Raw genomic sequence first — 144,179 nt, forward strand, 5'->3', positions numbered from 1 at the left:
ATTTCAACAACCCTATGGGAATGAGAGACGAAGCCTTGGTGTAATAAGAAGAGAGAGAATTGGCCCAGGATTGCCCCATGGAGGCTGATCTAGTTAACTTTGGCTCTGAGCGCGAAATTGAAAAACAAAAACAAAAACCAAAATCCTCCCTTAATAACTCGTAACGATAGGGCTACCCTCTGTCAGTTTGGAGTTTGAATTAAGAATGTGCTGTCTGAGAATCCCTGGACGAACATTAACCTGAAAAACAACAACAAAAACGGTGGTCCCAAGCAGCTTTGCCCCCCGCCCCCCACGCCAAGACTGGCAGAAGCAAATCCAGAACCAGACCTTTTGCCCAACAGGCGGGATCAGACCAGCCGGCTGGCTCGGAACCCAGGGGCTTGGGAGCGCATGCGTTCCAGGGTCAGTTGCTGCGCTGGGGGCAGCCGGGCAGCTGCCGCCACCACTGCTTCCTCGGAGGCTCCCCAACACTCGGTCCCTGCGTTGGCAGCTCCGTCTGACGGTGGGGCTTTCCCACTATTCAGGGGAGCCTTAGCGCTCTGTGACCATGCTGCGCCGAATATCGGGCTTCCTGTTGCCCACGGTGGCTGGCCAGGGAGAGGAATCCGACCGCCTTTTTGAAGAGCTCTTCCAGAAGCTGGACCACCATGGGAATGGCATGGTGGACATCACAGAACTGCAGAAAGAACTGGAAGCTATGGGTATCCCCATGGGCCAGGACGAGGAGGTGGGCCGCGGTGCGTTCAGGCCGCACAGAATATGGGAGGTTGCAGGACCACGGAACCATTAGGAGGTGGGGGTGGGGCTGGGACTGGGGTGGGGACCGAGAAGACCCCCTCAGCCCTTCCTAACCTCCTCTCCAGGCTTGGAAATTCTTTCCCTGTGAGCTGCTTCACTTAAAACTGCCCCGCTGTTGGAACACTTCTCGTAAGTTTCTGTCCTAATAGTGACCTGCCACAGAAAACGTGTTGAAGACTTTACCATCTTGCCTAAGTGGGGTCAAAGCCATTGAAACTCTTAAAAGGCCTGCTTGCACCATCGCAACGTTAACCATACGTCCCCAGTGAGCTAAATGCCTATGGCCTGTGTTCAAATTCTGTTAGCTTTTGGGAACTCCAAGGGTCTGCCTTGATGGCCTGGGATGGCTCATTCTGCAAGGGCATCCCATAGCTTGGGCAATGCAGCCTGCACAGCCGTTTGCTCCAGAATGCTCCTGCCTCAGGGCTGCATCATGCCCTTTGGGGACACTCCTGTGTGTGCACTGGAGATGTTCTGATCCTAACACGTTAATTACAACCACGTATTTTCAGCTTAACCTAACACTATTGAAGTATTTATACTATACTGCAACAATATGCCATTTACTATAGCATAGAATTATCATTTAGCTTAATACTGACTGCTGTGTTCTCAGAGAAGCCCCACTTCCACAGTACATTTAACCAGCTGACCACCTAGAGTAAAAAAAAAAAAGTGTTTTAATTTAAGCTTCTCTAAGAGACTCTGAGGCCCAGCAGCAGCATGGGAGTGTTTGAAAAGGGGAAGGGGTCACCAGGTTTTCTGGAAATCTTTTTCTTAATGAGGTGACTTAATTAAATTCAGTAAAAGAAAATAACAATATTTAATAAGTTTCCATCTGGCAGGCTTGACTTAAATAATGGATGTGAGGTCATACAACATGGAGTCCAGACAATCAGGACAGTAGCATTTACTGTTAAGTCCATAATTCTTGGGATTTATAAAATGCATGGCAGAGAAATGGGGAGATAACTACATATCCTGGATAATGCTGTGTCACATATTGTTATAGAAATTGATGATTTGTTCCCTGAGGCCTACCCAACCACAGATGCCAGTCTTAATCATATACACTGTATATTGATTTCACTGGATTCTTTGTGTCCAAGGCTTTCTGCTGAGTTCACTTTGCATTATACAGAAAACAAACTGATGACTTTATGCCTTCCTTCTGAATATAGCCCCATAATCTTAATATTCCATTTCCCTCTAATAAAGATCTACGTCTTCTGTTTCATCAGACTGTCCAGAGGCCACTCTTTCTTCATTCCATTTATCCCAGTGGTTCTCAACTAGGAGTGATTGTGCCCCTCAGGGACATTTGGCATTTTTGACATTTTAGATGGCCATGACAGCTGGGGATGTGTGTGTGTGTGTGTGTGTGTGTGTGTGTGTGTGATACTAGCATCTAGTGAATGAAGGCCAGGGATGTTGCTACGGTGTACAGGAAACAAAAGATGATCTGGTCCTAAATATCAATAGCGTCGGGGCTGAGAAACTCTGACTTATCCCAGCCACAACCCCTCCCATTCCTTGCTCCTCTTCCAGGAGCTGCATGTGCCCCTTACTTCAGTGAGTGAGTACAGGTGAACTGCACTGAATTCCTTCACATTTCTGGCCCTCTTGTAAAATCTCCTCAGCTGTAAATTGGGACAATAATAGTGCCTAGCTCATAGGGTTGTTATGATGATTAATGAGCAAATAAATGAAAAATGCCTAAAATTGTTAACTGAACTTAAAGCTGTTAGTAAGCCTCAATAAATTTGATACAGAGACTATAATCTTACCTTTATTTACATCTATGCTCAGTTTCTTTCCACTCGTCTCAAGGAATGAGGTGTTTCTTCTTTTCAAAGTTGGTTCTTCCAGTTACATTGTCAACTTCGTGTCTTCTCCATCTCCTTTAAAACAGGAAAAGTACAACTTCTGTTATTCCCTTTCTTCCTCCTGTGTGTTCAAGCTCTTCCCCTCTAATAACAATGATCTTCCCATGGCCCTGGCTCCCCACCTAGCAATTGTCTTATCATTTTCCTCTGTATGTAGTCTGGTCTTTGACAAAGCTATGTCTTCGCTCCCTGCCTTCTATTCTCTGTGGTGAGGTTTCGGTCACCATTCTTTCCCTCTGTGAAAGGTCACTGAGGACTTCTGCATTGTGCACTTTGGCTCTTGGGCTCTTTCTGCGGCATGGAACACTGATGATGGCTCTTGTATCTTCTCTTTTGGCACTCTGTCTCAGGTCTCAGGCTGTTGCTTTTCAGATCCCTTTATGGACTCTCTTTTGGCTCACCCCTCGAACGCAGGTGTGCTTCAAGATTACTTTTCAAGCTTCCAACTCTCATCCTAGTGTGGGTGACTCACAAATGGATAGCTAGCCCCAGCTTCTGAGTCTCTGTACTTTCCCCTCTGATCATAGTCTTAGCTAAGTGTTCCACCACCAAGTCATTCTATATTCCTCCTTTTCCTTTACCCCAAAAAACATGCAGCTCATCACACGGTCCTATGTAATTCCTCAGTATATCTCATAACCAGTTCCCTTCCTCTCCATACCTATTGCTCCTGCTAAGCCCAGGCCCCCACCATCTCTCACCTAAGTCACTGTAATCAGTCTTATAACCAGTCTTCTTGCCTTTCCTCTTACCATTTTTTCCCTCAACATTGCCAACAGATGACCCTTCTAAAAGATACATCTGATTGTATCATGACCCTGCTTAAAATTCTTCAGGGGCTCGACAATGTCAGTGGGAAAATCCAAGCCTCTTAGCATGGTATATAAGATGATTTCTTGGTAGGTGTTAAGGCTGGTGGTGCAGTTCTCCACCTTACAGTTACTCAAAGATCTGGATTCTTTCCTTCTTACTGCTCTACCATCCTAAAGGGTCTCTCATCGTTACCTGCATTCAGCTAGTGAAAGTGGAATGAGCATGTAGGATTTTTTTAGCTAGGCCTAGAAGCGGTACACATTACTTTCCCTCTTACTTCATTGGTGAGACCTTGCTCACATGACCATATTTAACGGCAAGGGAGACTGAGAAATGTAATCTAGTGGTGTGCCCAAAGAAGGCAAGAAGGAATTTTGGTGGACAGCCAGTGGTCTCTGCTACATCCCTCATACTCTTGTAACTTTGTTCACCTTTCGCTACTCATTTTTAAAATATTCAGATGGAGCCACTTCTGTGATGATTTCCCTCACATCTTTATTACCCACTGAACTTGAGTGTTTTTTTCCTTTAGATATATTTTAGTTTATGATGTAATTAGTATTTCTGTTCTTCAATAAAACATTTATTATTATAGGAATTTTACAAAATATGTAGACATATTTCCCAAGAGTTCTAGTTTTTTTTTTTTTAATGTACAGCATCGCATTAGTTTCAGGTGTACAATATAGTGCTTTGACAATGCTACACATTACTCAGTGCTCCTCAGGAAAACTGTACTTTGAATCCCCTTCACCTATTTTACTCATCCCCCACCCCACTTCCCCTCTGTTCTCTATACTTAAGAGTCTGTGTTTTTTTGTTTTGTTTTTTAAATTTGTTTCTTTTTTTGTTTGTTTGGTTGGTCTCTTAAAATCCACTGACCTATTTCTACTTAGCCTTCTACTCTCTGGATCCATCCATGTTGTTGCAAAGGGCAAGATTTCATTCTTTTTTATGGCTGAGTAACATGTATATGTCACTTCTTCTTCATCCATTCATCTATCAAAGGAAACTCGGGTTGCTTCCATAATTTGGCTATTGAACCTTGAATCTTTTCTATCATAGTGGCTTTGGTGTGTTCCCTGTTAGCCTGTAAACTTCTTGAAGGCAGAGGTTATATCTGATTCATTTCTTTTTCTTAAGCATTTACTGAGTGAATACATGCATGACTGTTGAGTAGAAGTGTAGACTAGTCAGTTGCTAAACTTTTTTAAAGTTCCAATACTCAAAGATTCTATGTTTTTAGTGTTAGAAATTTTACTCTAAAACTAAGGTACCAATAATCTATGGCAGAATATCTAATTTATATAAATGTACACATGTTTAAACACTGTAATTTGTAATCTACCTTGTCTGAATCTCATCTCTCTAATACTCTTTCTTCTCTCTCATAGATATTATTAAAATCTGTTGATACTAACGCATGTAATCTATTGAAGCTTAGCACATTTATGCAGTACCTTAAAGATAATGAGAAGATAATGAGGTTGACTTTTAAGAGTTTGGACACAAATAATGATGGTATGTCATTATACGGTGAGCAATCATGTATAGCCAAGAATTAACCATATTTTAGTAAAGGTTTATTATTTGATATTTGGCTTCTGTGAAAAGTGATTAAAAATTCATTTATTTAATCCTGTCATTTGTTTGCCTGTTATTACTTCTAAGTAATATTTTTAAGTGATGTAATTTTTATTTGCATACTCTCTTTCAAAAACAACAACTGTCAACAGAAAAGCCTGTACCCTTTGGACAATATGCTTTTTCCCTTTGAATAATATAAATATCTAAGAGATATTTATAACATTTTGATAAGGTTTTTACATGAAGCTCCATGTGGCAATGGTGGGTAAGCCACATCTGGAAAGATGAGTGAAAGTTAGCTTAAGGAGGAGTGGGAAAGTGTTCCAGGCAGGGAAAATGGCTTGCTGGGAGACTGGTCACAGCAGGAGAGCAGGTCATGTCTGAGGAACTGGAGGAAGACCAGTGAGGCTGAGGCTGAGAGCAAGCGGAAGTTTCAGAGATGAGGCTAAGAAGCGGGCTTGGGCAGGATCATGGAGGTCCTTGCGGCCTGTGAAGGTTTCTGTACTTGATCCCTGGGGAAATAAGGTGGGAGCCACTGAAGACTTTTCAGTAGGAGGAGCAGCACCATCAAATTTGTGTGGAGCATGGATTGGTGTGTCTAAACTGAAATGGGATCAGTGGTGATGGGAATAAATAACTTGGGAGATGTTTACACATAGAACAGATCACATTTGGTGATTGAAATTGGTGAAGGAAAGGAGAGAGGCAAGAACAACTGGTTTGAGCAACATTGGAGGGTGGTAGTATTATTTATTGATACAGGAAATATCGTATGGGCTCTCCAGTCTCTTCTTTTTATCTTGGCAAGTAAAAGAGATAATTGGGATATTAATGTCTTACGAAATGCTGCAAAAATGCAGTGAATACTGCTTAACTCTTTGCCTCTGTATCTTTTCAAAACTTCCAGTTAATCTTTATTTTCTTTGTTCCTTTAAAGGAGTGATTGATACTTCAGAAATTATTGATGCTCTCGACTTAATAGGTATACAGATTTCTGAAAAAGAGGCAGTGAAGATTCTTGAAAGGTCAGCCCTTATATGTGTGTATACATTTAAAAATTTTTTTATTTACTTTAAGACCCTTTTCATTATAATAATGACAACACTGGAAACTTGAGGGAAGCATGAGTAATAGCTTATAATTATTGAGCATCTGTTTGGTAGCATTCTTCTGAGTACTTCATGTATATTATCTACTTTAATCCTTACAAGACTTTATAGTCAAAGTGTTACTTTCCTCATTTCACAGATTAGGAAATTTTTGAATAGTGAGGTTAAGTAATTTGCCCAATGTCAACATAATCTACCACCCAAATATTAACTCATTCCTGGGATAAGGCTACCTTGTTATGAACTGTATTTCATACAGGAAAATGTATAGAAAGATAAAGGTAAAAATTTAGCAACCATGGCTTCACTGGATTTATCATAGTTAACATTTTGCCATATTTGGCTCAAATTTTTTTGAATAAATAAAATATTACCCAGAGTTGACGTTTTCAATGTATTTCTAATACTCATTTTCATCCCTGCTGCCAGAAGTAACTACTATCCTGAATGTACTATTCATTCAGACTTTTATCTCTCTATTTGTAGGCATACGCTTAAAATATATGGTATTGTTTCTCATGTTTTAAGACCTTGAGTGGTGGCATACCACATATTTTTTAAAATTACTTTTTTTCTAAGCCTTCTATTTTTAAGATTTGTTGCTGCTGGTGTATGAAACTCTAGTTAATCATTTTAGCCACAGTAGGGGTCCTGTTTAATAAATATAATTCAATTCACTTATGAATTCTCCTGCTGATGGTCATTTAGGTTTAAATTTTGTTTTGTTTTGTTACTAATACAAAACAATGCTGCAGTGAATGTTCTTGTATACATCTCCTTGTATATTACTTACAGTAGAGTTGCTTGATTATAGGGTATGCTGACATTTAACTTTAATTACATATATCAAAGTGTCCTTCCAAGTGGTTGTACCAATTTAGCTTCCTACTAAAAATGTATTTCTTTTCAAATATTTGATACTGTAGGCTTCTAATATTTTAATATTTTTTCAAGCCAGTGAGTCAGAAATACTGTCCTATGGTTTTAATTTAATTTGATTCAATTTAACCATATTCCCCATTACTAGTGAGTCTGAGTATCTTTTCATATATTTGTTGGCCATCTGGATAATTCTCTTCTGTGAATTACCTAGTCATGTCTTTTGCCTATTTTTCAGCTAGATTGGTTGTCTTTTTCTTAATGGCTGGCAGGTGTTCTTTCTAAACCCTGGATATTAATCCTATGTTGATTATATGCATTGCAAATATCTTTTCCTAGCCTGTTGCTTACTTTTAAATTCATTTTTAGGTGTTTTTTTTTTTTGTCATTCAGCAGTTTAATATTTTAATGTAGTCTGATTTCTCCATTTTTTCCTTTATGGATATGCTTTTCACATCTTGAGAAATTCTTCCTTAGCCTGGGACATAAAGATATTAATCTCTATTTCTTTTTCTTACTTGAGAGAGAGAGAGTATGCACATTCCTGCGTGTGTGAGTGGGGGGGGGCAGAGGGAGAGAATCTTAAGTAGGCTCCCTACTGAGCACGGAGCCTGGGATATGGGGCTCTATCTAACCACCCATGAGATCATGACCTCAGCCGAAACCAAAAGTCATATGTTTCACCCACTGAGCCACCCAAACACCCCAAGATACTAAGCTATATTTCATTAAAAAAATGTGTCTTACATTTAGTTCTTTAACTCATCTGTAATTGATATTATGGTGTGAAATAAGGATCCATTTTCTTCTTTCTTTTCCTTCCTTCCTGCCTGCCTGCCTGCCTGCCTGCCTCCCCCTTCCTTTTCTTCGTTTCTCCCTTCCTTCCTTCCTTTTTCTTTTTCTTTCTTTCTTTCTTTCTTTCTTTCTTTCTTTCTTTCTTTCTTTCTTTCTTTCTTTCTTTTCTCATAGTTGGTTATTCTGTCATCTTTTATTAACTGGTCCCAGCCTCTTTCTTTCTTCTTTCTTTCTTTCTTTCTTTCTTTCTTTCTTTCTTTCTTTCTTTCTTTCTTTCTTTCTTTCTTTCTTTCTTTCTTTCTTTCTTTCCCATAGTTGGTTATTCTGTCATCTCTTATTAACTGGTCCCAGCCTTTTCCCACAGATTTTAAATGCTTACCTCTGTCATATTCAAATTTCCATCTGTGTATGGATGTGTTTCTGGTCTCTTTATTCTATTACATTGGTGTCTATTATACATCATTACCAAATGTCTTAATTACTATCACTTTATATATTTATTTTTCTGGTCAATGTGCGTTTTTGGGGGGGGGAGAGAGCGGGGCGGGTGGAGGGGCAGGGGGAGAGGGACAGAGAATTTTAAGCTGGTTCCACACTTAGCATGGAGCCCAATGTGGGGCTCAAACTCAAGACCCTGAGATTATGACCTGAGCTGAAATCAAGAGTTGGACGCTTAACCAACTGAGCCACCCAGGTGCCCCTTACTATCACTTTAGAATCCATCTTGATGCCTTGACTTTCCTCATCTTCAACAGTATCTGTGCTCTTCTTGGCCCTTTGCTTTTCCGCATTAGTTTTAGAATTGACTTATTTAGTTACATACACATGTGTGCACACAGACACTCCTTTTGGAATGTTAATTGGAATTGCATTGAATTTATAAATTAATTAAGGAGAGAATTGATATGCTTATGATGTTAAATTTACTGTTCCATGAACATTATATATATCTTTATTTAAATCCTCTTTTATGTCTTTTAATGAAGTTTTATACATTCTCTAAAATGGTCTTGTATCTTTAGTTGGATTTATATCTAAGTATGGTTTTTGTAACTTTTATAAGTGTATGGCTGAATTTGAGTTGTTTTCACTTCATTAGACCATTTGTGTCCATATTAATAAGCGATGCTATACCAAGAGCTAAGATGGAACACAGAATCCTTTCTGTGATCTGGCCCCTGTCTGCTTCTCCAGCTGCATCATCTCTACAAATTTTCTTCTACTCTGTACTCTAGGCTGACTGAGCTTCTTTCAACTTTTGAAAAACCATGGTCTTTCTATCCTCCAGACCTTGTACAAACTGTTCTTTCTGCCTGGAAGACCCTTTCAAACTCCTTCAACTGAATATCTCCTACTTACTCCTTAGGTTTCAATTTAGATGTGACATTAACCTCTGAAACTTTATCTTCCTGGTGTTTGCTTTTACAGCAGGTTTACAGAAGCTTGTTTGCCATACTCCCTGTTACCAGTAGACTGAAAGCTTCGTGAAGCAGGAACCAGAGTATATTATCTATTATTCTGTAGTCAGTGCCTACCATAGTGTCTGGCACATACGAGTAGATCAATACATGTTTTCTGATTCATTTAATGGTATCACAAGAGCCAACAGTGGAGCATGTCATATTTAATAGAAAGAGCCAGCAACATAAATATTGAAAATCATCCATTGGATCTGAAATTTGGGAGATTTCTGGAGACCTCAGTGAATGCATTTTCAGTAGGGAGCTAAAGAGTTGAGTCAGATTGTTATTGAGTGAATGGAAGGTGAGGATGTGGGGACCGTGAATGTGGTTTACTGATTTGGGATATTTGGATAAGAAGGAGAAGACAGTCAGGCAAGTCTTTTTATTTTTATTATTATTTTTTTAAGGATAGGAGAGATTTGAGGAGAAATATTGTTGGATATGCTGTAGAGAGAGGAGATAAGTGATTGGGAAGGAATGGGACCAACGGCTTGAGAAAGAAAGAGAGAGCGATGGAGACAGAGACAGAGAGTCCTTCAGTAAAAGTCAACATTTCACCCTCTAGGTCTAGAGCACAGGAGGTAAGGATGAAAGTGGGTAGGGAGAAATTTATTCATTTACTCAACCAATATTTATTGAGTGCTTGACATTCATCTAGATGCTAAGGATGTAGTAGCGAAGGAAACGGGCAAAAATCCCTGCTCTTATGTAACTCAGAATAAACAAGAGAAGAAAACAGTAAACTAGATAAACAATCTATGTTAATGGCGATTAGCAATAATCACCAATAGAGCAGGTGAGGGAAACAGTCTGTGTGTGTGAGTGGCACAGGGGGCTGAGTTTTAGACATGGTGGGTAGGGCAGATCTTGAAGGTGACGTTTGAGTAGAGGTCTGAAGAAGGTGAGAGAAGGAGCCATGATAATCTTTTGGGGGAAAAGCCTTCCAGGTAAAGGAAACAGCAAGAGCAAAGGCCTAAGTTGAGCAGTGCATTTATACGGTTGAGGCACTGAGAGGGGGCTAGTGTGTTTAGAATAGAGTGAATGAGGAAGAGGGTGCTAGGAGATGTTAACAGGAATCAGAGCACATCAGATCTTGAGAGGGAAATTATAAGGACTTTGGCTTTTACTCTGTAAGTCATTGGATTGTTTTAAAACTACATATGCCATGATTTAACTTAGGTTTTGCAGTCTCATTCTGTCTCAAGTGTTGAAAATAGTTTGTAGGCAGCAAGAGAGAAAGCAGGTAGACCAATCAGGACAGTTTTGCAATAATACAGACAAAATTTGAGGGTGGCTTATACCAGGACAGAGGAGGATGGATTCTGGATATGTTTTGAAATGTTGATATGATTTACTTCTGGATCACATGTGGGGTAAAAAGGAAAGAAAATAGTCAAGGTTAATGCCAAGAGTTTTGACTTGAGCATCTAAATAATGGAGTGGCTATGCATTGAGACAGATAAGACTGAGAAAAGGAAGTTTGGGATGGGGTGGTTATCAGAGTCTAGGTTTGTTCTTGTTCTCTTTTAGATGCTGATCAGACATACAAGTAGCGATGCCACGTAGGCAGCTTGAAACAGGGGTCTAGAGTTCAGAGGAATACTCTGGCAGAGATTTAGGACTTGTGGGGTTATAGATGATATTTAAAGCCATGAGACTGGAAGAGATGACCAGGGGGAGAGTATATACTCTGTGTCCTGGTATTCTTTAAAGTTAAGAGGCAGGGGATTGAGGGGGAAACCAGTAAAGAAGAGTAAGAAGGAGCAGCTAGAGAAAAAGGACAAGAACCAGGAGAATACTCTGTTCTGGAAGCCAAACGGAGAAAATGTAAGGAGGAGGCAGCTGTCTTTTTCAAATACTGCTGATAAACTAAATAAGATGAGGACAGAGACCAGACCACTGATTTTACACTGTGGAGACCATTGGTGAAGTAATGGTGGTGAGAGCCTGATGAGAGCAGGTTCAAGAGAGAATGACGAGGAGAAACTGGAGGGAGAGAAGATAGACAACTCTTTAAGAAGTATTACTGCAATGTGATGAGCACTGGGTGTTATATGCGACTAATGAATCATTGAACAATACATTAAAAACTAATGATGTATTAATGTTGGCTAATTGAATTTAAATTTAAAAAGTGTTGCTGCAAAGGCAAAGAGAGATAAAAGTGATACTGGGGAGAGGAAGGTCAACAGATTTTTTTTTTAAATGAGAATGCTTGAACACTCACGTTTTGGGGAGAAACAGGGTGACAATGGCCTGAGATTTAATGTCTGGAGTTGATTTCGTGGCTTGAGGAGATATTTGAAGGTTAGCAACAGAGGAAGCTGAGAAAGGGAGCTGACTGAGACAAGAAGTTGAACTTTTGGGAAGTTCATACTCAGCAATATATTTCACTATCTTTCTTCAAATTCTTAATTTCCTTCAGGGATTTGAGAAATTCTCTAATGGGAATTCTTTAAAATTCTTAAAATTGGCTTAATTATATTATTCCATATTAATGGAAGTTATACTTCTATGGGTATTTGGGTTCTTATGATATTTTTATATCTGAATTTCATGTCCATAGAAAGTGGAAATTGTCTTTTAAGAGCTGAATTACCAAGAAGGTAATTTTCAGTCATCATTCTGTTGCTAGAGAAGTTACAAGATGAGGTTTATCAGATGGAAAGAAGGGAAAATGTTTAAGAAGAAATGGGAGAAGATTGGGATGCAGGAATACCTGCATATAGTTTTGTAGTTCTTTATATTTCACAAGGCCATCATATATATAATCCCATATAATACTTTAAGGGTGCCTAGCTGGCTCTTCTGGGGGAGTGTGCAACTCTTGATCTCAGGGTTGTGAGTTTGAGCCCCATGATGGGTATAGAGCTTACTTAAAAATAAAATCTTTAAAAAAGTACTCTAAAGCTCTATGTTGTAGAACTTACTCCCATAGAAACTGAAGTTTCGAGATGTAGGATGCATTCTACATCACAAAAGTAAAAATGGACAGAGCTCAACTATAACCCAGATATTCTTTTTTTTTTTTTTAAAGATTTTATTTATTTGACAGAGACAGAGACAGCCAGCGAGAGAGGGAACACAAGCAGGGGGAGTGGGAGAGGAAGAAGCAGGCTCCTAGCGGAGGAGCCTGATGTGGGGCTCGATCCCATAACGCCGGGATCACGCCCTGAGCCGAAGGCAGACGCTTAACCGCTGTGCCACCCAGGCGCCCCATAACCCAGATATTCTGACTTTAAGAATATAAGATATCATTTTGATAATGCTGTTTGAAGTTTATGAATCATAATTTATATTTGAGCATATTCCTTTAAAAATATACAGCATGGATACTGATGGGTCAATGACAGTGGACTGGGACGAATGGAGGAAGTATTTTTTATTTAAACCTGCAAGAGATGTTAAGGAAGTTGCCCGTCACTGGAACTATTTTACTGTAAGTGATCTCTTCTTTAATATTTGTATATTTTATACCATGAGTCATGGGCATAAAATGTAACATGTTATAAACTGTTTGAAAATTATGGGGCCAGAATATTAGCTAGTGAGGTTTTGTTGATTAAACAAGCGATGATATAGAATGTTATTTCCTTACAAATTTGTATAATGTGAAGTATCTGAAGTGACAAAGAATATTTACTTCAACCAAAGTTTCAACTTGCAAAAGGCACCCATTTGTTGGGAATAATTATGCACTTAACAGTTAATTACTCCTACGCAGCACCATTATTCTGTATTATAGTTGCTTATTTTCTTGTCTGAAAGTAGGGACTGTGAATTGCTGATTGCTGTCACACAGCACATTCCCAATAAATATTTGTTGGATAAATGAATAAACCATAACTGGAATTCCTTTGAAAGAGCACTAAGGTTCTAGTTTTTTCACATTCATAGGCCCTCAAAAAAAATCCTACTTATGATTCATGTACAGCAGAGCTTATTGTCTGCTCTGGGCACCACATGGGAAGGTCCAGGGTTTTTTGTTTTTTTGTGTGTTGGCGGGGGGAGAGTTGGCAATTCTACTGCAAGTAAAGATATAAAAGGAAACTGCTTCCAAATGTGTGCTTATATTTCATATTTGTTTTGTTAGAGGTAAAGAGTCTGACTGAACATAACATGGGGATCCACTAGGTCTTGAACACTGGAGACACTTTTACGTTATTGCCAATTAAATAGTTATTTCCCTAGTAGTTTATTAGCCTGTATCTCACCACAGCTACCAACATTTGGTAGAACCTGATGGGTTGTTCTTTTTTGTATTCAATCTTTGGCAAATAATTTTGAATTGAAAATCGTAATAGACTTAAAAATGGCAAATGTAAAGATTATTCTAAACATGATAAAAATATTATTAGTTTGTTTGTTTATTTATTTATTTATTTTGATGGGCAGCAAAGCAAGGTTTATTGAGTGATAGCAAAGTGATAGTACAAAGCTCTTAAGGAGGGAGGGGACCCAAAAGGGTTGCCCAAAATATTATTAGTTTATAACTGATAGTATTCCAAGCTAATTTATGAGTTACTTAAAATATATGGGTTGGTGAAGCACAAAATTCTAGGAAAGGCTGATATTAATTTACTGTGGAGCTGAGATGTATAAAACATTATTTAGATCTTATAAGGAGAGAATGTACTCATTTGAGATCTAATTATAATGTTATTTATTTATTTTGTTTTAATAGGGAATTGATATGGGAGAAAGATGGACTTTTCATGATTTAACTGATGAAGAGAGAAGCTCTGGCCTGTCATGGAAATATCTGTTGGCTGGAGGCATAGCTGGTACTTGTGCTCGAACATGCACAGCGCCATTAGAGCGTCTAAAAACCCTAATGCAGGTGTGTTACATAGTTCATGTGCATATTTCTGAGTAATGTGAATAATATTTGATGCTTTTCAAAAGAGGGGTTTCAGAGGTCTTAACCTGATTCCTTGATATTGTCATGTAGAAATTACTTCCTTGCCAGTAATCTCCTAGACTCGTTTATTCAGTAGGCTGCCAGGCACTCAACTCGAGGGTGCAAAAAACAAATAGTACACCCTTCTCATCCATATGCATTTTGGAGCTTAGTGATGGAGGCAGATATGTAAATGAATAACTAAATACAATTTAATAATCTAGCACTAGTATTCTAGGGAGGGCAAAAATTCGGAAAGTCTCCTTTTTCTGTGGAGTAGGGGAAGAGGATAGACAATACTCTGATTCTCTCCGTGGGTTAGAAGTTGTGACACCAAGAATCAGAGGCTGGTCAAAGAGTTGCTCTCCCCCTCTTTATTCCTTAGCAAATACAAGGCTCTATAGGTGGAATTCTTCAATTGTCTGAAAAGTTTGGGGTCCTAGAGCTGTTGTGGTCCCCTTGAAGATGGTGCAGGCCATGGAGGGATTGCCTGAGTGTGGTGGCCAAGTCTCTGTGGTTTTGGCCGCACAACTGAAACAGAGGAAAAGGGTTTCCATTCTTCCCATAGTTCTACTTAGGGCAGAAATTATGAGCATATGACAACATTCAGTCGCTCTCTCCTTTTACCTGTCTTGGGTCACCAAGTAAAAAATTTCTCCATAATTTTTATATAAAATATACAGAGCAAGGAGGCTTACCTGGCTGGCTGCTAGTGTTCTGTGTTTAAGGCAGGGGATAGAAGCATGACTAAAAGCTTAGAGAGAGAAAAAACATATCATCTACAAAAAAAATCAGAGTGGCATCGGATTACTCAAGTTACAATAGATGCTAGAAAATAATAGAGTAATGCCTTAAAAGTTCTGAGGGAAAGCATTTTTAGCCTTGGTGTCCATGCTCAGCCAAATTGTCAATAAGGGGAAAAAGAAAAACAAAATAATGTTTAAAGTAGGTTCTTTTATCATCCATTGTGTTTGACATTTGGTGGGCTCTTCCTAACTATAAACTTATGTTTTCCCTCAGCATTAGTATAATTTATGATTTCTTTCCTAATTTTCTTTCCTCCATTTTCTTTCTCTGGGATTCTTATTAGTTGGATGTTGTGCCTTCTGGATTGACCTGCTGTACATCTTTTCATAGATATATTCTATCATTATGTCATTTTACTCAACATTCCGGGAAATTTCTTCCATCTTATTTTCTAACCCTTCTGTTGAACTTCTTATTTTGGCAATCACATTTTAAATTGCCAAGAGCTCTTTTTATCCCTTCAATTGTTCCTTTTTCATAGTATATTTTTCTTGTTTTTTTTTTTTATTTTTATTGATTCAGTATCATCTTGATTCTTTCTGACATATTAGAGGGTCCTTTACGTTGTTTGTTTTAGTTAACTATGGCTTCCTGAATTGTCACTATTTTCTCTGGAATTAGTTTGATTAATGTTAGTTTTAGATTTTTATGCTGCCATTCCTTCCCCATATATATGGTGATCCTTTATTGTTCTTCCATATTCAAAATAAAGGACTGGATATTTTAGGTAGCTGTATAGATTTCTTCTGCAGTTGGTTGTGTTTTCTAGCTATGTTTCTCCCACAGAATTTTTAAAAAATTAGATATAATTGACAGATAACATATATATTAGTTTCAGGTATACAACATAATGATTCAGTATTTGTACAACTGAAACACAATCATCGTGGGAAGTCTAGAAAGTTGCAATTTTTTTTTTGTGATGAGAACATTTAAGATCTAGTCTAGTAGCAACTCAGGATTTTTGCTGTCAAAGGAGTTTACACATCCTGTTTATTTGCATTCTTTCCTTGTCACCAAGAGAAACAAGCAATGATCACAAGAAGTAAGTTCTCTGTAAATCAGTTTCTTGAAAACTCCACAACTATTTTTGTAGCCTTGTTGTTTGTTTTGCTAGCTGCTCTTTCCCTCTATGTGTGGCAGTCTCAAGCTTTTACACTGCACCATACTTCCTCAGACTTCTCTCATCAAGCTGGCGTACTAGGAGACCTCCCAGGCCTTGCCTTCTCCTTGAGGCCTATCAATTTTTCCTTTATATATCTTGAGGCCAAAAGTTTGTATACTCTTGGCAAATTGAATCTTTTAGCATTGTGAAGGACCCTCCAGATCTTTATAAATGCTTTTAGTTCTATTTTGTCTGACATTAACATAGCCATACTCCCTTCTTCTGTTTAGAGTTTGTGGGATATATTCATTGTTATTCTTTTACTTTTAAACCTTCTGTACTTGTGTGTTTTAGATAAGCCAGTTAAAGCAGCATATGGTTGGGTTTTGTTACATTTTTAATTGGAAGATCTATTCCATTTACAGTTAATGTATTTATTGGTATTTTCATTTAAACCCACCATCTTATTTCATACTTTCTATTTGCCCTGCATGTTTTAATATCCTCCTTCCTTTCTTGCCTTCTGTTGTATTTAAAAAAATCATTCTGCTTCCCCCCCCTCCATTAGTTTTGTTGTTGTTTTCTAAAATATTACTTGTAGTGGTAATTTGCAGGCAAGGATGATGACATCCAACTTCAGACTAGATTTCTGTTTGTTTCTGTCAGGTGCCTGGGAGTGCTGTCAATCTGGGATCACTCTAATTCAAGTTTGAGTCTTGAAGTTCCCTGGACCACCCAGGTGATACAAAACCATGCTGCAAGTCCTTGCAAAGGCTGGTTTCTTCTGGTTTACACTTACCATGAGGGTATAGCCCTGCAAGTCCCCATTTAAAGTGGAGGTGGTATGTGAGAAACTTATACCTTTGGTGGGCCCTGGGATTTATATTTTGTTCTTTGTTAATCCTGTGAGGCTATCAAAACAACTTAATTTCACAACTGTTTCTTCTGCATTCAGAAATACATTTGAATGCTAATCTTACTTTTCTGTGTTTTCTCCTACATATTGGCCCTGTAATACGTCTCTGTCTTGTTAGCTCATGGATACCTTTAAGAAAACTTTAAGAAATATATATTTCATCAGCTTTTTTCAGTTGTCCTTGGTAGGAAGTTCATTCCTAATTACTAGTTTGTCATTACCATAAGTGGAATTCTAAACATATTTTAAGGTTTCTGATACATTGTCAAACTTCCTTCTAGGAAGATAATACCAACTTGCACTTTTCCTAGCAATGTGTAATATTACCTGCTTCCCTGTATCCTCACCAACAATAATATTATTTTATAAAAGATTTTGCTGGCAAGAGAGACAATAACCAGAATTTCTAGAAGGATCTAAATACTGGAATGAATCCTGTCACTTATATTTTTACCTTACTAATGGCATTTTTGACAACTTTGGAGAGAGTTGGAGTACACCCTTTTCAAAACTATCAAGGTTGTTAATATTACATTCTGTTCCACAATCATATTGACATCCTCAAAGTTTTGTCAATGGGGTGATTTTAAATGTTTAAAATTAACAAATACCATTTACATTCTTATGATGATATAAATATTATGTATTGTAAAGCCAGCTGGTGTGTTAGAACTATATTTCTTTCACTATGGATCTAGTGCCATACCTCCTTGTGGTAGATTGCAAAGATAGATTCCATAATTCTTCCCACCTTTGCAATGACTTTGCTACTCCTCCCATCAAGAGGTGGAGTTAATTTCACCATCCCTTGAATCTGGGCCAGCTTTGTCCAGGGATGTTGTGTGACTTGGAAGCCTAGACTTCAAGAGGTCTTGCAACTTTTGCTCATGCTGGCTTAAGTGCCCTAAGACCATCCATAATAGAAGTCTGGACTAACCTACTTGAAAATAAGAAACCACATGGAGAGAGAGATGCTCAGCTAACAGCACCAACACCAGCCATATGCCTGAAGCCATCTTGGACTATCCAGCCCCTGTCAAACTGCCAGATGACTATAGCTACACAAATAACCACAGGGAAGAATAGCAGAAGAACCACTCGCTGAACCCAGTCCAATTGCTAATCCATAGAATCACCAGCAAATGAAATGTTTGTTGTTTCAAGCCACTGAGTTTTTTAGGGTGCTTTGTTACATAACAATAGCTAACTGATACACCATTTTATGTTACTCAAAGGAGAATATTTGCAAAAACCCAAATCACATCATTACTTAACTTATAGGAGGAGTGATTTTAAAAATATTTAACAACCTGTGTAGATGAAAGAATGTCAGAGAGTCTGCAGTACCAATAAAGATGAGGGTATGTGGGGTCACTTTTGGGCTGCACTGGCTGATGGTGGACTGTCATAGCCTCTGGGGTCAAATGGATGCCTAGCATTTGCCTGTCAAGGTGCAAATGCCATAAACAGTGGTACTGTCTCTCCTGTCTTGGTCTGGACTTGCTCTTAACAAAGAGGCCCAGGGATGACACAAGAGAAGACAGGCATATAGACTGGTTGGTGGTCACTGGGGCAGGTACCTCTTCAGAGTGGAGCCCACCTGGGACACTCTGGAGCCAGAGTGACTGCTGTTGTAGGTGGTAGGTATACAAGGGCTTAACTTAGTGATTGTGAATCAGCCAGTGCGGAATTATTTCCTTATTTTATATATTGGCTGACTATCAGGCCTCCTATACAGATGTATTGTATATTTAAGGCAGACATATTTATTATTGTGGCTGTATAATACAGCTATCATTTTGAGTTTAAATGTCTGTTTCTCTTCAGTAAATAGTTGGTAATGGTCTTAGCTGCAACTGACTTGGTGATTATCCTCATTCTGGTTCTTTTTCAAAATTAAAAAATAAATTTAGTCAGTTTTTTCCCCCTCTTTTCTTCTTCATGTATGTATTGTAGGGATCCTGCTGATTTCCTCCATGTTTATTAAATATTCAACTATTACACTGCAAGGGCTGCCTGCCCAGGTCCCCAAAAAACAAATAGCTCTTTATTTATTTTTACACTTTTATTAAGTAACCTCTATCCCCCAACACGGGGCTTGAACTCACAACCCTGAGATCAAGAGTCTCATGCTCCACTGACTGAGCCAGACAGGCATCCCCCAAATTGCTCTTTAATACCTTTTATTTTAAAACCACTTTTGCATCTTCTCTTACTGGACTGTATTTGTTGAATTTGTCCTTTCTTCCTTCAGTTATCTTTACTCACGTGCTGAATCACATTGTTCTGGGCTTAATTTTTCTTTTGCTCTATGCAATATATCCAATACATAGGGCGCAATATATCCAATACATAGGGCATACTCTCTTATGTTCTCTCAAGGCTAAATTGGGTATTTGTTTTCCAGTGTATGCCCTGGAGTAAGGTCTCAGGTCTTTTGGCCACAAAATTAGTTGGATTCCATTTTTTCTCTACTCACACTGACCATACTGATCATACTTGTTAGAGGCCTCATAGCCCCTTGTTAGCAATAAATCCTCTGAGTGTCAGTAGTCTTAACTTCTCAGGAATGTTATTTCCCTGATTCTTCTGTTTGTGTTTATATCTCCCATCTTTTCATGATGGGAGAACCATTTGTCCATCCGCCTGAGGAGTAGGAAACAAAGCAACCATGTCTATGGCATGTTTATTCATGTCCCATGTGTAAAGTGTCCCCCTTCATAAGCTATAGTGCCGGGATCAAAATAAACATGCTTCCTAACCTGTCTAATCACCAGAACAGCTGCTGTTTCCCCAATAAGAGAGACTTTCAATATCCAGGGAACTTTAACTCTTTCCTGCCCACCACATAAAAATGACAATATGCAGTTTTCAAAGTTCTCCAAATCATATTGTCTGTTTTCAAAATTCTTCCTTTCCTTTTCAAGGCTCAGAGTTTAGAAGCAAAGAACGTGAGGATAATAAACCGTTTAAGAGAGATGGTCAAAGAGGGTGGAGTCATTTCTCTATGGAGAGGAAATGGTGTGAATGTTCTCAAGATTGCTCCTGAAACAGCTGTTAAGGTCTGGTCGTATGAACAGGTAAAGCCATACTACCTATGACATTTACTTACAAGGAAAAGTTATTCAATTTTATTTTTTTAAAATTGCTTCAGATTATTATAAAACAAAGGGAGACAATTACTTATATTGGAACGTTATTTTAATATTATTATTTTATTTTATTTTTAATTATTTTTTAGCTTTATTTATTTGAAAGAGAGAGCAAGAGCACCAACATGAGCAGGGAGAGGGGCAGAAGGAGAGGGAGAGAATCTCTAGCAGACTCCATGCTGAGTGCAGAGCCTGATATGGGGCTGGATCCCATGACCCTGAGGTCATGACCTGAGTCGAAACCAAGAGTTGGACACTTAACCAGCTGAGCCACCCAGGCACCCTGTTATTATTATTTTAAAATTATGCTGTTTTTAAAAGAAAATTCCTTCTTTTAATATTTCCTCAATAAAAGTTAGTTTAAATAATTGCTTTGGGCATCTACATGGAAACTTCACAGCAGTATACTAAGTTCACTGAATTCCAACAGGAATATGGTTGAACCAAGTGAGAAAAAATGAAACAATGGGACAGAGCCGGGCTTTAGAGACCACAGACTTGTATTCGCCCCATTCTAGCTGTGTGAACTTGGATAAGTTCCCATAACATCTCTGAACTTCAGTTGGCTCATCTGTAAAATATAGAAAATAGTATCTATTTTGCAAGTAGCTTGGTACATCATAAGCATTCAAGAAACAGTGGTCCCAAGTATTACATAAAGCATAATGTAGGATACTGTGGGTAAGTTCTACAGAGGGACTCAAAATAGGTTGAGGGGCTAGGGATGGCCTCATCAAGGAGGTAACATTTAGGTTGAAACCCAAAGGGTAAGTGGAAAATTTCCAGTTGAAAGATAGAGAAAAGAATATTCTACCCAGAGTGAACACTGTGTTCAAAGCCCTGAAAGCAAAAGAGCAAGGTGTGTTCGAGGTGTTAAAAGAAGCTCCCTATGGCTAGAGTGGTGGTTGTGGTTAAAGAGGCGGCTGAGGAAGCAGACAGACAAAGGGAAGAGAGGCAAAAGCATATGCAGGGAGAATGGTTGGGACAATATGCAGTAATCCAGGTGAGAGATGAGAGTGATGTCAGTGGAGAGAGACAAGTGTACAGATTCTGCAGATATTTAAGATGTGGATAAGATTTTGTTATAATTGTTTGTGGAGTGTAAAAGAGAGGGAGATGTCACTCTGGGGGTTCAACTGGGGCCATTTATTGTGATGGGGAACACTTGGGCAGGACTGCCATGTCAAAAATCCTCAAGGGCACCATTTGCAGTATATTTTTGGGCGGCAGGATGTGTGTGTGTGTGTGTGTGTGTGTGTGTGTGTGTGTGTGTGTGTGTATTTAGTTTTGGGCATGTGGACCTTGAGGTGTCCATATTAGTTAGGAATCTTTAAGTCATAAATAACAGGAAGTGTGACTCAAACTGGCTTCCATAATAAATGGAATTTATTTTCTCACATTTAGAAATAGGGTGGACTTCTGGTGAAGCTTTATTTATCAGATCAACAGTGTCACCAAAGACTGCACACCATCCCCATCTCTTCTCTCTGACTTCCACTGAGTTCTTTATCCTAAGACTTACTCTTTTTGTGATTGAAAGGTGAATGCCAGAGGCTTTCAGGGTGTAGCAGGAAGAGAGCTAACTCTTCTTGTAGTTCTCTCAGAAGAGCAAGGAAGCTTCTTTTGGGAAGTCTTCCTAAAACACTTCCTTGGGTCTCACTGGTTCAGATTGTGTCATTTATCAATCCTTGAACTAATCAGTATTTCAGAGTGATAGAATGTACTGATTGGCTTAGAACAAGAAGCTAAAATACAGACCAAAATAAAGGCCAAGGAAATATTCTACAGAAAATCTATTCTTTAAGGAAAATTTTACTATCATTATGCAGTAATAATGACAGCTCCCACAGTGTCCATGCAGAAGCATGTTGCACGTCTGCATTATTGTATTTAATCTTCACAAAAATCCTGCAAAGTAGGGACTGCAGATATAATGATGACCAGTATGGACAAGGCACTTAACTTCATTTTCCAGATGAAAAAACTGAGTTATAGAGAAGTTAGATAATTTATCTTGGATTACTCAGTAAGTGACCTGGCCAAGATTGTTTGTGATGTCATGTTGCTTCGTTAAAATTGGATAGGGTTGCCACCGAACTTACTACATAAGGTGTTTAGTTGTTTCCATCTCATTGGTTCCCATTCCATTATAATAATTCCTTATCATAATCAACACTTGTTGAGTGTCTGCGAGATACCAGATCTTATTCTAGGCAAAAAGACATACAAGCTGAAGTCTCTACTCTTAAGTTTGGGGCCTCCTATCTAAAGGGCATGACTGTATTTAGGTCCTTGGTAATGTGCATTATGATTTTTAACAGGTGTTCATTGATATTAAATAAGTTTGTATGCCCTCTGGGACTTCTGAGTATTAACATACCTTTGAACTCTTATTAATACAGTATAAGAAGTTTCTTTCTTCTGAAGGAGCCAAATTAAAAACTTTTGAGCAATTTGCTTCTGCTTCTTTGGCTGGTGCTACTGCACAATCTCTTATTTACCCCTTGGAGGTAAGTGCTGTTGAAAGAAAATGATGTAATTGCTAATTTTAATGAAAGTTATGGCTATTTTTTTCAAATGAGCCAGAATCCTCTTACAATTAGTAGTAATTACATTGAGTAGGGAAAACTTATTGCCAGGGCAGTATCACCAGAGCTGTGACATCTAAACTGGCATTTCTATTACTGTTCCATTTTTTTTCATTTTCCCTTCTGTATGAACATTAAAATCGGCTTGCCAAGTTTCTTTAAAAACAACAAACAAAACCAGTTGGGATTTTTGACTAACTGTACTGAAAGAATTTTGGGAAGAAATGACAATTGTAACACTGAATCTTTTTGTCCAGGAAGGAGGTATCGCTCTCTCTCTCTTTAAATCTTTTTTATATTCTTTGCCAAGGTTTTACACATTATGAGGCTTTCATATTAGTGTACCTTTGTGATATTTATTACTATTAATGTATTCCATTATATTTTGCTAATGTTTATTGCTAGTATATATGAAAACTCTTGGATTTTAACTTCCATCCAACCACTCTACATTACCCTTATTAATTCTAATAATTTGGAAGCTTTTCAGGTTTTTCTCTTAATCATTGTTTTTCTGAAATTTCACCATGACATGTATAGATTTGGATTCTTTTCTTCATAGTAGTTAAATTTTTTTCAGTGAAAAAGTTGGCATTTTTGTGGTCCTGGGAAATTTTTACTATTAAATTTTGGATTATATTTTTCTTTCTTTCTTCCTTTTTTTTTAAAGTAGGCTCCATGCCCAGCACGGAGCCCAACATGGGGCTCAAACTCACGATCCTGAGATCAAGACCTGAGCAGAGATCAAGAGTCTGACACCTAACCGACTGAGCCACCCAGGATTATATTTTTGTATTTGATCTTTCTATACTCTCCTTCTGTAACTCTTCTTAATTCGTTAATTATTCCAGTATAATTAACATACAGTATTATATTACTTTCAGGTGTACAATATGGAGATTCAACAATTCTATACATTGCAATGCTCATCATAATAAGTGCACTCTTAATCCCCATTACCTATTTTACCCATTGCCCCAACCACTTTCCCTGTGATAACCATCAGTTTGTTCTCTATATTGAAGACTTTTTCCATTTGTCTCTTTTTTTCCTTTGTTTGTTTTGTTTCTTAAATTCTGCATATGAGTGAAATCATTTGATATTTGTCTTTCTCTGACTGATTTATTTCACTTAGCATTATACCCTCTAGATTCATCCATGTTGCAAATGGCAGGATTTCATTCTTTTCTGTGGCAGAGTAATATTCTATAGTATGTATATATATATATATATATACCACTTCTTTTTTTCCCCCTTTTTCAATTTTTTATTTGAATTCTAGTTAGTTAACATAGAGTTACAGCACTTCTTCTTTATTCATTCATCTATCTATGGACACTTGGGCTGCTTTCATAATTTGGCTATTGTAAATAATGCTGCAATAAACATAGGGGTGCATATATCTTTTCGAATTAGTGTTTTTGTATTCTTTGGGTTAATACCCAGTAGTGGAATTACTGGATCACATGGTAGTTCTATTTTTAATTTTTTGAGGCACTTCCATACTGTTTTCCACAGTCGCTACACCAGTTTGCATTCCCAGCAAAGGTCCACAAGGGTTCCTTTCTCTCCATATCCTCGCCAATAATTGTTGTTTCTTGTGTTTTTGATTTTAGCCATTCTGACAGATGTTTGGTGATAACTCATTGTGGTTTTGATTTGCATTTCCTTTATGATTAGCGGTGTTGAGCATCTTTTCATGTGTCTTTTGACCATCTGTATGTCTTCTTTGGAGAAATGTCCATTCAGGTCTTCTCCCATTTTTAAATTGGATTATTTGGGTTTGCACGTGTGTGTGTGTGTGTGTGTGTGTGTATTTGTATGTGTATGTGTTTTTTATATATTTGGATACTTACCCCTTATTGGCTATGTCATGTGCAAATATCTTCTCCCATTCAGTAGGTTGTCTTTTAGTTTTGTTGATTGTTTCCTTTGCTGTGCAGAAGCTTTTTATTTTGATGTAGTCCTAATAGTTTATTTTTGCTGTTGTCTCCCTTGCCTCAGGCGACATAGCTAGAAAAAAGTCGCTATGGCCAATGTCAGAGAAATTATGGCCAGTGCTCTCTTCTAGGATTTTTATGGTTTAGGTTTCACATTTAGATCCTTAATCTATTATGAGTTTATTTTTGTGTATGGTTTAAGAAAGTGGTCCAATTTCATTCTTTTGCATGTAGCTGTCCTGTTCTTCCAAAACCATTAACTGAAGAGACTGTCTTTTTCCCATTGCATATTCTTGCCTCCTTTGTTGAAGATTAATTGACCACATAATTGTGGGTTTATTTATGGGCTTTCTATTCTGTTCTATTGACCTATGTGTCCACTTTTGTGTCAATACCATACTGTTTTGATTACTACAGCTTTGTAATATATCTTGAAATCTGGGATTGTGATACCTTCAGTTTTGTTCTTCTTTTTCAAGATTGCTTCAGCTATTTGAGGTCTCTTGTGGTTCCATACAAATTTTAAGATTATTTGTTCTGGTTCTGTGAAAAATGCTGTTGGTATTTTGATAGGGATTGCCTTTAGTCTGTTGATTGCTTTGTGTAGCATGGACATTTTGATAATATTTTTTTCTCCCAATCCATGAGCATGGAATATCTTTCCATTTGTTTATGTCATCTTCAATTTCTTTCATCAAGGTTTTATAGTTTTTGAACAATACAGGTATTTCACCTCCTAGTTATTTTATTATTTTTGATACAGTTGTAAATGGGATTGTTTTCTTAATTTCTCTTTCTGCTACTTCATTATTAATGCGTAGGAATGCAACATATTTCTGTAATTGATTTTGTGTCCTGGAACTTTACTGATTCACTTATCAGTTCTGGTAGCTTTTTGGTGGTGTCTTTATGGTTTTCTGTATATAGTATCATGTCATCTGCAAATAATGAAAATTTTACTTCTTCCTTACCACTTTGGATGCCTGTTATTTCTTTTCTTATCTGATTGCTGTGGCTAGGATTTCCAATACTATGTTGAATAAAAATGGTGAGAGTGGCATCCTAGTGTTGTTCCTGATCTTAGGGGAAAAGCCCTCAGTTTTTCACCATTGAGTAGAATTTTAGTATAAGTTTTATATATGGCTTTTGTTATGTTGAGATATGTTCCCTCTAAACCTACTTTGTTGAGGGTTTTTATCATGAATGCATATTGTATTTTGTCAAATTCTTTTTCTGCATCTATTGAAATGATCATTTGGTTTTTAAATCCTTTCTCTTGTTGATGTGATGTATCACACTGATTGATTTACAAGTATTGAACCATGCTTGCGTCCCCGGAATAAATTCCACTTATCATGGTGAATGACTTTTTTTATGTATTGCTGGATTCAGTTTGCTAATATTTGGTTGAGGATTTTGCATCTGTGCTCATCAGAGATATAGGCCTGTAGTTCACTTTTTTGTAGTGTGTTTGTCTGGTTTTGGTAACAGGGTAATGTAGGCCTCACAGAATTAATTTGGAAGTTTTCCTTCCTTTTCTATTATTTGGAATAGTTTGAGAAGAATAGGTATTAATTCTTCTTTAAATCTTTGGCAGAATTCACTTGTGAAGCTATCTGGTCCCGGACTTTTGTTTGTTGGGAGTTTTTTGATTACTGACTCAATTTCATTGCTGGTAATTGGTCTGTTCAAATTTTCTATTTCTTCTTGATTCAATTTTGGGAGGTTATATGTTTCTAGGAGTTTATCCATTTCTTCCAGGTTGTCTAATTTATTGGCATATACTTGCTCATAGTCTTCTCTTACAATTGTTCGTGTTTCTGTCATGTTGGTTCTTATATCTCCTCTTTCATTTCTGATATTTTTATTTAAGCTCTCTCTCCTTTTTTTTTTTTTTTTGGGATGAGTCTGGCTAAAGGTTTATCAATTCTGTTGATATTTTCAAAGAACCAGTTCCTGATTTCATTGACCTGTTCCATCATTTCTTTAGTTTCTGTTTTGTTTATTTCTGCTCTAATCTTTATTATTTCCTTCCTACTACTGGTTTTAGGTTTTGTTTGTTATTCTTTTTTTAAAATTTATTTTTATTTTTTATTATTTATTTTTAATAATATTTATTTTGTTATATTAGTCACCATACAGTACATCCCCAGTTCTTGATGCAATGTTCCATAATTCATTACTTGCATATAACACCCAGTGCACCATGCAATATGTGCCCTCCTTAATACCCATCACCGGCCTATCCCATCCCAACCCCCTCCTCCCCCTGAAGCACTCAGTTTGTTTTTGTTTGTTATTCTTTTTCTAGCACCTGTAGGTATAAGGTTAGGTTGTTTATTTGACATTTTTCTTGCTTGTTGAGGTAGGCCCATATATTTATAAAATTCCCTCTTAGAATAGCTTTTGCTGCATCCCAGAGATTTTGGACCAATGTATATTCATTTTCATTTGTCTCCATGTAGTTTTTTATTTCCTCCTTATTTTCTTGGTTGACCCATTCATTGTTTTGTAGCATTATTTTGTTTAACCACCATGTTCTTTCCAGATTTTTTCTTGTGGTTGATTTCTGGTTTGAAACTAGATCTAGTTTCTGACCACTAGTGGTGTGGTCGGAAAAGATGTATGGTATGTCTTTGATCTTTTTGAATTTGTAGACTTAGGGAACTCAGTGACACCATTAAGCATAACAACATTCACATTATAGGGATCCCAGAAGAAGAGAGAGAAAGGGGGCACAAAATTTACTTGAAGAAATAATGGCTGAAAACTTCCTGAATTGGGGGAAGGAAACAGAAATCCAGATCCAGGAGGCACAGAGAGACCTAACAAAATCAACCAAAGGAGGTCCACACCAAGACACATAGTAATTAAAATGGGAAAATAGTGATAAAAAAAGAATTTTAAAAGCAAGAGAACAGAAAACAGTTACACACAAGGGAAACCCCATAAGGCTATCAGCTGATTTGTCAGCAGAACCTTTGCAGGCCATAACGGAGTGGTATTATATACTCAGAGTGCTGAAAGAAAAAAACCTGCACATGAGAGTACTCAATCCAGCAAGGTTATCATTCAAAACAAAAGGAGAGATTAAGAGTTGTCCTTCAGTTTGCTGATCTGTTCTTCTTCCTCTTATCTACTATTTATTCCATCTAGCATATTGTTAATTTCAGTTATTAAGTTCTTCATCCCCCCCCTTTTTTTAATGTTTTCTGTCTCTTTGTTAATAGCCTCACTGAAGTCCTCTACTCTTTTCTCAAGTCCAGTGAGTATCATTATGACCATTTCTTTAAGTTCTCTATCAGGCATATTACTTATCTCCATTTCATATAATCTCTCTTGTTGTGATTTTGTCTCATTCTTTCATTTGGGGCATATTCCTGTCTCCTCATTTTGACTTACTCTCTGTGTCTGTTTGTGTATGTTAAGAAATTTAGCTATGTCTCCTGCTATTAAAAGTAGTGGCCTTCTGAAGATGTCCTGTAATGTCCTGTAGGGCAGTGTCCCATTTGCCAGAACCTGGTGCTTCAGGAGTCTCCTGTGTGTATTGCATGTGCTCTGCTATTATGGCTGAGCCACTTTTTTCTTCAGTCTGGTCACCTGCAATGGCTCTCTTTGCCTGTTGTGGACAGTTTGGTCTCTGTATTGTTAGTGGGCCAGTCTAGGGCTGCCTTGGGCTTAAGCTGAGTCAGACAAGGTGTTTCCCAGAGATGCAGTAGTACTGAACTGCCGGGTGCTTTCCCTGTGTTGTCCCCTGAGAAGCTTTTGTTGGTCAGCAGGGCCTGCATTCGGACCAGATGTCTGCCCCCAGCCTACTGCTGGGGCCATAGTTGGTCTCATATGTGTGGTTATCTTCCCCTCTCCCCAGGGCATGAATCACTTTGGAGTAGTGCTGCCTCTGTTGGAGCTGTTTGCACACTGCCAGGCTTATGGCACTGCTTTGGATGGGCTCTGATCAAGGGACTATTGGAGTGGGCAAGTCCACAGAAGAATGTGGGGGTGGGGACTGTGTTCCAGCAAGGTCTGGGCAGATCCACTGTGGGAGGGGAACTGCAGCCTCAGGGGACTGAGGCAGGCCTGGTTGTGGGGGCAGATATGCAGAAGTCCATGGAAGCGAGATGCACAGTGTTAGCAAGGTTTGCACAGGTCTGCTGTGGTAGGGGACCTGGAGCTGAGGCCTGCCTGGAGGGGGTGTGTCTGCAGGAGAATGCAGGGCAGGGCACTGTTAGCAAGTTAGCACTCTGTAGTGGGTGTAGGCACTGTGCTGGTTTCCACCTGTGTCTGTGTGTCTTTACAGGGGGTGGGGGAATGATAGGAGGAAGTTGTGCCCACCAGCTCCTTTGTTCCTGGAGAAGTCTCTCAACATTCCCCGCCCCTCTGGCACATACTCTGATATAGTAAACAAATCTCCCTCCCATATACTCCAGGCGTTTTTCAAACTGCTGCTTCTATGCTGTATCTCCACGTGCTTGTTTGTTGTGTTGTCTCTCTAAGAGCAGGGACTCATCTTCCTTTGGCTTTCCTGGATCTCCTAGAGCTAAGCCTACTGATTTTTAAAGTTCCAGGTGGTAGGTCCTGCTGATTGTAAGGACTCAAAATTTGGCCCCTCTGATTTTCAAAGCCAAACGTTATGTGAATTTGTCTTCCTTGTGTGAGATTCCTGTGCCTGGGGTGCCTGGTATGAGGGTATGTTTGTTTTCCCCTCTCTTGCCCATATTGCCTCTTTGCCCCTGGACAGTCCCATACTCCATTTAGCTCCCAGCCATGGCACCCTCCTTCCTACTCTCTTTGATCGGTCTCTTCTCTCCATTTACTTGTGGAGAGTCTGTTCTGCTGGTCTTCTGGTGTTTTTTGGGTTATTTACACTGATGTGGGTGTTTTCCATTTGTAATTGTGGGACAAGGTGAACTTAGAATCCTCCTACTCCATCATCTTCCCTGGAACTCTTCCTCCTTCTGTAACTCTTATTTGATGGATATTGGAATTCCTGGTGATAACTTCCAAAATTTTTCTTATACTTTCCCTGTGTATGTATATACATGTATAGCTGTTTGTGAAATCTTAATATCAGTTTCTTAGGATCCTAAATTTGGGGGTGGGAGGTTATAAGAACTTCTTTTTTTAAAATTTTGGGTCCCTTATCTGAGTCACAGTGTAATAGCTATGGTTACTATCTTATAATTTGGACAAAAAGAAAACAGAGCTGAATTCAGCCACTCTATCTTCCTATGAAGTTAAATTAAGAAATTCAGTAAAAGAATTTAAACACTGTATTTGTAAAATATTCCTATGGAAAACTAAAATACTCCAGGGAACAGTAGGAAAATATATAGATATACTGTCATTAAAAATACAGGATAACCTAAGATTGTTTTCTCTTTTTAATTCTATAATAATGGGTGACCTCTGTAGCCTACAATTTGTGGTAATGCTCTGGGTTAGCTAACTGATCAATGACCTTACAACATTATCTTCTTTCACGTTCAGGTTTTAAAAACTAATATGGCCGTGAGTAGAACTGGACAGTACTCTGGGATTTTGGATTGTGCCAGCAAGATTTGGAAGCTTGAAAGTGTTACTGGCTTTTACAAAGGCTATGTTCCTAGTCTTCTGGCTGTTATACCATATGTAGGCATAGATTTTACTATTTACGAGGTGAGTTTGTTTCCATGATGGACTTAATAACAAATTTATTAGATCTGAAATTATAATACAACTTAAAGTTTTCTTTTTTTATCAAATCATACATTTAAGGCAGAGTCAATAGAAGACACAGTTTTTTGCAGTTTGTTTTGCTGCTCCTCTTCATCAGGATTACTAGGTAGTTTTCTAGGAGTATTGACTTCAATCTCCCCTCTTCTCTCCCTGCACACAACCCACTGTCCTTCGATGACTCCATCTGTTGCTGGGTTTCAGTATAGCTGGTATACCACTTACTTGAAGATCTGTTTTTTTTTTTTTTTAAAGATTTTATTTATTTATTTGACAGAGAGAGACAGCCAGCGAGAGAGGGGGAACACAAGCAGGGGGAGTGGGAGAGGAAGAAGCAGGCTCATAGCAGAGGAGCCCGATGTGGGGCTCGATCCCGTAACGCTGGGATCACGCCCTGAGCTGGAGGCAGATGCTTAACCGCTGTGCCACCCAGGCGCCCCAATTGAAGATCTGTTTTTTAACCTCTCTTCTGATCTCCAGACTGCATGACACTGTCTTGCTTTGCATCTTTTCTGGCATCAGATGTCTGATTTGGCTCATGTTACTCTTGCTCTCGGTTTCCTTGTGGATAATTTCTGGTAACGATAATTATCTACTCCAAATCAATTAAAGTCACTTGATTCTCGAAGGAAAAAAAAAGTAAGAGGGGAGGAGGAGCTAAGATGGTGAAGCAGTAGGGGGATCCTGAGCTTGCCTCATCCCTCAAACACAGCTAGATCAACATCAAATCATTTTGAACAACTACGAAGTTGATCTGAGTGAGGATTAAGAAAACAATCTGCACAATTGGAGGGAGAGAACATGGCAGATGTGAGGTTCAGAGCTGTGAACTGGGGGGGAGAAAAGCTGCAGTGCCATGAAGGGGAGGGAGCCCTTTTCTCAGAGTGAAGTCAGGGAGAGAGTGGGAGAGAGAGGGAGAGAGAGAGAGCAGCACTTAGGATGCTCACAATATGCTGCAGTGAGGGGATCCCCTAGGTGGCATTGGGAGAGAAAGTTCCCCTTCCTGAAGTACATTTTGAAGAGGGTTTTTGCCTCTCCAAGGACAAAGGGCCTGCTGGGAGCCTTCAAGTGGCTTTTCAGCTGTAGGAGACAGAGGCGCACACAGGCGCAGATAACCTGGTGGCAGCTTTTTGATGTGCGTCACCATAGACTCCAGCCACCATGTGCGCATGGCGCAACTGCTTTTCTGGGACAGAACGGTGCCGGGCACAATGCTAGGCTCTCCTCTGGGGGAGGGGAGCAGGTCTGTACTGTGCCAGGCCCTTTAAAATTTGGAGTTTTGAATCCCAGCTATTGGCCAGAGATAAAACACAGAAGAACTGTGGCGCCGGGCGTGCCCAAGGCGGAGCACAGACAGGTTGAGGGCAGGGATCTGATGAAAGCCTGGGACACAGGAGAGGAGATTGTTCTCTTTTCTGTGAGGGCCACCTAAACAGGGAGGCCGTGAGTACCCCTCCCTGGAGATGAGAGGGCCGGGTGACACCATCTTCCACCCCCCACCTACCAGCACTGTCAGACTTCAGAGAGAAACACAGCACCTCCAGTGGAGGCTGGAGTCCCTTACACCAAACCCATCCCCCTGCATCTGGCAGGGGCATCTTTACAAGGGCAGGTCTGACTGTGAGACAGAGCAGTGGATCTCTCCCTCAGATCAACACAGTCCCCCCTCGTCTACCAGGTGTACCGATCATAGAGTGCTCCAAAGTGTCAGCTTCAGTTCCAGTGGAAATAGGACCAGGCTTTCTTTTTTATTTTTAATATATTTATTTTATTTTATTTTATTTTATTTTATTTTATTTTATTATTTTTCTTCTTTTTTTCCTTGGAATCAGGCTTAAGGTTTTTTGTTCGTTTGTTGGTTTGTTTACTTTTCTCGTTTTTTTGGATCAGGCTTTTCTTTCTTTCTTCTCTTTTCTTTTTCCCTTCTTACTTTCTTACTCCTTGGAATCAGGCTTATAGTTTTTGTTTGTCTGTTTGTTTCCTCTTTTGTTCCTTTGTTACTTTATCTTTTTTCTTGAATTAGACTTTTTATTTTTTTTTCAGGCTTATCTTAACAAACAGATCAAAGCACACCTCATTAAATGTCCAAACACTCCCCACTCTAATTAAAAAAACCCCATAAGTTATCAGAATGGATAAAAAAAAAAACCCAAGACCCATCCATATGCTGCCTACAAGAGACTCATTTTAGCTCCAATGGCACCTCTAGATTGAAAGTAAGGGGGTGGAGAACCATCTCAAGCTAATGGACATCAAAAGAAAGCTGGAGTAGCCATACTAATATCAGATGAACTAGATTTTAAACCAAATACTGTAGTAAGAGATGAAGGGCACTATATCATAGGAAAGGGGTCTATCCAACAAGGAGATCTAACAATTGTACATATTTATGTCCCCAACTTGGGAGAAGCCAAATATACAAATCAATTACTAACAAACTTAAATTCATTGATAATAATGCAATGATAGTAGGAGACTTTGAACCCTACTCACTGCAATGGATAGATCCTCTAAGCAGAAAATCAATAAGGAAACAATGGTTTTGAATGACACACTGGACCGGACGGGACTTCACAGATACATTCAGAACATATCCTAAAGCAGCAGAATACACATTCTTTTTGAGTGCATGTGGAACATTCTCCAGATTAGATCACATACTGGGTCACAAATCAGGCCTCAACCAGTACAAAAGGATTAAGATCATACCATGCATATTTTCAGACCACAATGCTATGAAATTTGAAGTCAACCACAAGAACAAATTTGAAAAGACCACAAATACATGGAGGTTAAAGAGCATCCTACTAAAGAATGAATGGGTCAACCAGAAAATTAAGGAAGAAATAAAGAAATACATGGAAGCAAATGAAAATGAAAACATGACAGTCTAAACCTTTGGGATGTAGCAAAGGCGGTCATTAGAGGGAAGTATATAGCAATACTGGCATACCTCAAGAAGCAAGAAAAGTCTCAAGTACATAACCTAACCTTATACCTAAAGGAGCTGGAAAAAAGAAGAGCAAATAAAGCCTAAAACAAGCAAAAGAAGGGAAATAATTAAGATTAAAGCAGAAATAAATGGTATAGAAATTAAAAAAAAAAAAAACCAGTAGAACAAATCAACAAAACTAGGGACTGGTTCTTTGAAAGAATTAACAAGATTGATAAATCCCTAGCCAGACTTATCAAAAAGAAAAGAGAAAGGACCCAATTAAATAAAATCACAAACGAAAGAGGAGAGATCACAACCAACTCCACAGAAATACAATTATAAGAGAATAATATGAGCAATTATATGCCAATAAACTGGGCAACAGGAAGAAATGGATAAATTCCTCAAAACCTATAAACTACCAAAACTGACACAGGAAGAAATAGAAAATTTGAACAGACCCATAACCAGCAAAGAAATTGAATCAGTAATTAAAACTCTCCCAACAAATAAGAGTCCAGGGCCAGATGGCTTCCCAGGGGAATTCTACCAAACATCTCAAGAAGAATTAATACCTATTCTTTGGAGGCTGTTCCAAAAAACAGAAATGGAAGGAAAACTTCCAAACTCATTCTATGAGGCCAGCATTACCTTGATTCCAAAACCAGACAAAGACCCCACTAAAAAGGAGAATTACAGACCAATATCCCTGATGAACATGGATGAAAAATTTCTCAATAAGATAACAGAATCCAACAGTACATTAAAAGAATTACTCACCATGATCAAGTGGTATTTATTCCTGGGCTTCAGGGGTGGTTCAACATCCACGAATCAATCAACGTGACACACCACATTAATAAAAGAAAGGATAAGAACCATATGATCCTCTCAATAGATGTAGAAAAAGCATTTGACAAAATACAGCATCGTTTCTTGATAAAAACCCTCAAGAAAGTAGGGATAGAAGGAACATAGCTCAACATCATCAAGGCCATATATGAAAGGCCCACAGCTAAAACCATTCTCAATGGGGAAAAACGGAGAGCTTTTATTTCCTAAGTTCAGGGATAGGGATATCCACTCTCACCACTGTTTTTCCACATTGTACTAGAAGTCCTTGCTTCAGCAATCAGACAATAAAAAGAAATAAAAGCAGCAAAGAAGAAGTCAGTTTCACTCTTCACAGATGACGAGATGCTCTATGTAGAAAACCTAAAAGACTCCACCAAAAAATTGCTAGAACTGATACATGAATTCAGCAAAGTTGCAAGATATAAAAATCAATGTACAGAAATCTGTTGTATATCTATATACTAATAATGAAGCAGCAGAAAGAGAAATCAAGGAATCAATCCCATTTATGATTGCATCAAAAACCATAAGATACCTAGGAATAAACCTAACCAAAGAGGTCAAAGATTTGTACACTGTAAACTATAGAACACTTATGAAAGAAACTGAAGAAGACACAAAGAAATGAATTGGAAGAACAAATATTCTTAAAATATCTATACTACCCAAAGTACACATTTTACAGTCAATGCAATCCCTCTTAATATAACAACAGCATTTTTCACAGAGCTAGAACAAACAATTCTAAAATTTGTATGAAACCAGAAAAGACCCCAAATAGCCAAGGTAATGTTGAAAAAGGAAAGCAAAGCAGGAAGCATCACAATCCTAGACTTCAAGCTGTATTACAAAGCTGTAACCATCAATACTGTATGGTACTGGCAAAAATACAGACATAGATCAGTGGAACAGAATAGAGAGTCCAGAAATGGACCCTCAACTCTATGGTCAACTAATTTTTGAAAAAGCAGGTAAGAATATCCAATGGAATAAAGACAGTCTCTTCAATAAATGGTACTGGGAAAACTGGACAGTGACATGCAGAAGAATGAAACTGGACCTCTTTTTTATACCATACACAAAAATAAATTAAAAATGGATGAAAGACCCAATGTAAGACAGGAAACCATCAAAATCCTAGAGGAGAAAACAGGCAACAACCTCTTTGATGTCAGGCAGAGCAACTTCTTACCAGACACATATCTGGAGGCAAAGGAAACAAAAGCAAAAATGAATATAAAGGCTTCTGTACAGTGAGGGAAACAACCAACAAAACTAAGAGGCAACTGACAGAATGGGACAATATATTTGCAAATTACATATTGGATAAAGGGCTAGTAATCAGAATCTATAAGGAACTCATCAAACTCAATAACAAAAAAACCAAATAATCCAGTTAAGACATGGGCAGAAGACATGAATAGACACTTTCCCAAAGAAGACACCCAGATGGCTAAAGACACATGAAAAAAATGCTCAATGTCCCTCATCATCAGGGAACTACACATCAAAACCACACTGAGATACCACCTCACACCTGTCAGAATGGCTAAAATTAACAACTCAGTAAACAACAGATGTTGGCAAGCATGTGGTTAAAGGGGAATCCTTTTGCACTGTTAGTGGGAATGCAAACTGGTGCAGCCACTCTGGAAAACAGTATAGAGGTTCCTCAAAAAGTTACAAATAGAACTACCCTATGACCCACCAATTGCACTACTAAGTATATATCCAAAGGGTACAAAAACACTGATTCGAAGGGGCACACACACCTCAACGGGTTAAAACAGCACTATCAACAATAGCCAAATTATGGAGAGATCCCAAATGTCCATTGACTTATGAATGGATAAAGATGTGGTATAGGGGCCCTGGGCGGCTCAGTTGGTTAGGTGTCTGCCTTCAGCTTGGGTGGTGGTCCCAGGGTCCTGGGATTGAGCTTTGCATTGGGCTCTCTGCTCAGGGGGGAGTCTGCTTCTCCCTCTCCCTCTGTCCCTCCACACCACTCATGCTCTCTCTCTCTTGCTCACTCTATCTGTCTCAAATAAATAAATAAAATCTTTTAAAAAACATTTTATTTATTTGACAGAGAGAGGGCACAAGTAGGGGGAACAACAGGCAAAGCTGGTATGAAATTGACTGCAACTTTACGTGTGGACAAATGTTTTCATTCTCTTGGGTATATATCTAGGAGAACTGCTGTATCATTTGATAATTCTATGTTTAACCATTTGAAGAACTACCAAACTATTTTCCAAAGTGGTTAGACCATTTTACATTTCCACCAGCAGTGAATGAAGGTTCCAAGTTCTCCACATCCTTCTCAACACTTGTTATCATCCATCATTTTTATTATAGTCATCTTAGTGGATATGAAGTGGTAGTGTTGCCCATTTTTAATTGGTTTGTCTTTTTTATCACTGACTTGTAGGAGTTCTTTTTATATATTAGATGTAAGTCCCTGATTAGATATACAGTTTGCAAATATTTTCTTCCATTCCATGGGTTGTCTTTTACTTTATGGTGTCCACTGAAACACAAAAGTTTTTAATTTTAATTTTTTTTGGTCATTTGTGCATTGGTGTCATATCTAAGAAACCATTATCTAATGCAAGATCATGGAAAATTTACTCCTAGGTTTTCTTCTAAGAGTTTCGTAGTTTTAGTTCTTATATTTAAGTCTATGATCTATTTTTAATTTTTGTATGTGGTGTTAGGCAGGGGTCTAACTACATTCTTTTTGAAGGTGAATATCCAGTTGTTTCAACTGGAAAAGAGCCAACTGAAATTTGTTGAAAAAACTATTTTTTCCCATTGGGTTATCTTGCACCCTTGTTGAATCAATTGGCCGTAAATGAAAGTGTTTATTTCTGGACTCCTGAATTTTACTCCATTGATCTGTATATCTGTCCTTATGTACTACACTGGCATGGTTGTTGGAGCTCTGTAGTAAGTTTTAAAATCAGAAAGTGTCTCAGCTATCAAAAAGAACGATTTCTCAACATTTGCTGCAACATGGACGGCACCGGAGAAGATAATGCTAAGTGAAATAAGTCAAGCAGAGAAAGACAATTATCATATGGTTTCTCTCATCTATGGAACATAAGAACTAGGAAGATCGGTAGGAGAAGAAAGGGATAAAGAAAGGGGGGCTAATCAGAAGGGGGAATGAAGCATGAGAGACTATGGACTCTGAGAAACAAACTGAGGGCTTCAGAGGGAAGGGGGTGGGGGAATGGGATAGGCTGGTGATGGGTAGTAAGGAGGGCACGTATTGCACGGTGCACTGGGTGTTGTACGCAACTAATGAATCATCAAACTTTACAACAAAAACCAGGGATATACTGTATGGTAACTAACATAATATAATAAAAAATATTATTATAAAAAAATAAAAATAAAATCAGAAAGTGTGAATTATCTAATTCTTGTTCTTCTTTTCTAACCATTATTTTGGCTATTCTGAGTGTCCTTTCATTTTCATATGAATTTTAAGATCAGCTAGTGTCAGAAGTTTTAGGACAATGGAGAATGTAGTTGTTTCCTTGTTCTTCTTTTCTAAGCATTATTTTGGCTATTCTGAGTGTCCTTACATTTTCATATGAATTTTAAGATCAGCTAGTGTCAGAAGTTTTAGGACAATGGAGAATGTAGTTGTTTCCTTGAAATAATGATGTTGGTATGTTTGGAGAGTAAATGGTCAAGGAAAATATGATATCATTCCAGGGAAAAATTAAAGGTCCACTTAAGATTTTAGGATCATGAATTTAAAATGAGACCAATCGGTATAGGTGTCTGTTTTCTCAGCCATGTTTAACTGTATTCTGAACTATTTTCATAACATGAAATCACCATCACCATTTATCCTTATCACTCTTATTCTTTTATGAGTAGACAGTTTTCCAAAGGCTATGTGATTTATGATGACATTATTGCTCTTATGGCTATTTAATGTATTCTTGTGATTATAATTTTTGTTTTAATATCTAATGCAATAGATAATATTGATAGATATAACCCATAGAAACAAAAACTTTTTGGTGTTCTCAGTAACTTCAAAGAGTGTAAAGGAGTCCTGAAACAAAAATATTGCTGTTAGAGGAAATACCGTTTGACACAATAAGCTTCCCTAAAGATTAGGCAATCAGGGCTCGGAGAGTTGAGTGGATAGTGAGTTCTCATCATTAGGGTTCTCTGATCGTTGGTTGTTTGTATGCCTCTGAATAATTCTAATTGCTAGGATGGTGCTTAGATAAAGAAGTAATATTTAGATAATTTGAGTCCTGGAAATATTGGGGGGAGGGCTTTATTAACTTCAACTGCATTAAATTACACTAAAAATTGACAGTTCAAAAATGTCCTATGGCTCTTATTACTCTGTCCTGGATTACTGCATTCTGCATTTTATATTCTTTGCTATAATGTAACATAAAAGATAGAAAGGCGTGTATGCATATGGTGAGAAAAGATATTAGCATTTTATTATTTTGGTTCTTCCTTGATAGTTATTAAAGTATATTATTACTTTGTTCTCTGCCAGCTTTTGAAGACTCATTGGCTAAACACTGATACAGAACACCCTGGGTTGCTGACTTTGATCGGATGTAATGCCTTCTCTAACTTTTGTGGTCAGTTTTTCAGCTACCCCCTGCACCTAGTGAGAACTCGCATGCAGGTTCAAGGTGAGCTTTTGTGCGAAGGATGGAAGTGTAAAAAGCTCTAGGGGATTTCTTTTTTTTTTTTTTTTTAACCAGCAAAAATGCATTTATTTGGGATTAACAGAGATTACAATTCAGGACCTGCAAGCTATGGCAAAACCATAGCCAAGTTCAACAAACAAAGGAGAGGGACCTATTTTATGGCAAAGAAGGAGGAAGTTGGGAGAGGTTGTTTTGAAGGAAAGTCCATTGCAGAAAAGCAAGAATTGGGGGTGATGACAGTTTCTCATTGTCTGGGTTGCAGGGGTAGTCAATTTCTGTAGGACATGCAATGTACATCTTTTCCTGCTGGGGCCTGTAAAAAAATATGGAACGCTTCACGAATTTGCGTGTCATCCTTGCGCAGGGGCCATGCTAATCTCTGTATTGTTCCAATTTTAGTATATGTGCTGCCGAAGCTAGCATGCTCTAGGGGATTTTAAACTTTTTCTTCTGAAGAATGTCTAAGAATCCTCCTTATTTCTGTCATTCAGTGCTGCCTCTTTTAAAAAGACAACATTAGGAAATTCTTATATGAATGGGAATGGTGCTGTTTATTTACTGCCATAGGTGGTAGAATGAATGTTTTCACACCAGAGGGGTCCAGTCTTTTTGTGAACTAGAGTTTGTTAGTAAGACTGTGATAACAAAGGATTCAAACTTGAGATACCGATCTAAATGACTGTTAAAAGTCTTTTGCAAGTTGAGATGCAGTGATTCTGTTTCACTTAAAAATAACTCAATAAAATACCTGCTGATTATTAGGAAAAATTAGCTATTGAATGCAGAAAAGAAAGATTCTTTCAATTTATTTACACATACCTATGAAACTACCAACTATATCAAGACAGTACATTTCTAGCACCCCAGAAGGCTCCTTCATACCCTTCCCAATCAATAAACACCCCCACCCCAAGGTAACTATTATTCTGACTTTAATCACCTTTTATTAGTTTCCTATTTTATTTTAAGAGAGAGAGAGCACGAGCATGTGAGCGGGGGGAGGGCCAGAGGGAGAGGGAGAGAGAGCATCTTAAGCAGGCTTAATGCTTAGTGCAGAGCCCGAGGCAGGGCTCAATCTTACGACCCTGAGATCATGCATGACCTGGACTGAAATCAAGAGTTGGACACTTGACCAACTGAGCACCCAGGTGCCCCTAGTTTGCCTATTCTTGAAAACTATGTACTGTCTTGGAGAGTCATCTTTGTTTATTGCATGTAATTATTTTCTTTGCTGTATAGTATTTCATTATATGAATACCACACTTAATCCATTGTAATATTTTAAAATTTATTTTTTAAATTGAAGTATAGTTGACATACATTATTATATAAGTTTCAGGTGTACAACATAGTGATTTGACATTTATATCCATTGTAAATTCCTCACCACAATAAGTATATTATCCATTATACTATGGAAAACTTATTTCTTTCAGGTGTGTATACACACACAAACACACACACATATATATATCAGGAGATGAATTTTTGGGTTATGGGGTAAATGCATATTCAGCTTTAGTAGATACTGCCAAATTGGTTTTCCATAGTGTTTATTTCAGTTTATACTATAACAGCAATGTATGAGTTTCAGTTGCTCTACATTTTTGTTAACACTTATTGTCAGTCTTTTAATTTAGACATTCTGATTGTTGTGCAATAAAATCTCACTGTGGCTTTAATTTTCATTTCTCAATGACTATTAATATTGAACACCTTTAACACTTATTTTATTTTTTTTTGCATATTACCATTTTATTTTTATTTTTTTAATGACACATTTATTTCAAGATCTAACAAGTATCCCTACTAAACTGAGATTTGATGTTACAAACTTCTGTTATTCTTTTTTTAAATTTAAATTCAATTAATTAACACATAGTGTATTATTTGTTTCAGGGGTACAGGTTTGTGATTCATCAGTCTTAAATAATACCCAGTGCTCATTGTAACACACACCCTCCCCAGTGTCCATTACCCAGTGCCCCATCCCCCTCCCGCCCCCTCCAGCAACCCTCAGTTTGTTTCCTATGATTAAGAGTCTCTGGTTTCATCTTGTTTCATTTTTCCTTTCTTCCCCTATGATCCTCTGTCTTGTTCCTTAAATTCCACCTATCAGTGAGATCACATGATAATTATCTTTCTCTGATTGACTTATTTCACTTGGCACAATAGCCTCTAGCTCCATCCACATCATTGCAAATGGTAAAATTTTATTTTTTTTTTGATGGTGGCGTAATATTCCAGTGTGTGTGTGTGTGTGTGTGTGTGTGTGTGTGTGTGTGTGTATGTGTGTGTGTGTGTGTGTATATATATATATATATATATATATTTATATATATAGTACATCTTCTTTATTCATTCATCTGTCGATGGACATCTGGGCTCTTTCTATAGTATGGCTCTTGTGAGTGTTGCTGCCATAACCATTGGGGTACAGTGCCCCTTTAGATCACTACATTTGTATCTTTGGGATAAATACCCAGTAATGCAATTGCTGGGTTGTAGGGTAGCTTTATTTTCAACTTTTTGAGGAACCTCCATACTGTTTTCCAGAGTGGCTGCACCAGCTTGCATTTCCACCAACAGTGTAAGAGGGTTCCCCTTTCTCTGTATCCTCGCCAACATCCTGTTTCCTGACTTGTTGATTTTAGCCATCCTGACTGGTGTGAGGTGGTATCTCATTGTGGTTTTGATTTGGATTTCCCTGATGCCAGGTGATGTTGAGCACTTTTTCATGGGTCTGTTGGCCATATGAATGTCTTCTTTGGAGAAATGTCTGTTCGTTCTTTGGGTGTTGAGTTTGATAAGTTCTTTATAGATTTTGGATACCAGCCCTTTATCTGATATGTTATTTGCAAACATCTTCTCCCATTCTGTCGGTTGTCTTTGTCTTTTGTTTTGTTGACTGTTTCCTTTGCTATGCAAAAGCTTTTTATCTTGATGAAGTCCCAACAGTTCATTTTTGCCTTTGTTTCCCTTGCCTTTGGAGATGCAACTAGCAAGAAGTTGCTGTGGCTTAATGTTTATTTTAAAGATTTATTTGTTTTTATTTTTTATTTTATTTTTTAAAAGATCTTATTTATTTATTTATTTTTAATATTTTTTATTATATTATGTTAGTCACCATACAGTACATCCTTGGTTTTTGATATAAAGTTCGATGAGTCATTAGTTGTGTATAACACCCAGTGCACCATGCAATACGTGCCCTCCCCACCACCCATCACCAGCCTAGCCCATTCCCCCACCCCCCTCCCCTCTGAAGCCCTCAGTTTGTTTCTCAGAGTCCATAGTCTCTCATGCTTCATTCCCCCTTCTGATTACCCCCCCCTTCTTTATCCCTTTCTTCTACCGATCTTCCTAGTTCTTATGTTCCATAGATGAGAGAAACAAAAGATCTTATTTATTCGACAGAGAGAGACAGCGAGAGAGGGAACACAATCAAGGGGAGTGTGAGAGGGAGAAACAGGCTTCCCACCGAGCAGGGAGCCTGATGCGGGCTCGACCCCAGGACCCTGGGATCACGACCCCAGCCGAAGGCAGACGCTTAACGGCTGAGCCACCCAGGCGCCCTAAAGATTTATTTATTTTAGAGAGAGAGAGAGCACGAGTTGGGGCAGGGGCAGAAGGAGAGGGGGAGCGAGAATCCCAAGCAGATTCTGCACTGACTGTGGAGCCTAACATCAGGCTCAATCTCACGACCCTGAGACCAGAGCTGAAATCCAGGGTCAGATGCTCACCCCATGAGCCACACTGGCGCCTCAGTTGTTGTCGTTGTTGTTTTATTTGATACGTACACAGCCATGGCTCTCTGAATAGTAAAAGTTTGGTTTCTTCCTTTCCAGCTTTTATACTTTTTACCTCTTTTTCTTGCCTCATTGACGCCACTCTTTAGGAGCTCCAGTACAATGCTATAATGATAATGGTTAAAAGTGGACATCCTTATCTCATTCCTACTCAGAATAAAATTGTTTCAGTATTTTACCATTGATTATGATGTTGCTGTAGGTTTTGGAATATACCCTTTGTGAGATTAAGGAAGTTCTCTTCTATTCCTACTTTGTGGAAAGTGTTTTTTAAATCATGAATAGGTGTTGAATTTTATTAAGTGCTTTTTTCTGCATCATAATAATAGTATTATTTCTCCTTTTTTTCTCTGAATGAATGACTTTCAAATGTTAAAACCACCTTGAAATCATGGATTAAACTTCACTTGGTCATGTTGCATTGCCATTTTTATATAATATTGGATTTGATTGATAGTATATTGAATAGGATTTTTATATTATGTTCATGAGAATTTTTGGTTGTAATTTTCCTTCCTGTAATGTTCTTGTCAGGTTGTTGTATTGTTACATTGGCTCCGTAAAGATAGTTAGAAAATGTTCCTTCTTTTGCTAGTCTTCAGAAGAATTTGTGTACAGCTAGTATTATTTTTTTCCTTAAATATTTGGGAGAGTTCACCAGTGAAGCCAATTTTGCCTGGATATTTTTGGTGGAAGGCTTTTTTCTTTCTTTCTATATTTTAATAACAGTTTCTAGTTTATTCTTACATCAGTTTTGAGGTGTTGTGTTTTTAAAAGAATCTGTCCATTTCATCTAAATGTTTAAACTTAATAGCATAAGGTCATTAACAATGTCCTTTTAATATGCCTTTAGTAATGACTGTAGGTTTTACAGTGATGTCTCCTTTTTATTTTCTGATATTAGCAGTTAGTTATTTTTCTTAATCAGTGTCTTGGGGTTTATTAATTTTATTCATCTTTTAATTCTGTTGGTTTTTCTCTATTGTACATTTGTGTTCTATTTCACTGTTTTATGTTCTTATTTTTATTATTTTTATCCTCTTTTTTGCTTATTTGTTTTTTGTTTAGTTTCTTAGGTTTGAAGTTGAGATCAGGGGTCGGCAAACTATGCCTTGCAGGCCAAATTTACCCACCACCCATGCGTGTAAGTAAAATGTAATTGGAAGACAGTCACTGCCATTTATTTATTTATTGTCTATGGCTACTTTCATGCTACAGTGGTAGACCTGAATAGTTCCTAGAGACCATGTGGCCCATGAAGCCTAAAATATTTACTTATCTAGCCTGTTACAGCAAAAGTTTGCTGACCCCTGGTTAAGATAATTGATTTTAAATCTTTTTTCTTTTTAACTAGGAAGATCGGTAGGGGAAGAAAGGGATAAAGAAAGGGGGGGGTAATCAGAAGGGGGAATGAAGCATGAGAGACTATGGACTCTGAGAAACAAACTGAGGGCCTCAGAGGGGAGGGGGTGGGGGAATGGGATAGACCGGTGATGAGTAGTAAGGAGGGCACGTATTGCATGGTGCACTGGGTGTTATACGCAACTAATGAATCATCGAGCTTTACATCGGAAACCAGGGATGTACTGTATGGTGACTAACATAATATAATAAAAAATCATTAATTAAAAAAAAAATAAAGGAGCAAAAAAAAAATCTTTTTTCTTTTTAAATATACCAATTCCAGTTTCTGAATATTTCTCCAAGTACTGCTTTACTTATATCCCATAAACTGATACTGTTTTCATTATTATTCATTTCAAAATATCATCCAAATCCATTGTGATTTCTTTTTGACTCATTGGTTATTTAGAAATATATTGCTTAATTTATAAACACTTGGGGATTTTTCCAATGATCTGTTATTGAACTTGTAGTTTAATTGCACTGGAGAAAGAGAATGTACTCTATGTGATTTCTGATCTTTGAAATTTATTGAGACCTGTCTTACTGGTCTAGATATGGTCAATTTTGTAAGTGTTCACTGTAAACTTGTAATCCTCTTGAAAAGAAAGAAGATTTTGAAGTTGTATTTAGTGTTCTACATACATGTTCTATAAAGTAAATTAGTTAAAATGTTAATCAAATATTTTATATCCTGATTTTTTTTATCTGCTTTTTCCATTGGTTACTGACAGAGGTGTGTTTAAATCTTTAGACAGGATTGTGGATTTCTTCATCTCTCCTTTAATTTGGTCTACTTTTGCTTTCTATATTTGAAGCTATATTATTGTCTATGGCCATACCACCCTGAATGTGCCCAATCTCGTCTGAAGCTATATTATTATGTATATTAAAATTTAGTATTGATCCTTTCCTTATTATGAAATGTGTCCTCTTTATTGCTAGTAATATTTGTTTTTGTCTTAAAAAGTCTACTTTGTCTGATATTAATGTAGTTACAATAGCTTTCCTTTGATTAATGTTTGCTTAGTATAATTTTTAGGGCGTCTTTTTATTTTCAGTCTTTTTGTGTCCTTATATATAGTATATCCATTCTGTAAAAAGTATAGTTAAATCTTTAAAAAAAAATCCAGTGTGATTATTTTGTCTTTTAATTAACATTTAATACATTTATATTTTAAAGCAGTGTTACAGTTGCATTGAAGTGGAAACCACATATTAAAGTGCTACTTCTTATTGATACATTTTTCATTTTCCTTTATCTCTCTCTTTTTTTGGGTCTCCTTTTGAATTAATTAGGTATATTCATTATTTCAATATTTCTCCTCTATTAGCTTGTTAGTTATATATTCTTTTTTCTTTTCTTACCCTATAGATTCCAAGGTGAATTCTTTGTTAATTACAGCCTACCTTAAATTAGTATTTTTACCAATATGTTCTTCTCTCCTTTTCTCTTTCTTTCTTTCTTTCTTTTTTTCCTTTTCTTTCTCTCCCTTTCTTTCTTTTTCTTTTTCTTTTCGCTTTCTTTTCTTCCTTCCTTTCTTTTTACCAATTTCTAATACAATACTTTTACTTCATTCACACTGCACACCTTTTTGTGCTACTATTGCTATATATTTTACTTTAGTATATATTTTAAGCCCCACAACACATTATTGTTTTAAAAATCAATGTTAATTTATATTTTATTCTCTTTTGACTGTTTTACTTCCAGAATTTCCTTGCTTTCACCTGAGATCATTATTCTTCTAGTTGAAGAATTCCTTTTAGAATTCTTTCTTCAGTGGAAGGTCTACTAGCAACAGATTTTCTCAGCTTTGTTTGTTTCTCTTTATGGCACAGTAAAAGCTATTATTCCAATGTCTTATGAGTTTCATAATTTTTGTTGAAAAGTTAGCCAACAGTTTTATTTCTGGTGTTTTAAGGTACTGTTCCCCCCCTCCCCACCATGCTTTTTAAGATTTTTCCTTCTGTCTCTGGTTTTCAGCAGTTTGAATATGATGTGCCTAAAATGTGGTTTGCTTTCTGCTTTTCCTCCTCCTGTTCTTAAAATCTGTGGTTTGATGACTTTTGTCAGTTTTGGGAAAATTCCCAGTCAAAATTTCTTCAAATAGTGCTCTATCCCATTGTCTCCCTCTTCTTCTGACATTCCAATTACATGTATGTTAGATTTTTTTCTTCATGTTCAGTTTTCCTATTATGTTCTTTTCTGTATTTTATATTCCTTTCCCCCCTCTCTGCACTTCAATCTGGATACTTTTTTTTTATTGCACCTATCTTCTGAAGTTCACTAATCTAATTTTTTTTTTTTTAAGATTTTATTTATTTATTTGACAGAGATAGAGACAGCCAGCGAGAGAGGGAACACAAGCAGGGGGAGTGGGAGAGGAAGAAGCAGGCTCCCAGCAGAGGAGCCTGATGTGGGGCTTGATCCCAGAACGCCGGGATCACGCCCTGAGCCGAAGGCAGATGCTTAATGACTGCGCCACCCAGGCGCCCCTACATTTTATTCTTAAAAAAAATAGATACTAGGTGTTGTGTGAAAGTCTCCATCTTTTTCCCTAATTTCTTAAACATATTAATCACAATTATTTTAAATTTAATATATTAATACTTGTTTTGTTGTCTAGTTTTCTCTCTATGTTTTCAGTGATTTGATCCTGTTTTTTTAAAATCATGTTTCATTATTTTAGATTGAATAATGTGCATTTTGTATGAAAAACTGTAAACTCTGGATGATGTTATTTTTCTCCAAATAGGGCTAACCTTTCCTCTGGTAGGTAGGTACTGTATAGGCAGATCAACCTTAATCTATTGAAGGTTGGTTTTACATTTGTTAGGGATGATTTATTTCAGCTCTGGTCTTTCTTCAAGGTACTTACTTATAGAGTATGGCCCTTACTCCTAGACAGTAACCTTTGGTGGGGCTTATCTGAAAGCCTAGAGTGGTTACCAAGGTGCCTCATCTCACCTTGTTGGGCTTGAACTCCAACCTTTATGATCCAGCATTGTGTAACTGCTAAGGTCTTTTCCTAGATCTTTAGCCTTCCACCTGCTCTTTTCTGTGGTTTTCTTGAAATCTCACTTGGTGCAGTTTTAGAGTTGGCAATGCCTCAAGGGAAAACTGCACGGAGACTTTTGGACTCACTTCACTAGTATTACCTCCATTTCAGATTTTGTTCCTCAAGTATCTGGCACATTGGCATCCTTGAACTCCAACTTTTGTCCTCAGTTTAGTACCACGTCTTTTCTGCTTGGACCCTATTCTCTCATGCTGAAAACTGTCAAATGGCCTAAGGTAAAAAAAACAAAACTGGAGTGAAATGTAGTGCTTACCTTTATACTTTCCTTCTCTCAGGGATCCTCGTCTTGTTTGCATTTATTACTCTCAAACAATGATTTCATGTAGTTTGTTCATATTTTAATATATATTTTTATTTGTAGGATTAGTCTGAAACAAACTGCTCTGTCATAATTAGAACTGAAAATCCTCCTTTGTTCTTTTGACATCTCCATATTTATTTCTGAACTCTTCTGTTTCTTTCTTTTTTTTTAAGCGATGTCTCATGGTCACTTGTACCTGCCCTCAAATCTGTAATCAGCTATTTTTCCTTTTAGTGCCTAGGTAGTGATATTTCAAAATCAATATCTGAGTCTTAGGATCATCAGCTGGTATTGAAGCTTTATTAAGTTAAAGGGAGTTGGGGAATAGTATATTTACATGATGATGCCACAGTATCATCCATCGGAGTTATTGCTAATTGCAAAGAGGAAAACACACCTTTACAATGGAGAGACTGGATGGTCACCATTACAACCAACTGACCAACTTGGCAACCAGTACTGGCAACAGTAAAACAAAAAATACCCTCTGACATAATCTGCCTCTTGATGTAATGTAATATGAAGTGCATATTACATGGCATAGCATCTGCTATGACGTACTCTTGCCCAAAATGTTTTACTGGCATCTGGGAATGCTTTTAGACCTAAAGGAAATACAGGGAATCAAGGGATAAGTTAAATGATACTATTAAGAATGAATCAGACAAATCTAGAATGTAGGATATTCTATAAGACAATTGGCCTGTGTTATTCAAACAGCCATTGTCACAGAAAAAGTGGTAGTTGCAGGGGAATGACTGGTACTAGTCTTGATTAGGAAACTAAAGAAACATAACCAGTGTGATGAGTGAATTTTGTTTAGATTTTAGTTTGGAAAAAACAAACCCAGCTCTAAGTGACATTTTTGGGACAATTGGGAAAATTTTAATAAGGAGGTATTTGGTGAGATAGAGAATTATTTTTAATTTTCTAAGGCATAATTATGATTTGGGTTATGTAGATTAATGTCTTTGTTTTTAGGGTATGTTGAAGTTTTTAGGGTTGCAGGGTTCATGGTGTTTGTAACTACCTTCAGAGTGTATACACTCACACACATATATACACATATATTTATATGTGTGTATAAAGAAAAGAGAAAGAGACAAAAAATAAAAACAGCAAAATGTCAAATTTTGAAACTAGGTGGTGAGTATACTCATTGTACTATAGTTTACAGTTCTATAGTTTACAGTTTTCACAATAATGGGATGGGGTAAATCAATGGGGGATGTAGGTTCAACATTAGGAAAAAAGTAAGCCTGTTCCATATTCTTTTATGAAATTATAGAAATTGAGAGCAGTGTTATTAGCTTCTACTAAAATATAAAAGGCCAAAAATGAATGTAGTAAGAAAACATTCTCCAAGAAATTCCATGGTATTTTCTTAAATTTCAAGAGACTTTATCTAGATTTCAAAAGAAGGATGGAGGGAGGAAATGTGTGGATTAAAACAAATAGCAACAGACAAACTTTTCAGTTCTCTACTGCTTTTTACTTAACTTTAGCTACGTCAATTTCGGGAACATGGTGTAATGATTAAGGAGAAAAATGCTAGATGAGAATCTGAGAATATTGTCAGGTACTGAGCAATGTGCCAGCCATGTGGGGTTTGAGTAAGCAAAAAGACATTTGTCCTTGCTCTCATGGAATTGATAATCTAGCAGGGAAGATAGTTATTAATTAAATATGGACATAAAATGCATAAACTGTGATGAGAGCTACAAAAGAAAACTGGAATTCTCTAAACACTACCATGGGGGGAGCTGAGGCAGTTCTGGAAGACTTTCTTGGGGAAGTATTGTTTGGACTGAGAACTGAAGGCTGAGATGGGGTTAAGAGCCAGAGGTTGGGGGAGTGACTTTCAGGCAAAGGGAAAAGCATGTGCAACTAGCCTTAAGAGGGAAGAAGTTTGGAGACATCTGAGAAATTGAAAGTGGCCTCTATGGCTGGAGTGCAGAAAGGAAGGGAATGGTACAAGTGAGGTGGGAAGAGGAAACAGAGGCTAGACCATACTGTATTTAAGTATAATGGGGAATTACTGGTGCAGCAGAGTAACATAACCAGACGTACATTATTAAAAGTTCTCTTTGGTTAAAGTATGGAGAAAAAAAATGAAAGAGGTGATTATGGTAAGAGACTAGGCAAGAGATGTTGGTAGTTTGGAGGCATGGCAGTGGACCTGTAGGTAAATACATAGATTTGAGAGCTATTTAGAGAGTAAAACTGATGGGCAACGGTTTGGATACGTAAGATAACGGAAACATTATGGATGCCTTTCAGGTTTCCAAGTTTCAACAGGTAGAAGAATGGTGGAGCCACTCTCTGAGAAAAGAAGTAGTGAGTGAGAAACATATTTGAGTTTTTACAGTTTAAGTTGCTCCTAAGAAATAAGAAGTTGAATAAAGATACCTCTGTATGACTAGCTAGTTTTGAAAATTATGTCTACAATAATTATAAGTAAATTACACCACCAGTGGACAGAATTTGTTCCAAAAGGAAAGAAAATTAAATAGAGATGAGTATCAGATAGTTCCATTAGGGTCTCTGATTATATGTATTATGATGAAGCAGAGATGTCCCCCTGGAACTGCTTGTGAAAGAATTTAAGTAATTATATATATATTTTTTGTTTTAACATGTGTTTTACCTTAGTTAATGTTTGAAAAAAGCTAAATATCAAATTAATTAGGCTTTTTCCTTTCCTTTCATTTTCTAGGCATAATGGGAGTCCCACAGCTAAATATGATCAGCGTCTTTCGTCAAATTTATAAAAGCAGTGGAATGCTAAGGTTTTTCAGAGGCATGACTCCAAATTTCTTAAAGTTGCTTCCTTCAGTATGCATAAATTGTATGGTTTACGAGTCAATAAAACCACTCTTGGAAATAGTGTAGAAACGAAATTGTGAACTGCCATTTTATATACATTTATTTATAAGCATAGAATTGTCTTGTCTTTCTTCTTAAATTTCTAGAGGATTGCATGAAAAGATGCTATATCCATCCTCCAAAAAGATAAACATACAAATCAGAATTAAATACCGAACTTTAATTTTTTGTAAGCCAGAATTATAGCTTATTAAGTTCTTTATGAATTGAAATCTTTAATATTCAGAAAGTCTATTTAAGCTTCTCTAAATTTTAATGAATACTCACCAGAAATTTGCATTTAAATAGATTAAAATGCAATTTATATTACCGAATATTACCTAATTTTATTATTAACCGAATATATTTTTATGTTGAGGAAATTGGAATATTTTGAAGTTTTTCAGCATTTTCTATTTTCTATTTTAAAAACCTAACATTGTTTTGTATGCATATTTTAGATCTGTTTGAAAGCATTAAAAGAAAACCTATGCATTTAAAATTATAATTAAGAGGGAAACAGTAGTGGTTTTGAACCCCTTTTCTTTCTCTAAACTAAACAAAACAAAATAGTTCTGTCTTAAACAGAATTACATGGCATCATAACACCTCAGTCTCCTACTGGTGTTGTTAATGGAATACTGGTGACTAATTGTTCACTTCCTGAACACTCTTATTTGTGGATTCACACATTTTTAACTTACTCTTGGTTCTTAACATTGCTAAAAATTACAAGAAATTCACCAATGTGAACAAAGTAAATCAGAAAAAATTGAGAACTCCTGGTCTTAAAACTGTGTTAAAATAAAAGGTTCATATATTTTTTCTTTTATATTAATGAGTTCATATATATTTTCTACCCTTTATACTGTGCTTTTAAACTCCAATTTTTAAGAATAAAGACTGGCTAGAACTCCCCCTTTGAAATCTTAAACTTATATGAAGGAGGAATAGTATTCTTCTTTGCCCTTTAGAGGTTGTTTCGTTTTGTATTTTGACTCCATTTTAAAAAAATGGATTAATTTATTTTTTATTGAGGTATAACTGACATACACCGTTATGTTATGCTTGCCACAAGTGTAGCTACCATCTGTCATTATAATGCTACTACAATATCATTAACTATATTCTCTACGTGGTACCTTTTATTCCCATGTGTCTCCTACTCCCCTTCGCCCATTTTGCCCACCCCTCCAACATCGCCCCTCTAGCAGCCATCAGTTTATTCTCTGTATTTATGGGTCTGTTTCTGCTTTTTATTTGCTTATTCATTTGTTTTTTAGAGTCCACATATAGAGAAATCAGATGGTATTTGTCTTTCTCTGTCTGACTTATTTTACTTACGATACCCTCTAGGTCCATTCATGTTGTTGCAAATTTGCCTCTATCTTTTCAATCTATGTTGAGAGAGAACAGGCCAAAGATATTTAAGATTGTATATATATATATAGCTACATTTTAAAAATTGCATTGGCTCTAAAATTGTGATTTAATGGGATATAAATATAAATTATATAATTAATCCTGAAGACCTACTGCACAGCATAAAGATTATAGTAAACAATATTGTATTATAGACTTCAAAGTTGCTAAAAGACTAGACCTTACTGGTACTCACCACAAAAAAGAAATGATAATTATACAATGCCATAGAAGTGGTAACTAATGCTCTGGTGTAATCATATTGCAATATATAAATGTATCAAATCAAGTGTATACCTTTAACTTATACAATGTTATATGTAAATTATGTCTCAATAAAATTTTATGAATTGTTTAATTTAAAAAAATGGAGATATGAGTTGATAAACCAGTTTGAAAATGTAAAAAAAATAAATTATACATTTATATTATAGCCAACAACTAGTAACTGGATTAGACCAGCTCTCTTTTCAGGTGTTTTTTAGGACAAGATATTTCTGCCATTTTATAGATTATGGATTTTTCAGTTACTCTAATATTTGGAGTTATGTCTTACTTATCAAGGTTATTAAAATTTAGTTATAATTTGCTCTCACTATAAAGAGTCTTGAAACTCAAAAGAATAATTCATATAGTCTTTTTCTCTCTTGTTAAATGGCATGATTTAATTTGCTGTGAAATTAGATGAATTTAATTTCCTTAGGATAGGCTAAGGGGAGGATCTTTGGGATAGGGTACTTAATAAACTATTAATGATGGAATTAAATTGTTAAGTTAAATTTCCTAAAAATTAAAATTAATATGAATATACAACTAACATAAGTTTGAATGACAAAACCAAGCCAAATTTCTAGTTGGATTTCCATTTTTTCTTAGTAGGATTTGTTGATAGAAGGATTCTAATTAATATATAACTCAGCTTCTAAAATTCACATAAAAAGAGATTAAAATAATTTAATTAGATACTTAAATTTAATTAAAATAATTTAATTAGAAATTAAATTTTTATATGAACTGTTACTCTACAACAGAGAGAGGAAAATAAATGGCAAGCTGGACCCCTCAATAACTACAGATTATAAAGATCAGGTATTGACTTAAAATAATTACATACTGGTGAAATACTTCAAATCCTTCAGAGGATCTGAAACATTTTCCCAGTGGATCAGATCCACTGAGCTCATTTAAAGTATTTTGTCATTTTTTTTCTCTATTTTTTAGAATACAATTTGTGAATAGCAATGTGGCATATAAATTGGAATTATTATGTCCTTTCCATATTCCTAGATTCGGAGAAGTGTTCTGACTCTAGCCTGTGAGTTTATGTATTTTCCCATTATTTTGTTTGTTAATAAAGACAGAAGCATTTCTGGGGCGCCTGGGTGGCACAGCGGTTAAGCGTCTGCCTTCGGCTCAGGGCGTGATCCCGGCGTTGTGGGATCGAGCCCCCCATCAGGCTCCTCTGCTATGAGCCTGCTTCTTCCTCTCCCACTCCCCCTGCTTGTGCTCCCTCTCTCAATGGCTGTCTCTATCTCTGTCGAATAAAAAAAAAAAAAAGACAGAAGCATTTCTACATACAATTCAATTAATATATAGAAGTTTATATATGGACATGAAAAGTCTAATCCCCGGGTGGCCCAAATAGGTTTGATCCCACCAAGTTGTCTGTGGAGAGAAGAGCAGTAATGAAGAAGAGTACCTGTGAATTAGATGTGTGGATCTACCTTTCCAAGGATTCAACGAATCTTTGAATTGGCTTCTAATAAGCTAGGGAAATAAAATTTAAACTCTCCTCTATGCACAATAAATGCTCTATAGGCAGTCATGTGTTTTATTCCAGTTAACCATAGAGTAAGACAATAAGCATCAAAATTGACGGAGAGGGGTAGATAGAGATGTAAAATGTTGATTGTAGTTAAATATTGAAGTACTCACAATGTGATAGGTGTTATTTAATACATATGCTGTCTTCCTATTTAATATATAGAAGACAAAGTACTCCTCTTTCTCTTAGTAAGATAAATTAGAAACACTTCCAAACCTGTCATTTAATGAAAGAATACCACAGCTATAAATTCTTTCAGAAATCTTGACTTCTTGATTTTCAGGACTAGGTCTATATTAAATGAAATTTTGGCTTACTTTCGTTATCCTGTATACATGTATTCAAACATCATTTTAAATTATGGGCTATTTCTGGGAGTGCCTGGGTGGCTCAATCAGTTAAGTGGCAGACTTTTCATTTCAGCTCAGGTCATGATCTCAGGGTCATGAGATTGAGCCCCAGATTGGGCTTCATGCTCAGCGTCAAGCCTGCTTATCCCTCTCCCCAACCCTCCCCCTGCTCGTGCTCACTCTCTCTCTCTCTCAAATAAATAAATAAATAAACAAAACCTTTAAAAAAATAAGTTGTGGACTATTTCTGAAAGTAATATCAAAGCATTGACATTTGGGATGGGAACAATTATTATTGAATTAATCTCTGTCATTTATTAAATGCTTCCATGACCTGTTTTTGCCAGTCTGACTAAAAAAAGAGTAAATTGGCTCTGTCTTTATATATATGTTGTTAAATATATATATTTTAAAATTGAATATGTAGCACTTCACAAAGAAAATGATAAATCAGTCATGTACTATTTGACTTCAAACACTACCTTTTTGCTTCAAACACTACCTTTCCTTCTCTCCCCCTCCTGAAAAGTAATCCTTATCCTGAAGTTGGGTGTGTTTCATTCCTATGCACATTTAAAATTTTATGTATGAGTGTATCCATAAATATTTTTCATAACTACATATTGTATATATCTTGTAAAACTTGCTTTTCAGTCAACATTGTTAGATTTATCTATGTAACTTTATTTCATTCATGTTTACTCCTATAGAGTATTCCACCATATACATACACAGATTTATCTAATCTTCTGATGGGTACTTAAGTTAATTCAAATGAGAAACAGATTCTTGTCTACGGCCATACCACCCTGAACGCGCCCGATCTCGTCAAATGAGAAACAGATTCTTAAACTATTTTATTTTTTAATTTTCCCCCCATGGCTTGATGTCTTAAACTATTTTAATGAATATTAAGCCATGTTAGAGGTTTTTATACCTTTATGAACAGAGAATGGAGGAAATTCCAAACGTTTCTTCTGAATTATTAAAAGAACAAAGAAGCTTGAACAAGTACTTTTACATTTCAGAAAACAGAGAAGTCATTTAAATATTATTATTAGAGCAATAAAGTACTATTTAGAATTTATCAAACTGCAGACTTTCAAGAGTTAAAAACATAGCAACAGCCTCTGGAACCCAGTTAACTTAAAAAACACCTTTGTTACACATAAATTAAGAAGCCATTGGGTATTCTTTCTTGTGAAGTGCCTGTTTGAGTCTTTTTTCTATTTGCTAAATTTTTAATTGGGTTGTTTGCCTTTTTCTTATTGATTTGTAGGAGTTCTTAAAAATTCTGTATAGGAGTCATTTGTTAGCTATATGTATTATGAATATCTCTTTTTCAGTCTGGGACTTGAACATCAACTATCTTAATTGTGTCTTTTGATGAACAGATGTTTTAAATGTTGATGAGGTCCAATTTCTCAGTTTTCCTTTCATGGTTAGTGTAGTAAAAACAAACAAAAAATAACAAACAGAGACCATATGTGGTCTACAAAGCTTAAACTATTTACTGTCTAGCCCTTTGTAGAAAAAATAAAGATGATCCCTGAACTAAATGATGAGTTGAACATAGCTGCAATTCAGAGATCAGAAAGTTGCTATAGCTACCACCACCACTGTCAAATTTGCTTCAAGATACGCATGAAATTGGAGAATAAGCATTGGAATGCTGAGTCCAGGCACAAAAACTGGCCTAAACCTGATATTCATGAACCTGCATGCCGACTGAAACATCAAAAGAAAGCTGTCGTACTTCCTCTTTCCAAATTCTGTGTAAGGTTTTGGAGGGAATCTAATTTTCTTACAGAACTCTAGCTTCAAAGGAGTTTAGAAATGCAGTTTTGAGCGCTCTGTGGTCTCCAAGCACAAATGCAGAATGAAGGTTGGAAGTACCAGTCCAAAGTATCTGCCATATCTCCCAAGTGACTTTTTTAAACAATTGATATTATTACACCAATATAGCCCACTAAGAAATTTTCCATATTGCTTGCTGTGAGACAAAGCAGGGACTGAACTCAAGCTCCTCACCCAGAAACTCTCATAAAAAAAAACACAAAAAACCCCCAAAACCCACAATAGCCCAGGTCTCTGGCCCAGTTTACAGGTGCTTCTTGCCATCAGGAAGCCAGAAGCCACAAGTGCAAAACAAGCCCCATGGCCCAGCTTGCAACCGGTTTGCTCCTGTGAGAACCAGACCAGAACAGTCTGAGCCACAATGGAGCCCAGCCCTGACCTTTCACTGACTTTCCCCCTCATTATAATGTTAAAAATCATGCCAGGTGGGGCACCTGGGGGGCTTAGTCGGTTAAGTATCTGCCTTCAGCTCAGGTCATGATCTCAGGGTCCTGAGATTGAGCCCCTTGTGGGGCTCCCTGCCCAGCAGTGAGCCTGCTTCTCCCTCTCCCTCTGTGATCTCTCTCTCAAAAAAATAAAATAAAATAAAATAAAATAAAATAAAATAAAATAAAATAAAATAAAATCTTTTAAAAAATTCATGCCTGGGGGTAGAGATTTAATATGCTAATCAGACGTGCAATGTATGACAAAACATGATCTTTCAGTGTGCAGGTACTGATAAGTCCCCATCTCTACATGCTTAAATGTTACCCTTTTACCCCTAATCTCTTTAAAACTGTCCCTGACCTTCCTTGAAAAGCCAGCCTGAGGACACTTTCCTTTGTGCTGTCTCCCTTGTCTTGAGTATAAGCCCCAATAAAGCTTTGTCTGGAACTGTTGTCAGGCCTCTTGTCAATTTCTGTTGCTTGGTGAGCCCAAGGGGCCTGTTCAGTAACATAAGGATATGACTTCCAATGAAGAAAGTAGTATTAGCAAACTTTTAAATGCGTACAATGAGCCAGTTGTAAGCACTTTACATCTTTTTTTTTTTAACTTTAATAATGTTCTTACAAGGTAGGTATAATTACTAAACCCATTTTACAAATGAGAAAACTGAGTTTTAGAAAAGTAATTTGTCTAAGGTTGCATAATAGGTATGTGGTAGAGCTGGGATTCAAGATCAAGTATGTCTGAGTCAACATCTAGTACTTTTAATTCTAAGTTTAATCTTATGATTTGGTGAAGAATGGGATAGAGAGAGAAAAAAATGAAATGAAAAGGAACAAAAGCATGGAGAAATTCTAAGTTTCTCCCCTTACCAAACACACCCTAAATCCTAGAAGTTAGGTTTATGGGTCAATGGGATTAAAATCCCTCTGGAGAGGGATCTTGTTCAGATTTAATAATTCCACACTTTAAATAAGTATTGAATTTTTTTTTCTTTCTGGAATTCTGCTAAATTCTGGGGAAATTGAATAATGCTCTGTTCTTGGCATCAAGTAGTGAGACAGAAACATAAATGGCCATAATATAATAAATGCAATTTTTTTTCCTGGTGAGCAGTTTGATTACATTCCAACTATACTTTCTCTTTATATCTATAATGAACCCATATTATAAAGAATACTGTATGTAGAGCAGAGGCTGCTGGAAAGATGGCAGAGTAGGAGGACCCTGGGCTCTCCTCTTGCCATGTGGCCACCTAGAGAACACCCTCATCAGCATAAATAACCCAGAAAGTGACCCGAAGACTGGCAGGACAGACTCTCCATAGCTGGATGTAGACAAGAGGCCATGGCAAAGCAGATCCACCCCCTCCGACTGCTCTCATCAAGATCCCATCAAAGCAGTGCTACAAGCCTGGCAGTGTGCAAGCAGCCCAAAGAAGGGTCAACACCACTCCAAAGTGAGTCCTGCTCCAGGGAGAGGGGAAGATAACCACACACCAGTCTGACTGTGTCCTCAGCAGTGGGCTGGGGCAGGCAGCTGGTTTGACTGTACTCCCCACCCACCAACAAAAGCTTCTCAGGGCAAAACACAGGGAAAGTGCCCGCTGTTTGGTGCTGCTTCATCCCTGGCAAACACCTGGTCTGACTCAACTCAAGCCCAAGGCAGCCCTGGACACAGGCACCAGACTCTGCCCACAATAGGCAAAGAGCCATCACAGACTGGACTGAAGGCAAACGCAGCTCTGTCACAACAGTAGGACACCCCTGTAGCAACACACATAGGAGACACCCATGAAGCACCATTTTCTGGTGAAAAGGAGACACTGCACTGCAGGACCTCTTCTTCATAAAGACACTACTTCAAGTGTGGGAGACATAGCTGACTTTCCTAACACATAGAAACAGAACACAGCAATAGACAAAATGAGACAGAGGAATATGTCCCAAATGAAAGAGCACAACAAAATCATAGCAAGAGACCTAAACAAAATAGAGATAAGTAATACATGTCTGATAGCAAATTTAAAGTAATGCTCATAAAGATACTCACTAGAATTGAGAAAGGAGTGCAGGACCTCCATGAGACCCTCCATCAAGAGATAGGAGACCTGAAAAAGAATCAGTTAGATAATGAACTCACTAAATGAAAATAAAAATAGACCACCTGGAATAAACAGCAAACAAGAGGAAGCAGAAGAACAGATCAGCAACCTGGAGGACAGAGTAATGGGAAGTAATCAAGCTGAACAGATTAAAGGGGAAAAAATATGCAAAATGAGAATAGACCCAGGGAACTCAGTGACACTGTCAAGCACAACAGTCACAAGACAGGGATCTTAGAAGGAGAAGAGCAAGAAAAGGAGGCAGAAGATTTATTTGAAGAAATAATAGCTGAAAACTTCTTGAATCTGGGGAGGGAAAGAGAAATCCAGATCCAGGAGGCACAGAGAGGTCCCAACAAAACCAACCCAAAGAGGTCTACACCAAGACACTAAGTAAATAAGATGGCCAAAAGTAGTGATAAAGAGAATTTTCAAAGCAGCAAGAGAAAGGAAAGCAGTTACACACAAGGGAAACCCCATAAGGCTGTCTGGATTTTCAGCAGAAACTTTCCAGGCCAGAATGAAGCGGCATGATATATTCAAAGTGCTAAAATGGAGAAAATCTACAGCCAAGAATACTCTATCCTGGGGTGCCTGGGTGGCTCAGTCATTAAGCGTCTGCCTTCGCCTCAGGGCATGATCCCAGGGTCCTGGGATCTAGCCGTACATCAGGCTCCCTCCTCCGCTGGGAGCCTGTTTCTTCTTCTCCCACGCCCCCTGCTTGTGTCCCCTCTCTCGCTGGCTGTCTCTCTCTCTCTCTGTCAAATAAATTAATAAAATCTTTAAACAACAACAACAACAACAACAACAACAACAACAACAAACTCTATCCAGCAAGGCTTTCACTCAGAATAGAAGGAGAGGTAGAGTTTCCCAGACAAAGTTTAAAGGAATTCATGACCATAAGCAAAATCAGACATGTCCCCGTCGCACACGATGCCACTGGCCTGTGGATCCCAAATTCACAGTCCAGCTGCCCTCCTGCCTGAGTGGGCATGCACAGCCTGCCACCTGCTCAATGCCAAGTCAATACAGCTTCACCTCAGATTGATAAGGGCTCAAACTGACACTCTTCCCCTCAAATTCCAGCCCTTGTGCTCAAGTTTGTGCACAAAAGCGGGCATAATTATAACAGCAAAATGAAGCAACCTGAATAGTGACACTCATTCTGTGGAATATGTTATGGATGAAAGGAGTGTCCTAGGGGCGCCTGGGTGGCTCAGTCGTTTAGTGTCTGCCTTCGGCTCTGGGCGTGATCCCAAGCTCCTGGGATCGAGGCCTGCATCGGGCTCCTCTGCTGGGAGGCTGCTTCTTCCTCTCCCACTTCCCCTGCTTGTGTTCCCTCTCTCACTGGCTGTCTCTCTCTGTCAAATAAATAAATAAATAAAATCTTAAAAAAAAAAAAAGGAGTGTGCTAGCTGAGAACATCTTCAACAAGCAAATCAAAGAACAATCCATACAGCACGATACTGGTTACTAAAAGAAACAAACCCAGGAAAAATAAAACAAGACAAAATCAGAGAGGGAGACAAACCATGAAATTCTTAATCATAGGAAACAGAGTGTTGCTGGAGGGGACGGGAGTGGGGGGATGGGGAAGGCGTGTGAGTGCTGGGTGTTATGGAGCCGCTGGAGCGGTGGGTCCAGGAGAAAGTGGGAGGCGAGGAAGAAGGGGGCTCTGGAAACAGCCCCAAAGTCCCTGGGAGAGGGCCAGGAGGGCGGAGGCCCCTCTGGAAGGACTCTCTTCTTCAGACATCCCCCGAGAGGAGGGGTGGCACCGGGGCACGGGATGCTCCGGTGTGAGGCGTTTGAGACGCAGGTCAGAGCAACTCACCTGTCGCCGCTGCTCAGTTTGCCCTGGGAAACACCCGGATGCTCTTCTGACGCCGCCTGCAGAGCACGCGCCCTCCTCGCGCGGGTGAGCCCCGGACAGTCCTGGGTGCAGGTTGCCACTGCTTTTGGCGCCTCAACTTCCAACTTCCGGGGAGCGGCGCCCTTCCTGAGGGGCCTAAGCCCGGCTTCCCACGAGGTGGCCTCCCGAGTTTCTCCCGGCGGCGCCCAGTAGCCTAGCGGCGCGGGTCCGCTCGTCCCCCGAGGCTACGTCGGGCCGTTGCCTGGGCCACCCGACGGCACGCACCCGCACGCACGAGAGCAGCGTCGTCGTCGTCGAGGCGGCGGCAGGCGGCGCAGGCGGGCGGCGGGAATCCCTCGCCTGGATCCAGAGGAGAGGCGGCCGGGCTGCTACGCCGCCGCGGGCCGGGCAGGACGGGCCATGCTGCGCTGGCTCCGGGGTTTCGTGCTGCCCACGGTGGCTTGCCAGGAGGACAATGACTACTTCGGCTACGAGATCCTCTTCCAAGACCTGGACCGCGACGGGAACGGGTTGGTGGACATCGTCGAGCTCCAGGAGGGGCTGAAAAACTGGGGCTCATCGTTTGGTCCGAACTCTGAGAATGTGAGTGACCAAGGGAATGTGGCAGCGGGAGCGTGGGGGAGATGCTGGGAAGAGGGGGAAGCCATACTGGCTCTTTGCAGAGCTTCTTTGAAAGACCCGTGTTGTGAGGGTGGGGTTCTCTTCCGTGAGTCCCCGCAGCGCGGAGTAGTGCAGCCCAGCGAAACAGGTTCTCAGCCCTCTTAGAACACGTTTCACAATGACCAGAGCCTACTCCTGGGCTTTTTGGAGATGCTGAGTGCGTTTCTGGTGATTCGACATTTACTGAACCCATTCAGAATTTCAGGGGCCATGTTAGCCTTTGTGAATTCATGAGTAGGAGACCTTCTCTTTTCCCAGGATGTTCACAGCCTAGGTTCGCGCTTCAGGATCTTGTACAAAAGACAGGCACAGATAGGGCCCCAGAGCTGTGCTGTCTTTCTGACATCAACACCAAAGGTCTAGGGGGAATCGGACCTTGATCCATGGTGACGCTTCAGCTGATTTAGTGCTTTGCCTAACTTAGGGATGTCTTCCTTTTCTGGACCAGTCTTGACTTGATTATTTAAAAACTGTTAGGTGAAAGTTTCAGGGTATCAAGAGAAAACAATTATTCTATTTCCCTTCCATCAGTGCAAAACAATCCTCAGATGTCACCCCACTTGTTTCAGCTCTCTACTGGTGAGACTTGCGTGTTGTAAGTCCAAAATATTCCCATGGTTCGGAGATTCCTGTATGCGATAGGACTAGTGGATTTTATAGTCATTATATAGCCCCCTTGCTGTATAAGACCTTCAGCCCCAATGCAGTGTAATGTGTAATTTTATGTCAAAAGATTACAAACTCTTTAGTCATTGGATTGTCCTGCTGGCTGAGGCTCCTCAGGCAAATAAGGTAAACACGTACCTAAAATATGTGTCCGGATGAAACACTGCACCTTTCAGGGTGGGATAGTTTCAGAGAAATCAACTTGCTGCTCAGTGGCTGGTGGGTTTCCTGAAGGCATGATGTTATGTTAGTGGCTCAGTATTAGTCTCTGATGCTAGTAGGTTGGGTGTTTGGCAGCAGCAGTAGCTATATTAGGCTTGGTGAGTGGGAGCCCGTGCTGTTTGGCCCATCGATCTATCTTCACCACCATAAACACTCCATTACGATACCACTGTGTTGGCACTGGTGTTCATTGTGTCAGCTGACAGAGTCTGGTTGACTTTTTCTGGCTGCGTCATTCTGTCTGCTTGGTTGTTCATACCTCTTCCATGGTAGTGACCATACAGTGTAAACATATTTTTCCTTTGCGTCCACTCCAGTCTTTGTACATATTCCCCAGATCTCTTTGTCTCTGATTATCCAATCTTTTTTGCTTCCAGGCCACTGACAGTCTAACCAAGCTATTCATCACTGGCTGTGAATCTATATATATTGTTCTCTGGCCATTTCTCTTTTCGTGCAAAGTGAACAATCAGGTACACTACTTGAAGTTCTTTTCACTGGGCAGATTTCCTCTCATTGCTGTCTTTCAGCGTTATTCCTGAGTAGTGCTGAGTAGTGCATAACTGGGCTTTTTAAATTTGCACTCACATAAGAAATGCATCCATGAATTGAGCTCATCCCTTTTAGTCCTATGTCAGCTGGTCATACTGAATCTCCATGTAGTTATAGGTGTGGTTTTAGGGAGAGGTAATGGTATAACAGTGATGGAGTGTGAAAATCTGGATCACTCTTTGTGTGTGGGCCTTGCTTGTGCTCTGATTCTGCTTGTGCTTGATTTCAGACATACTGTTCCATCCTATGGTTTGTTGTTCAAATCACCAAAACTTATGACTTGAGTCTTACAGAATACAACTCAAGATAGGCAACTCTGGCTGTATGTCATTTGATGTCCCATATTTAAGCTCTCTGTTTCTACCTGGGCCTCATAGCATACCAGGAACCGTTAGAGTGTTCTGCTATAGATTCTCCTTTTAGGGCTCACTATACACCCCACACAACATCTTTTCCTACCTCTGATACTTGTAATTACCACAGAGTCTACTGGGACATGTGGCCCAAGAGGCAGGGCTGTTTGCTGCATGACTTTGTTTGCTGAAGAGCTCTTTCCAACTTTGGTCCCCATTAAAAGCTGTCAACCTTTCTTGTTCCTCAGAAATGGGTCACAGACGTTTTCTTAATTTTGAGATATATTACCTCCAGGACTCAAAGAGGCTTCAGGTGTGTGTTTCCTTTTTAGGTGGTATGAGATGCAATCATTTGCCCTTCATTTTGGTGGTGGTAGGGATATGTCCTGACATACTCCAGACTGGTCCTGGAAATACTCAATTGATGTGATCCCTGAATCTTCATTGACTCTATTATCTCCCACCTTCTGGAGTGCATGTGCCTTACCAAGGCCTCCAACCTATTGCTACCTCTTTTTTTTTTTTTTAATAAGAGAATTATTATTATTCTTTAAAGATTTATTTATTTATTTTTAGAGTGGGGGTGAGAAGCAGAGGGAGAGGGAGAGAGAGTCCCAAGCAGTCCCTCCGCTGAGCGCAGAGCTCAACACAGGGCTCGATCTCAGGATCCTGAGATTACAACCTGAGCAGAAACCAAGAGTCAGACACTTAACAGATTGCGCCTCCTATGCACCCCCCCCATTGCTACTTCTTGTTCATCTAGTCTAATTAGCATGATGTCATCAATATAGTGAATATGTAGATGGACCAGGTCCCTCTGTGACAGAGGGCAAGAGATTTAAATGTATATTATTGTCTATGCCATGGGAATGTCAACTGTTTCCGGTTCTCCTTCTTGGTAAATGGAAAACAATGCATTCACCAGATCAATGGCCATATTCTATGTCCCTGAGGCTGTGTTAATCTGCTCTAGTAAAGATACCACCTGTGGATCCATAGCTGCAATTGACTCCTCTGCTGCTTGGTTGAGTTTGAAGCAGTCCACCGTCATCCTCTACTGCGATCCATTTAGCTTTTGTAGGACTCAGAACGGTGAATTAAATGATGGACACCTCCGCCTTTGAATTCCTTAGTAAGTCTGTAAGTACTAATCCATGCTATTTATTTTGGGCTGTGATTTTTTTCCCAATTATTTTATTGTGGTAAAATACGCATAACATAATACTTACCCTTTTGACCATTTTTAAGTATAGAGTTCATTGGTATTAAGCAGATTCATAATTTTGCACAACCATCTGTCTCCTTAACTCTTTTCATCTGGTAAAATGAAAACTTTATGCCCATTAAAAAATAACTCCCCATTCCTCCCTCCCCTCCAGCCCCTGGCAACCATCTTTCTGCTTTCTGTCTCTGTGATTCTGACTACTCTAAGTACTTCATGTAAGTGAAATCATGCAGTATCTGTCTTTTTGTGACTGACTTATTTCACTTCGCGTAATATCCTCAGACTTCATCCCTGTTGTAGCATATATCAGAATCTTTACTTTTTAAGCCTGAATAATATTTCATTGTATATTTATACCACATTTTTGGTGCTGTATTATTCTCAGCCTTTTTTCCAATGGATTGATGGCCTGCAGTAACATCCATCCAATTCCATAGTACTTATAATTGGTATTTCTCCCACATTTATCAAAAACTGAGATATTGCATCAGCCAATGCATTCTCTTTCCATCACAGTTCACCATCTCCCACCAATGACTGTGTATCATGTAGAGTCTGCTTCCTAAGACCATTTCTGGTACCAACTGTCATAGGTTGTGTTCCATGAAAGCTGTGTCTAATACTCAGATTCGTGTGCAGACAGTTTACTGGCGAGTACTACTAGGGATAATACCTGTGAGAGCTGGAGGAAGCAGGATCGGACAGAGGGGAAAGTTGAGCTATGATGGAGCTGCAACAGAGACTTCAGACAATTCAAGGAACTGTGTATCTGGGGTAGTTCTTTCGAGTTGTCCCTCTTTGAGGCAAAAGGCCAGACCTTTATTACCTGCCCCCACCTCCTCTGCCTCCTCCCCCACTTTCTGAAGTTGGCTTCCTCCAGGGAGTGACTTCAGGCAAAGTGAGTCTTTTCAGCCTAGGACAACGCAAAGGGAAGGGCTCAATTAAGAGCTGTCAGTCACCAGTACTCCCGGCTACTCTCAGTCATGAAGGTGACGTGAGCAGGGCACTACAGAATCCACTACAAAGATACATTTGGAAAATAGTGCTGATGGGACTAGTTGATTAATTGGATTTGGAGTGTGAGGTAAAGGAAGAATTCAAGAATGACTCCAGGAATTTTGGTTTGAACAACTAGATGGATGGCGGTGCCATTTGCCAAGATAAGGCAGAATTGGAGAGTAGTGAAGTAGGGTGAGTGATTAATCAACAGTTCTTGGTTTGGACATTTGAGGTATCTTTTAAACAACCAGGTGGATATAGCAGGTAGTAGTTTTGTAAATCTTGAGGTGATGTCAGGGTAGAGTTGTACATCATCAGCATTATATATTTAAAGCTTTTAATTGGGTGAGATCCCCTAGGTAGAGGGTATATAAGAGCTGCTCTGAGGACAGAGTCCTGGATCATTGCAACATTTCGATGTCAGGAACAGGAAGAGCCAACATAAGAGACTGAAAAGAAGCAATTAATGAAGTGAGAGTGAAATCAGGAGAGTATGGTCTCTTTGGAGACCATGCAAGTTGAGTATTTCAAGGAGGGAGTTATTAGAACTGAGAAGTCTGCTGAGAGGTCTAGTAAGATGAAGACTGAATTTAACTGTGGGGTTTGTCAAGATGAAGAAGTGTCTGACCTTGAATAATTACATGTATGTGTGTCCCTTGTTGTTGGTTGTGTCTGCTGTAAGTGAGAGGGCTAGGATATTGAATTGCTAGCTGCCTGACCACCTTCCTATGCTAGTGATATGTATTAAAGTCATGGGGCTGTACAATACGGAGGACACTCTGGGTTGGGGCTTTGGTCCCAGATCTCCACGTTATTCCCATCTGTGATGAGGGAAGTTGTGCCAGACTACTGGAAGTTCTTGACTTCTGAACACAATCCAGGCTAGTGGGTCTCCAAACTTGAATATATATGCCTACATATTAACTTCTAAAGAAAAACTATTCTTGTACTCCCAAGGATCGAGTTAAATCACTTTTTAAAATATTTTATTTATTGATTTCAGAGAAAGAGAGCATGAGAGAGAGCACAAGTGAAGGAGAAGGGCAGAGGGAGAGGGAGAAGCAGATGCCCCACTGAGCAGGGAGCCTGATGCAGGGCTCGATCCCAGGACCCTGGGATCATGACCTGAGCTGAAGGCAGTTGCTTAACTGACTGAGCCACCCAGGTGCCCTGAGTTAAATCTTCTTTATCATGTTACTTATATATATATATATATATATATGTGTGTGTGTGTGTGTGTGTGTGTATGAAGCATAAAATCACTATGCTTATAGCTCTTATATAACCATAAATCCTAACAGGTATACAAATTAAACACAAGACTATAAAAACCACTGACATTCTTTTTTTTATTTTTTTATTTTTATTTTATTTATTTTTTTAAATGATTTTTTATTATATTGTGTTAGTCACCATACAGTACATCCCCAGTTTCCGATGTAAAGTTCGATGATTCATTAGTTGCGTATAACACCCAGTGCACCACGCAATACGTGCCCTCCTTACTACCCATCACCGGTCTATCCCATTCCCCCACCTCCTCCCCTCTGAGGCCCTCAGTTTGTTTCTCATAGTCCATAGTCTCTCATGTTTCATTCCACCTCCTGATTACCCCCCCTTTCTTTATCCCTTTCTTCCCCTACCGATCATCCTAGTTCTTATGTTCCATAGATGAGAGAAATCATATGATATTTGTCTTTCTCTGCTTGACTTATTTCACTTAGCATTATCTCCTCCAGTGCCGTCCATGTTGTAGCAAATGTTGAGAATTCGTTCTTTCTGATAGCTGAGTAATATTCCATTGTATATATGGACCACAATTTCTTAATCCAGTCATCTGTTGAAGGGCGTCTCGGCTCCTTCCACGATTTAGCTATTGTGGACAATGCTGCTATGAACATTGGGGCGCATATGGCCCTTCTCTTCACTACGTCTGTATCTTTGGGGTAAACACCCAGTAGTGCGATGGCTGGGTCATAGGGTAGCTCAATTTTTAACTTTTTAAGGGACCTCCACATGGTTTTCCAGAGTGGCTGTACCAACTTGCATTCCCACCAACAATGTAGGAGGGATCCCCTTTCTCCACATCCTCTCCAACAATTGTTGTTTCTTGCCTTGTCTATTTTTGCCATTCTAACTGGCGTAAGGTGGTATCTCAGTGTAGTTTTGATTTGAATTTCCCTGATGGCTAATGATTTTGAACTTTTTTTCATCTGTCTGTTAGCCATTTGTATGTCTTCATTGGAAAAGTGTCTGTTCATATCTTCTGCCCATTTTTTGATTTATTTGTTTCTCGTGTATTGAGTTTGAGAAGTTCTTTGTAGATCTTGGATACCAGTCTTTTATCTGTAGTGTCATTTGCAAATATATTCTCCCATTCCGTGGGCTGCCTCTTAGTTTTTTTGACTGTTTCCTTGGCTGTGCAGAAGCTTTTTATCTTGATGAAGTCCCATAAGTTCATTTTATCTCTTGTTTCTCTTGCCTTTGGAGATGAAAACCACTGACATTCTAATTAATAACATTTATTTAATGGGACAACTAATACACTTGGCTCAAACTAAATTTCTGCTTTCTTATGAATATTCTGTTGATCGGTAAATTTGATTTAAGCATTCTGAAATTATGTTTGCTCAGTTCTCCACTTTCTTTTTTTGTTTGAATACTGTGAAAACTCATTCATATAGTGGGCTCTGATGTCACTGGATTTTACTTGGCAAAAAATGCATTATTGCTTATGAGGTGAAGTCCTGTTCTTTTTTTCATTAGCCCTCAAGAAAATGGTATTACTTGAAAGTAGCTGGTGTGGGAACACAAATACACAGGGACAATGAAATAAATATTAGGCCTTAGTTATAAGGTGGCTATCTGGTTGCTTATGCTATTTGCCTTCTGATTATCTTCAGAAAGAAAACAAAAATCAGAAAATTTCCATGGAAAACACTCAGACCCCGAGGGGTTTGTGGATTTCAGGCTGAGAAACACCCAGATTATAGGCAAATTTAAGCTGCCAGTGCCCTCTTTCCCTCTGGGCTCTACCCTGTTTCCTACAGTACCTTCTCAGGAGGGGGGTGGGGGACGGGGTCTAGAAAACCAGAGCTTACTAAGCAGAAAGAAATGTGCACTTGCTAGAGTTCTATTTATAATTCTTTGACTCCTCCCAGTAAAACTCTACTGTTTTAGCAGTGAGCCTAATTGTTTTTGATCTATTATCAGTGCGCTAATTCCTTAACGAAGAATAGGGAAGTAGCAGGAAGAAAGTTTCCTTCCCTCTTTTCCACCCAAATCTTTGTGACCCATGGAACTTTTGTTCTGTGGTTAACAACCTCTCAGCACTTAAACCTCTTCACAGAGCCTTGCTTCCCCCCCCCCCCCCCCCCGCCCCGGCAGTTCTTACGGAAGCAGCTCTCCTCTGAGGAGCCTTCTTGCAGCCCTCTCTGGGTTGGAGTCCCTCCTCCTCTTTCTCCTTTCGAACCACCTGCTTCACTGAAGCCCATGCCATCTGCCATCTGACCTAACCATTTTATTCTTTGCTACTTCCTGACCTTCTGTATAAACCTCTTGGTCACTGAAGACTTGGCACCTGCTCACAGTCTTCATCTCCACTCCAGATCCTTCCATTGTCCTGGGTGACTTCCACATCCACTTCTGCATATGAACCATGAAACATCCAGGCTTCCTAATTCCTTGAACGTGTATGTCCATTGACCTTCACCTCCACACCATTTCAACATCTCACTCTTATGGCTCCACTTGGGTAAATTTCCCTAATAAAACTGGAACCCACCTTATAGGGTGGTTGTTAGGATTAAACAAGGTAAGGCTTTTTTTTAGCACAATGAGGACACATAATAATCATCACTTAGTAAATGTTAGCTGTTATTATTGCACTAATTTATATCCACAGGGCTGGAGGGTGGTGGAAATAGGGCAAAAAGATTTCCATTTCTACAGATCTTACTGGGAATGTGGGAGATTCTGAAACACTAGAAAGGGAGCATGGCTGGGGAGGGTCTGAGAAGGCCCAGTGGTATGAGCACCTCCCTCCCCAACAGCAATCTCAGCTGAACCCACAGGTGGGCTTATATATACACACTAACTTTAATTAAAAATAGGTGAGTTGAAAAGTTCACCCATAACTTTATGAAATGGCGTACATAACATAAAATTTTGAATTAGGCCAGCCTCTTGTCCAATAATGTTACAAACCATACAGATAAGCCTCTGGCTATTCATTTGACCATTGACAAGGCAAGAAGAAAAGTGACAGAACTAACATTTATTGATCATTTACCATGTGTTGGGTACTATCTTAGGTAGTTTACATTTTACATTTCATTTTAAATTTATGTTTTCTCATGTATAAAAAACAAGAGTTCTAAGTTTCAAAATTCTCATTTGAATTCTCTTGATAATGTAAATAATCTGGAGAAATGAACCTCATTGACCCTTGGGAAAATGAGCAAGCTCTTTTTTTTTTTTTTTTTTTAAGATTTATTTATTTATTTTAGAGAGAGAGAGAGAGACAGGGGGAGAGCATGGAAGCGAGCGCAAGGGGAAGAGGGAGAGGGAGAGAAGCAGACTCCCCACTGAGTCAGGAGCCCAACATGGGGCTTGAACCCACAACCCTGAGATCATGACCCGAGCTGAAATTAGGAGTCAAATGCTTAACTGACTAAACCACCCGGGCACCCTGTGCAAGCTCTTATTTTTAAAAACAACTTACATTTCTGCATTTTTTATGCCTTATAAAAATAAAACTGTTGTCTTTCACTGTAAGATTTCCTTGTACTACTTCAAAAAGCTTTCTTCATTTTAGCCTCTAATTGTTTTGTGACCTATTAGCAAATGTAATGCATAGGAAAGCATGTGGTTCCTACATGTATTTTTAGAATTGGCATATGACTTTAAGTCAACTTTAATCTACAATAAAAATGTTTTGAATGAGCTGGTGTGATTAATGATGGGATGTAAATGAACTATAGCAAAAAATTACTCCATTATTAGAATAATTTCTAAAAATTTAACTATAGTAGAATAAAAATGTATTTATTGGCAAAGGAGGAAAAATTAGTCATTCAAGCCAGTTGGTAGAAAATGCTACTTAACAGTTCTAACATAAAAGTGTTTAAAAGGTTCCAAGGAGAAGAAAACATTTTCTGATCTCTCTTACTCCTAGTAACCTCTATGCCCTTTAAAACTCCATGGTGTACACAGTATAACATCTTAGGAATACAAGTTGACCTGTTTTCCAAAGGAAAAAATATATATATCTTGGAACTTCATTAAACAAACACTACAATAGAAAATTATAAATTGCTTTGAAAGACTTGTCCAGTGAAGGGAGTGGAAGAGGAATAAGTGAAATTGGTAGAGAAGGACTAATTATTTCAGGAAAATGAACAAATGAGTAGAGGATATTTTTCTTTTTTTTTATTTGAGAGACAGAAAGCACATGTGGGGGGGGGCAGGGAGGAGGCAGAGACAGAGGGAGAGAATCTTTTTTTTTTTCAGATTTATTTATTTTTAGAGACAGAGAGAGAAAGAGAACAAGCACAAGCAGGAGGGGGAGAGGGAGAGGGCATCCCAAGCCGACTCCATGCTGAGTGTGAGCCCGATGAGGGGTTCCATCTCACAACCCTGAAATGACAACCTGAGCTGAAACCAAGATGCTTAACCCACTCTGCCACCCAGCACCCTAAAGGGATAGAGAGAATCTTAAGCAGGCTCCATGCTTAGCTCAGAGTCCAAGGCGGGGCTCAATCTTACGACCCTGAGATCATGACCTGAGAAAAAATCATTACTCAACTGACTGAGCCACCCAGGCACTCCCGGAAGAGATTTTTCAATCTTGTGGGTTTATTTCTTTATTTCTCTATGTTCCATTGATCAGTGTGTCTATTTTTTGTGCCAGTACCATACTGTTTTGATTAATACAGCTTTCCTAGTATATCCTGAAATCCAGAATTGTGATACCTCCAGCTTTGTTCTTCTTTCTCAGGATTGCTTTGGCTATTCAGGGTCTTTTGTGGTTCCACAGAATCTTTAGGATTATTTGCTCTAGTTCTGTGAAAAATATTGTTATTTTGATAGGGGTTGTATTGAGTCTATAGATTGCTTTGGGTAGTATGGATATTTTAGCAATATTAATTTTAACAATCCATGAGCATGGAATGTCTTTCATTTGTGTTGTCTTCAATCTCTTTCATCATTTTTTTTTCTTTTATCATTGTTTTATAGTTTTCAGAGTATAAGTCTTATACCTCCTTAGTTAATTTTATTCCTAGGTATTTTATTCTTTTTGGTGCAATTGTGAATGGGTAAATGGGATTGTTTTCTTAATTTCTCTTTCTGCTACTTCATTATTAGTGATAGAAAAACAACCAATTTCTGGGTGTTAATTTGGTATCTTGCAACTTCACTGAATTTGTTTATTACTTATAATTGTGTGTGTGTGTGTGTGTGTGTGTGTGTGTGTGTGTGTAGCCTTTGGAATTTTCTCTGTATAGTACCATGTCATCTGTCAATAGTGACAGTTTAATTTCTTCCTTACCAATATGCATGCCTTTCATTTCTTTTTCTTGTGTGATTGCCATGGCTAGGACTTCCCAGTACTATGTTGAGTAAAAGTGGCAAGAGTAGACATCCTTGTCTTGTTCTTGATCTTAGAAGAAAAGCTATCAGCTTTTTGACATTACTTTCCCTCCCCCCTCCTTTTTTTTTTGCAATCATAGTTTTTTGATATTCCCTTTTTAGATGACAATTTGGCAATTTTCTTTCTGGGAACCTATGTTCCAAACAATTGCAATTCAAAGATTTTAATCTCACAAGAATATTCATTGTAGCACAGTGTCTTATAATAATAGTGAAAACTTGGGAACAACTTAAGTGGTGAACCATTCTTAAGTAAGCCAAAGAATGATTATATAAAATCCACAACATGTTTTCTTTTTTTTTTTTAAAGATTTTATTTATTTATTCGACAGAGATAGAGACAGCCAGAGAGAGAGGGAACACAAGCAGGGGGAATGGGAGAGGAAGAAGCAGGCTCATAGCAGAGGAGCCTGATGTGGGGCTCGATCCCATAACGCCGGGATCACGCCCTGAGCCGAAGGCAGACGCTTAACCGCTGTGCCACCCAGGCGCCCCCACAACATGTTTTCTTTATATTATTTCTCCACATTTTTAGGCTTTATTCAGCAATTATTGATTACCCATTGTATGTCAGAAACTGTTCTATGTATTTGGGGTGTAGTGATGAACTAGACAGACAAAGTCCTTATTTCTTGGAGCATATGTTTTAGTAGTAGAGGCAGGCATTAAACAGATAAACAAACAAGATAATTTATAATACTCCCTAATTACATACACCTCTCTGGCCTCATCTCCTGTTTTCTTCCATTTCTCACTCCGTCTCTTCTTCACTCACTGTATTACAGGGAGCCCTAATCGTTTGAGCAACGTTGGCATTCTTGATGTTTCCAAGCGCATACTAGGCATGCTCTCAGAGCATGTACATAAAGCTACTGCTCTAGGTTTTGAGGCAATTTGTGCCAACTACTTTAGTGAATATGACAAACATGAAGGACCTCCGCAATTTCAATTCATGAGACTCAACTTTCAAAAAAAAGCATGTATTTCATTTCATAGAACATATATCACACCCAGGAAAATCAATAACTAAATGACGAAAAGAATACTGTTAAAGAAAAGTTGGTGATACAAATATTAGGTTTAAAATTTTTAGCAATTTGACTTAGGACCCAAAAAGTGTTTGCAGATTGGGAATTCTATGAAAAGACCCCCATGTTCTTCATGATTACTACTGTATCCCGAAAGAATAATTCTGCATTATTACAATGTTTTCCCTGTTAATATAAACCACTGTTTCATAATTCTAAAGAAACTAGATGGTAATTCACATAAATGGATGGGGTTTATAAGGTTCTTCTTACTCAAAATAAAATAAAATTAAATATGACTTCTATCAAGTTAGAAAGAAACGTAATCAGAATGTTGACCAGATAAAGAAGCCAGACCACCCTGTTACCTTCACTGGCTGCCTCAGAGTGCATAGCCGGCATGTCACGTACAAGGAAGGGGAGATGTGAGAGAATCCTGGCTCTACCTCCACCTACCCTGTAGTGTGAGGGTGGGAAAAACCCTCAGCTTTCCCGGGGTTTTATTTCCTCAGTTATAGAATTGAGGACAGCAGGCTAGATGGCTTTTAAGAGATCTTTCAACTAAAAGGATCTAGGTCAGCTTGAGATCCCCATCGTTGAGCGAACATTTAGGGTGGCAAAAGAAATGGGTTAAAAATGGTGGGTGAAGTGGGGCTCCTGGGCGGCTCAGTCAGTTAAGCGTCTGACTCCTGATTTCAGCTCAGGTCATGATCTCAGGGTTGTGAGATCCAGCCCTGCATCTGTCTCTGTGCTGGGCGTGGGGTCTGCTTAAGATTCTTTCTCCGTCTGCCCCTTTCCCCACTCTAAATAAATCTTTAAAAAACTTTTTCATTATCTGACGCTTCATTTGCTTACCCCTTAGCAGTACCAGCAATTAGATCAAAGTATCTGGCAAAGATTTTTTTTATAATCAGAGGCCCTGCCAAGTTTGGGTAGAAAAACAACGCACCACCACGTCACACCAGCAGTCAGGACTTCCTGCCTCTGAATTTTAACAGCCATCAGCCTGGTCAGGAGATGCACATTCATGTCATTCAACAACAACAAATGAGTGCACGCTGATTAAGAATATGTTTCCAGGTGCTTGTTGCGGCAGCACATATACTAAAATTGGAAAGAATAAGTTTCCTGAAATCTTCCCGGGTAGTCAATGTGAATGAAACTGGTTCTAATAGAAAGAATGTAACAGAGTTAAGGGCAGGGTGGGATTTTTCTTTTTCTTCACAGAACAGAAAAATGACCGAAAGGCCAGTGGCTTTTCATATTTTGTACCCTAAAAAGAATACACACATCACCCCTTCTGGAATCTAACACACTGGCTTCATTTTCAAAATGAATCAATTTATTTTCCCTCAAATGCAGCCATAAATTATAAACCTTAAGCATGTGATAGTCACATGATTTCTTCAGTAAGCCCAGGACTTCCACAAGCTTCTCTGGCGCTTACAGCCAGAGTCGTTCAGGGAGTCAAATATAAAAGCTTTCTTCACAGCCATACATTCCTTTGATGTTCGGGTACTGAACACAGACGCACTGGATAGCTTGTCTTCAGCATTGGCCATTTGTTTTTCTGGAAGTGTTAGCTGTGTTTTCTTTTCTTCCTTTTTTTCATTGTATTTTACTTTACTTCATTTCACTTTATTTTATTTTCATCATGATAAGTGTACTCTTTAATCCTCTTCCCCCTCCCACCTCCCTTCTGGTAACCATCAGTTTGTTCTCTATAGTTAAGAGTCTGTTTCTTGGTTTGTCTCTCTCTCCCTCTCTTTTTTTTCTTTGCTTGGTTGTTTTTTAAATTCCACATATGAGTGAGATCATATGGTGTTTGTCTTTGACTTATTTTGCTTAGCATTACACTTTCTAACTCCATCCTTGTTGTTGCAAATGGCAGGATTTCATTCTTCTTTTTTTCCACAAACTAAAGTTATTTTTAAGAGTGTGAGGCACCTCAGTTGTTCACTTCATTCTGAGCATGATTGATTAATTCATACTCTGAATGGATACAAAGCAGGATATTAAGAGTTTCCTTGTCTCTCCACCGAGCTATGATTTATACTTTCCTGACAAGTTTATTTGAAAAGTGATTGGATAATTTTATCCTATATTTAAGCATTATTGGAGGTAATAGATCATACTTTGAAAGACACTTAGGGTACTGGAGAATTTGTCTTCGCATGGTGACAAAATTCACTTTTAAGTGGCTTTATCCAGCACAGTGGGATATCCTGAAGAAGGGACTGATCCCTACTCACTCATAGAGCTTTTTTTTTTTTTCCTCTTTTATAAAGAAGTCTTTTTAGGGGCACCTGGGTGGCTCAGTCGTTAAGCTTCTGCCTTCAGCTCAGGTCATGATCCCAGGGTCCTGGGATGGAGCCCTGTGTCAGGCTCCCAGCAGACTCCAGCCTGCTTCTCTGTCTCCCTCTGCCTGCCACTCCCCCTGCTTATGTGCTCATACGCTCTCGCTATCTGTCAAATAAATAAATAAAATCTTGTTTTAAAAAAAGAAGCCTTTTTAAAAGAATTTTAATTGATCATCCAATGTCACATTTCAAATCACACAAGTGATTGTAGCTATAGAAGGACTTCATCCTCATTCTTTAACTTTTTGTTTGCTGGGTTCCTTTTTTTTTTTTTAAGATTTTATTTATTTGAGAGAGAGAGAGGAGGGGCAGAGGGAGAGGGAGAGAATCTCAAGCAGACTCCCTGCTGAGTGGAGAGCCTCACGTAGGGCTTGAGCTCAAGACCCTGAGATCATAACTTGAGCCAAAATCAAGAGACTGATGCTTAACTGTGACTGAGCTGCCCAGGCACCCTGTTTTGTTTTTTTAAAGTTTTTATTTAAATTCCAGTTAGTTAACATGCAGTGTAATATTAGTTTCAGGTGTACAATATAGTGAATCAATGATTCCATACATCACCTGGTGCTTACCATAACAAGTGCACAAGAAAACCCCATTTCCCCACTCCGTGCAGACACCCCTCTAACTATCAGTTTGTTCTCTAGAGTTAAGAGTCTGTTTCTTGGTTTGCTTCTTTCCCTCTTTTTTCTCCTTTTGCTCATTTGTTTGTTCCTTATATTCCACGTATGAGTGAAATCATATGGTGTTTGTCCTTCTTTGACTTAATTTCACTCAGCATAATACTTTCTAGCTCCATCCATGTTGTTGCAAATAGCAAGATTTCATTCTTTTTTTGGCTGAATCATATTCCATTGTATGTATATACCACAGCTTTATCCATTCATCTATTGATGGACACTTGGGCTGCTTCCATAATTTGGCTATTTTAAATAATGCTGCAATAAGTGTAGGGATACATGTATCCCTTTGAATTAGTTTTTTGGTGTTTTTTGGGTAAATGCCCAGTAGTGTGATTCCCGGATTGTAAGGTAATTCTCTTTTTAACTTTTTGAGGAACCTCCATACTGTTTTCCAGAGTGGCTGGACCAGTTTGCATTCTCACCAACAGTGAGGGGTTCCCCTTCCCCCACATCCTCGCCAATATCTCTTGTTTCCTAAGTTGTTAATTTTGGCCATTCTGACAGGTGTGAGGTGATATCTCATTGTGGTTTTGATTTGCATTTCCCTGATGCCGAGTGATGCTGAGCATTTTTTCATGAGTCTGGTAGCCATTCATATGTCTTCTTAATGTCTGTTCATGTCTTCTGCCCATTTCTTAACTGGATTATTTATTTTGTGTGTGTTGATTTTGATGAGTTCTTTATAGATTCTACACATTAACCCTTTATGTGATATGTCATTCGCAGATATCTTCTCCCATTCTGTCAGTTGTCTTTTAGTTTTGTTGATTGTTTCCCTCACTGCACAGAAGCCTTTTATTTTGATGAAGTCCTAATAGTTCATTTTTGTTTTTGTTTCCCTTGCCTCTGGAGACATGTCTAGTAAGAAGTTGCTCTGGCTGTGGTTAAAGAGATTGCTGCCTGTTTTCTGCTCTAAGATTTTGATGGTTTCCTTCTTATATTTAGGTCTTTCATCCATTTTGAACTTACTTTGGGTGTAAGAAAGTGGTCCAGTTTCATTCTTCTGCATTTTCTATCCAGTTTAATGTTTTAACAATATTTGTTCTTCTAATCCATGAGCATGGAATGTTTTTCCATTCCTTTGTGTCTTCTTCAGTTTCTTTCATAAGTGTTCTATAGTTTTCTGAGTAGAGATCCTTTGCCTCTTTGGTTAGGTTTATTCATAGGTATCTTATCATTTTTGATGCAGTCATAAATGGGATTGACTCCCTGATTTCTTTTCTGCTGTTGCATTATTAGTGTATAGATATGCAACAGATTTCTGTACATTGATTTTATATCCTGTGACTTTGCTGAATTCATGTATCAGTTCTAGCAATTTTTTGGTGGAGTCTTTCAGGTTTTCTACATAGAGTATCATGTCTTCTGCAAAGAGTAAAAGTTTAACTTCTTCCTTCCTGATTTGGATGCCTTTTATTTTTGTTGTTGTTGTTGTCTGATTGCTGAGGCTAGGACTTCTAATACTATGTTGAGCAACAGTGATGAGCGTGGACATCCCTGTGTGTTCCTGACCTTAGGGAAAAGCTCTCAGTTTTTGCCCATTGAGAATATTAGCTGTGGGCCTTTCATATATGACCTTTATGATGTTGATGTTCCTTCTATCCCTCCGCTCTTAAGGGTTTCTATCTAGAAAGGATGATGTATTTTGTTAAATGCTTTTTCTGCATGTATTGAGAGGACCGTATGGTTCTTATCCTTTCTTTTATTAATGTGGTATATCACATTGATTGATTTGCAGATGTTGAACCACTCCTACAGCCCAGGAATAAATCCCTCTCGATCATGGTGGATAATCCTTTTAATGTACTGTTGGATTTGATTAGCTAGTGTCTTGTTAAGAATTTTTCATCCATGTTCATCAGGGATATTGGTCTGTAATTCTCCTTTTTAGTGGGGTCTTTGTCTGGTTTTGGAATCAAGGTAATTTTGGCCTCATAGAATGAGTTTGGAAGTTTTCATTCCATTTCTAATTTTTGAAATAGCCTCAGAAGAATAGGTATTAATTCTTCTTGAGGTGTTTGGTAGAATTCCCCTGGGAAGCCATCTTGCCCTGGATTCTTGTTTGTTGGGAGATTTTTGATTACTGATTCAATTTCTTTGCTGGTTATTGGTCCATTCAAATTTTCTATTCCTGTTCCAGTTTTGGTAATTTATATGTTTCTAGAAATTTATCCATTTCTTCCAGATTGCCCAATTTGTTAGAGTATAAATATTCTCTCATAACTATATTTCTGTGGTGTTGGTTGTGATCTCTCCTCTCTCATTCATGATTTTATTTATTGGGTCCTTTCTCTTTTGTTTTTGATAAGTCTGGCTAGGAGTTTATCAATTTGGTTAATTCTTTCAGAGAGACAGCTCTTGGTATCATTGATCTGTTCTACTGGTTTTTTGATTTCTAGATCACTTATTTCTGCTCTAATCTTGATTATTTCCGTTCTTCTGCTGGTTTTAGGCCTTATTTGCTGTTCTTTTTTCCAGCTCCTTTAGGTGTAGGGTTAGATTGTGATTTGAGACTTTTCTTGCTACTTGAGGAATGCCTGTATTGCTACATACTTCCCTCTTATGACTGCCTTTGCTGTGTCCCAAAGGTTTGGACTGTTGTGTTTTCATTTGCATTTGTTTCCATGTATTTTTAAATTTCTTATTTAATTTCCTGGTTAACCCATTCAGTCTTTAGTGGAGATACCCTTTAATCCCTAAGTATTTGTGGTCTTTCCAAATTTGTTCTCGTGTGTTCTTTTTCTTGTGTTCTTTGTTCTTTCCAAATTGTGTTCTTCAAGTTTCATAGCATTGTGGTCTGAAAATATGCATGATATTATCTTAATCTTTCTGTACTGGTTGAGGCCTGATTTGTGAACCAGTATGTGATCTTTTCTGGAGAATGTTCCATGTGCACTTGACAAGAATGTGTATTCTGCTGCTTTAGGATGAAATGTTTTGAATGTGTCTATAAGTTCCATCTGGTCCAGGGTGTCATTCAAAGCCATTTCCTTGTTGATCTTCTGTTTAGAAGATCTCTCCATTGCTGTGAGTGGGGTGTTAAAGTCCCTTACTATTATTGTATTATTATCAATGAGTTTCTTTAAGTTCACTAGTAATTGATTTATATATTTGGCTGCTACCAAGTTGGGGCATAAATATTTATAGTTGTTAGATCCTCTTGTTGGATAGACCCCTTTATTATGATATAGTGGCCTTCTTCATCTCTTATTGCAGACTTTGGTTTAAAATCTAGTTTGTCTGATATTAGTATGGCTACTCCAGTTTTCTTTTGATGTCCATTAGCATGATAGATGGTTCTCTACCCCCTCACTTTCCATCTGGAGGTGTCTTTGGGTCTGAGTCTTTTTTTAAAAAAACTATTTATTTGAGAGAGAGAAAGTGAGCGAGAGAGCATGAGCGGGGGTCAGGGGCAAAGGGAGAGGGAGAAGCAGACTTCCTGCTGGGCAGGGAGCCCAACTCAGGACTCGATCTCAGGACCCCAGGATCAACCTGAGCTGAAGGCAGTTGCTTAACCAACTGAGCCACCAAGGTGCCCCTAAAATGAGTCTCTTGTAAGCAGTGTATTGATGGGTCTTTACCCTTTGTCTTTTGATTGGATTATTTAGTCCATTCACATTCAGAGTGATTATTGATAGATATGAATTTAGTGCCATTGTATTATCTATAAAGTCACTGATCCTGTAGATTGTTCCTTTCTAGTCTTTGTTGCTTTTGGTGTCTCTTTCCTGCTCAAAGTGTTTCTTTTAATATTCCTTGCAGAGCTGGTTTTGTATTCATGAACTCGTTTAGACTTTGCTTGTCTTGGAAACTCTTTATCTTTCCTTTTATTCTGACTGACGGTCTTGCTGGATATAGTATTTTTGGGTGCATGTTTTTCCCATTCAGCACGTTGAATATATCATGCCACTCTCTTCTGGCCTACCAGATTTCTGTGGTCAGATCTGCTATTAAGCTTATGTGGCTACCCTTATAGTTTAAGGACTTTTTGTCCCTAGTTGCTTTCAGAATTCTCTCTTTATCTGTGTATCTTACAAGTTTCACTATGATATGTCTTGGTGTTGACTTTTTTTGGTTGCTGATTTTGTGGGGAGTTCTCTGTGCCTCTTGGACTTGAATGCCTGTTGCCTTCCCCAGATTAGGGAAGTTCTTAGCTATAATTTGTTCAAATAAACCTTCTGCCCCCTTTTCCTGGTCTTCTTCTTCTGGGGCTCCTATGATGTGGATATTATTGCATTTTGTAGAATTGCTGAATTCCCTAAGTCTATATTCATGATCTAATAATTGTCTTTCCCTCTTCTTTTCAGCCTCATTATTTTCCATAATTTCATCTTCTAAATCATCTATTCATTTCTCTGCCTCTTCCATTATCATTGTGATTACATCCAGTCAGTTTTGCATCTCAGTTATAGCATTTTTAAAATTTCAGCCTGACTAGTTTTTAGGTCTTTTATCACTGCAGCCAGCGTTTCTCTGGTGTCTTCTATGCTTCTTTCAAGCCCAGCTAGTATTTTTATGACTATTGCTCTAAATTCTTGTTCAGATATATTGCTTATATCTGTTTTGAGTAAATCCCTGGCTGTGCTTTCTTCTTGATCTTTCTTTTGGGGAGAATTCCTCAATCTTGTCATTATGTCTAGGTTTCTGTCTTTCACATGTTATGAAAGTTTGTTATGTTTCCTGCTCCTGAGAGTAATACTGTATTAAAAAGGGGTCATACACTGTCCAGGACCTGGCATTTCAGGAAGTGTTTCTGGTGTATACTGTGTACACTCTGCTGTTGTGTTTTGGCTGCTCTTTTCCACAGGTCAGGCCTCTGCAGAGGTCCTCCTTCCTTGCAGTGGGGAGTGTTTGGACTTTTTTTTTTTTTTAAAGATTTTATTTATTTATTTGACAGAGACAGCCAGCGAGAGAGGGAACACAAGCAGGGGGAGTGGGAGAGGAAGAAGCAGGCTCCTAGCAGAGGAGCCTGATGTGGGGCTCGATCCCAGAATGCCGGGATCATGCCCTGAGCCGAAGGCAGACGCTTAACGACTGTGCCACCCAGGTGCCCCGTGTTTGGTCTTTTAACTAGGTGTGCTTTGATTTGTTTGTTAAGATATGACTAAAAAAGAAGAAAAAAAGGCCTGATCCAAGAAAAGAGAAAAGGAAAAGAAACTACAAACAGACAAACAAAAAAGTATAAGCCTGAGTCCAAAGAAAAAGAAAGAAGGAAAAAAGAAAAGAAAAGAAAGAAGCCTGATCCAAAAAATGAGAAAAGGAAACAAGTAAACAAACCAACAAATGAACAAAAAACTATGACCCTGATTCCAAAAGAAAAAAAAAGAAAAGAAAAAATAAAGAAAACCAGTTCCACCAGAACTGAAGCTGACACTTTGGAGCACTCTCTCTGATCAGTAGACCTGGTACACAAGGCAGGACTGTGTTGATCTGAGGGAGAAGCCCACTGCTCTGTCTCAGTCAGACCTGCCCTTGTAAAGATGCCCCTGCCAGATGCAGGGGGCCGGGGTTTGGTATAAGGTTTGGTGTAAGCACTTTCCACCAGAGGTGCTGTGTTTCTCTCTGAAGTCCAACAGTGCTGGTGGGGGGTGGGGTGGAAGATGGTGTCACCCAGCCTTCTCATCTGCAGGGAGGGGTACTCACGGCCTCCCTGTTTAGGTGGCCCTCACAGAAAAGAGAACAATCTCTTCTCCTTTGTCTCAGGCTTTCATCAGATCCCTGCCCTCGACCTGTCTGTGCCCGCTGCAGGCAAGCCTGGCACCGCAGTTCTCCTGTGTTTTATCTCTGGCCAATGGCTGGGTTTCAAAACTCCAGATCTTAAAGGGCACAGCAAGGTGTGGACCTGCTCCCCTCCCCTGTAGAAGAGCCTCACAGCCATGCACCCGGCACTGTTCTGTCCCAGAAAAGTTGTTGCCCGGGCTGCACAGGTGTCTGGAGACTGTGGTGACGCACAGGGAAAAGCAACCAGGTTATCTGCCCTCCGCCCATGCTTCTGTTCCCTGCTGTTGAACTGCTGCTCAGTGGTGCCTGGTGGGCCTTTTGTCCTTGGAGAGGCAAAAACCCTCTTCCAGGGGTGCCTGGGTGGCTCAGTGTGTTGGCGTCTGCCTTCGGCTCAGGTCATGATTCTGGGTCCTGGGATCAAGCCCCGCCTCAAGATCCCTGCTCCACAGGAGCCTGCTTCTCCCTCTCCTCCCCACTCATGCTCTCTGTCACTGTTTCAGTCTCTCTCTCTCTCAAATGAATAAATAAAATATAAAAAAAAAGCAACCCTCTTCCAAATGTACTCTGGGAAGGGGAGCTTTCTCTCCAGTGCCACCCAGGGGATCCCTACACCAGGACATGTTGCGCAGACCCTTCCCCTATTCTCTCCCTCCCTCCCCAATTTTGTTCCACGAAAAGTGCTCCCTCTCCTCTGTGGCACTGCAGCTTTTCTGTCCCCCAGTTCATAGCTCTGAACCTTGCATCTGCCATGTTTTCTCCCTCCAATTGTGCAAATTGTTTTCTTAATCTTCAGATTGATTTCCTAGGTGTTCAAAATGATTTGATGTTGAGCTAGCTGTATTCGAGGGAGGAGGAAGTGCAGGGTCCCCTTACTACTCCACTATCTTAAGTCCTCCCAGAAATTTAAGTATCTTCTCTCATTTAGTTAATAGAGTGTGAGGTCTCTGATGGCAAGGATGATGTATCTTAGTATCTTTCTTCTCTCAAGGCACTTGGCATTCGTTGTTTACCTCTGGTAAATACCTACTTATAAATTCAGAATTATTTGGAATGACATGGTGGGTATTGACTCTAGTATTGCACAAGTTAAAAAATCACAAATGTTCTTAGCCTTGTAGCTGTATCTGAAAAACTAAGATAATAATTAATATGAGTGAAATGTGCCAATGTTAGCATGCTACTGTGGGTTTACTTGCAATATGTCTCTGCAATGAGTTTTTTCTTTCTTATAGGACATTTTTAAAGCTGGAAATACCAATGAGGATTCAGGATTGGACTTTGGAGAATTTTTGCACTACCTTAAAGACCACGAGAAAAAAATGAGGCTGGCATTTAATAGTCTGGACAAAAATAATGATGGTGTGTGTTTGTGTTTTATTCACGATTAGCTTAACATGAATGATAATTGTCAGTACTAAAGGACATTGTTTTATCAGCCTTTAACTTCTTTGTACCATTAGAGATTCAGTTATTTCTATTGCATGTCTAGTAGTAATTTTTTCTTTCCGAGAATAATATATAAACTATATTTATTAGTGCTATAATTTTTGTGTGGTTACTATATTTTTAAATATTTAATTTATTTATTTGAGAGAGAGAGCACAAGCAGGGGGAGGGGCTGAGGGAGAGGGAGAAGCAGAATCCCCGATGAGCACGGAGTCCCATGTGGGGCTCAATCCCAGGACCCCTGGGATCATGACCCGAGCTGAAGGCAGATGCTTAACTGACTGAGTCACCCAGCACCCCCGGTTACTATTTTTTTAATGAAAGAATTTGTCCTCTGAATTTAAAACTTCTTGGCTTAGGGAGTGGGCCTCTCCACTCTTTTGCAATGTATACGCTGAAAGTATCATGGTAATTAAAAAAAAAATGCCATTGTTTACTTGCTGATTTTGAAAATATTTTGGTTGCAGGAAAGTTAGATAACCAAAAGATCTTAAAAGAAAGTAAAAGTTACTTGTAACCCTGCTGTCTGGAGATCGGGTTTAACATTTTAATATATTTTTATAGTTTCTTCTAGACTTTTTATTTATGTTTGTTTCTTGGTTTCTCTTTCTCTTTTTTTAAGCATACACTTTTTTTTTTTTTAAGATTTTATTTATTTGTCAGAGAGAGAGAGAGCACAAACAGGGGGAGCAGCAGGCAGGGGAGAAGCTGGCTGCCCACCGAGCAAGGAGTCCCATGTGGAGTTTGATCCCAGGATGGTAGGATCATGAACTGAACCAAAGACAGACACTTAACCGACTGAGACACCCAGGCATCCCTCTTTTCTCTCTTTAAATGAAATTGTAGTCACACTACATAGAGTTTGATGTCCTACTTTTTTCTTTTAATGTTATAATTTAAGCATTTTCATTTCATTTAATATTCTTCCCAAACATAGTTTTTAATGACTCTGAAATATTCCATTTATGAGTAGACTTATCTAATTATTCCTGTATTGTAAGACATTTGGGATGTTTCCAAACTTGTACTCTTATACATAGTATTGTGATCAATATCCATGCTGATTTACAGAGGAAAGGTGTGCTTTGTCACAAACCCTTAAATCATAAAGACTGTAGGTAAAAGTAGAATACCATTTCTGCATCCATATGTGGCTAATCAACCATGGATAATTAGAACCTAATTATACCCTATATAAGAAACACATGTATTAGTTTTTAAGTTTTCAGAAATCTAGTTTTTGTTAATTGAAAAATTCTAAGTATACCAGAAAAGCTATTTAAAGGATTGTACTGATGGATTCTTGGGTAAAACAAAATGTGTCCTGAATATCACAGGCTTTAGTGACCTGTGATACCCAAATTACAGTGCTTCAAGCTTCCATTCACTTTCCAGAAAGAAGTTTAGGCCTTTCTGGGTCCTGCTACTGAAGTTGTACCCAGAAACTTCAGAAATACTACTTACTAATGTCTTTCAATTAGAACTGGTCATTAATTGCTGCTGATCTTGGCCCGATAGTTCTGCTTTTTTTTTTTCTTTTAAGATTTTATTTATTTATTTGACAGAGAGAGACCCGTTAGTTCTGCCCTTGTGCTATTCTGGAATTTCACCTGTTATTGGTGGTTACCACCATAATCATCATTTGTAAGCTGAAAATCCACTATGTCGGATTATCAGTGAAATCAGAATGTCATTAGTAAAAACATAATGCACTATTGTCTCTGGTAAAGCTGTGCTTGTAGCTCTTGGTGATAAAGAGAATACTTTTTCTGAGGCAAGGCGGAAATCTGAAAGTAATACAGTGATTAGCAATATAGATCTTTTCATTTCTGCCTTGGCTAATCAAACTGGAACATTACAGCTCAGTCCCCAAGTCCTGCGGAGGTACCGTTCTGGTAGAGCTACTGTCCAAATTCCCATGGGCTTCATTTGTTTTGGGCTGTGACATTTGGTATGAAGCTCTACTGTTGGCATGAGGACTACTGCCTACCCAGCCTGCAGAGCTTAAGTGCAAGCAGAGGTGCAAGGTCTGATTGAGCTGCCTGCTTTCTGTGTCATCATTGTTGCTGCTTCAGTGACCACTTTTGTGTAGAGCTCAGCCAATTTACTTTGGCCAGCACGCTTTTTGTGCCTGGAAAAGGCAATGCATCCTCTGGTATGGGTTGAATAGTGTGGGCCCTAAAAAAGGTATGTTATGTTGAGCCTCCCATACCTCAGACTGTGACCTTATTTGGAAATAGGTCTTTACAGAAGCAGTCATGTTAAAATGACGCTATTAGGGTAGTGCCCCATATCTAATATGACTGGTGTCATATAAAGGGGAAATTTGGACACAGAGGCAGATATGCATGGAGGAAGATGATGTGAAGTGGCCATTTGGTGTGATGGAGTTAGGAATGGGGTGATGCATCAACAAGCCAAGGAACACCTGCAGCTACCAGAAGCTCGGAGGGAAGCACAGAGCAGATCCTTCCCTGGGATCTTCAGAGAGAGCATGGCCCTGCTGACAACTTGATTTCAGACTTCTGGCCTCCAGAACTGTGAGACCATAAATTCCTGTTGTTCTGATCTACCCAGATTGTGGCACTTTGTTATGGCAGCCGTAGGAAACTCCTCCCCGCTGTTATGCTTAATCAGGTGTCTGATAGTAGCAAAATATTTGGGGCCTCAACGTACGGCTTTCTCAGTTCATATGAACATGCAGTCACCTTCTTCCAGACTGTCCAAGTGCTTCCAGATTGGCTGGGCTAGGGTAGTTTCTGGTATCAGGTGTGTGTCATTGACCCTGGAGCCAACATTTCCTTCTGAATTCTATTACTGGATCTGGCTCATTTCCTTCCTGACATTGTTGCTGTTGGGACTCTTCCAGCTCATCACACATTATATTTGTTAAAAATTAATAGTATGCAGGATTCAGTTTTTACCACCTGCTTTCTGTCCCCTAGGAGGCTTTCCAGGCCTTATGCCAATCAGTGAAGGCAAGAGGATGCACGTGGGCTGGTGTACTATCAAACTCACTGGCAGGAAGTGCTCAAGCCCTGATGTGATCTGATCTATTTAACTTCTCTCACTAAGTAGTATCTGAGCTCCTGCTCCTGTTTAGCCAAAGTGTCCGTGGAATGCGGTTATAATGATGTGAATGAAGTAATTATTGAATTCTTTTTTGGATGGAGTTTTTTGGAGATTGAAGAAATGATAGGAAAGGAACTAACAATTATTGGACTTTATTTTCTGTATCTTATTTTTGTCTCATACAAGTCATTATAGCAGCTGCATTTTACAGATGAGAACACTGAGGCTAAGGAAGGGTAAATATTTTGCTTTCCATAGGCTCTCCCAGTAAGTCACATCTCCCAGGATGTATGCCTTTGTGTAGCCTTGTGAACCACACAGGCCTGGGCTTGGCCGTTTTGACTTACTTCAGTCATTAGGGCATTAGCAGGACTTAATAAGTACTTGTATATTGGAGCTTCTCCTCTTGGAATACTCTCTCTTAACATCCTGAGCCACCAGGAAAGAGATCTAACTACCCAGTGGGAGAGATCTCTCATTTAGTTCTCAGCTGTTCTACATTTCCATCTGAGGTAACAGACACGAGTGAAGCCATCTTGGATTTCCAGTGGTAGTTGAACAAACCTTCAAATGAATGAATTCGCATGAGTGGCTCAGGCAAGACCAGCAGAAGAGCAAATGAGTTGAATCAAGCTCAGATTGCATACCCATAATCAAATACATCCTTTTTAAACTACTAAATTTTGTGATAGTTTGTTACTTAGCAATAAATTGCTGGTACAGGAATGGAATATTTTGTATTTCTCTTTGGAATTGCAATACTGGAATGGTTGTGGTCCTCTTCTCCATCCGTCTAATAACTGTCATTCCGTTGAATCCATTTCAAGTCTATATTCTCAGTGAAAGCTTGATGCATATAATTAAAGACAATTTTGAATCTCCTTTTCAGCCGATAGGCCTTGATAATATTCTGGATCTCATTACCTAATTTTTTTCTACATCTTAGCTTGGATTTTTAGCTTCTTTTCGGTAAAAATTACTTGATGTATTTTAGCTCAATGAAGTAAACAGTTTTTGAGCACTATATGTGAGCTATTGCACTTGGAACTGTGCTAACAAAGGTCTTCAGAAGTAAACAATTTTGGGTGAATTAAGGATAAACATATACAAGATAGACTATGATAGTTGCTGTAGAAGTGATATAGGGAGAGCTTAATTGTGCCCAGGAACAATTTAGATTTTGTTGGATCAATACATAAACAAAGTTGAAAAGAAAGGGTTTCTTGAGGGGCACCTGGGTGGCTCAGTCAGTTGAGCATCTGACTCTTGATTTCAGCTCAGGTCATGATCTTAGGGTCGTGGGATCAAGTCCTGCATTGGGCTCTGTGCTCAGTGAGGAGTCTGCTTGAGTTTTTCTCTCTCTGTTCCTCCCCCAACTTGAACGGCCATTCTCTCTCTCTCTCTCTCAAATAAATAAATCTTAAAGAAAAAAAAGATGGGGTTTCTTGAGCAGAGAGATCATAGTTTGAACAAAGGCAGAATTAGGACATCGTCAGTCAAGGTCAGAACCGGTTAATATAGCATTTTAGGTTTAGCCATAACTTAGTGTTTTGGGGGGAAGATTTCATTGACATATAACACATATAGCAATGTGCATAAATTCTAAGTAAAAGCTCCATGAATTTTCCTGAGGCAAACATATAACATGGAAACAGCATCCAGATTAAGAAGTAAAATATTACTAGCATCTCAGGAACGGCCCTTTTGTTTCCCATCCAAATCACTACCACCCTCCGAAGTAGCTACCATCTTGCTTTCTAGTACCGTATGTAAGTTCTCAATCAATCTTTGTTAAACAAGTAGGTGTACCTTGCTCATACTGTACCTTATGCTGAAATGCTTTTTTGTTTCTTTGGCGGTCTCTTGTTTATCCTTTATAGTACTTCATTTGTGACTTTTGTTTTTAATTCTTGTTTATCCCTGCATTGCTTATTATTCATAACTCTTACATAACATGTATTTAGCACTGTGTGATATATTTTTAAAAATAAGTAGTTCATCCATACAAGCTAGTAAGCTCTTTGGGGGTTGTTGTTTTATTAATCTCTGGCTTTTCTCACATTTAACATAGTGATTTTAATAGTATACTTTCAAAAATATTTTTAAGTTATTGAATTAAGAGTGTAGTGCTTGAGGATTGTAATGGGATATAAAGCAGAGCATTCAGTTTCCCCATTTGAAGAAAAGTTTGATTTTTAAGCTAAGGAATAGACCAATGAATTCCATCCTGTGAAGCTTGGAACACTAGGGGCCTTGGAGTGATCACAAAGAATCTGAAATTCTATGTATGAATACTGGGCTTTGTCTATAGGCTAAGTAAATATGTCTCATACATATGTATACTACTTATAAATGTATGCAGATGCAGCTATGGTTCATAAAGTATGAAATGAAGATGTGACAGAATTAATAGTTTTTTGGTGTTACATACTTTACAACTAGGTGACATTAAGTTGATGTTTTTTAACATGAAAATGTCCTCATATTTTAAAAGATTGAGTAGCCTCAGCTCTTTGTTTTACACAAGGGAGGGATCAAAGATTTTTTGGACTTGGAGAGTGGCATGATGAGTTAAGTGTTTTAGAGTTTGAGGAGCATAGGGAATACTTAATTTTTCCTTTACAACATCTAGCGATGTGAGATTGAGATGCGTAGTAGGCTAGTATTAAATGTATCAGTCGACTCGAGTTATTTAACATAGAATATGGTTGTGTTAGAAAGAGTTTTTGTTGTATTATATTTTAGGTATATTATTTCTTTAAAAACTTACCTTATAAAATGTTGAGTGACCTTTTTTTCATGCCCCTGAATCAGATCTTCAGAGTTCGCTTTTTTTTTTTTTTGCAGGTCTCTCTGTTTTTTTTTTTAATAATAATATTTTTTTATTATATTATGTTAGTCACCATACAGTACATCCCTGGTTTTTGATGTAAAGTTCCATGATTCATTAGTTGCGTATAACACCCAGTGCACCATGAAATACGTGCCCTCCTTACTACCCATCACCAGCCTATCCCATTCCCCCACCCCTGTCCCCTCTGAAGCCCTCAGTTTGTTTGGGAAACAACCAGAGTTAGTTTTAAATTTTTTCCAGGTAGGTACAATAATCTAGATTTGTTGTAGATCTACAGTCTCTTATTGGAAACCCTTAGGGGGTTGTGTTTAGAAATTTAGAATTTGGGTTTTAGAAAAGCAACACAGTGCGTGTATGATATATTATGTAATACTCCAAGTAAGGTTTGGGGCATCACCATGCAGTTATATACGTGAATATTTCTTCAGTGAAACAAATGAATAATCACACAAAATCAGATAAATAATTGACTACCAAATGAATTTTGGTGCCAAATTTACAAAAAGTCTTTTAGTTTTCAGAGCTTTTAGTCTTTGTATTGTGAATATGGGATTGTGGGTCTCAAAAACATGGGCTTTTTAAAGACTATTGCATTCTAAGTATATTTTGCCTTGTTATCTTTGCAGATAATTTAATTTGACATTTTTTCACTTTTTAAAGGAATAGTAGAAACTTCAGAAATAATTGCTGCTTTGAAATCACTGGGTATAAATATTTCTGATGCTCAGGCAAAAAAAATTCTACAAAGGTCAGGCCTTATCCTTATTTTTGATAGTTTTTATTTTTATTTAATATTCCATGTTAGAAACTAATTGCTATAGATATAGCTCCTTCCTCCCCGCCTGCCTCCCTCCTTTCCTGCCTGCATGCCTTTCTTTTTAGATTTGATAATATTAGCTTTTATTGACATTGCTATAAGAAAGATCCCTAAGAAATTTATTGAATTGTGAGAATGCTGTTGACTAAATCATTAAGTGTTCACACGTTACAAAGTCCCTAGAATAAAATTGTGCCTGCTTTAGTTTAAAGAATAGGTGTAATTCTCTTAAGCAATTGATTTAAAATTTTTTAAACTTGAATTTTTTGACATACGAAAAGCTGTACATAACTAATATACACAACTTGATGAGTTTGGAAGTGAGTATACATCTAGGAGACCATTACCACAATCTATGCCATAAACATATCCATCCCTTCCAAAAGTTTCCTCCCACCGTCTTATTTATAACTATTATTTTTTGTGATAAGAATACTTTTTTGTAGTTAAAACTTAAATTTATTTCTTTTTTATTGAAGTATAATTGACATATAACATCAGTTTCAGGTGTACAATGTAATGTTCTGATATTTGTATATATTGTAAAATGATCATCACAATAAGTCTGGTTAACATCGTTCACCATATGTAATTAAAATTTTTTTTCTTGTGATGGGAACTTTTAAGATTTACTCTCTTAGCAGCTTTCAAAACTATACAGCACAGTATTATTAACTATAGTTACCATGCTGTACATTACATTCTCGTGACACATTTTATAACTGAGGTTTGTACCTTTCAACCTCTTTCACCCATTTCACTCATCCCCTAAACCTCCACCTCTGGCAACCACCCACCAATCTGTTCTCTGTATCTATGAGCTCTTTCGTTTTTTTTTTAAAGATTTCACTTATAGGTGAGATCATGTGGTATTTGTCTTTGTCTGACTTATTTCACTTAGCAAAATGCCCTCAAGGTCCATCTATTTTGTCTCAAATGGCTAGATTTCTTTTTTTATGGCTGAATAATATTCCATTGCACACACATACCACATTTTCTTTATCCTTTCATCCATTGGTAGACACTTAAGTTGTCTCCATGTAAGAACAATTAACGTAAGATCTATCTTAGCAACTTTTAAAATATTCAACAGAGTATTCTTAGTACTTATTCTTAGAGTATTTGTTATAAATGTTATAAGCACTATTTTTGTTTTAAATTTCAGCATCGATAGTGATGGAACAATGACAATAGACTGGGATGAATGGAAATACTACTTTTTACTTCATCCCGCAACAAATATTGATGAAATTGCTCGTTTCTGGAAGCATTCTACTGTAAGATTGCTTTGTATTTTACTCTATTTTTATTTTTCTACAAATATCATGGCTCTTATGATTATGTAACCTCTATAATACTTCCAGCATCAGTGGCTAAATTAACAATATTCTCTCCTTAAAATGTTCTACTAATTGAGTAAGGACTGTTAGTATTTTATGTACAAACATAGCTACTACAATTTCTTTGTTTACTAAAACCTAGATCTTAAAGTAGATACTCATCTACTGAAGGGACCTACTTTGTGTTGAGAATAAATTACTCTGATATAGTTAACCGTCCTAGGAAAGTGGAAAAATAATATACTTTTCTTTTTTCCCAGAGTATGTCAGAGATGATATACTCAGTTAGCTTTCTATCATGGGAATTTAAAGTCAAAGATTAAGATTCAAAATTTCAGAATCAGAAAGGATCAAATATGTAATCTACCTCTTCTTTTTATGTAAGCACTCGACTCAGAGTTGTGAGGAACAAATGAGGTTTTATAATCAAAAACTTGTTTTTTCTTTTTTAGATCTCAATGCAGGATGTTAAGTTAATCATTTATTCATGGCATACTATTTGCATCCTCCTCTTCATAGATGATACAGGGGAGGACAAAGAGCATAGGCCTCAGAGTCAGATGCCTAGGGTTGAATTTCACTTCTGCCACCCACTAGCTATATAACCCCCTCTGTGCCTCAGTTTTCTCAGTTATGCACTGGGGATAGTAATGGTAGGAGTTTTGGGAATTAAATTAGTACATTAGTGAATTTAGAAAAGGGCTGGGCAGGTCATATATGTCTTCAATAAGTGTTACTTATTATGATAGCCACTTATTCTAATATGTGTAGTCTGTGTCTTGGATATGTATATATTCTTAGGAATCATGTAATGTTTCATGTGTGTGTTTAATTTACATAGATAGTATTCTGCTGAAGGCCACAACTGATTTCTTGCTTTGTTCACTCGGTGTTATGATTTTAAGATTTGTCCTTGTTATGTGTTCATCTAGTTTATTGCTTCTAACCACTACATAGTATGCATTGAACACATCTTCTTTATGCAATTCCCGAGTAATAGACATCCAGACTTTCTCCACTTCATCTAAAAAAAAAAAAAAAAAAAAAAAAAAAAAGGTCCTCTTTTGTACCATAAGAGAATTTCACTGGATTTCTGGGTCAAAAGGAATATGCATGTGCAAATTTTCAGAGGTTATCCAGTCTTAATTCTTTGAAAAATAGCCATGTTATTTCCCAAATGACTTTCTACACCAGGTTACATTCCCACCAGCAATGCATGAAGGTTTCTGTTTCTCTACATATTACTTGGTATTATCCAATTTTCTAATATTTTCCACTCTGTTGGGTATAAAGTTGTATCTTGTGTTAATGTGCATTTCTAACATGTCTTCATAGAAATACTAGAGATTCACATGTTCTTTCCTACAAATTGTCTATTTTTATCCTTGTCTATTTTTTTGATATTTGTTGAGATAGAACTGACATACAACATTGTGTAAGTTAAGGCACATAACATGATATCTGATACACTTATGTATTGTGAAATGGTTGCCACACTTCCCGCCATAACCCTCACATAATTATCTTTTTTTTTTTTTGTGGTGAGAACATTTAAGATTTACTCTCTTAGAAACTTTCAAGTATATACTATATTATTAACTGTAATCACCATGTTTTACATTAGGTCCCCAGAATTTATTCAACTCATAACCAGAGGTTTTTGTCCTTAGACCAACATCGTCCCATTTCCTTCATGTCCCAGCTCTTGGCAACCACCATTCTACTCTCTGTTTTTATGAATTTGGCTTTTTTTAAGATTCCATATATAAGTGATACTGTACAGTATTTGTCTTTCTCTATTTGACTTATTTCAATTAGCATAATGCTCTTGCAGTCCAACCATATTGTTTCAAATAGCAGGATTTTCTTCTTCCTAATTGCTGAATAATAACCCATTGTGTATATATACAGCATCTTCTTTATTTATTCATCTATGGGTGGACACTTAGATTGTTTCCATAACTTGCTTATTGTGGATAATGCTGCAATGAACATGGAGGTACAGATATCTTTTTGAGATCCTGATTTCTTTTTTTTAAATGCTTTTTTTATTTGAGAGAGAGAGAATGAGAGAGAGAGAGAGAGAGAGAGAGCACACTTATGTGAGCAGGGGGAGGGGCAGAGGGAGAGGAAAACAAGCAGATTCCATGCTGAGCAGGGAGCCCGACTTTGGGCTCCATCCCAGGACCCTGAGATCATGACTTAGCAGAAATCAAGAGGCAGATGCTTAACCAAGTGAGCCACCCAGGCGGCCCCGAGATCCTGATTTCATTTCCTTTGGCTTTATACCAAGAAGGGGAATTTCTGGATTATATGATAGTTCTGTTTTTAATATTTTGAGGAATCTTATACTGATTTCCATAGTGGCTGTACCAATTAAATTCCCACCAATAATGCAGAAGGGTTCCTTCCCTTCTCTCTCCATCCTTACCAACACGTTATCTCGTTTTGTAGGTAGTAACCATTCTAACAAGAGGTAATATCATTGTGATTTTGATTCGCATTTCCCTACTGATTAGTAATGTGGACCATCTTTTCATAAACATGTTGGCCATTTGTATGTCTTTTTTTTTTTTTGAGAAATATCTATTTTGTTGTTTTGCATACTTTTTTTCAGTACATTTTTGTTTTGTTTTGGCTTTTTGCTTTGTGTGTGTGTGTGTGTGTCATTTAGTTGTATGAGACACTTATATATTTTGGATATTAACCCCAAATCAGATATATGATTTATAGGTATTTTCTGCTATTCTGTAGGTTGCCTTTTTCATATTGCTGATTGTTTCCTTTACTGTGTAGAAGCTTTTAAGTTTGATGTAGACCCACTTATTAATTTTTGCTTTTGTTTTCTTTTTATATATATATAGAGAGAGAGCAAGAGTGGGGGAAGGGCAGAGGGAGAGGGAGAGAGAGAATCTTAAGCAGGCTCCTTGCCACGGTCAGTGTGGAGCCCAATTTGGGGCTCAATCTCATGACCCTGAGATCATGACCTGAGCTAAAAACAAGAGTTGGACGCTTACAAAAAGCTTTTTGTTATTGTTATTTATGCTCTTGGTGTCATATCCAAAAGGTCATTGTCAAGACCCATGTCAAGCAGCTTTTTCCTTATTTCCTTTAAGGAGTTTTATAGGTTCAGATCTTATGTTTAAGTTTTTATTCCATTTTGAGTTAATTTTTCTGAGTGGTTTAAGGTAGGGGTCCAGTTTTATTCTATTGCATGTGATTATCCAGTTTTCCCAACATCATTCTTTTAAGAGACTATTCCTTGTCCATCGAATATTCTTGGTTCCTTTGTCAAATGTGAGTTTACCATATATGTGAGGATTTATTTCTGGGCTCTCAATTCTGTTCCATTGGTTTTTGTGCCAGTATCATACTGTTTTCATTACTATAGTTTTGTAGTATAGCTTGAAATCAAGGAGTATAACCCCTCCAGCTTTATTCTCTCTCAGGATTGCTTTAGCTATTTGAGGTTTGTGTTTCCATCTGCATTCTAGGATTTTTTTTTCTCTTTCTGTGAAAAATGCCACTGGAATTTTGATAGGGCTTGTATTGAATCTGTAGGTGTCACTGTGTATTGGACATTTAACAATATTAATTCTTCCCGTCTATGAGCGTGGTGTATTTTTCCATTTATTTGTGTCATATTCAAATTCTTTCATCAATGTTATTTAGTTTTCAGTGTGCAAGTCTCTTACCTCCTTGGTTAAGTTTACACCTAAGTATTTTATTGTTTTTGATGTTATTATAAATGAGATTGTTTTCTATATTTCTTTTTCAGGTATTTTGTTGTTAGTGTATAGAAATGCAACTGATTTTTATATATTGATTTTGTATCTTGTAACTTTACTGATTCCATTGATTCGTTCTAACAATTTTTTGGTTGAGTCTTCAGGATTTCCTATATATGAGATCATGTCATCTGCAACAGAGACAATTTTGTTTCTTTCATTCTGATGTGGATGCCTTTTTTTTTTTGAGAGAGATAGAGAGAGTGAGAGAGAGTGAATGGGAGCAGGGGGAGGGGCAGAGGGAGAGCAAGGGAGGGGGTCTTTTTTTTTTCTTTTTTCTTTTTCTTTCTTTCTTTTTTTTCTTTTTCTTTTTTTTTTTTTTTTTTTTTGAGAGAGAGAGAGCAGGGAGAGGCAGAGGAAGAAGGAGTGAGAGAATCTTAAGCAGGCTCCACACTCAGTATGGAGCCAGATGTAGGGCTCGACTTCAGGAATCTGAAATCATGAATGAACTGAAATCAAGATTCAGAGGCTTAACCAACTGAGCCACCCAGGCGCCCCTGGATGCCTTTTATTTCTCTTTCTTTCTCAACTGCTAAGGCTAGGACTTTGAGTACTATGTTGTATAGGATTGGTGAGAATGGTCACCATTATCTTGTTCCTGATCTTCAAGGAAAGGTTTTCAACCTTTAACCATTGAGTATTATGTTAGCGGTGGTCCTGTCATATATGGCCTTTAATATGTTGAGTTATATTCATTCTATACCCAATTTTTTGATAGTTTTAATCTTGAAAGGATGTTGAATTTTGTCAAATGCTTTTTCTGCATCTATTGAGATGATCATATGATTTTTATGCTTAATTCTATTATCACATTTTTTGATTTGTGTATGTTGAACCATCTTTGCATCCCAGGGATAAATCCCATTTATCATGATCCTTTTAATATGCCATTGAATTCTCATGATCCTTTTAATATGCCATTGAATTCTATTTGCTAATATTTTGTGGAGGATTTTTGCATTTATGTTCATCAGGGCTATTGGTTTGTAGTTTTCTTATAGCATCCTTGTCTGGCTTTGGTATCAGGGTAATGCTGGTATTGTAAAAATGAGTTTGGAAGGGATCCATTCTCTTCAGTTTTTTAGTAGAGTTTGAGAATGATTGGCATTTATTCTTCTTTAAATTTTGGTAGAATTCACCGGGAATACCATCTGGTCCTGGGGTTTTCTTTGTTGGGAGATTTTTTTGATTAGTGATTCAATTTGCTTTCTCATTACTGGTCTGTTCAGATGTTCTCTTTCTTCATGATTCAGTCTCAGTAAGTTGTATATGCCTAGGAATTTATACATTTCTTCTAGATTATGCAACTTATTGGTGTATAATTGTCCAGAGTAGTGTCTTATGACCCATTGTAGTTCTGTGGTATCGGTTGTAATGTCTCCTCTTTTGTTTTTGCTTTTATTTACTTGAGTCTTCTCTCTTTCTTTTTAGTTAGACTAGCTAAAGGTTTGCCAATTTTGTTTATCTTAAAAAAAAACAGCACTTAGTTTTGGTTATCTTTTGTTTTTTTGCTTATTTGTTTTTGTTTTTGGTCTCTATTTTACTTATTTCTTCTCTGACCTTTATTATTTCCTTTCTTCTGCTAACTTTGGTCTTAGTTTTTCTTTTTCTAGTTCCTTAAGGTTTATTTATTTTTTTAAAATTATTATTTTGTATTAGTTTCAGGGGTAGAATTTAATGATTCATCAGTTGCATATAACACACAGTACTTATTACATCAAGTGCTGTCCTTAAGGCCCATCACCCAATTACCCCATCCCCCCACCCTCCTCCAGTGACTGTCAGTTTGTTTCCTAGAATTTAGTTTGCCTCCCTCTCTGTTTTCATCTTATTTTATATTTCCTTCCCTTCCCCTATGTTCATCTGTTTTTTTTCTTAAATTCCACATTTGAGTGAAATCATATGGTATGTGTCTTTTTCTGACTGACTTATTTCACTTAGCGTAATACTAGTTCCTTAAAGTTTAAATTTAGATTGAGGTTTTTCTTGTTTCTTGAGGTAGGCCTGTATTGCTATGAACTTCCCTCTAAGAACTGCTTTTGCTGCATGCCATAAGTTTTAGTGTTTTGTGTTTCCTTTTGTTTCAAGATGTTTTTTTGATTTTCCCTTTGATTTCATCTTTGACCCATTCAGAGGCCTTATTATCTCCATTATCTCCTTTATTTTTTGTATTTAAATATTGTGCATTTAAATATGACATTTAACATATTAAGCCAGTACCATTAAAAAAAAAAAAGTAATCCTACTGAAGTCCCTTCTAGCTACCTTATCCTTTTTCTCTCTTCATGGCTATACTTCCCATTCACTTCTCAACTAACTGGCTTTGCTTTCACCACTTTGTAGAAATTCTTTTACTAAGCTAGTCTCTCTACTGTTAGTACAGTGGATATTTTCTAGATCTTACCACTCTCTCTTTTTACATGTTCTCTTCACCTGGCTTCCTTTACACTGCAGTCTCCCGGTTTTCTTCCTACCTCTCTGTCATTACTTTTCTGTCTGCCTTGAGGGTCTTCTTTTTCAGTCTGTCTCTTATATATTACTTTTCTTCTATGTTCTATTTTCAACTTTCTTAGCCTCTCACTCTGTATATTTTTTTCCTAGGCAATCCTATTTACTCTTCCATGTTGAACTACCAGATAGGCTAATTGATTGCTCTAAATCTAATGTCTCTAGAGCACACCTTCCTTCTGCATGTGCAAGCATTTATTGGATATCAATTGGGACACCTCAAACACACACACCACGTCATTTGTCCCCTAGATTTTTCTTTTAGCATTTCACTGAATGGTGTCTTCACCTTCCTAATTGCCCAGGCCAGAAATGCCAAACTTATTCCAAGGTCTTGAGCTTTCCTTTACTCTCCTTCAATCCTTATATATAGTCTTGCAGTTCTTAGAATATCTAATGTCTTTGAATAAATTATTTTCTTTGCCTTAGAATATTCCCTTGGCCAATCCGTACTTTTATAGGGATAGTACAGTGTGATGGACGAGAAGGTAAACTTTGAGGTCAGAATACCTGGATTCATATTGTTTTGCTACTTCTAAGTCACTTTATGTGAAAAGTGTTCCTTAACAGTTCCACTCATCTCCCCCCAACAAAAACTTAAAAATTCTACACTCTGTTAAATGTCTCTGTACTGTGTTCTTAAGACACTTTTTTGCTACCCTTGTTATTGTACTTATTCCTCTGTGTTATAATTGCTTGTTTCCTTTCCTATCTTTTGTATTATACTGTAAACTCCCAGAGGGAAGAAATGTAATTTCTGCACCATATAATGAATGCACAGCCCAGCACCTGGTGTGTTAATTTATTAATTCAACAAATATTTATTGAGCACACTTATCTCCACTGACCAAAGTGCAAGGTTTACAACAGTGCATAAAAAAGACCAGGTTGCTGCTCTTATCAGGCTTATTTTCTAAAGGAGGAAGCAAGCAATAGATAGAAATGAACTAATAAAGGGGCCCCTGGGTGGCTCAGTCATTAAGTGTCTGCCTTCGGCTCAGGTCGTGATCCCAGGGTCCTGGGATTGAGCCCCGCTTCGGGCTCCCTGCTCAGTGGGAAGCTGCTTCTCCCTCTTCCACTCCCCCTGCTGGTGTTCCCTCTCTCTGTGTGTCTCTCTCTGTCCAATAAATAAATAAAATCTTAAAAAAAATAAAAAAATAAAGAAATGAACTAATAAAGATTGTGCTAAGTATTAGAGAGGAATGCATGGAAAGAGCCAAGGAGAAATGTCCTAGGGAGAGAGAAAATAAGGTACAAAGTTCTGAGGTGGAATGGTACTTGGAAAGGGGGCACCCAATGAATGCATAAATAAAGGTGGGAAAACTAAGAAGCAGAGAAGTGACTTGTCTGCCATGATTGACAAGTAATGGAACCTAGATCCCCTGTATCCAGTGTGACACCCTTTTCAGTGAGTCACATTGCCTCAACATTTAGCAGAAATGGATAATCTTAGCAAAAGCAAGTATGATGACTGAAAATAAAGTGAAATGTAAAACTTGTTAAAGTTCAGAGTTTTAAGAAGAAAATTGTCATTTTTTTGATATGTATGTTTTCTTTTTCTCTATGATAAATTTTTATTATGTTATGTTAGTCACCATACAGTATATCCCAAGTTTTTGATGTAAATTTCCATGATTCATTACTTACGTTAAATTGTCACTCAGGGGGCACCTGGGTGGCTCAGTTGTTAAGCGTCTGCCTTCGGCTCAGGGCGTGATTCCGGCGTTATGGGATCGAGCCCCACATCAGGCTCCTCCTCTGGGAGCCTGCTTCTTCCTCTCCCACTCCCCCTGCTTGTGTTCCCTCTCTCGCTGGCTGTCTCTCTCTCTGTCGAATAAATAAATAAAAAATCTTTAAAAAAAAATAAATTGTCATTGAGAAGAGTCAATGTAAATAATAGAAAAGAAGTATAAGAGTATAAAATACTACTCTTGAATTCTGACAGATTAGGTAAGTACACAGTGGAATTCAAGAGAATTTGAAATAAAGTAGACAAACTTAATTAAGCATTTATTCCTTACATATTGTATGGCAGACATTGTGGTGTGTGACTAAGACATGATCCCTGCATTGAGTGTTTACATTTTTCATGGAAGAGATTAATCTAAATAGCTTGAGAATTTGAAATTAATAAGTCGAATTTAATAGGAATTGATTTTATGGATTTTAAATCTATATGTGAATGTATTATTAAAAATCATTTGGTCTAGTACCAGTGCTGAGAAAATTGTCAGTATTCATTAATAGGAGGTGAGCTATGAAAAAGATCTTTGGGTTTTTGGTCTTCGTAAAAAATTATCCTTTTTAAAAAAAGTATCCTTTTAATTTATCAAGTATGTATACTTTATTGTGTAATTCATTTTTACATTTTTATCAGATAATTGATATAGGGGAGAGTATATCTATTCCAGATGAATTTACTGAAGAAGAAAAGCATTCTGGAGATTGGTGGAGGCAGTTGGTGGCAGGGGGCATGGCTGGCGCAGTTGCGAGGACATGCACGGCACCTTTTGACCGCTTGAAAGTCATGATGCAGGTAGTTGGCATACTTGACCCCTTAAGCATTAAAGTCACTTGAAAAACCTTTGACAACTTTTCAAAAAGAAATGTTTTGGCACATTTCATACTATTTCTCATTAAAGTTTCACATTTTTCTGAAAATGCAAATTTTCTTATTTTCAATATTAAAAGATTTTTAAATTTTCTTAAAGATGCTTGTGTGTTATTTAAATTAATTTTTATTTGAAATGATAGTAATAGAACACTGTATTAGACGTTTTTTCAGAAATATAACTAATTATATCAAAGAAGTGATAAGACACCATTAGTCTTATTTATTGATTATCTCTACACCCTGCACCTACATAATAGCATGGTTCTCCTGTACTATTTAAGTATTAAGCATATTTCTAGGAATTGGCAAATAAGTTACTTAGAGTGTGCTATTGACTGATGTCTCACTAGAGATAATGTTGTCTAATTATCTTTATTTTACTGAGTAATGGATTGTCAATAGTAGTTTTAGTAGTGCATAGTTTAATCTATTAACTGTCATAATTAAAATCTAATGTTGGCTGAATATTTTCTTCACAAGGATACAAAAATTAATAACTCACAATCTAGTGAGTTTAAATTTCTAATAAACTTACATACCTGGTGGGTGTTTCATTGTCTTTTGTTTTTTTGGTTAGTGACATTTGGTAATGGATTATTAATAGGTTTTTTTGGTTGTTGTATGATCTTATTTATTTGTTGCTCTTAGAAGATCTTAATTCTGACAGACTCAGATGTAAAAGTAGGAGCTGTCAGAGGTGAGAGCCTCCATCTCTTGACAATCTGTTCCTGATGTTCTTCTTTGGTTTCCCTCCTTCTCTTGGCCAAAAGTTTAGCATGTTCTGTGGACTCTTCCTATTTTTCTTAGTAGCTCTTTCTTCAGAGGCATCATTTGTGTCACAGGGCACGCGGAGCAATGAGATGTGAATGCTGGGCACTTGGGTCCTGGGTGTTGCACCCCCTTTGTTCACAGGCTTTCTGACAATGTATTGGTGGCCACCATCTTCTGCAGGGAGATTGAAAGTTTGCAGATCCTGCTAGCTTTTGTGGGCACCATGTGATAAGGTACAATAACGTCAGCCTAGGAATATCCTTCTCCCACTTTTTTACAATTACCAAGTTGTGAACACTCAGATCTGTATCCACAATGCAACCCTGACCAGATTTGGGCTTTCTTTCTCCGGATCTCCTATATCTATAGCAGTAATGCCCTTACTCAGTATCAGTGTTCACTTTATGAATAATTTATAGATTGTTTTTTGTTTTTGTGATTAACAGTATAGAATGAGTATTTTTTCATGTTATTTCAAATATTCGTCAAATATTTCAAATATTTGTGTATTCTTCAAATACAGGTTTTAATGACTATTATTTCAAGTGGATGTGTCATATTAATTTTTAATTATTTTTTCCTATTCTTGGACATGTAGGTGGTTTTAAAAACTCTTTTAAAATTATAATTCATATTAGTTCATAATGATGAACATCATTGCTTATGAATCTTTTTTTTCATATTTAGGATTATTTATTTAGAAAGAGTTCCTAGAAGTTAAGTAATGATACGAACATTTTTAAGGCTGTGTGTGTGTGTGTGTGTGTGTGTGTGTGTGTGCATGTGTGTATATTGTTAAATTCTTTTCCAGACTTTTTCTTCCCACAGGAGATGAGAATGCCCATTTCAACTTGCTCTCTCCCATTATCATTCCCTTATATTATAGACAGGAGGGTATTTTACTAACGTTCTAATTTCCACTTTCTTAAAAAAAAGTATTCTTATTGTAAAATAATACATTAGAAAAATGGGAAGATACAGAAAAGTATAACAGAAGACCTTAAAATTGACATGTAATCCTTGTGTATCAGTCTGCCAGGGCTGCTGTAACAAAATACCACAAACTGACTGGCTTACACAACAGAAGTTTATTGTCTCACAGTTTTGAAGGCTAGAAGTCTGAGATCAGGGTGTCTGCATGGTTGATTCCTTCTGAGGGCAGTGAGGAAAGGATCTATTCCAGGTCTCTCTCTTTGGCTTGTAGATGGCTGTCTTTCCTCTGTGCCTCTTCATGTTGTCTTCCCTCTGTACATGTCTCTGAGTCCACATTTCCCCCTTTTTATAAGGACACTAATCATATTAGTTTTTAGGACCTGCATTAAGACCTTACTTTAACTTGATTATTTCTAGAAAGACCCTATCTTCAAATAAGGTCACATTCTGAGATAATGGGCATTAGGACTTCAACATAGAAATTTTTGGGGGACACAGTTCAACCCATAACACCTTGTTACCCAGAAGTATGCACTATTGAAAGTTTGATATATTCTCATCCATTCCTTTTTCTGTGCATATTTCAGTGTACTCTTTAATAATCTTGTAAAATTTTAGCAGCAACAACACATTTTGTATATGCAAAAATTCTCTGGTAATTAAGTCATTCTTGTTTTCTTTAAGTTGCTCTCTTTGATGTATGAGATTAAAGTATGTATTTGGGAACAACAAAAAATTAATATATCAGTTTTATATGTCTCTAAAGGACAATGAAAATGGTGTTGAAGTTCATAGATTTCTACATTTATGTATCATTATTTTATTAGCAATAATAGCATCAATGCTATATTACTAGCAAAATAAATTTAAAAATAAATTTCCTGTATGTTTCTAGGTTCATAGTTTAAAGTCAAGGAGAATGAGATTGATTGGTGGGTTTGAGCAGATGTTAAAAGAAGGAGGAATTCGTTCTCTTTGGCGGGGAAATGGTGTAAATGTTTTTAAAATTGCACCGGAGACAGCTCTCAAGATTGGGGCCTATGAACAGGTAAAATGTTATCGATTAGGGAATTTTATGATAAAGATCAGAATTTAAATTTAATTTAAAAAATTTAGACTTTAATGAGAGAGAAAACTGGAATGTGCTTAGCAATAGATACTACTGTAAATACAAGCATACTGTGAAGATATTGTGGGTTTGGTTCTAGACCAGCGTGATAAAGTGAGTCAAATGAATTTTTGGTTTCCCAGTACATACAAAAGTTATGTTTATACTATACTGTAGTCTATTCAGTATATGATAGCATTATGTCAAAAAAAACACCTATGTTTATACTCTACTTAAAAGTGCTTTATTGCTAAAAAATGCTAAGCATCATCTGAGCTTTCAGTGAGTTGTAATCTTTTTGCTAGAGGAGGGTCTTGCCTGGATGCTGTGGACTGCTGACTGAGGAGGGTGGCAGTTGCTGAAAGCTGGAGTGGCTGTGGCAATTTCTTGAAATAAGACAACAGTGAAGTTTGCCTCATTGATTAAGTCTTCCTTTCACAATTTCTCTGTAGCATGTGATGCTGTTTGCTAGCACTTTACCCACAGCAGAATTTCTTCCGAAATTGGAGTCAGTCCTCTCAAACCCTGCCACTGCTTTACTAAGTTTATGTAATAGTCTAAATCCTTTGTTGTCATTTCAACAATCTTCACAGCATATTCACCAGGAGTAGATTCCATCTCAAGAAACCACTTTTTTTGCTCATCTATCAGAAGAAACTCTTTATCCATTGGAATTTAATCATGAGATTGCAGCAATCCAGTCCCATCTTCAGGCTCCACTTCTAATTCTAGTTCTCTTGCTGTTTCCATGACACCTGCAGTAACGGTCTCCGCTGAAGTCTGGAACCCCTTCTTCCAAACTCCTGTTAATGTTGATGTTTTGACCTCTTCCTTGAATCATGAATGTTCTTAACGACATCTAGAATGGTGAATCCTTTCCCAAAGGTTTTCAATTTACTTTGTGCAGACTCATCGGAGGTATTTATGGTAGCTATAGTTTCATGGCAACGTCCCCTGCTGTCAACCCGAAGAACAGTCATCTTTAGGTCTTTCAACAAGGACTCCCTTCTTATCTTAGAAACATAGTCTACCAGTAGGTTCTCCAGTCTCGTGATAAACTCCATTGTAATATTTCCACCTTCCTCAGTCTACTTATTCCTTCCTCAACAATCTGTCAAGACTTCGGCATCACCACCTTGCTTGCTATCAGCCAAGAGTTGTGTCCAAGCTTTAAAGAGTAGTTCCAACAGCATTTTAGGATAGGTTTCGGGAGTCCTGTGTCATGGGAGAGTGCTCCACATCAATAGTCTTCTCTATCCAGCATTTTATTCCATCCCTCTGATGCCCACCATTAGTGCTCTTGTTACCCACTCCCACACTATTTCCCTGGTTCCTTCCAGTCCATAATAGCCAGGTCCTTGGGCTATCTGAGGACTGACTCTATATAAGTTATTGGTTGGGGGGCAGTCAGCGGAGGTGGGGGGAGTGGGCAGATTGTGAGGAGAGCAAACATCCTCTCGGTAAGCATCTGCCTCTTTGAGGCCTTTACGTGCATGGCCTCAGTACAAAGAGAAGCTGTTCTGCTCTAGCAGTGGGAAGGGGACAACTTTTTGCCAAATTGGAGGGTGCTGGTGAATTTGGGAGCTCAGATTTGTCAGGCATATACACCTAAATGTTCCCATCCCGTGTATCAGGATCCTACTCCTTCCCAGTGCGGGTCCTCACTTTACCATAGGAGACCTTTTGAGGTTCTGCATTGTTTCCTTAGTAACTCTGTTATCTGTACATTTATATACTGGGCCTGATTTTTAGCAGTCTATGAGGATCATCCAAATACTGCTATGAAGGCCTCATAGTGTTCATAATATGCTTTAAGATGATAGTTAGATGACTTAACCTTGACATTGTCCTCCTTCAGAGTTTCTAAGATAGTGAATTAGGATCAGCCAACTTCACAATCCTTATAATTGTCTCCATGCTGTTCAAGTATTAGGGCAACTGCATAATGTAATGTTTTTCTGTCTACCAATACTTAATCCCAAGTCACTGTGACTAAGAATCTTAGTAATTGTAATGCCACAGCATACCATAGATTATCTTCATCCCATTTACCAACAAAGATCCCATTGTTGTCAGGTGACTGGTGAGTAATCCAGTTCTAACAACATCAGCAGGTCTACTTTCTAGGACCACTTTTCAAAGAACCAGCTTTTGATTTTGTTGATTTTCTCTATTGATTTCCTATTTTAAATTTCATTGATTTCTGTTCTAATTCTTATTATATTTTTTTCTGCTACTTTGGATTTAATTTGCTCTTCTTTTTCTAGTTTTCTGAGGTGGAAACAGATTACTATTTTTAGATCTTCTTTTTAAATATATGTATTCATGCTATGTATTTCCTTCTAAGTACTACTTACCACTCCTTTTTGATGAATTGTGTCTTCATTGTCATTTAGTTCAAAATATTTTTAAATTTCTCTTGAGATTTCTTCTTTGACCTGTGTGTTATTTAGAAGTGTGTTTTTAAATCTCTACATATTTTGGTATTTTAAAAGAATATTTTTCTGTTACTGATTTCTAATTTTGTTCCATTGTGGTCTCAGAGCAGCCATGGTATGCTTTTCATTTTTTTAAATTTGTTAAGTCATGTCTTATGGCCCAGAATGTGGTCTTTCTTGGTGAATGTTCCAAGTGAGCTTGAGAAGAATGTGTACTGTGCTATTGTTGGATGAAATAGTCTCTGGATGTCAGTTATATACAGTTGATTGATGGTAGTGTTGAGTTCAGCTATGTCATTACTGATTTTTTTTTTCCTGGATCTGTCCATTTCTAATAGAGGGTGCTGAAATCTCCAGCTATGATAGTGGATACATCTATTTCTTTTTTTAAAAAGATTTTATTTATTTGAGAGAGAGAGCAAAAGAGAGAGCATGAGTGGGGTGAGGGGCAGAGGAAGAAGCAGACTCCCTGCTGAGCTGGGAACCCAATTGCGGGTCTCGATCCCAGGACTCCTGGTTCATGACCTGAGCCGAAGGCAGACGCTTAGCCAACTGAGCCACCCAGGTGCCCCTGGATTCATCTATTTCTCATTGTACTGCTATCAGCTTTGGCCTCATGTAGTCTGATGCTCTGTTGTAAGGCACATAGGTGCTAAGGACTGTTATATCTTCTTAGATAATTTACCCTTTTATCAGTATGTAATACTTTCTTTATCCCTGGTAACTTTCCTCGGTCTGAAGTCTGCTCTGTCTGAAGTTAATATAGCTATTCACACTTTCTTTTGATTGGTGTTAATGTGGCATATTTTTCTCCATTCATTTACATTTAATCTATATGTGTCTTAATATCTAAAGTGGGTTTCTTGTAGATAACATATAGTTGAGTGTTTTTTTTTTTTTGATCCACCCTGACAATCCCTGGCTTTTAATTGATGCATAGGACCAGGTTTGAAGTAATACTAATTGTTTTACTTTGGATTCCCCCTGAAAAGAGTCTGGGTGCAGCTAGATTATTTGTGAAGAAGCAGGAGTGAGGAAGCAGGGACAGTGAGACACAGAAAGAAGAAAAGCCAATACAAGGGTAAATAAGTGAGGTTTCAGCTATATGCAGTAGGGGCTTGATTCTGAGGGACTTCTAGGAAGTGTACAGAATAGTTCCCAGAATTATCTGTCTGAGGGAAGAAGCTGAGATATTTATCTGCCAGTTTCTGCCCCATATTGTATGAAGATTGCTCTTAGGACTTTAACTTCTCCAGACTTCTGGGCTGGACTGGCTCCCACAGCTTCAGAGAAGGCCTGGAGGCAGAAAAACAGAGAGATGAGAGCTTTTGCTTTTGATGGGTTTCTATCAGTGAAGTGAGTCTGTGAGTCTGCACAGAAACATCGAGATGTGATGTGGGGCTCTGGAAGGGTCTGCCATGGCCAGTGAAATCCTGCTTATGTTTGGGGCCTGAGAGTTGCTTCAGAGAACAGTGGAACACAGGGTTTTGTAGGCTTTGCTTATGGGTTTTCTAGCATACAATTCTTTCAAAAACTTCTTACACTTTTTCTCTGTTTGTTTCCAGTCAATACCACGCAGAGTAGTCATATCTAAAAATCTCTTCTCTGATGTTTTATTTTCTAGTTCTTGTGCTTAGTCATTCCCCTTCTCTCTCATTTTTATAGTGGGCTACATTGATGTCAACTGAAACAGTAGGCTGAAATTGGATGACAAGACCCCTAATCTCTTTAGGGCATCTAATTTCCTTCTGTTGGGGTACAGAGCAGGTGGCTTTTCCAACTTGGAAGCCCACCATTCTTGACTACCAAGCCAGGCTAAGAAAACTCCCTTAGTAGAGCTCCTTTTCCTTCCATTTCTGCTTGCAAATTGGCTTTGGAAAATGCCTTAAGGCTGAAAATCAGAGAGATGCATTAGGTCATGTGTTAATAGATCTTGTTAAAAGCAGCAAGGAGTAGGCAACACTAACCAACATTCTGAGATTTTACAATCAGTTTTCCTAGAACTTCAGGCTCAAAAAGCACACAATCTACCTTCCAAATTATTACAGCAGGCAATTTTATCAAGCATTTCCAGAAAGCATTAGAAAGATCATCATCTTCTCAGACTGCAATACCTGTGTCCTGACAATAAAGCCAGTGTCACATATTTTAGGTTTTAGTTATGGTAGTACCCTACATCTAGGAACCAGTTCCTGTTTTTGTTCAGGTTCATCCTAAGCTGTTACAACAAACAGATTCCAGAATACAGTAGCTTAAATGAGATAGAGGCCAGTGGCCCAGGGCTAGCAGTACAGCTAACTAGAGTAACCCCTTGTTCGTTGTAATGGAAAGAGCTTCTCACATTGTTACTCTTCTTGATTATCCAGTAACCAAATACTTATTAAGAACCCTGCATATGTAAGGCCTGGGGTGAAAAAGACATAACAGATACACTCTCTGCCTCCTTTTTGTCATTTGCATGCTCCTTATGAAATAGTACATTCATGAATATGCTTAAGTGATTTGATGTTGCTAACTCATTTTGGGGAGGGGGAAGGAAAAAGGATATTGAATGGAGAAGTCTTACTATCTTAACTAACTGCGTAAAAATTAAAACCAAGTATTCTAATGTCAGGTGTCTGGAATACTTTTTCAAATAATTTTCTACTACTAATTAATGTTATAAACTTAGAAAATATATCTATATTCTATTTCAGTAATACTGTACATTTCAATACTTTTATTTATGCAGTATAAGAAATGGCTTAGTTTTGATGGTGCTAAAGTAGGAATTATTGAGAGATTTGTATCTGGCTCGTTGGCTGGTGCAACTGCCCAGACCTGTATTTACCCCATGGAGGTATGTATGATTGTAAATTTTTAAGTAAAGTAATGCTTTCAATACAAAGTATAACTTTTTAAAAATATTTATTTATATTTATTTGAGAGAGAGTGAGAGAGTGTATGTATGTAACCCAGGGTGGGGGGGTGGCAGGGGGAAGGGCAGAGGGAGAGGGAAAGGAGAGAAGCAGATTCCCTGCTGATCCGGACTCCACTCTGGGCTCGATCTCACAACCCTGAGATCATGACCTGTGCCAAAATCAAGAATTGGATGCCCAACTGACTGAGCCCCCCAGGTGCCCCACAAATTATAACTTTTGAAATAAATGGAAGTTGATCAGGATTTTGTATAATAAACAACTTTATAGCTACAGGATTTAAAACTCATACCAAGTGTTAGCTGGCCCTAGTAAGTGTTTTCTTTTGTTTGGTTGTTTATTTAGGATGAAGGTAGTATTGTAGATGTATCAAGAAGATAAAAAAAAAAATCATTGCTTGCTTGCTTGACTGATAGAATCACTTAATCATTAATCAAATCAAATCTGTATTGTACAGCCACTAAGTTTAAGGTATTTTTCTAGATGCAGAGACAAATCAGATAGGCATTTTGGTCATGGAACTTAAAGTTGAGATGAGGAGATAAAACATGTACATCAATAATGATGATCCAAAATAGAAACTATAAATTCTAGAAGAGAGATCCATATGAAGTGCCATGGAAATTCAGAGGGGAGAAGTTAACTGCCAGTTAGGGGTTTCATGAAAGACATGAATAGAATATGTGAGTTTGGCTTCGATTTTGGACATTCAGAGATAATGAGGGAAGGCATTTCAGGTGGACATATAATGACTTAAACAAAGGAATGGAGGCAAAAGAGCAGATATTTAGGTTTGAACTGGATAATATCATGGATAATGGGTTGGGGCCAGATCAGAAAGGCTCTTGAATGCAGTGTAAGAAATATAATTTCAATTTCTTAAAAAAAGTAAGAAGCCATAAAACACGTTAGAGCCTGAAATATACTCTTGGTAAAGTTTTTTAGAGTGAGAGAGACTGGAGAAATGAGATGACTGCATACAAGAGATTGCCGCCGTTCAGGGAAGTGATAGTAAAGGCTTGAAATATGATACTGCCTAGAGGAAACTGACTCATGTTAGAGCTGTCTTGAGAAGCCACAGCCTGAGAAGTGGAAAGTAGGACAGAGGGAAGGGAAGAAGGTGAAGATCTGTCTGGGTTGTGTGCCTGAGTGTTTAGGAGAGTTACGTCTGAGTTACATCTGTAAGAGAGTTTGAGTGTGGCGGAAGTGGCCCAGACTGTGAGAGGATGAGGAGTTCAGGTTTGTACGTATTTAATTGGAGTTGTTGTGGACAACCAAATTATGATTTTTAGCCAGTAGTTGCAAATGTGATACTGAGATTTGAGAGGTTTCAAGTCTTGATGTGTCATCTGCAAAGAAGTGCTAGTTAAAGTCATGAGATTACTTAGAAAAAAAGTAGTGGTTTTTTTTGTTTGTTTTGTTTTATTTTTTAAATTGAGAAGAGAATTTTTGCGAAGACCTTAATTTAGGGAGTAAGTGGGAAAAAAACCTGCCAGTGAAGCAGACAGAAAAGATTTACTTGGGTAAGAAGAGTGTTGAGTACAGTGCCCTGGGGAGGACAGAGAGTTTTGAGAATGGGATTATCCATAGTGTGGGGTGCTGCAGAGAAGTTCTTAAAACAAAGCCTTCCAACTGATGACTCAGAGACAGCTCTATCAAGATACACAGTTTGGGGGCGCCTGGGTGGCACAGCGGTTAGGCGTTTGCCTTCGGCTCAGGGCGTGATCCCGGTGTTGTGGGATCGAGCCCCACATCAGGCTCCTCCGCTATGAGCCTGCTTCTTCCTCTCCCACTCCCCCTGCTTGTGTTCCCTCTCTCGCTGGCTGTCTCTCTCTCTGTCAAATAAATAAATAAAATCTTTCAAAAAAAAAAAAGATACACAGTTTGCCCAATCAAGAAAAAGTTCATGCTTTTTTTTTGGGGGGGGGGGGTCTTGGCTGTTTTGGAGAGCCATTTCTCCAAGTATTTATAGTTCTCCCTGAAATTAAATTAATGGAAATTAAGAGGACAAGGAGTGAGGTTCTATCAGGAAAATTGCTCAGGAATGTTGATCATAGACAGACTACTGAAACCTACTATTGCCCTCATAGCTCCTGTTATGTTACTACTTTATGAGCACGTTTAATCGTATTAAATGATTATAGATCCACCTCACTGTTACAATAGTTCCCACAGTGTGTGTATCTTAAGTATAGATGGAATGTTATTTTTCATATTGCTTCTTCAATTTAACCTGACTATATATGTGTGTGTGTGTGTGTGTGTGTGTGTATATATATATATATATATATATATATATATATATATATATATTAGCTTGAAATTGGGCTGCAGTTTCTTTATTTTGATGCAATAATGTTACCTCAAATGAGTTTGGTTTAGAATATGTTGCCTTATAGCACATTAAATGAGTTTGAGCAGGTATTATCAATCAAAACCACAGTGATTAATTACATTTTCCTGTTTAAATAATTTTTAAAAACTGTACTGTGTTAGCTGTTTATGGTTAAAAGCCAATTAGGGAGAAGTTAAGATTATATTTAAGATTGTTTTCTTTTTTGATTTCTATGATAATCAGTAAACATTGTATATAATGCAGTTTAGTGTATTACTAGATGAGTTGAGTAAATCTGATCAATATATTTTTATAATATTCTTCACATTTAGGTTCTAAAGACCAGACTGGCTCTAGGTACAACTGGACAGTATTCAGGGATCATTGATTGTGGCAAGAAGCTTCTGAAACAAGAAGGTGTTAGAACCTTTTTCAAAGGTTATATTCCTAACTTGCTAAGCATTCTACCTTATGCAGGCATAGATTTTGCTGTTTATGAGGTGAGTTTATTCTCCTAATATGACATTGTGTGTTAGATTTGAAAACTTGGTGTAATAATAGTCTTCATTCTAAAAATCTAGTTGTAAATGACTTTATATGAAGTAGTTTCTTTTTTTTTTTTTTTAAGATTTTATTTATTTATTTGACAGAGATAGAAACAGCCAGCGAGAGAGGGAACACAAGCAGGGGGAGTGGGAGAGGAAGAAGCAGGCTCATAGCAGAGGAGCCTGATGTGGGGCTCGATCCCATAACGCCGGGATCACACCCTAAGCCGAAGGCAGACGCTCAACCACTGTGCCACCCAGGTTCCCCCATATGAAGTAGTTTCTGACCAAGAAGTTTGGTTGAGTTGAATGGTTTTATTTGGCTTTTCATTTTATATCTCAGTTGTCTAGTATTCTAATAATAACTTTGGTGGTTTTTGTGAATTAGGTTTTACTGATAATATTTATAGACTTAAATGCTGATGTAGTGGTTCACAACTCTGGATGCATATCAGAATCACCTGCATGTAGATCTTTAAAAAATAAGACTCTTGGGCTACCTCTTCCTCTCCCCTGCTGCATGCATGCTCACTCACTCTCTCTCTCTCTCTCAAATAATAAATAAATAAATCTTAAAAAAAAAAAAGATTCTTGGGCTACATCCAAGAGATTCTGATTTAACTATTCTGGGAGGAGGCCTGGGATTTAGGTTTTTTTACTCTCTAGAAAAATCTGATGTACAGTTAAGATTGAGAAAGCTGAGATGTTATTGCCCAGTTGTGAAAATGAGAGTTGAGGGGAGGAGTCCTTGGGGGCTATTGGGAGAGAGGCAGCATGGAGATAGGGCATATATCCTAATAGTGTAGTGCTTGCTGAACAGGCAGGATTCCAGGTTATTCCCTTTCTTGCCAATCGTTTCATTTTTGTGATTATACATATGTGTTAGGCAGACTATTGTAACAATATATACCATTTGGTCATAAGAACCAGGAGAGAGTATGTGACTAGTATCACTTAAATTCATTCTCAGTGCAAGAAGGACAGCTCTCCAGCCACAGGCCCAGTGGTATTTTTGGCAAGTGGTACCACAATCATATGAAATATAGCCCATTTTGTTTAGCACTTAAAAATGCATATGTCTTTTATAGATGTTTAAAGTATTGAATGATATAGTATGTATTTATTTTCTCCTTTTTTGCTTGCTTCTGTGGTCTTATTAAAATAAATTCATTGCTGCTGTTTATGTTGGGCTCCCTTCTTTTTTTTATTTCTGTAGTTCTGTATCTTTTGCTTTCTTACCAGAGTAAGAGTGACGTTACTCATTTCTCTTTTTATTGTTGCATGACTAATAAATGCACTGAGTAAAGAAATTTTGAAATATATTTTTTTCAAAAGCATCGAATTATATATTTCATAGTAATTGCCTCAGTATATAATGGTAAAGCTGTATCCTTTGATAAATGAACAGCTCTAAAAGCACTTCGTGATCTTTTAAACCCACTATTTTAAAATAATTTCCTCTAGCCACTTTTATTCAAGGAAAAGCAACTTTGGAAAGATGAATCTCTCTTAAAAGTTCAGAAAATGTGGTTTTGTTAACCTAGAGTGGATTATGCAGTCTTCTCTACATTATTCTGTTAATCCCTCTGAGAATCTCCAGAATTTTGCTTGGGTCTTTGAATGTCATTACAAACCAAAACAATTAAGCAAAATAGAACAAACAAAACCAAACAGACAAAAGCACACAGAGAGATGCAAAACATTGGAGAACTCAAACTGAGGTTGTGTGAATACGTTTTTTTGAGAACATCTATGTGCCCTATCCTTGATAGGACAGTAGGCGGATAACTCCCTCTGTGCACAGAGTAGGAACAATCTTTTGTAAAGATTTTGGAGAGAACAGTTACTAAAATCAAGCAATTAAGCTTGATTCTTATTTATCAGCGTTGTGACTTGATAGCTTAGTTTCTCTGAATTAGTTCCTCATTTATAAAATTTCTAAAGTGGAGATGACAATATGTATTTGTCAGGTTTCTGGAGGGATTAAGTGAGATAACATCTATGACAATGCTCAGTGTAATTCTTGAATCAAGAAGTTACACAATACATCGTTTATTGAATTGAGTGAGCAGTGAACTTTATTCTACTTAGACTTGCATAGTGGTTAAGGATATTTACTACTATTTTCTCTGCCAGCTGTTGAAGAATTATTGGCTAGAACATCACACAGCAGAGTCTGTAGACCCTGGGATAATGATTTTGCTGGGATGTAGTACATTGTCTCACACGTGTGCTCAGATAGCCACCTTCCCTCTGACCCTTATCAGAACTCGCATGCAGGTTCAAGGTGAGTTTTTTTTTAATGAAGTTATAAATTAAAAAAGTGATTAAAAATAACTTGAATGAAGTATTAATAAAAATTAAGTTAAAAACAGTTTAGAGTAACTAGGTTGTTTTAAATGAGTAGAAATTAATGATTTTAAAAAACAGAAAAACTGGAGAATTGATAAATCAAAAGCAGACTCTGATTTTTAAGGCACACATCTTGAATTTATTGTGTAATTCTCATTAATCATTGGACTATCTTAACGAACAAAGATTAAATATTGAATTACACTGATTTTTTTTCAATTTATAGCATTGGAAGAAAAAGGAACAACAACTTCTATGGTTCATCTCATTCAAGAGATATATAACAACGAAGGAAAACGGGGCTTTTTCAGGGGTCTCACCCCAAACATCATAAAGGTGCTTCCCGCAGTATGCATCAGCTGTATAGTTTATGAAATAGTGGGGCAACATTTGGGATTAATTTAGAAGTGAAATAGCAAGTTGTTGTCATTACCAAAATCACTTAATTTAAGATAATACCTGGCTTGTAAAGAGAAATTTGTCTTTTCCTAAAAGGCAAGACGTCTCAAATAATTGTTAAAACAATTTTTCTTTACCTATTACAAAATTTATAAATTAAATAATCATTTTGGTAAAGTTCTTTAATAATTTAAAATCCTTAATATCCACAAAATTCCATTTATATTTCCCACTACTCTCCCTTGAATCTTAACTTGAAACTTCTTTTTATTGAGTTTGGATATACCATGGTGACATTATAAAACATTTGGTCAATTGTAGCCGCTTGTGTCAACCTTTTTCTATTTAAATAATTTTTTTGAAAAGCTGAGCTTGACAATATTTTATACACTAAAACAAAAATCACTGCATTTAAAATCGATATTACAGCAAATGATCACAGTTTCTCTTTTTTAAGCAAAATGGAATGTTGGTTTCATAATTTCTTCACAGTTCCTTCTATCAGATTGTGGGTGGAATAATGATAGCACGATAACCTGTTTTTTTCTCTGGGTACTTTATTTGTAAATATAAACATTGTTGGTTCATTTTTATTCTTGATATTTTTTGGCTGTTATAAGGAAGTAAGTATTGAGAACAGATCAGCACTGGACATGTTTTTTTTTAATCTTCTGATTGAAAAACATTTGAGAGGAAGAATTTTAAAGATTAAATCCATTATTTCATACTTGTCGAAGCAATTCTTATTTCAGCTTATGAATTGATTGAGTTAGCCCTTGGAAATCCTAAATATTTCTCTGCACTTTTATGAAAAAATGAATCCTGTTCTCTGCTGGAATTAAATGAGAGTGTGGTAAGGTGATGGTAATGGGCTGTGTTGGCCACAACAGGCTTCAAATGAAGAACTGCCTCGCTAAATTGACTCAAGTCCAGGCTTTGAGTCTTGGCCTTGCTGATCCCAAAATCTGACTTTATTAATTTCCTCAAGATGATCAGTTTATTGGTGATAGATTAATTAAAATTACAAGGTTGAGATACATTTCACAATGCAAAGTTATTAATTTATAGTGGAGTTTAGTACTTCCCACTCACCAGAATACTTTCATCCCTTCTCCAGGGCACACTGTTTGCTGGTATCAGGGTACCTGGGAGACCAATTAAGTCATGAGAAGATTGAAATGGAATTAGGACAAAGAGAGGAATGTTTTACTCAGACCTATCCCAGTTAAGGCGGGAAGAGGTGGAACCTTGTGTACAAGGAAGAGTAGTTGAGGCGTGAAGTATAAGAAAGGAGGGGATTGTGGAACTTTAGCTAAACTAAGCCACAGATCACCAAGGGGAGGAAGGCAAATCTCATGTGAAGTGCAGGAGTAGGTGTGTAAGAAACTTGAGTACTGATAGTAGTTGTTTGGATAGACTTTCACAATGCATTCCAAATTGATGAGATCCCTTGAGTAGTAACACGGAAATGGTAGGGGGTGGGGGTGGGGATGTGGGTTCGTGGAGTATTAGGGAAATGACAAGTAGCCTGGTCATTTTGAAATATACAGTGTATAGGAAGATACAGTGGGATATGAGGCTACTGCTAGAGGTTGGTGCCAGGTCATGGAGAGCTGTGAGTTACATGTGATAATGACATGGTCTGGTGTAAGAAGATAACTGACAACAGAAGAAGGCCATTGACAGAGGAGATAGTAGAGCCAGCAAGACCAGTTAGGATGTTATTTCCATAGTTATAATTATAAAATGCTGGCTTCTGAGTAAGGGCTTCTCTTTAGAATAGGTGGATCCAATAATTAGAAGTCAAAATCCAATTTATTTTATTAAGTTTCTGCTATGTGTCAGGAATTCTTTCAAGACACTCTTAAAGGTTCTCTTGCTTAATTCTAACAGAAAGTTGAGATGATGATGATGATGATTTTATCTTTTGTTAATTATTAACATATAATGTATTATTTGTTTCAGGGGTACAGGTCTGTGATTCATCCATCTTATACAACACATAGCACTCACCACGACACATACCTCCCCATTGTCCATCACTCATGCACCCCATCCCCTCACCCCTCTCCCCTTCAGCAACCCTCAGTTTGTTTCCTGAGATTGAGAGTTCTTATGGTTTGTCTCCCTCTCTGGTTTCGTCTAGTTTCATTTTTTCCTCTCTTCCCCTATGATCCTCTGCCTTGTTTCTCAAATTCCAAATATCAGTGAGATCATGTGATAATTGTCTTTCTCTGATTGACTTATTTTGCTTAGCATAATACCTTCTAGTTCCATCCACGTCATTGCAAGAGATTAATATTTTCAAATTATTTTTTAAGATTTTATGTATTTATTAGAGAGAGAACAGGCAGGGGGAGAGGGAGAAGCAGACTCCCCCTGAACAGGGAGCCCTGATGTGGGGCTTGAAACCCAGAACCTTGGAATCATGACCTGAGCCAAAGGCAGATGCTTAACCGACCAAGCCACCCAGGTGCCCCATGAACGGTGATACAAATTAGTGAAATTCTGTCTCATGGTTCTGGAGGGTTAGCAGCATGTTACACAATATAACTAAGAGGTTTGGATAGGTTAAGGAGTGGGTTATAGAAAACGCTTAGTAAAATGAATTAAAGATAAAGAAGGACCATAAGAGAAGTGATGATCTGGAGACACTTTATCATTAATTGCCTTTGAAATTTGGAGAGTCAGTTAATCTTTGAGTCTCAGTTTCCGTATTTCTCAAGTGGGGACAATAATATCGCCTTTTTTAAACCTTATTGACCAGATTGTTTTTAGAACCAAAGGAGATAAGGGATACAAAACTATTTCATAATATATGAACAGCCATTATAAGCCTTATTAGTTTATTAATCCATTCAGTATGGAGAGAATACATGTGGACTTTTGTAGGATATGCTTAAACTTCAAAAATTGGCAACTGGTTGGTTATGATCTGGATCACTTAAGTAATGTATAAAGGTGATCTCTGCCTGGTGTGCTATTGTCCTGCAAGGAAGGAGCCAACTGTTTCCAGGGAAGAATTGTACTGGAGTTGGAACACTTTGAGGGTCCCGGCTTCGTAAGGACCACTCTGCAGGAAGCGTATTCAAGCCTGACCTTTTAGTCTTTCAGCTTCTGCAGGGTTCTTTCCACCTGTGGTCTAAGTCATGGGCTTAGGGGCCCTGTGTCTCTTCTGTTTCTTCTCATGTATCAAAAGAGCAGTCAGTTTGGACAGAGAGGCTAAAATATTCCAAAGACTGAGGGAAATAAATTGTTAGTCTGAGTTCACTTACCACAAGTAAATAAGTTTTGACTCTAAGTAGAGTAAACCTGTTTTTGTTTTGTTTTGTTTTGTTTTGTTTTGGTAATCTTTGCTTCTTTGTAAACTATAAGGTAATTGCAATTTATTGTAACCCCACTGGGTTTTTTACATATTTTGTCTCATTTAATTCTCTAAAAAATTCTATAAAATAGGTCACCACTGTTTTACAAATAAGGCAGACTCAGAGAGATAAGTAACTTATCCAAGGTAATACAGTTAGTAATTCAAATTGAGTTCTGTTGATACAAAATGAATGCTCTTTCCACAATAGTATAATGATCTTACATAAATCCTGGGGGAACATCTCAGCATCTTAGAACAGTACTACATGACACAGTACGAGGCTAGGGAGATTATCATTTGTTCCAAGACAAATTTTTGTATATAGAAATTCCAGTCTGGAAGTCTATATAGTTTGAAGAAAGTCTAGGAGTTTGAAGTTCAAATCTTGCCAATTTAGCAAGGTTTGGATAAACTCCTTGGATTTCTGATCAAAATCCCAAAAGAGTTATGCCTTTAGAGTAAGTCTAGGACTTAGGAATAAGGGCTAAAATAAACCTGCCCTAACAAAACCTAAGTCTAACCCCCATAGGATCAAGGTGATCTGCCAAAAATTTAAAAATCCTTATCAGAATCAAACTCAAAAATTTTTTTGTGGTTATAGAAAAATCCAGAATTGCATCAATGTATTATCAGTAATGACCAGTATACCAAAAAGCAAAACAAAACAAAAAAACTGCAGGTGAAGTAGGAAAGGATCACTCATAATTAAGAGAAAAACCTCTTTATAGAAACAGACTCACGGATAATCTAAATGTTGGAATTAGCAGAGAAGGACAGCAACTGTAAATAGGTTAAAGAATTAAGGAAAAACTGGACAGGATGGGTCACAGATGGGGAATTTTGGCAGAAAAATGAAAACTGTAAAAGAACTAAATGGAAATTATAGCCCTGAAAAATATCTGAAAAAAAAAAATGAACTGGATGCAGTGAACAGCAAATCAGAGATGACTGAAGAAAGAGCTAATGAACTTAAAGATAGATCAATAGCCACGATCAACTTTGAAGAACAGAAAAATTATTGGGGGACAAATGAGCTTCAGTGATCTGTGACATGATATTGAAAGATCTAACATGCATGTAATTAGAACCCAGAAGAAGAGGAGAGAGAAAATAGGATGTAAAAAACATTTGAAGGAATAATGGTCAAAAATATCCCCAACTTGGTGAAAAACAGAGGGAGAGTGAAGGTCAGTGAACACATAAAAGCAAAACCACCAAAAACCAAAGATAAAGAAATCTTCATTTATTTTTTTTTTTAAGATTTTATTTATTTATTCGACAGAGATAGAGACAGCCAGTGAGAGAGGGAACACAAGCAGGGGGAGTGGGAGAGGAAGAAGCAGGCTCACAGCAGAAGAGCCTGACGTGGGGCTTGATCCCATAACGCCAGGATCACGCCCTGAGCCGAAGGCAGACGCTTAACCGCTGTGCCACCCAGGCGCCCCAAAGATAAAGAAATCTTGAAAGCATTCAGGAAACTCTTTATCGATTTAATACCACATTCAAATTAAAACTCCAAACTTGTTTAAAATTTTCTTTTGTTGCTTTCTTGAGTTACGTCATTCCCCACTTCTCATTTTCATGTTATCTAGTCATAACTTCCTATTGTTTGCTATCTCTTTTCCATTTTTCTATGTCTGTTTTACATCTTCTTTCACAGTGCAATTGCTCCATTATATTTTTTCTTTTTAAAAAATATATGTAGGAATATTAGCTTATAATTTTCATCTGCCTGCAGTAGGAATTTGTGTGTGCGGGGAGTTTTTATTTATAGGAAAATTGGTACTCCCGTTTTTTCCTTATACTACCTTAGTCTAGATGCTGAGCATATTCATTTTTGTTAATCATAGTTGAATGAGATGGAAATTTCTGGATTAGAATTAGAAGTTCCAGTGGAGTTGGTTGGGAAGCCAGGATAATTTTCCAATCTCCATAGCTCAGGGAAACAATTTAAAATAGCTACCTTTGTATGGTCATATCTCCTGTAACCCTCAGAACCCAGTCTAATTTAGGGCCCCTGGACATCCACAGATTCTATCTAGGTTGCCATTACTAAGAAACAACAGTCACCTTCCAAGATGATGCACTAACTTTTAGAAGTTTGTGGGAACTTTGTGAAATCTGCCCCTTCAGGGTTCTATCTTCCAGCATTTTCTGGGCATTTTCTCCTCTTTGCCTTTCTCCACTGGTGTCCTGTCAAACTTCAGTTTTACTCACAATGGTTTCTTTTCCGCATTGGGTCCTCTCCTTATAGAAGGCAACATCTGTGGAAATCTCTGAGATCTCCCACTCCTGGGCTCTCTGCTCTTGTCTAAGACATGTGTCACAAACTCCTATGCAGGTTTCTTAGCACTCTTACCTTTGGTAGTGCTCATGCCCAATTTTGAGTTTTCAGATTTTCCCCAGTCTTCTATTTTCACTGAAATGTAATTTGAGGGAATCTTCTTTCCTTCTGCTGTTTGACTGGTTTCTAGAAAAAGTAGCATGACTCAAACTTCAGTTTCTACCTCATTCCAATGGAACCCAAGTAAGACAAAATATATCCAACTGAATATTTAGATACTTTCCTTTGTAATTGAGATTTTGAAAGAGCTAAATAAGCATATCTGTATACACACATACACACACACACACACACACATTTACAACAAAGTGACAACAACAGATGCAGAATAACACAGGAATGTTGCTTTGGCAGCTCAAATACCACCAAGCAGTGTTACCATCAGCGACATTATTTTCCAAAATGGTAAACATTTCTTGGTAGCATTCTGAGCAAAGGAAGTGTAATTTCCCCTTGATTTGCTTGAGAGTTCTTGAAATATTTCATGAAAATTAAAACAATGCAAAATAGATAATAAACAGGTTTTACTTGCATATATGGTATTATGACAATCAATAGTGTCCCCGCAAATCTGTAAGACTAAAGGCAAGAGGAACTGCACATGAGTACTATACTCTAGTTAGAAAAGTTGCTTCCCATAAGGGTACAGGTTAACAAATCTGAAACCACTATACATGTGTACTGGAATTTAACAAGAAACCCATCTCTCTGGAGTTTATTATCAATATTACTATCATCAATATTATTAATATAATTAATATCATCATTTTTACAATTATGAATTAGGCAGCAAATCAAATTACCTAGTGAAAATATTTCACACAAACTCCATGGCAAGTGAAACAGTGTCCTTATTCTAAGTGCCTGTTCCTAAAAACTGTGTGCATTCCACCTTACCTTCAATCTTTCTAAGTGAGCAAAGAAGTAAGACATCAGAGCTTAAAGTATGGGACTAGCTCAGTCGGTTCTCAGTGAGAATAATACCATGTCCTAGGGAGCAATTTGGAAATTCGTGGGGGCATTTTTAAAACAATTTTTAAATAAAAAATTTAACTTGAGAATAATTTTAGACTTGAAGTAAAGTTAACTTTCAATAAAGGACATAACAACTAGGCAGAAGACCAAAAAGGAAATAAAACACTTGAACAACACCATACACTAACTAGACCTAATATACATAGAATACTCTACCTAACAAGAGGGGACTATACCTTCTTCTTAAGTGCACAGGAAACATTCTCCAGAATAGACATACACTAGGTCATAAAACAATCTCAATAAATTTAAAAGAAATAAAATCATACATAGTATGGTTCTCTGATTTAAGTGCAGTGAAACTCCGTTGTTAATATCCTAGACTATCCTGAATAATTTTGAAGAACAACAAAGTTTGAGGATTCATACTTCTTGATTTTAAGACTGATCTAAAGCTACAATAACAAGACAGGGTGGTATTGGCATAAGGATAGATATTGAGATTTATGAATTAAATTGAAGAGCCCAGGAATAGACCCATGTATATGTGGTCAATTGAATTTTGAAAGTGCCAAGGTAATCCGAAGGGGGAAAAGATAGTCTTTACAACAAATGGCTGAGACAACTGGATATCCATATGGAACAATATGAACTTCAGTCTTCCTACCTGACACAGTACAGAAAAAGTTAGCCAAAATAGATCATACCTTTTTTTTTTTTTTTTTTAAGATTTATTTATTTATTTTAGAGAGAGAGAGAGAGAGCAAGCGAGCATGGGCCGGGGAGGGACAGAGGGATAGAATCTTCAAGCAGACTCACCGTTGAGCGTGATGCCCAACTGGGGGCTCGATCTCACCACCCATGTGATCATGACCTGAGCCGAAACCTGGCTTAACTGACTGAGCCACCCAGGGACCCCTGAGATAGATCATACCTTAATGTAAAAGTGGAAGCACTAGTATTCAAAGTATTGCATATTTAAGTAAGACATCATCTTCACCTCTCATATTGAGAAAGTTTATAATATTCTAATAAAAGTACTTGCATTTTTTAATTAAGTAAAGCACTCTCATATACTACCTATGGAAGTGGGGATTAATCCAAACTTATGGGAAGGCAATTTGAAATTTAATACTTATTTAAAAAGATGTATCTACTGGAATGTTTATATTTTCCATTGTTTATTATAGCAAAGAATTGTAATCAATATGTTTACCACAAAATGCTAGCTTAAATTTAACACAGTACAATATATTTTTAAAAGATTTTATTTTTATTTATTTGAGAGAAAGAGAGAGTGAGAGAGACCCTGAGCAGGGGGGAGAGGGAAAAGCAGACCCCCTGCTGAGAGGACCCCCCCCCCCCCCCCCCCCCCCGCTGCCGACTTGTGGCTTGATCCCAGGACCCTGGGATCATGACCTGAGCCAAAGGCAGATGCTTAACTGACTGCGCCACCCAGGTGCTCCTTAACACAGTACAATACTAAGCAGTTTTTTGAAATGTTGATGTTGATATAAGAGAATATTAACAACATGGGAAAATGTTTATACTAAATCAATTAGGAAAAGCAGTACTCAAAATATTATGTATAATTTGATATTATTTTATTCAAGAAGAAATATGCAATGAGGCAGACATATAAAGAAGAGTTGGTGAGGTGGGAGAGAGAGAGGTTATTATATCTAAATTAAATTTCTGGACAATGAGCTCATGAGTATTTTGTTCTCTGTGATTTTCTATGTTTTTCATACAATAAATATGTATCAGTTTTGGAATCAGAAATGAAATTACAAAGATCATTTTAAAATAGTGGAAGAAATTATAAAGGAGAGAATTTTTTTTAAAGATTTTATTTTTTTAAAGTAATCTCTGCATCTAGTGTGAGGCTCAGACCTACAACCTTGAGATCAAGAGTTGCACACTCCACCAACTGAGCCAGGCAGGTGCCCCTAAAGGAGATAATTTTAAGGTGGCTGAAAAAATTCTAATGTAACACATTTGGCTGATGAAGCTCCCTTGTTTTTAAGATTAAATGCCTTAAACATCATTTAAATGTAATAAAAACGTAAGAAAAAAATAAGCATATTTTATTGATTGATTCATTTATTTATTATTTTAATTTTTTTTAGAGGGGGTAGGGCAGAGGGAGAGGGAGAGAGAATCTTAGGCAGGCTTCACACCCAGTAGAGAGCCTGATGCAGGGCTTGATCTCATGACCCTGAGATCATGACCTGAGCGGAAATCCAGAGTTGGACACTTAACCAACTGAGCCACCCAGGTGCCCCTAATCCATTTTTTCAAAACTTAGTAATTTTATAATAGTTGATTCTTAGTCATCACGTCTCTCTTATAAACAACCTCTGTTCTCCGAGGAAGAGGATGGTAATAAGTCAAGGCAAGCTGAAGGGTTCATAATGTATATTTACTCACTCTGTCAGGCTACAAAAGGCTACCAGGAAGCCTGTGCAGGATGTTGTGTGGGCAGCAGGAAGTTCTTCTGAGATTTAACAAATAAATTTGGCTAAAGAAAATTCAAACAGGTGTACATCGTGGCCAGCCTGACTCCATTCATTCATGTGCACTCTGGATTACTGCAGCCAAGTCATACCTAGATTGGTAATGATTTGTATCATCCAAATACATGTTTTTATTTTACTTATTTTATTTTTTAATTTTTTTAAAGATTTTATTTATTTATGTGACAGAGAGACAGCCAGCGAGAGAGGGAACACAGCAGGGGAGTGGGAGAGGAAGAAGCAGGCTCCCAGCGGAGGAGCCCGATGTGGGACTCCATCCCGAAACGCCGGGATCAAGCCCTGAGCCGAAGGCAGACGCTTAACGACTGCGCTACCCAGGCGCCCCCATATACGTGTTTTTAATTCAATGATAAAATGAAAAAGAATAGTCTCCATTTTCTACTTTTAGTTTTTATTGGTTGTAGTGTTAGATTTTTAGACCAGTAAACTTATTTTTTAAGCAAGCATTTCTGGTTTGAATTTTTTTAGGGAAGATATAATGGCTTTTAGTGCTGTAGTGTATCCCAAACAATTTATGGTGATGATGTATGATCCCAAACAAAATATGACTGCCTCCAATATAATTCTTCTGTCTACAGAAGTAGAGACAATAAGGCATTGCTCCTCTCCTCCAACAATATTTTGGAATTATTGAAGAGCTTTATAGTGTATTATCTCATGATTCTTCCACTACCCCTCGGAAAAAGGCAGAGCAGGTATTATTAATCCAGTCTTGTCGGCAAAGAAACTGGAGCTCAGAGATTTTAGGTAAGTTTGCTGGAAGTCAAAAATGTCTAAGAACATGGGAATTAAGGTGGTGTTTAGAAAGGACATGGTTCTTGGGGCCAGATATATATGAATATGAATCCTGACCGTCATTTGGGAAAGTTACTCAATCTTGCTGACAGTTTTCACATAAGTAAAAAAGGGGTATTAATCCCTGTTTTGGAGGATTGTTATGAGACTTAAATGAGAATAATATATGTAGATGATCAGAATTTAGGACGTTTCTCTAACAGCTGTCTCCATTCATTTCTCTTAAATACCTCTATATTCACTGACACCCTTGCAGCTGACTGTTTTAAGTATGAAGCATAACTTATGGGATGGAATTACTAAGCCATTTTTAAACTGTGTTTCCCAGAGTCACTTTAACTTTATTTAGTGTGGGGCTGGTTTTTCCCATGCTCTAGATAAAATTTAGGGCAAGTTCCACAACTTTTCTGATTGCTTTCAGTTAACAAAATGTTCTTCAATAAGGTGATTAATATGTTTGGTGCAGTGTGGTCGTCACAACTTCAGTCTTGATTTTAAGGTAAATAACTTCTCCCTCTACCTTTGCTCAGGCGTGCTGTGATGAGAGGGCTGTGATAACCAGGCTGGGCCTGTTTGGTTTCTTCTCTCTGTTCCCCTTCTAGGATTCTTCTTTCTCTAGCTCCTGAGCCCCATCAGAGTCGCCACAGAATAGAAAGGAGAGGAAAGGGCCAGGAGGCGGGTTCTTCCATGACTAACATACTGATAGGAGCTGCACTGAGTTCTCTGCCCCAACGTCTTTCTCTACAGGGGAGACTCCCCACCCCACCCAGTCACTAGGAAACTCTCTTCTGTAGTTTCTTGTTGGGTGTCGTGCACTCTCCCTGGCTGGTCACTTCTGTTTCCTTCTTCCATCTCTACACAACTGATGGTGCCTCCACCTTTCTTTCCTGCTGAAGTGCATCTCTGAATTCAGACAGCCCTTCGGCCCTTTTACACAGGACCCGAGACAACATGGACGTTTGCTGTGGCGGTGCCTTGCACAGCCCACATCTGGTACAGGAGAAACAGTCACACATTCTTCGTTTCAACAGACTGTGTACTGGCCTCAGGCAGCAGCTTCTCTTTCACTTTATTGGTGAGAACATTTAGCAAACATTGTGTAACCACAATCAGGTACCCAGTCCACTGTGTCCAGCACAGTCCACCAGGCCTCAAAACGCATGAGACTTATGTCAAATTTCCAGGTAATCTCACTGAAGCTCCTTGCTCTAAGCTGGAGGTGAGGGGTGCAGACCCCTTCCCCTAGGTGGAAGGTGGGAGTGGGTAGAGAGGGGGGCTCAGTGCCACAGCAGCTCTCTCTAGATATCCTCTTCTAGGGGGCTTCAAGGTCACAAAACAGACTTTCCACCACCACTTCCTTGGAAAATTCTGCATTATGCTCTTGCATATCATTTTGAAATAGGTTATCTGCTGTCTTGGTATCTTAATCTAAACTTCTATTTAACTGCCTGTTATTTCTGCATTATTTTATATAAAATTTGTGTTCCTTACACTGCTTATGAATTTAGTTTTTGTTAATTGCATCTCATCTTGCCGTTGACTTTAATAATAATTTCCGAGATGCTTTATTATTTTTATCTGACTTTTCAAGTGGAACTAACTTTTGGACATTTGGCAAATAATCTGATATACTGAAACCCAAGTTAAGTTTAATAAAGAAAATCTATCTGTACATCTATATCCTCTTCCAGAAAATGCCTTTCTCCCCTTTCCTTTTATCTGGACTCACTGGGAACTGCAGCGCATTCACAGAATCCTGGGCCCATGGATTGTTCCAGTCATGAACACCTAACCTCACGAGGAGTCCTTCATGAAGACTTGGAGAACTTAGTACCAGAAACAGTGTTGAGAAAGGCTCTCTCTGGTGCCTGAGGTAGTATGACATAAAACTGAGAGCGTTCTACCACACCTAGAAAACTGCACTGCGGGAGAAGATGGAAGCAGGAGCACAGATGGGAGCAGAGATGTGAGAGACAACCTTGAGGCTATTCTAGTTCATGGCTCTTGTTTCACCCGAGTTCCAGATGCAGTTCTTCTCTTTTTGCATAAGTTAAATCAAATTGGATTTCTGGCCTTTTGGCTCTTCAAACGCTATCTCCTGATAGCCCACTAGGATTTCTTTAAAAATTTTTTTAAAACAAAATAAAAAAAATTAAATTTTAATATGACTACAAATTTACTGCACGCACACACATGAATATAGGGCCTTATACAGAGTCAACATCTAGAAGGCGTTTGAAGCTGTGTAGACATTTAAAGGGAGGGTTAACTAAAATCGACAACAGTAGCAAGAATCAGTATCATAACAACTTTAAAAAATGGCACACTTTGACAACAGAAGGTTTCAAGGGTTACAAAAAGAACCCTTTTGGGGTGTCTGGGTGGCTCAGTCGGTTTCAAGGGTTACAAAAAGACACCTTTTGGGGTGTCTGGGTGGCTCAGTCGGTTAAGCACCTGCCTTTGGCTCAGGTCATGATCTCAGGGTCGTAGGATCGAGCCCTGCATCTGGCTCCCTGCTCAGCGGGGAGCCTGCTTCTCCCTCTCCCTCTGCCTGCAGCTCTGCCTGCTTGTGTTCTCTCTCTCTCTCTCTCTCTGAAACAAATAAATAAAATCTTAAAAAAAAAAATAGCTAACCATCTCATGGCCTTTTTGGAGCACAAAGTTACATTATTTACTTCAGGGCTGAAATAGATGACTGAGTCACTGAGCAATCATTCACAGGGATTATAAAGTTCCTGATTCCAGAAGAAACTTTGATTCTGTTATTGATGGAAATGTGCTGATGCGATGCATTGTTTTTGCAATATATAAAATAACTTTCAAAGATAAATATATTACACTTCTTCTGTTGATTTACTTTAGTTTTGTTAGATTGCACCATGAATGAATATGAACAGAATATTTTTTTAAGTGGAAAAAAGTATGCTGTTATACCCCGGTTTTAAATAATATTTTAGTCTGTATCTTTTGTTAGTGTAGTTTAGGGATCTGTAACTATATTGATGACTTAAAAATAAAGACCCACTTAGCATCTTTCTTTTGATCCCCTCCTGTCTGCACTCTTCTCCCAGCTTCTATTTGGCACCGACCGCCCTTCATCTTTAGGTTATAGCTCCCTCTACTGAGTTGTTAGCAACATTATGTTGTGGTCGTTTCCCTCAGTCGTGGCTGCTTTTCCTTCAGAAGGAGAATAACACTTTGAAAATGTGCTGAAGAGATGAACTTTCTGCAAATTGAATTGCTCTTGAACTCTTTGACACTTATTACAAAGATACAGGTACAGCGACATTACTACAAAGAAACAAGTGATGGCAAGTTTGAAGACATCACAAAGACATAAGTGGACAAACTTTAACGTAAAAGATATTCAAAATTTGAATATATGTAGCAAAAAGGCATGAAAGAAAAAAAACAGCAAAAACTTCTGTTTTAAAAATGAGTGATTAACACAATAGCCAAACTGTAGAAAGTGCCGAGATGTCCATCAACAGACAAATGGATAAAGAAGATGTGGTTCATATATACAATGGAATATTACTCAGCCATCAGAAAGGATGATTACCCACCATTTACATCAACATGGGTGGAACTGGAGGGGATTATGCTAAGTGAAATAAGTCAATTGGAGAAAGACAATTATGTGGTTTCACTCATATGTGGAATATAAGAAACTGCGCAGAGGATCATAGGGGAGGGAGGGAAAACTGAGTGGAAAGAAATCAGAGAGGGATACAAACCGTGAGAGACTCTTAACTATAGGAAACAAACTAAGGGTTGCTGGAGGGGAGGGGAGTGGGAGGATGGGGTAACTGGGTGTTGGGCATTAAGGAGGGCATGTGATGCGATGAGCACTGGGTGTTATACACAACTGATGAATTACTGAACTCTATGTCTGAAACTAATGTTGGCTAATTGAATCTAAATTTAAAAAAATGAGTGACGAACATCTTAAAATGGGAAAATGTGCATTGTAAATTTCTCTCTGCCAACATAATTAAAAAATGAATGTCTTCTTGTTTTATACTTTCTTGTTTTTTTCTTGTTTTATAGATTCTTAATTTTATTGTTATTTTTACTTGTTTTATAGATTCTTAATTTTATTGTTATTTATACAACCCGACCTTTTTCTAGCTATAGAACCCTGGAGGTATGATTCAGTTATTTTCTTGTTTTATAGATCCTTAATTTTATTGTTATTTATACAACCCAAACTTCTTCTAGCTACAGATCCCTGGAGGTATGATTCAGTTATTTTCTTGTTTTATAGATCCTTAATTTTATTGTTATTTATACAACCCAAACTTCTTCTAGCTACAGAACCCTGGAGGTATGATTAAGTTATTTTCTGTCTCTTTTGACTAAATTGTATGCTCCATGAGAACAAAAACCCCTTTATATTTCTATATCCAAAAATATTTAAAACCATGCATTCACACTGATACCACTAATTCAAGTGCAACACTCTAGAGTTCTTTCTAGCTTTCCCCTTTGCATATTTGTAACTCATTTCTCTGACAGCAAGAAGCCTGGCTCTCTTTATCCTCACTATATTTATTTATATGCTCAAGCCCCTTGGATGTAACCAGCCTCCCAACCCATTAGACTGCTGCCCTGCTCAGCCATTTTTTTTCTCTGAGCTTTGACCCATGGTGGGCAGCTTTCCTCAAGCCTGCCTAATGGCTTTTGACTGGAGATGAAGGAAGGAAGGGAGAATGGAAGGGAGAGAGGGGAGAGAGATGGATGTGAACTTTACAAGCAAAAATATAAGTATAGACTGTTGATTCAATTTTCATGATTATTGGGGCGCCTGGGTGGCTCAGTCGTTAAGCGTCTGCCTTCGGCTCAGGGCGTGATCCCGGCATTCTGGGATCGAGCCCCACATCAGGCTCCTCCCCTGGGAGCCTGCTTCTTCCTCTCCCACTCCCCCTGCCTGTGTTCCCTCTGTCGCTGGCTGTCTCTATCTCTGTCAAATAAATAAATAAATAAATCTTTAAAAAAAATTTTTTTTCATGATTATTGATTCTTCAATAAATGTGCAAACTTTTTTCATTTTAAATCTATCAGCCTTCAGAAAAAATTTATGTAAATTTTCACAAACAAGACTTTTTTTTTAAAGATTTTATTTAGTTGAGCTCAAGAGAGAGAGCCTGAGCAGTGGGGGAGGGGCAGAGGAAGAGGGAGAAGCAGACTCCCTGCTGGGCAGAGGCTCAATACCAGGTCTCTGGGATCAAGACCTGAGCTGCAGGCAGACACTGAACCGAACCGACTAAGCCACCCAGGTGCCCCAACTGAAGACATTTTAACACAATCTTTGACATAATTATTTCCAAAGTGGTAAGGCATGTGGTTTTGAAGCCCTTTGGAACATGACACAACTGTTTTGGGATGGGAAGTATTTACATGATTTAGTAATCATGACAAACTTTCAATAATTAAGTGACATAATTATGACTGAGTTGTCTGCATTTACTTTTTGGGAGGTTAAGGGTAGTGGATAGGCTGAGCAAGAGACAGAATTCACCTTGTTATCTGGGATTCTGTCTCCTAAATGACTCAGAAAATCTGGGGAGAATATTCACTTAATGTGATAGAGTCAAAACTTAAAATGATTATTGTCTTCCTAAAGACTACTAGGCTATTCAAGTTTAAAATTCATTGTATGATTAAACTATCTTTCTAGTGATGGTGATGGCTTTATATTGAGTCAATCAAATTCTCTTACATAGCCCCCTTTGTAACTGCTTTAAATTTGAGACAGCAGTGACCAGGATTTTGTCCTTGTGGAAAGGCTGAGACTTTGGTCTTCTTAGCACCACACAATAACTACATGGTCCAGTAGATTAAAAAAAGGTAAACTTGTTTACTAGCTAAAACTATGAACATCTAGAATGACCATTCAAGTGGATTCTTTCTAAGGACAAGGTATTCAGAATAGGTGCTGAAAGAGGTCTTGGACGACCAAAATAGATGAAAGTGATAAAGTTCGAAGGTTGTCCCAATGGAAGATGGTAGTACTTAAAAGAGCTAGATGTTGGGAAAAGTAGATGGAAGCTGAACTGGGCTGAACCCTCAACTTCTGTCCTGACCACAGAAATGAACTGGGTTAAGGAAATCTGAGTGAGTTCAGGGATTCTCCTCTTGACCTCTGCAGGAACCAGTGGTCTTTGGGAATTATTAACATAGAAATGAGTAGGGATGCCCTCTCTCATGCAGATGTTTATGTCTATATAAAGTTTATTCTCTCATGAAGGTAAGTTTCTATTGTTGATTTTACTTTTATTCTGTATGGTAACAGTGTTTTCTTAATCCGTTGTGGACAGATACTATTGTAAAAATACAGTAAAAATGATTTACTGGAAAAGTGAAATTAAGAAGACAATCCATGAGCTATTACTAGATTCAACAAACAAAAGTGCTCCATCAAAACTGCTATAAAGTTTCTAAATGCTTCTAAGTCTTTGATTTTAGCTTGTTGTGAACAGGTAACAACTTGCAGCCTGGCACTAGTGGGCAAACTACAGTTTGAGGGTATTACTTTTTACTAGCAGAGCTTTCAAACTTTAATGTATGAAAGCATCACCTGGGGCTCTCGCAAAGGGCAACCCTGGGATGGTCCTGAGACCATTTCCTCAAAAGCTGCCAAGTGATATTGTTGCTGCTGGTCTGTAGCCATAGTTTTATGTAACACCTCATAAACTGTTTTGATTTTCACAGTGATATTTTGAACTATGAATTCTTATTCTATTTTACTCATGCTTAAGTCAGGTACTAATTAAGGTCAGACTTATTGAGGTATAATTTCCACAGAGTAAAATTAAACCTTTTTTTAGTGTATGGTAGTATGCATTTTAACGAACTCATAGTTGTCTGACCACCACCATAATCAAAACCTAAACAGTGCCCATCACCCGCCAAAACTCCCTTATGCTCTTACATAGTCAACACCTCCCACCCCGCAGCCTCTGGCAACCCCGGTCTGTTTTCTGTCCCTGTAGTTTCGCCTTTTCCAGAATGTCATGTAGTGTATTGTATAGTAGTTTATTCCTTTTTATCACTGAGTAGTGTTCCACTGTATGAATGCAACACAGATTGCTTATCCATTCGCCCATTAAGGACGTTTTGCTTGTTCTTGGGTTTTGGTGATCATGAACAGAACTGCTATAATCTTTCTTGTACAAGTTTTTGTGTGAACATGAGTTTTCTCAGTCAAAATTTTGACAGGCAATTCCTCTGATTACTACCAAAGAACCCCCCCCCCCCCAACAAAACCCATTCAAGTCTGGGATGATTATTTCAAGCAGCCTCTCCGAGTACAGAGTATCCACAGTGGAGGTTAAAAGAGGGTTTTAAGGACAGATATAAAATTTGATGACGTTGGAAGGCTTTTCCAAGGAAGAGGATTAATCTTAAGAGTGGAAATTGGAAGTAATATAAAGAAATAAATTGGTCTCACACTGTTTTAACTAAACAGTCCTCAATTTACAAACTCTAGATTCACATATGCCTTAAATATATAAATATAAACGGTATGAAGGGAAGTAAACTCAGGGTTTGAGTTTCTGGGTTTTGTTGGAAGAACTAGTGTTTGTTTAGTGATTCAGAGGATGTAAGGAGAGCCTTTCAAGTACCCAGTTGTATCTCCTGTAGACAAAGGAATGCAACGACAGTTTCTATTAAGCAGCTGTGAATGAACAGAGAATTGTTACAGTTAATGATATCTCATTTGATTGGCACTTGTATTAAGACCTTTCGCATACAATATACGACCCTGTTATGAGGCAGATATTCATACTCTCAGTTCACTGGTAAGAGGTTACTCAGGGAGGCTATGCCGCATTTCCAAGTTTACAGAGCGGAAGGATTAGGACCCTGGCATTTTCGACTTCCAATGACCCTGATCTTATTCCATGTTATGAAGTAAGCCCTAAGCTTGTAACTGCATCCGTCCTGGGAGACAGGGGCCTGAGGTTTTGCTGCCAAGTGCCGTTGGCAGACGCTCCCTGTGATTTATCGGGGGCAGATCATACTAAGCTGTAAAGCAGAGTAGTCCTTCTTTACCACCTCCTACCTGGATGAACCTTGATCTTTTCTGCCAAAGAGCCTTGAGTTTCTCTTTCTTTGACCCCCAGTTTTATTGAGGTATAATTGACAGGTAATATTGCATTAGTTTTAGGTGTTCCTTTGTTTTTTAAATTGCTCTCAGATTTAAGGCCTCTGCTTCTTAAAGCAGAATTCCCAACCCAGGTGTGCAAGCACTCAACTTGCTCATTTTTGTCGATAGAAAACAGGCCCAGAGATGTAGTATTCGTGGAGCCTCACGAAAAGGTCCGAGATCTGTGCCGCCCGACACGTCCCAATTTCCGCGCGGAAGGGACTGACTACCTGTTGGCAGGCTGCAAAGACTCCCAAGCTGTTCGGGAAGGGGGCTTGAAGTTGAGTGACCCGAGCTTCGAACTGCCCTTTCCCCCCTCCCCAACACTCATTCAGCACATGCCATACCCCAAGGCCTCTGGGGGGCTTGCTCCTCGACCCTGCACCTCTGACAGCTCGACCGGGGACGAGCAGAGCTCATTCCCCGGGTCCCACCGCTCCTCCCGGGACCCACCCGCAGCCCTTTCACTTCCTGCAGGTTCCAGGCCGCGCCAGGCCCGCCCCTCCACGCCTCTCGCGGAGGCCGGCGCCGGGCGAGCTCCTCCCCGAGTAGCAGCTCGAGCGGCCACTCCCTGCGCGCCACCCGGGCTGGGCCGGGGTCTTTGCTCCTGCGCCCTGCACGCCGCGGGCGCCTCGAAGCCAGGCGGCGGCCGTCGCGCGGGTCCTCGTCGCGACCGGCAGTGCCCGTCCCCGTGACTCCCCTGGGCTGGGCCGCCCCGGGCCTCCGGGACCATGCTACGCTGGCTGCGGGGCTTCGTGCTGCCCGCGGCGGCCTGCCAGGACGCGGAGCCGCCGACGCGCTACGAGACCCTCTTCCAGAGGCTGGACCACAACAAGGACGGCGTGGTGGACATCCGCGAGCTGCAGGAGGGGCTCAAGAGCCTGGGGATCCCCCTGGGCCAGGACGCCGAGGAGGTGGGTCCCGAGGGGCGCGGCCGGAGGGGTCGGAAGGGCTGCGGAGATTCTGGGCGCGGGCGGCAGGAAGGCGGAACTGTGGCTTCCAGCCCGCGAATGGGTTCCGAAGCTCGGGAATGGGGCGCCGGGCCAGTTTCCGCGGGGCCGATGCGCGTCAACACCTGAAAGCCTACCGGTATTTTTCCGAATGACATTAGTGCCGCGAACGCTGTGGCCCACTGTAACAATTTAAAACGCTGTTCCATAGTACTTCTGGTCTGAATGCATCCCGGGTTCTTCACCTGCCTTTTTGCAAAATTTGATCAAGAATTTTTTTTTAGCTCTCAGCTTTGCAAGCATTTAATCGAGGTTTTGTTTGGCTCCCCCCCCCCCCCACGTTCTGTAAAAAGGCTCACATTTTGCATCTCTTAGAAGCTGCTTTGTTACACCAGCTAGTTTTGTCTAGTGTTTCAGAACTTTTGAAAACCAATCATGTTTCCTCCAACTTCCTGTTGAGGAGAGGCAACATTCCATTGTTTAAGACCTCCTTAATGTCCTAAGTGCATAAATTGATCTAAAGGGTTGGCCGGTCGCTGAGCAGTTTCAACTTCTCTGAGTCATTTTAATTGTGTCTCTGAAGTTCAGCCCCTTCAGCAGGGTGGAGATACTTGGAACCTCGCCAACCACTCTGAAACATAAGAGGACACCGTGGCATTCCCCATCCCAAGAGGGAAGGTGATTAGACTCTAAGACCCAACAACTGTTTCACAGTTATATTTTAAGCTACTCGTTCAATGTCTTTAGTAGGTCCCTTTATTTTATTTACTATTTCTTATTGAGTCAGATCGAGTAAGTTACAATTTTTAGAAAACTGTCTATTTTCTCCAAGGTTCATAATATTCACTTACGATTTTTTAGAAGTTCTGACTATATGTGTAGTTATCTGCTCTATTTCATTTCTGATATCCAGCTCCACCACCCACACTTCAATCTTGCCAAAGATTTGTCTATTTTACTTATACTTTGAAAGAACCAACTTTTGGTGCTTTTTGCTGATGGTCTCTTTTTAAAATTTTCTCATTAATTTCTGTGTATTTCCTTCTACTTTCTTTGGGCTTACTCATTTGCTCTTTTTCTAAGTTTTTTAGTTGAATGCTTGATTACTTAATTTTGAGCTACAATATCCCTTTAATCACTTCTTTTTTTTTTTTCCTTTAAATTCAACTAGCCAACATATAGTACATCATTAGTTTTTGGTGTAGGGTTCAATGATTCAGTAGTTGCGTATAATGTCCAGTGCTTTTCACATCACGTGCCCCCTCTTTAATTCCCATCACTCAGTTACCCCATTCCCCCACCTACCTCCCCCCTTTAATCACTTCTTTAGCTGCATCCCGCAAGTTTGTATTTTTGTTTAGTTCCAAGTATTTTCTAATTTCCAATGTGATTTCATCTTTGACCCATGAATTATTTAAATGTGTGCTTTAAATTTCCAAAAACATGCTTTTTCAGTTGGTTCTTTGAAAATATGAATAAAATAGATAAGCCTCTGGCAAGGTTGATTAAGAAAATACGAACTCAAAATCAGGAATAAAAAGTGTTTAATTTTCCAAAATTTCTATATGAACAAATTATAAAGTAAATTGTATAAAATCATGTGTATGCAAACATACAATAGTATGGCATGTATTTATCACTGTCATATATAGGTATTTTATACAGAAGCATAAAATGTATTTTAATCATACAAATACACATATATAATGTCACTCCTTGTGCTTATGCTAGATATTAACTAATCCCAGCACTCTTTTTTGACTGGTATCTTCTTCAGTAAAAGGTTAGTAATGGTTATTTATGGATGGTAGGAGCTACTTTTTTACTTTTTTCTTCACAATTTTTGCATTTCAATTTTTAAAAATAATTGTGTATTATGATTAGGGGAAAAAGAGGTTTTTGTTTTCATTTTTGTTTTGTTTTTATAAATATCACCTCCTCTGAGATGAGTCTTTCCGGACCACCCTCTATGGAAGAGTTGATCACACCCTACTATGTGTAGGTCCTTGGTCTCACATGTCAGTACTATTATAATTTTCAAAAGGTGTTATTTTTAGTTATTGACTGTGCCCTCTACTAGGACCAAGCATCTCAAAGATGAGGGTCATGTCTTAGTCATCTAAGCACAGTAATACAAAAAGATTTAGGGCTGTGATTTGAAACAGCCTAAATAAGGCAATGGCTCGTTTGAGAGAATTACAGAAAAAAAAGAGAGAAAATTTAACTGTGAAGCAGTTGTTAGTGCTTCTGTTTCCAGCATGTATAAGACAAGATGACCAAAGATCCTCCTATTGCAAGATATCAAGAAATACTGGCTAAAATAAGATATATATTTTTTTATGAAGACTTTTTTTTTCTTTAAGAGCAATTTTAAGTTTAGTTGAGAGGAAGGTACAGAGATTTCCCATGTACCATCTGCCCTTGCATATCACATGCACAGTTTCTCCCATTGTCAACATCACTCAACCGAATGGTACTTTTTTTTAACCAAGGGTGAACCTACATTGACACATCGTTATCACCCAAAGCTCATAGTTTACCTGAGGATTCACTCGTGATGCTGTATATTCTCTGGGTTTGGACAAATGTGTAATGACATGTATCCATCATTATAATATCATACAGAAGATTTTTCATTGCCCTAAAAATCCTGTGCTCTGCCTATTCATCCCTGCCCCCCACTGCTTATCTTTTTATTGGCTCCACAGTGTTGCCATAATAAGAAAAAGTTAATCAAACTGCCTGGGTTTAAATCTTGGTTCTGCTACTCACTAGTTAACTTTGGACAATTTTTTTCCCCTCTTTCTTTTTTTAATTGAAGCATAGTTGTTGCATCACGTTAGTTTCAGGTGTACAACACAGTGATTCGACGACTCTAGGTTCTGCTGTGCTCCCCACAGTGTGGCTCCCATCTGTCACCATACAACACGATTACAGTGCCATCGACTATATTCCCTATGCTGGGCCTTTTATCCCGGCGACTTAGTCCTTCCATAGCTGGAAGCCTGGACCCCCTCCTCCCCTTCTCCCTTTTTGCCCATCCCCCACCCCTGTCTGGACAAGTTTCCTAATCTCTCTAGCCCCAGATTCCTCATCGGTGACAGAGGCAACACTAGTACCTCCTCAGAGGGTTATTGTGAAGAATAAATGAATTCAAATATGTAAAATATTTAGAAAAATGCCTGAAATCTAATGAACAGTCAGTTAGCCATTAGCCTGCAAATTATTACTTACTGTTACTACAATCACTATGGAAAGAGGGACGTGAAAAACTTTATGATTGAGGATTTGCCAACTTTTGTTTATAATTCTGTCAGTTTTCCCTTTTATATTTTAAAAAATATAAATACAGTGGACTATGCTGCTGGTATATTCAAATTGAGCATTTAGTACCCTCCTGGTGACATGATCCTTTTATCAGTAGACTTTCTTGCCTGCCCTTCCAGCATGTTTTTCAAATTCCCGAATTTTTACCAGAGTGTTGCCCTCCAACAGTCATTTCCCAGGTCACCACTGGGAAATTGTCAGCACTGGGCTCCCACATTCTTCTTGCCCCATTGGTGAGTGAGCCAGTTTCCAAATCCCATGTTACCAGCTCTTGTGTTGGACCACTCTTGGTACTGTCAGTCAGTTCTGAGGGGCACAAACCAAGATGGGATTGGGGGTGCAAAAGATATATTGGGAGAGATGCTTGTGAAGGGTAAGGGAGAGGAAAAAAGGAGTCAGTTGAAGTCTTAAGACTGTGACACAAATTTAACTTACCCTGTTAGAAGAGTTCAAGAAGGAATGATTTGGGAAGAACCTCAGACCAAAGCATAGTTCTTAGAAAGTGTCACCTAAGCCAGTGGGGCGTCCCTGGGGGAAATGCTGTCAGTTAGTGGAGTCCTTTGTCGTTGGCTGCCTGGGGCTGGCTACCCTGGGGGCCAGTCGCTGTGAGTGCCGCAGGGCCGGTGCGAAGGTGGGGCAGGCAGGCTGTCATTCAGCTCTGCTCCCAGGGCAGGTGCTCTGAAAGGGCGATCTGAGCTAGCCACCAGAGCCCGCTGCACAGATTGCGTCTCCGTACCAGCTTGGGGAGCGCTTCCTCATTGTTCTCTGCCTTTCTTTCTCTGGGAGGTCAGAGGGACAAACTACAGTCCCCTCTGCTTCAGTTAGTCACCGCTGGTACTTGTGATTTCCCTTTTTGACCGTCTGCTTTAAATTCCACTCCTACTCCGCTGTGATCTCTGCAGGTCCTCGTGACTCCTGGTGGCGTGCCCCACGCCTTCCTCTGTGAGGGGTCTGCGCTTCTCAAGCCAGTGTGCTGCGTGTGCCCGTTCGCAGTGATAATGGGTAGTGGAGTAGCAGGCAGCGTGTGGTGTCCCCATGGGCCATCCGAGTTCCCTGTCTAGTCCTCTCTGCCTCCACTGTGGGAAAGCAGCCCTATCTCTTGCTGACCAGGGTCGTGTATACCCCCTAAGACGCTGACTTCTTTTCTTGCCCGTCGGTCCCTGGACACAAGGCATTCCAAGTGCCCAGGTGGCCGTTGTAGCTTGTAGTTCACTGGGACCCTTGCTGTATTCCCTGGCAAGACTATGTCCTGTTTGGGGCCCAGAAACAAACCCCGCAGAGCCCAGAGTTGTGGGAGTGGGAAGCAGAAAGTCTCCCAGTGGGTCAGTGGGAGCGCTAGTGAGTGGGACCACTCCTGCTTTCACCTCTCGGTTCTTGGGCTCATGTATTCATCCTCCTGGGGGCCTGGAGCCCTACAGAGGTCTCTCGTTTAGTGCATATACTGCATCCTGAAGGCCGGCAACTCATTTTTGCCAAATGTTATCTCCTTGGAGGTGCTTCAGTTATGGTTTCTGTAGGCCATTCTAGCATCCTGGGAGGATGGCTGCTTCTGGATGGTGTGGTGTATGATATGGCCAATGGATCTCTTGGTCATGGGCCCAGATTCCCCGGATAGATGCTATGTCATGTGGGGATTTCATGCCTGTGGGTCAGGTGTTCTGTAAGCCCCAGATTGTGGTGCTATCTAACCCTTTGTGGCAGGAAAGGGAAACCCCTACCTGGAAGAGGTACCTGTTCCTGTGGGGATGAGCCAGCACCCCTTTCCGAATAGGAGGCCTCAATATCACTGACTTTTCACCTAGTGACTGGTTGGACTTCTTGAAGAATAGTGGCATATCAGGGGCAGACAGGGGCCAGGTCATGAAAGACAATTTGGGCCTGATGAGTGGTTTGGATTTTATATGAGTAATGGGAGTCTTGGGGAGTTTTAAGTAAGAAAGAGATGCAGGCTGACTTAAGTTTTAGGAAGAGCACTCTGGGGGAGGGGGTGTGTGGGAAATGGATGGAGGAAGAGAGGGTGTTGAGGCAAGCCTGGGAAACAGTAGCCAACCAAATACTTGGAATGAGGATTACATGGTCAGTCTTTATGGGGGGAGATATCAGAAGCGTAGGTCAAGGGTTTGCGTAATGTCAAGGATTGGGGAGATAATGTACTTGAGTATCTAGAAGTGAGAACTATCAGGTGATTCTTCAAGGGAAGGCTTCAAGATAATAGTTTGCATCTAAGACAGATACCCAGCTTAAAGCGAAATCCTTCTAGATTTTCACCTGATTTTATCTCCTCTACACGTTTCCAAGCTTTTGTAATGAATTTAGCATTTAGAAGAGAGCAAATTTCCGTTTAAGTTCCTGTAGACCTTAAATGGAAAGAATATGGAAAATAAAAGTAGAGTGTAGAAAATAGGCATAAGGGATATAATAGCTAACTATCACTAAGTGTTCTAAGACTACCTACGAAAGAGAAAAGACTTCAAAGCAAGTTCTGCTTTTTAGAGTATTTTCTATTTTGTATTCATCCTCCTCCTCCTTAATGTTGGTTTTTTGTCAAAGGCCACATTAGAACATTCTCAAAGACAGTCCCAATGTTTGGACATCACTTGAGGTACTCTAAGGAACAGGTTTTAGAACATTAAAGAATAGAGGAAATAATCTGAATTTTAATTTACTCAAATGGAAATCGTGAGGAAAATAAACTGATGAAGAGTCAGCAGTTTTAGCTGGAAGTATGCTTATTTTGTTTCAGTTTAGGCCTGGAAGAATTTGGAACAGTGAAGGGCCAAAAAAACCAATAAAAACCCCCAAAACAAAAAATTTTCCCAGATGTAGAATTAAGGCAGTAAACTGAAAAAAGTGGATCTTGCTCAATAGGATTTTACAGATATTTTTTCTTACTTCTCCAATCTTGGCATCATTTTTGTGGCACCTCTTTTATTAGTATGTGGAGGAGAAAGGGGGACAGGTTTTGTAGATATTCCTGTATCTGAGTTCAGAGCTGGCTGATTTGACAAATGTGTTCAGTTAGCCCGGTAAATTGCAGGCAGTTTTAAAACTAAGTTGTTTGCTGTATCTTCATGTGCACAAAAACTGTAACTTTCTTAGGATAGAGTTATCATCATAAGGGGCCTAGGACTCTTTTTTTTTTTTTTTGAGTTTTTTTTTTTAAAGGTGTTTTTTATTCATTTGACAGAGAGAGACACCGCGAGAGAGGGAACAAGCAGAGGGAGAGGGAGAAGAAGGCCTCCTGCTGAGCAGGGAGCCCGACACGGGGCTTGATCCCAGGACCCTGAGATCATGACCTGAGCTGAAGGCAGACGCTTAATGACTAAGCCACCCAGGCGCCCCAGGGGCCTGGGACTCTTAAAACAGAGAGGATTGCTGAGAGTAAGAAGGAAAGCTTCCTGGCCAATGTGTTCTATACTTGGTGTGACTATGTAGCTTTGGTCAAGTCGTTCAACCTTTGGTTTACTTTCCTTATTCTTTTTTTTTTTTTTAAAGATTTTATTTATTTATTTGACAGAGACAGCCAGTGAGAGAGGGACACAAGCAGGGGGAGTGGGAGAGGAAGAAGCAGGCTCATAGCGGAGGAGCCTGATGTGGGGCTCGATCCCATAACGCCGGGTTCACACCCTGAGCCGAAGGCAAACGCTTAACTGCTGTGCCACCCAGGCGCCCCTACTTTCCTTATTCTTAATGCAAGTATCTTCCATGACTCTTGGACAGAGCTTTTATCAAGATCCTATGTGACTGGGTATAAAAGTTGATGTAAAAAAGCCTTTAAAATGTGATGTCACAGGCACTAGATGACAGGCTCCTAGAGGACCCTCTGTCTCCACAGGTATTGAGTGTATGCTGAACGATTAGGCAGTGTCTGCCAAGTGGTCGGACTGGACAGCCTGATTTAAGGGCTCTTCCCACCGTGGCATTCTACGATTGTTTTGATTCTCTGTCTTTAAATTTTCTCTTTACAACTACAGATGGAATAGGGTCATATACAAAAACAGTAGCTTAGCAAATGTGTATTGCTTTGAATGGAATTTCTTTTCAGGGTTTCACTCCATAACATAATTCCTCTGTTAAGAGGAGGGATTTATTTCATTGGCATTTTCATTGTTAGGAACTTTATTACTAAAGGAAATGTGATAGAGAAGTCATAGAGGTATATTTTAAGGCATCATAGCAGGGAGATTATGGTACAAGAAGAACAATGAATTCCAGTTACATTTATGTCAAATGTTCTAAAATATATAACATCTGTACCCTTTGTGTTTTCTCCTTATATTCTAAAATCTGATGTTACCCTTCTTTGAAGCTCTTTATTTTGGAAAGAGTGAAAAAAATGGAAGAATTCTTTCGTAAGGCATAAAATACCCTTTTCACCTTGGTAGCAGTCTGTTAGTCTCCTTCCCAAATCCTAACATTCTGTTTCCCTGACCGTGGACATTTGTCTCTTTCTTTTCTTTTCTCTGCTTGGCATTGTTCTCACTTCCTCTTTTCTGCCTGGTCAGTTATTACCCATTTGTTTAAGGCTTCAGCTCACCTGCATAATTTTACCCTAGCACAGTCAGACTTATTATGTTTTTTATCAATATTCCAGTTAAGATGTTTAGAAATAAGCTCCCACAAGGGAACATACTGTAACGGTGCTGCTTGACTCCTTTTGATCACTCTGAGTTAAAAGATATTATCTTTATAAGGGCCACATAGAGTACACTGAGAAGTCTATATCGGACAGGATCTGTGAAAAGAACAGAGGATTTGTCGAGAAAGTTTGATGCCTCACTCTGAAATGTAGACCATTGTATGTCCTTCATTCACTGGTGCAGTGTGTGCAGTGGTTATTATTATGAGCTGTGGACTCAGACCAGGGTTCAGATGTTTTCACCATTTGCAACACTTGCGACCTCGAGTGAGCTATGTCATGCTTGGAAACCTCGAATGTAAACTAGGAATGATAAGAGCTACGCAGTAAGTAGTACAAATATTAAATTCATTCAGTTAATGTTTTTGAATAGTGCCAGAGACTGTATCACCAATGAACTGGGGATATAAGAGTGAGCAAGACCGACAGCGTCCCTCAACTGTGTCCTGACAACTCTCTGGATAGGAGGACTGTTTGCGTTGGTGGGGGTAATTATAAGCAAATAAGGAACAGGGTAATTTGTAAAAGTGGAAGGAATTGTTACATACAACAATAATAGTTGCCCTTTTATTAGATGAGACTATCAGCTCTGTCTTGCTCCCTCCTGTCACTTGTGTAAAATTCTGTCAGTCTGTTTCCCTTATTACTCGGGCCATGACTTCTGTCTTTTCTCCTCGGACCCCTGGACTCATGGGTCTACCTGGATGTCTGTCTTCGATGACTCTGGCTCCGTGCCCTGTCTGCAGGGCACAGGGGCACAGGGCCCCGTGGATTGTACAATTCTCTTGTGGGGGAGAATTCATTCTTGATTGGCCCACAGCATGTCTTGTGAAACGGCATCAGATGTCTGCCACCGCTCAAGCGCTCGGGGTTGGGGGGAGCGTTTATTGCAAAGCCTACGGTGGTACTTAGAACTGACTGTGGTGCAACCTCCCTCTAAAGGCAGACCTGTGGGCATGTCACGGACGCGTGACAGGCCTCTGTATGTTGTCAGTGCTTGACAGGATGAGTGAGTAGAGCAAGAGCTAATCGGTAATGGCCCGATTAAATTTTCTCTGTGAGTTTTTAAAGAAGAATCTATTTATTTTCTTGAAGCAGTTTTAGGTTCACAGCAAGATGAAGAGGAAGTTATAGAGATTGCCAGAGACTCCCTGCGCCTACACATGAACAGCTTCCCCCATTGTCGACATCCCCCACCAGAGCTGTACATTTGTTACAGTTGATAAACCTACACTGACACATCATTATCACCCCAAGTCCATAGTTTACCCTAGGATTCACTTTTGGTGGTGTTCCCTGGGTTTGGACAAATGTATAATGACATGTATGCATCTTTATAGTATCCTACAGAGTATTTTCACTGCCCTAAAAAAATCCCCTGTGCTCTGCCTATTCTCCCCCAACCCCCTGGCAACCACTGATCTTTTTAATGTGTTCATAATTTTGCAGAATTTTCCAGAATGTCATGTGGCTAGAATCATATAGTATGTAGCCTTCTCAGATTAGCTTCTTTCACACTTAGTAATATGTAATATGCATTTAAGGTTCCTCTGTCTTTTCATGGTTTAATGCTTCGACTCTTTTTAGCACTGAATGATATTCCATTGTCTGGATGGACCACAGTTCACTTATCCATCACCTTCTGAAGGCCATCTTGGTTGTTTCCAAGCTTTGGCAATTATGAATAAAGCTGCTCTAAACATCCGTGTGCAGGATTTTGTGTGGACCTAAGTTTTCAGCTCTTTTGGGTGGATGCCAAGGAGCATGGCTGCTGGATTATAAGGGAAGAGTGTATTTAGTTTCGTAAGAAACTGCCAAACTGTCTCCCCAAGTGGCTGCGCCATTATTGCATTCCCACGAGCAATGAGTGAGTTCCTGTTGTTCCACATGAATTTTAATATTCAGCTTTTTAAAGAGTACTCCATATTTAGGAAAATAAATTACAGAAAAAAGTGGATTTTTTACGGTGAAACTACGCCTACACATTTTCAGTGGAGCTGGTGAGGGACCATCAGTACACGTGTAGGGAGGCCGGAGCCCTCAGTGGCTCTGAAGAGTGGGATTATGAAGAAGCCTCAGACATTGTTTATGAACACCTGACTTCTCTGAGCGATCCCAGCTGACTTAACTTCTGCCCATTGTTGAGATTATCCTCCTGAGTGTGCTGCCAACACCTGTACGGGGAGAGCTGGGACCCTGGTGGTTAGAGTAGCCTTGCTGTAGAACCACTGCAGATGCGGGGTGAAGATAAAGTACTGGGGGGGGGGAATGGGGGGGGTAGAATCGCAGAAGGAAAGGCCCTACTGGGCAGATTTTCATTAGGTCCCCAATTCCTAATCTCCACACTATTGAGTGCTTCAACCTTAGAAGAACGCTTCGAAGAAGGTATGAGGAAATAACTTTAATGTTGGACTTCCCCACCCGTCAATATGGCCCCACACCCCACGTCCCAACATTCCCCCACCCACTTTTCTCTAAAAAGAAGTTCTACCTTTAGAGACAGCCCTGTGCAGAGGTCTTCCCCGAAGTTCTGGGGGAAGAACATGAGTTATCCCTTCGAGGCTCCTCCTGGAGTGGGGTGAGAGCCTGGGCGTCTCATCCGCTGGCGCAGGAGCGCAGCCCAAGGCCTCCGTGTCTGGGTCAGGCCCCCAGTGGTCATCGCAGCGGAGGCTCCGGGCAGTGTGGCCAGGTGCTCGGGCGCACGGAGGCACCTCGAGCCTCTGCGCCGGAGCCGTTGCGATGGGCCCTCCCCTTCCTGCGCTTGATCTCGCGGAAGGAGCCTGGTGGGGGCACACTGCTATCATAGGTCTCTAACTGGATGTGTGGTGGGCAGGATCGCCTTCCTCCCTCTCACTTCCCTCTGGGAGACTCCCGGGGGGCCACAGTGTGGACCGCCCCTGCCGCTGGAGGCATCCCAAATGGATGCCCTCTACGAAGAACTCTTTCGGTACCTGGACCATAATGAAGATGGGACCCTGGATATCCTTGAGCTTCAGGAAGGCCTGCGGGATATAGGGGTCATTGAATTCCTGGAGGAAGGGCAGGTGGGCCTCAGTGGGGCTGTGGTCAGAGAGATGTGGGAGCTGGGAGCCCCGGAGATGCCTTGGGCGGGGAGAGGGGAAGCCAAATTGACACCTTGCCCAGCTTCACCTGGGACCCACTATAGCTTTCGTGTTAATTACCAACGTTTTACCGTTTTAAGACTGACGACACAGCTAACACTGTTCTCAAACATTTTTCTTATTTCCCCTGGCTCTCATAAAACTTCCAAATTCAAATTGCTGTCAAGATGTTGGCTACCACCTTGTTTGGGGGAGGGGGTCACCTTGTTCAATGTACTCACCTGTTATTAGTAGCCTGGATGGGCATCTAGGCCAATGATGCTCCCTCCCCACTTTGGGGGATTGGGATAATCACTATATGTGTGTTTGGGAGTGGGGTGGTAGTTAGAAGTGATCTAATATTACCTTTTG

General features: G+C 38.6%; 3 protein-coding genes and 1 non-coding gene across 4 annotated transcripts in view; 3 read left to right on the top strand and 1 right to left on the bottom strand.

Moving 5' to 3' along the window:
* The first annotated feature begins 550 nt into the window (after window positions 1–550).
* Window positions 551–50,432, top strand: LOC113244888 (mitochondrial adenyl nucleotide antiporter SLC25A24-like). The gene is made up of 10 exons (XM_026484557.2): window positions 551–730; window positions 4,895–5,021; window positions 6,025–6,112; window positions 12,661–12,772; window positions 14,018–14,173; window positions 19,989–20,141; window positions 22,616–22,723; window positions 30,229–30,396; window positions 38,784–38,925; window positions 50,257–50,432. Exons 1-10 carry the CDS (start codon window positions 551–553, stop codon window positions 50,430–50,432), a joined length of 1,410 nt encoding a protein of 469 aa, XP_026340342.2.
* Window positions 39,263–39,366, bottom strand: LOC113244962 (U6 spliceosomal RNA). Its single transcript, XR_003312567.2, has one exon. It is a non-coding gene; the product is annotated as a U6 spliceosomal RNA (small nuclear RNA).
* Window positions 50,433–60,664: 10,232 nt separating the features above from the next.
* Window positions 60,665–113,626, top strand: LOC113244951 (mitochondrial adenyl nucleotide antiporter SLC25A24-like). The gene is made up of 10 exons (XM_026484672.2): window positions 60,665–60,847; window positions 82,615–82,741; window positions 89,415–89,502; window positions 90,737–90,848; window positions 99,585–99,743; window positions 102,421–102,573; window positions 107,803–107,910; window positions 110,657–110,824; window positions 113,006–113,156; window positions 113,448–113,626. The coding sequence occupies exons 1-10, from the start codon at window positions 60,665–60,667 to the stop codon at window positions 113,624–113,626; spliced, it is 1,428 nt and encodes a 475-aa protein (XP_026340457.1).
* An 18,684-nt stretch (window positions 113,627–132,310) lies between these two features.
* The window catches only part of LOC113244953 (mitochondrial adenyl nucleotide antiporter SLC25A24), a 50,292-nt gene continuing 38,423 nt past the window's right edge, over window positions 132,311–144,179 (top strand). The window contains exon 1 of the mRNA XM_026484673.4: window positions 132,311–132,704. Within this exon, the coding sequence (XP_026340458.1) occupies window positions 132,522–132,704 (183 nt within the window). The 5' untranslated portion in view covers window positions 132,311–132,521. The remainder of the gene's footprint in view (window positions 132,705–144,179) is intronic.

The sequence above is a fragment of the Ursus arctos genome, unplaced genomic scaffold (genome assembly GCF_023065955.2).
Source record: "Ursus arctos isolate Adak ecotype North America unplaced genomic scaffold, UrsArc2.0 scaffold_12, whole genome shotgun sequence".
Classification (NCBI taxonomy): Eukaryota; Metazoa; Chordata; class Mammalia; order Carnivora; family Ursidae; genus Ursus; species Ursus arctos.

Excerpts from the sequence above, each read along its gene's own strand:
- LOC113244888 (XM_026484557.2), top strand. The coding sequence starts at position 551 with ATGCTGCGCCGAATATCGGGCTTCCTGTTGCCCACGGTGGCTGGCCAG. Across the intron at positions 6,113-12,660 it reads GCAGTGAAGATTCTTGAAAG|CATGGATACTGATGGGTCAA; the intron begins GTCAGCCCTTAT and ends AAAAATATACAG. Across the intron at positions 14,174-19,988 it reads GTCTAAAAACCCTAATGCAG|GCTCAGAGTTTAGAAGCAAA; the intron begins GTGTGTTACATA and ends TTCCTTTTCAAG.
- LOC113244951 (XM_026484672.2), top strand. The coding sequence starts at position 60,665 with ATGCTGCGCTGGCTCCGGGGTTTCGTGCTGCCCACGGTGGCTTGCCAG. Across the intron at positions 82,742-89,414 it reads TCTGGACAAAAATAATGATG|GAATAGTAGAAACTTCAGAA; the intron begins GTGTGTGTTTGT and ends CACTTTTTAAAG. Across the intron at positions 99,744-102,420 it reads GCTTGAAAGTCATGATGCAG|GTTCATAGTTTAAAGTCAAG; the intron begins GTAGTTGGCATA and ends GTATGTTTCTAG.